Here is a 122,870-nt window from a genome sequence, read left to right as displayed (position 1 = left end):
AACATCTAAAATAATAACACTACGTAACAGTGTGATTGTTGAACTGAAAACTCTTCACAATGATGCCCAAAGAGATAGAAAATGGGCTACAATGGCATATAATTGAATGCAGTCAATCTTTTTATTTTGAGTTGATTTGTAATGGTCCTATTTTGTTGGTATAATTCAAAGAGATAGACAATTGGGATCATTAAAATACATTACAAAACGAGCTCCACAAAAACTTGTGTCAAAAATTGTGTGAAAAAGTGGTGCCACGGATCTGCCCTCTTTACATATGAGAAGAAAAAGGGATTAAAATGATAGAGGAAATGAAGGAGAAAATGTATGCTTATTTTTTGCTCGAAATACAAAGAACTGTAAAAAAAAATCTCAATTAACTTGTAGTTGTACTCAAGGAAGAAAATATCGGTAATATCGGAAATATCGGTAGTCCGAAAACACGGAAATATCGATGGAAATATTGGTAAAATATCGATATCGATAAAAATTACATGGAAACCACGGAAATTGTAAGAAAAACTTGGAAATTTTTAATGAAACTTTGCAGGATGTTCATTTAGTCAATTATCTATTAGTTTATCACAAACAATTGGAAGAAAATGCATTGCATGATGGATTTAACTGATTTAAGTTGATTATATAGCGAGCTGGCAAACATTGTGAGTGTAGAAAATATATAGTAATTAATGAAAGAAGTTTAAACACACCATAATCATTTATATATAATTAATTAGTACAATATTGGGAGGTTTTATTTAGGATATTAAAAAAAAAAAAAAAGGAAGTGAATAAAATGATGAAGAATAATGTGCCGAATTTGACACTTTAAATTTCTTACACATAAGCATGCGTCTAGGCGTTGAAGTTCCAAATTACAGTATATCAATTAACGAGTGAAAATCAATATGTTGAATAAGACTAAATTTTAATTTGGATGCCGATTATGTTTTTTCAAGTTTATATAAAGTAAAAGAATTGAATTTTGGAAGCCAGGAGTGTGTCAATTGTTTTATAATTCGTCCGAATACATATATCAGGTTGCTACTCAACGTAATTTGAAAGTATATCTAGTGCAAGGACTTGTCTTTTTTTGTTGATAAGCAAAGGGTTTGTAGCTTTTTTTGCTAAGCAGTAGAACATATTATGTTTGTTTAATCTTTAGCATTTGATGGTTGTCCACAAATATAGGATAGAAGGCCCCAAATTAGATATGGCTCTTACCTAGTTGGAGTCACAAGTTCACATGTACCAGCCCTTGAGGCAAAACGTTTTGGTTTTCCGGCCAAACCATGGCGAGTTGGCCGGCGTGCAAGGTATCAATCTCTTCGTCTCGTCGAGTAGTACAACTTTCCTTTTTGTTTCACTCAATTTCGTTGAGTATTGAAAAAGTTATACTCATTTGAATCTTACCCAGTTTCCGGCGACCCCAGTGACTTTCGAGGCATTTTCCGGCCAAACCACGATGATTCAGACGTCGTGTAAGGTACCATTCTCTTCGTCTCTTCGAGGGCTACAACTTTCGTTTTTGTCTTGCTTGATGTTGTTGAGTTTTGACAAAGTTATGACCGTTTAAAGTGGGTGTGACAAAACTGGCCGAAATTCCTATTTTCTTCCTTTGAGAAGCTGGTGAGTGTGAGGTACACTTCTGTCCCACATCGCCCAAGGCATAAAGAGAAGCTGGTGGAGGGGATTATAAAATGGACCACTTCTGTCCCACATCGCCCAAGGCATAAAGAGAAGCTGGTGGAGGGGATTATAAAATGGACTATCAGCCCATCGTTGAAAGCGTACCAGGAAATCATTATCCTTTGCGATAATTTGCTATATTAGCGATAATATTGTGATATTATCGATAATATCGCGATATATGGACGATAATGAAAGGATAAGTGTGAAAATATCGGTATCTAAAAAAAAACGATAATATCGGCGATATTTCGCCGATAATGTCGATATTTTGTTCCTTGGTTGTAATTTATCATTCATATACTTTCCTTCCGCATCTCTACCACCATCCTTTCCGCCTTTGACACTCCTCCATATTTAATGGGGCTTTTTCTTGTAAGCTTTGGTGAAAAGATAACTAGGCTACTCAGGTGGACAACACGATTTGTACTTGGCATAGCAAACATTGACATGCTATCATTCATCCACGATTTTGTCTGCCCTATCTTGTGTGATTCGAGGAAAAATTCATTTTAGTAGTACTTCAAGTCTATAAAATTATCTGTTTGAACACGAGAAATTATTTTCATACTATTTTTCTTCTTTAGCACATTTGAGATAAATTTTAGGGGTGGAGCAGATTTGAATTTTAATGGATTTTAAAGGCATTTCCACTAGTTCCACACTAATTTCACAGGATGTCCCAGTGTAAATATCGCTTGTATTTAAAAATTGACGACAGTTACGAAACTTGAAATCGATTTCTAGAATTTGACGTTAAAATGTATAACAAACGTATTAATCTTTGGAATTGTGGAGCTACGTCGCCCAACAAGTTGAGCTTAGAGCTCGTCAACATGTATTCGCACGACATGGTTTTTACAGCTCGAAGCAGTAGAGAGTAAATTAATTGAAATATTAACAGTGTGGAATGTCTCTGTTCAGCAACTTGAAAATAAATTCTGGAAAGTAATTCTGCATATATGTACATGCTTCAACCCCCAACAGTAATACCAACTTCCAAGTTGAGAAATGAGCTGGAAGTCCGGCAGGAAAGGATTTTATGCACAGAAACAGAGGAGGATATTTTGACAGTTAGAAATCCCAGAATTAAACGAACTTGAATAATTTAAAAGGGCAATAATATGTATATTCATGATATATATGCTTTCACCAGATCTGTGAAATTGCATACCAATCCTGTCCTTGGACAAGTAATCTTACCATCATTCTTCCTCGCCATTTCTTCAAGAGCCTGCCTCCAAAACATAAATCAAGAAGAATATTTCAAGACTGAATTAACAACGATCTTGTTTTTACTACAAAAAATGCAATCGAACCTTAGTGCTGTAGACATAGCCGTTGGGCAAGACTTGCGGTGGGTTCTCTGTGTCCATTAGTTCCTTAGTTATGTAGCAGACAAGCTTCGAATGATGCTGCTTAGAATAAGGTAAGGGCATGGCTAGTTTCCGAAAACCCTCCTGTGATAGCGGATCCTCCTTGGTGCAATCATCATCATAACAGTATCTGAATCAGGTCAAGGCAAAACGAAATCTCCAAATGCAATTAACAGCTGCAATGCAAGCGGTCATGTGCTCAAGGTGAATGTGAAGTGCCAAAACACCAATAAGGGAGCTAAACCACGGCCACCTAATGACTCTAGAGATTATGACATAAAACCCTTAAAAGTTGGCAAGAAATGGATGAAAATACTAAATTTCCACAACAAACGAAATACAGTACGCATTGTCAAAACTTCATTCCATATACAAAAATTTTGGTTCACTATTTCAATCACATAAGTATGTACATATGCTATAGCTGTTTCACCCTCCCGCTCTAGAGTTTTGTTCTGCAGGTCACATGGGCAAAGATGCAGCTCAAAGCCAAAGAAGCTTTGGGAGTCAACTCCATATAAAGTGAACTCGATTGTACCATGCCTACAACACTCCTGATTAATAGATAAGTGGAAAACAGTAAACTACAGATCGATAAACAACTGTTAGAGGATACGGGGTTTTAAGAGCAGACAGGCCTGCTTGCAGATAAATATTCAGCAAAGGCTCAAGCGTCATGCCATATAACTTGCAGAATTCCTGTTTGAATTGGTCAACCAGGTAATCCCATTGCTTTGGCTCAAATAAAACCTGGAAAACATAATTAACAAAAGAATTTAAAAATTACAATCAGAGATTAACCTGTACCATGCAGTTCCAAAGATAAATATTGTAAAGTATGAAGAACTTACTGTATCTTGCAGAAGAAGAAAGAAAGAGATAGAGAGAAGTAGAGATTTAGAGAGAGAAAGAATATACTGTTTTATTAACTCATTACTTAACAATAGTTTCACACACTAGTTATATATCAGATTTAGTAGCTTACTAACTAAGCCACATACTCAACTCACAATCTATTGACATTTGTCACTCTATCTAACCATTGAATCATAAGCTCATAACAAACCCATATTATTGTTAACATCCTCCCGCAATCTCAGGATGGGAATTTCCTAGACGGAGATTGTAGCAATGAGTGTGAAACAAAGAAGTCGACAAGCCTTTGGTGAGAATATCTGCAAACTGAGCATTAGAAGTAACAAACTGAACCTGGAGTAGCTTCTTAGCGACCCGTTCTCGAACAAAATGAACATCAATTTCAATATGCTTCGTCCTTTGATGCATAACAGGATTATAAGCAAGTGCAATGGCAGAGAGATTATCACAATACAAGATAGCAGGAGAAGGCACAGAAACATTCATAAATTGTAATAACTGCTTGATCCAATCCATCTCTGCTGCAGTAGAAGATAAAGCCCTGTATTCGGCCTCAGTAGAGGATCGAGAAACTGTATTTTGCTTCTTAGAAGACCAAGAAATAGGATTAGATCCCAAATAAACAACCAATCCCGTTGTAGACCTCCTGTCATTAGGATCATCGGCCCAGTCAGCATCACTATAAGCATAGAAGGTCAAATCCCCTGTACTAAACTGAATGCCATAGTCCTGTGTCCCCCGCAAGTATCTGAGGATTCTTTTGACAGCAACAAAGTGGGACTCCATGGGACAGTGCATGAATTGACAAACTTGATGGACAGAGAAGGCAATGTCAGGCCGTGTGAAGGTCAAATACTGAAGTGCACCAACAATGCTTCTATACAAAGCAGGATTGTTAAACGGTTTACCATCATCCTTTAACAGTCTATTGTAAGCTAGGCAAGGAGTGGTACAAGACTTGGATTGGAGCATATCAGTTTTGATCAACAAATCTGAGACATACTTAGATTGAGAGAGGAACAAACCGTGGGATTGCTGTGTAATTTGAATACCAAGGAAATAATGAAGAGGCCCTAAGTCCTTGATGTCAAACTCAGAATGTAAAGCTCCAATAACCTCAGTAATGGCATCTGTAGCCCTGCCTGTAACGATAATGTCGTCGACATACAATAAAAGAATGACAACAGACTGCCCAACATGTTTCACAAAGAGGGAAGAATCTGAGTATGTAGTAAGAAATCCCAGAGATGGTAAAAACGTTGTGAATCTCTCATTCCAAGCCCTTGGGGCTTGTTTTAGACCATATAAGGACTTGTGTAATCTACACACATGCGTGGAATAATGAGGATCCAAAAAACCAGGGGGCTGAGACATGTATACTTCCTCTTGTAATATGCCATGAAGAAAGGCATTCTTCACATCTAGTTGTCTAAGTGACCAACCAAAATGAGCAGCAAGAGCTAAGACTAACCGGACCGTAGTTGGTTTAACCACAGGGCTGAAGGTTTCTCCATAATCAACACCTTCCTCTTGATTAAACCCTTTAGCAACTAGTCTCGCTTTATACCGAGAAATGGTGCCATCAGCATTTTTTTAATCTTATAAACCCACTTACACCCTACAAGATTTTTATGTGGAGGAAGAGGAACAAGAGACCAAGTACCCTGAGAATGAAGAGCTGAAAGTTCCTCTTTCATGGCTGATAACCACACAGAAGATTTCAAGGCTGACTTATATGTTGCAGGCTCGGTTTGAGATAAATCCACTAACTGATCATCTTGAAAAACAGAGAGAAAGACCTTTTTCTTAGATATCCCACTCTTAGATCGAGTCTGCATTGAATGTGTATTGAGTGGAGGAATTGGTAAGACAACTTGTAAACTGTCAGGAGAAAAACCAATAGGATCTTCAGATTGCTCATACAAAGGCTGAGAAGTACTTGCAGGAGCCACAGGGGTAGGAGAGGATAATGATGGAGAAGAACTTGCTAATATGGTTGGGGTTGCAGTAATGAGTTGTGGACTGGAACTGTGAGCATCATTGGGAGCTGAAGAATGAGTATCATTTGGCATAGAAGTATGACCAGGGACTATAGTATTCTGATTAGTGACATACATATTTGGAAACTGTGATATGACAAAAGATGGAAGAGACTTGGAACACACAGGAACTGGACACTTTGAACTTAAACTGGTATATGGAAATTCAGTTTCATCGAATATAACATGTCTGGAAACATATATCCTCTTATGAGACACCTCATAACAAATAAACCCTTTATGCTTAGAAGCATAACCCAGAAATATGCACTTGGTGGTCCTAGGTTGAAGTTTGGTACTATTATAGGGTCTGAGTAATGGAAAACAAGAGCACCCAAAAATTCGAAGATGAGTGATATCAAGAATAGAATGAAACAACAATTCAAATGGTGATTTGTTGTTTAAGGTGGAGGTAGGCATTCTATTAATAAGATAGACAGCCACTTGACAAGCAAAAGACCAAAACTGTGGAGGTAATGAAGCAGTTTGTAAAAGTGTGATAGAGGTTTCAATGATATGTCTATGTTTTCTTTCGGCTAGCCCATTTTGTTCCGGGGTATGAGGGCAAGATATTTGATGGTTGATTCCTTTATCAAGAAGAAAGGTTTGAAGTGTTTTGCTAATATATTCCCCTCCCCCATCACTTTGTAAAGTTTTAATGGTAGTGGTAAAATGATTCAAAACAAAGTTATAGAAACCAACAAAGACAGAACAAACATCACTTTTATTGCTTAGAGGAAAAATCCAACAATATCGAGTGCATTCATCAATGAATGTCACATAGTATCTGAAACTGTCAACAGAAATACAAGGAGAGGGACCCTAGACATCAGTATGTACAACTTCAAATGGGGTAACAGATTTTGACACAGAAGCAACAAAGGGCAGTTTACAAAATTTTCCTTCCAGACAAGTAGAACAAATCACAGGTTTTGAATCAAATGCAACAGACACTTGACACTGTTTTAAAATGGAAGACACTACAGAATTTGATGGATGCCCTAATCTACTATGCCAAAGTGCAAAAGATACTTGGTGGCCAAGAAATGCCACTTGAGATCGAGGTGATGAAGCACGTCCAGGAAATGGAATTGGATACAACCCATCACTGCAAAGCCCCTTGAACATTATCCTCCCTGTGGCCTTGTCCTGAATCCAAAAACAGAAAGCATCATATATCAACCAGCAATTATTGTCCAGACACAATCGATGTACAGACAACAAATTCTGTGTTAACCGAGGAACATATAGGACAGAATGTAATTGCAATGGTTTAATTGGAGTTGGAATACTGGAAGAACCAATATGTGAAATAGATAAACCTGCACCACTAGCTGTTTGAATTGTCTCAGTGGACGAATAGGGAGTAGCCAATGAAAGATTATTCAGATCAGCAATCATATGTGATGTAGCCCCCAAATCAGTAAGCCAAAACTGTTGAGGAGATGCACTGGGAACAACATAATTAGAGACAGTGTTGACATGCATAGCAGTAGGCGCAGAGTTCTGAACATTGGAGTTCCTGTAAAGACAAAACTGTGCACTATGATTCTTTTTACCACATATTTGACAACCTTGAACCGCAGCAGTATCAGAATTCCTGAACCGGCAAGTATCAGCCAAATGCCCATATTTACCACAAATTTGACAATTAGTGTGAAACTGGCCTTGCTGAGATGATGGTGAATTCCCAAGAATACCAGGGGCATTATTGATGTAACCAGATTTGGTATTCCCAAACCGAGGATAGGAATTGTTGTAAAATTTCCCTCTGCCTTTGTTCTTGTGAAAATTTGGCTTATAACCAGAGGCATTAAAGAACCCAGATTAAGAGCCATAAGGATTAGACTGTCGGTCATAGCTTGAATTCTGAGAATCATGACCACTATTCTTGGCAACCATTGTAGTTAAGAATGGAGTGGCAGCCACATTTTCAATCATTGCTTCCTCAGCAAGTAACTGAGAGCAAAGATCCTTCATTGAAATAACATGTTCTCTTCCACGAATTATAGACCTCAACGTATTATACTCAGAAGAAAGACCATTCAAAGTTAAGATCACAATATCATCATCCGCAAATGTGACTCCGGCAGCAGAAAGATAATCACAAGCCTCTTTAATTATTTGTAAATATTGAGAAATGGAATCAGTACCTTTCTTGATGTTTTGTAATGCAGATTTCATCTGAAAAATTGTTGTCCGAGTAACAATGGAAAATTGCTCCTTGAGACGAACCCATAAGTCACGAGCACTGGTACTTCCAATTGCACAAGAAACGGCGGATGGAGACAAAGTGGCAGTGATCAACTGCATGAGTGCCCTATCATGCACCTTCCAAATCTTGAAAGTATCAGTCTCAACACGAAGAGAAGAATCAGTTGAACCCCCAGATACAGTGGAATCAAACCGTGAGGGGCAAGGGTTGATGCCATCGACAAATCCCATTATGCCATGACCTTCCAAAAGTAATTCCATCTGGAAATTCCACACAAGATAGTTAGAATCATCCAATTTGACAGTAACTGATGAAGACACTGTCGATATAAGAGAGGAAATAGGAGATTGAAGGATCTGAAGTTGTGCAGCCGTCACCATAGCTTCAAATCAGAGAGAAAACCCAGATGCAAATTCGCAGAGGAATTAACATAAACACCTGGAGTGCACAAGAAGATGCGCAAGAAATCAAGAAATACAGAGAGATCAAGACCCCAAGAAACGTGAGAAAGAGAAGCAGATCACAGATAGAGAGCGGAAGCAGAGAAATCCAAGATCGAATAACCGTCAAGCACGAAGCATTGCGGCGAATGATACCATGTAAAGTATGAAGAACTTACTGTATCTTGCAGAAGAAGAAAGAAAGAGATAGAGAGAAGTAGAGATTTAGAGAGAGAAAGAATATACTGTTTTATTAACTCATTACTTAACAATAGTTTCACACACTAGTTATATATCAGATTTAGTAGCTTACTAACTAAGCCACATACTCAACTCACAATCTATTGACATTTGTCACTCTATCTAACCATTGAATCATAAGCTTATAACAAACCCATATTATTGTTAACAAATATAACCACCAAACCAATACATCTCCCTAAAATGTGTAGTTCAAAATGTATTATTTCCCAAGGAGATGGCACAGAAAATGAGTCTATTCATGAAAACCTAGTCCTGTATATCAAAGGATTCCATACCGGGAATATTGAAGGCTGCATGACTAACAGAGACAAAAATTAATCTGTGAGGAACTACCACCACAAAGAGATGGTGCAAGCAAATATGTGCTAGTTTGTGTTCAAAAAAACATCTTTCCTACATGGTAATAAGTTCAACTAAACATGGGTGCCATTTAGCACATTGTCCTATTCAGCTCATTCCCACAAGATTTGGGGAAAACAGAGAACATAGTCTCAAAATCATTTTCATTAACTTTTTACTTTAGTTCCCTTAAATATCAGTATGTCTATTCCAACAAAAACTGTGGCACAGTTAATTTCAGATAAGTAAAAACCTATAATGCTGCCAAAGATTCAAAGTACTCCGTAAAAGAATTTCCCAATCTAGAGAAAAATGGATCACCTTGTATGTAGCACATTCTGTAGTACTCTTATAAGCTACTGTTACAAACACCCGCAGCAATTCTTTCATCTGAGTAGTTCCCCATGGTGCTAGGTACTTTTGAGCATATGTGATCGCTCGCAAGTTATTTTCAGCTCGTACCAACTCTATAAACTCTTGAAGTCTCAGCTGAAACTCGAATTTACTCTGCCATCAATAAAGAATTCAGCACTAGATAATACAAAACAATCGAACTACAATTCAAATGGTATAACTGTCAACAGAAACCTTTGTCTAGTTATCTAATTTGAGGAAGGAAACAGTTTGCAGTACCAACTCAAACAAATGAATTTCAAGAACCATTTTATCAGAACACAAGCAGTTGTTAGAAATTTAGTAGAACCAACACTACAGGGAATCTTTCACAACAATATAGCAGCAAAATGAATTAGAATCTATGAAAGAAAAATGTCATTTTCTTTTTACTTCCATCTCCTATTCTGATTGTTGTTATGACGTATTTTCAGGCTCTCAAAGAACTTCCCTGAAATGTCCAAAAGTATCACCTTTAAGGATTTCATGCACGCATATGCTTTAGGTAAGCTTCTACATTTTAAAGCATTTTCATGTCCAAATCTGTCTGAATTATTTCTTCAATTGTACTTGGCATCCAATTTCATATTTTTTAATTAGTTATATCTCCATTTACCTATATACGTATTCATTTTGACTTTATATGACTTGCTGGATCTAGATATGATTAGTTGCAGCAATTGCATATCTTAAAGATCTATAAACTTATTCTCACTTGTTCAAGGTGGATTTTGCTGTTACTTCTCGAGCATGGGGAAGCATTAAGGGTTATTTCCTGGTAACACATTTATAAAGATTCCGTTGTAAATAGTGTTATGAACTTTATGATGCATGTTCAATGTTTTCCTTTTTAATTATGCATGTTTGGATTATTAAATTATTTTATAGATCCTATTTGCTGATTTTCTGAATCATGACGGGACTTCAGAATCAGTTGTGTTGAGTGATGACGACAAACATTTCTCAGAAGTACTCTCTCTCTCTCTCTCTCTCTCTCTCTCTCTCTCTCTGCGTTTTGATTCTCTATCTCACATCTTGATTTGGTTATAGGAGTACAAGAATTTTGTGTTCTCCTTATTCAGTGTGCACTCTTATGGAAATTGATTCTTTTTTTATGTTTTTATTGCTTTACATTCGTTCAGTTATTGGGGTGCACAACAAATTCATTTCTCTTATGCTACTTATTTCTGCAGTTATGAGCTCCCTTTAAAATTTGTACATATTATCAGGTATACGCGTGAACAGTGTTCTTGATTTTTCATGCCTGTCATTTATCTGGGCAGGTCATTGCTGACCGCAATTATGCTCCTGGTCAACAGGTTAGATGCTACTTAATTCAGATGGCTTGTCTCCTCTATTTAAAATTACACGTACCATTTGGAATTTCTTTTTTTGTTTTAAAACAACTGATCAAATTTTGTTTTTGTAGACGGCTCATTAACATTTTCACTCATACTATTGTTGGATTCTTGTTTCGGTTTGAAATTTTCATGACCTGCTAATTTTTATGTATATTTTTTTTTTTTTTAAGAATTAGCAAAACTTTTTATTCCTCAGTGGCCATTGTGTGTTAACAGAGAAGGGATAACAGCACATACATACAGGGTCTATGTTAGAGTAAAAAGCACAATATTGTTTGAGATATGGTGTGGAATTAATGTTAAGAAATTACTGGAAGTTTGGGGTTTCCTATTATTAGTATGAATGGATGGTACATGGAAACATCCTCTGGAGCGGTTCGTGACTATGGTTATGTTTCAGTAGTGGTTGTTTAAAGTTGTAATTCTGGACTTCAATTTGTATATTTGTATGGTATTGATAAGATGCGGAAAATTTTCAAATGCTACCCTGCTGCTGGACTTTGGGTTTGCACTTTCATACAACATCCACGACCAGTTCAGTCTTGGATTTCAGTTCACTATAGTCACAATGATTGCTTTGTTATGTTGGGAAAATGTTTCTGTTGCTTAATTCTCTATCTCACATCTTGATTTGGTTATAGGAATACAAGAATTTTATGTTCTCCTTATTCAATCTGCACTCTTATGGAAATTGAGTCTTTTTTTTATGTTTTTATTGCTTTATATTCATTCAGTTATTGGGGTGCACAACAAATTCATTTCTCATATGCTACTTATTTCTGCAGTTACGAGCTCCCTTTAAAATTTGTACACATTATCAGGTATACGTTTGAACAATGTCCTAGATTTTTCATGCTTGTCATTTATCTGGGCAGGTCATTGCTGACCGCAATTATGCTCCTCAATTAAGATGGCCTGTTTCCCCTATTTAAAATTACACGTACCCTTTGGAATATCATTTTTTGTTTTGAAACAGTTGATCAATTTTTGTTTTTGTAGACGGCTCATTAACATTATAACTCATACTCATACTCATTACTAGGTTGACTATTTTTAATGGAATGCACAATTCATCTTATGAAATTATATTTCATACAAGAGTAGTTGTTTGGCATTGTCAAGTCCTCAAAATTATATTAGGACTTCATTAAGTAATTTGCTAACACTAAGCACTTGGATAAACTCCCCCACATTTAAGGTATTTGTAAGAAGATCTCTAACCTTGTCATACCTTAAACAATTACTCACTACAAGAGATGACATCTTAAATGTCGTTCAATTGGCAAATTACTTTTAACCAACCCCTACAATTCTTTCATAATTGTAGTTTCTTGTAATGCTATCATTAAATCGATCACATTTTCTACTTTAAGAAGAAAATGAGAAAGATAGGTTCTTTGTCTATCTTCACTTCCAGAATTTGAAGCCTCATTAGCCTTATTTGTATAAGCACGTATTGGCACTTTGCCGTCAACCTTTGAACTTCGATACTTTCACTCTGAAATGATTAACCCTTGCTTGCAGGTAACTCGATCATCATGACTAACATGTAGGGTGAAATTATGACTTTCATAATTTACGGTAGTTGTCAAAGTAATACCTTCATTGATGTTAATTAGCTAATCCTTATAATTTGTCCAAAGACAAAACTTGACCAGCATGCGTGTTCATATAATTATGTATTTGAGAATCCAACATGCCTCTTGCGCATATTGGAAATGCATACCTGTTTGGGCCCAAAATAATAGTTTGGGCTGAGTGTAGAATCATTCTCGGCCTGGGAGGCCTTGCGACAAGAAGGCCATGGATCGTTCAGCTCGTGGGCTTCCAAACCTAGGCCAGTTAGGTCAAAACGCAATGACAAGTCGAGTCCTAGTACAATAGGGAGTCTCGGCAGGATTAACAACCCAGAGGCGGATACGGCTCGGTTAAGGACTAGGTTCACAATCCTAGTGAAAATAGGACTGGTCGAGTTGGTGTTGATCCGGAGAGGAAGTCCTAGTCCGAGTAGGGTTTTAATTCGGATTCAAGGAGATCCAGTGCTATAAATAGGGGAGGCTATGCATCATTAAGAGCCCCTGCAAATCAACACAAAATTGCCCTGCGCAAACTCTCAACAACTTGAGATTTTTTTCCTTTTTCTTTTTCGCTGACACATCTTCCGTTGGCATCAACAGCACTGTGGAAGCAACCGGTGATATCTTAAGTCGGCATAGATAGCTCTGTCACCGTAGAATTAGTCGGTCTCGCAGTATCTTCCGTTGGCATCAACAGCACTGCGGCGAGAACGGCTGATTACCTATCCAAGTCTCGGTTGAGAAGGGTTTCTAAATCCTTATTGGTCGAGGTCATCTCATCAGCCTTCTCGGTAAAGTGAGGTGTTACAGTTATTACATTCGGCACATTGAAAGCCGAATTTGATATTGAACTTCGTAAGAATAGTAACCTTATCTTCAGGTTTGAGAGCCCAAGAGGCCGAGAGGCGTTCCTTTCTCGGCCGCAATCGCAAGACGCAGAAGTCAGTAGCGCGACCCAACGCAACATCAACAAATTTACTCCTCGGCTGAGCTCAGCCGACGAGTTGGCACGCCCCGCATTCACCGAAGGACGTAGTTAGCTTATTAATTACTCGGCCTGCGCGCCACGTAGGCTTTGTAGTTTTTAGGGTCAACATTTTGGCACGCCCAGTGGGACCCAGTGCTAAACTACGAAGTTCATGCCAATTGAAACATGATCGGTAAAAAAAATAGCTATGGGAAAGTCAACAGCCGATTTGCCGATTCAGAACACAGGACAAAGTGTGCCACAGGCGCAGAATCCCCTTAGCGCCTTGACACCTGAGTCCACAAGCGCGACTCACCGAGAGAGGGAAGTTAATCTCGGCGGTCAACTCCGCAGTCTAGAAATCCCTAACAGGAACACCTGCGTTCTCAATGAAGGGATAGTGGAGGATTGCGACGAGGATGGCGGTGAAGGATCCGACCCACCAACAAGGTCGTTTCTTCGAAAGCGACTCGACGAGCAGTCTCGGTCAGTCGAGCAGACGTTTAGTCGAGGCATTGACAAGCTACATGACGTGATACTCAGTTCCAATGAGCAACAAACCAAATTGCTCGAAATGCTGGTTAGTAAAGTCAGTGACAGCAGGCCTTTCGATCTTCTCCAGCGCTTGCCACCAAGAAATAATCCGTTACCAATTGTACAGGCCGAGCCAATTCCTGCTCGGCTCAAACCAATTGACTTGGAAAAAAGAGGAGGGTCGAATAGTAGGTCAGACGGAATCGACCAGAGGGTCGAAGCAACACCTGTTAATATGACCGAAGTTCAGCGGATGATCGACTCGGCCATGAAGAAAGGGCCGAAGTTTCCTAAGTTTATCCATCCGTACCCGGCCTACGTGGAAACCTTCGGATACCCGAAAGGTTTCAAGATCCCAGATTTTAGCCTTTTTGCCGGTGAATCGTCCCTGTCTTCGTTGGAGCACGTGGCTCGTTTCACCGCACAATGCGGAGATGTTAATAGTGATTTCCATAAGTTACTGCTGTTCAACTTCTCATTGACCGGCTCGGCATTTGCTTGGTATATCAATCTCCCTCCTAATTCCGTCCAAAATTGGGAGGAGTTGGTCGAGAAATTCCACGAGCAGTTTTATCGGCCAGGGATGGAGGTGTCGGTTTCTTCATTAGCAAGGATGGCTCAGGCATCTGATGAGTCACCAATGGATTATCTTACCAGGTTCAAATCATCCAGGAATTGGTGCCGAGTGCTTTTACCCGAAGTCGAATTCGTCAGGCTTGCTTTGAACGGCCTCGACGTCGAATACAAAAAGAAATTCTTGGGGACAAACTTTCGGGATATGTACGAATTAGCCCAACATGTCGAACAGTATGATTATTTGCTCCGCGAGGAAAAGATTTCGAAAACTCCATCTCGGGGGACGATTTACAAGAATCCTACTGTCAATTATGCATCAACCGAGGATGAATGCGTTAGTGTGGATGCAGCTGAGATAGTAATAGATAAGCCATACGTTTGCAAGGCATTGACTCAAGTTGACTCTAGGGAAGTCAAAAGCCGTTCGGCCACTGAAGGAACATCGAAACCGTCAAAAGTGTATACTTTTGATATTACAAAGGCCGAAGTAATTTTTTATCAACTGTTATCAGCAAGGATCATCAAACTGCCTGGTCACAACATTCCCAAGGCCGAAGAGCTTAAAGGAAAGGTGTTTTGCAAATACCACAATTCAAGTAAACATACAACAAACAATTGTGTCGTGTTTCGAGACAACGTCCAAAGCTGGATTGATAATGGCAAACTGAAATTTCCAGAGAAAAAGATGAGTGTTGACGCTGATCCGTTCCCCATAGCAACCGTAAATATGGTTGATGCGTACCTACCTAAGGATAAAGGAAAAGGGAAGGCCGAAGTTGTTGCGACGCAAAGCTTTCGGACTCAGGATTCTCGGCCACGTTTCATGGCCGATTTCGTTCGAACGAACCGCCTACAGCTTTAACGGGACCCGCTATTGTTAAACCTATGATGGATTATAGCACCGATGAAGACAGTGGGACGGTGGTTTTGTGCAGTAAATGTAGAGCAAAGGTTGGCAGTGAGCCAGAGGAGAAACCCTCTTCGCTTATCACAGAACGACCTACGACTGCAACCCAGCAAAAAGGAGCCAGCGTAGGCCAACATCAAGGGGTTTTTTATAGGCTCGGTCCAAAAGTGAGGATGGAAGAAACACCCTCAGTCAGGCGGCGCCTCGATTTTGGCACTTCATTTTATGACGAGGACTACTATAAACGTAATTCTAGCAGTTCGGAATCATCGCGGAGTCAAAAAACCTTCAAACCTCCCGAGCCTAAAGATCAACGTTGGTACACATATCATTCTTCGAAAGGCGTCTACAACGCGTTGTCCAAATCCCAGAAACGCCGGCACCAAAGGATAGATTGCATGGCCCGTCGACGGGCGGTCCAAGAAACTTCAGTCCCTAAATAGCGGTCGAATGACACAATTGCTACTGATGATGAACGAACATCTCCAGCTATTATGACAGAGTTGGTTCAAGGGAGACGGTTGGTCGACCAAGATGTCGAAACCACGTTCGAAGAGGCTGATAAACGGATCACACTTCTTCTTCGCCCAGGGGAGATGAAGGCACACCTCGAGCATTTCAGGCAAGAGGCCGAAAGCAAATTAGCCCCGCCAGCTATACAAGAACCTTTTATTAAAATTCGACGGAATTTGCATCCACCATTCCTTGGGGAGGCTTTGGAATATATGCGAGAATTTCATAAGAAACATTCGGCCAACGATCTGTATGGTTTGCCGAAGGCATGCCAGGACACCATTGATCTAGTCCTGACTTGTCCTGATGCCGAGCGCATCATCCAGAAGACCTTTGACCCAGGATTGAAAGCAAGGTTCCAACACATACGAGAAGCCCGTGTCCTTGGATTTGAAGTCGACCCATACACTGATATCGATGCGGCCGACCTTCTTTTCTCAATGGAGGATCTTCAGTATTTATGATATCACTTCAAAGTATTTTCGGCGGTTTCTCTCTTCGACCTCACGACTGATGAAATAGCACGTGTTGCACGTTTGGATGCTTATCTCGACACCATATATGCCCGGCTACACTACTAGGAGCAGGTGCAGGTCTTGACCCCAAGCACACTGTCGATCTCAACCTCACATGAGGCAGTCACGCAGAACCAACAAGCTGCCGAAGCAGCACCGCAAGATCAAACCATTGAAGAAGGAACATAATAGTCTTTTTGTCCAAATTTGACAAAAACGGAGTCCGCAGTCGCCGACCAAACGAGAGATGAGGCTAGCGATGAGGGTCCTACCCCGATGGGCCCGTCAGTCCTGGATAACATGGAAATTACTCAACTGAATTTCCTCGATGGCGATATAGTCGCCGAGGAAGCCGGCCATGTGGATTTTGTATCTGTTGCTGAAGTTGAGTCAACAACGAAAGATGATAGTCTAAAGGCCGCTTTGGCCGAATTGTTTCCTCGTTCATCATCGGCCACACTTCACCATTTAAAGCCATTGTATGTGACGGCCCACATCGAGGGATATCTTGTTTCTAAAGTTTTTGTCGACTGTGGCGTTACCATCAATATCATGCCTCTGAACATCATGAAGGCCTTACGTCGCTCGAATGACGAACTTATTCCGTCAGGGATCACAATGAGTAGTTTCGTCGGCGACAAATCCCAAACCAAAGGTGTACTTCCGTTAACTGTGAATATTACCGGTCGCACTCACATGACCGCCTTTTTCGTGGTTGATTCCAAAACCCAGTATAATGCCCTGTTCGGTCGAGATTGGATTCATCAAACCAGCTGTATTCCTTCCTCATTGTATCAAGTGCTTGTTTTTTGGGACGGCAAATCGGTCACTGTTCACCCGGTCGATAACCAGCCCTTCGAAGCTAACATGATCCAAGCACGGTATTATGATGACCACGTCGGCTACATTACTTTGCAAGGCTTCAATGATGAAGGACGGCCGACTCGGATTTCTGTACAGAAAGCTATCGAGGTTGGCGCCGAGACTGTCCACCAGGATTCGACGAGACTCGGATTAGCCAACTTCCTCCCCGAAGCCGATGTTTGACACCAATCGGGAAACACGTAGGGCCGCGATTTCATCTACTATGGAACGACTACTGGCCCATTGGTATACTATATCTAAACACCCAAATTCGGGCGTTAACCTCGTCGAGTTCCTTGCCGAATGAGATAATGGTCCTATCTTATCTATTGATAAAATTCAAGCCGCCCCGGCCGAGCTCGAAGACCATCGGCCCCAAGTTAAGGATCCCCTGGAAGAGATTAATGTTGGGACAGCCGATGACCCACGGCCTTTGTTTATTAGTGCTTTGCTTCCCCAACAAATGAAAGACGAGCTTCGTGCCTTGCTTACGGAGTTCAAAGATTGTTTTGCTTGAAGCTACCATGAAATGCCCGGCTTAGATCGTACTCTTGTCGAGCATGAGTTACGTATTAAGCCCGGATGTAAACCTTTCCGTCAGCCACCACGTCGATTCTCGACCGAAGTGCAACTCAGCATCAAGGACGAACTGGTTCGGCTTTTGAAAGCCGAGTTCATTCGGACAGCTCGATATATTGAATGGTTGGCGAATATTGTTCCTGTTTTAAAGAAAAATGGTGCACTGTGCATCTGCATAGATTTTAGAAATCTGAATCTGGCAACTCCCAAAGATGAGTATACAATGCCGATTTCAGATCTGTTAATCAATGTCGCGGTGAATCATGTGATCTTATCCTTTATGGATGGACATGCCGGGTACAACCAAATATTCATTGCCGAGGCCGATGTGCACAAAACTGATTTCCGTTGCCCGGGGGCACTCGGCATTTACGAATGGGTTGTTATGCCATTCGGTCTCAAAAATGCCGGCGCCACATACCAACGGGCGATGAACACCATCTTCCACGATTTAATTGGAACCATCGTCGAAGTTTACATCGACGATGTTGTCATCAAATCTAAACACCGACATACACATCTGGACGACCTCCGACAGGCTTTTCTCCGCATGCGTCAGCACAACCTCAAGATGAATCCTGCCAAATGTGCCTTCGGCGTGTCGGCCGGAAATTTCCTTGGTTTCCTCGTGCATCACCGTGGGATTGAAGTCGATGCGAATAAGGCATGCGCAATCATCAATGCCCCACCCCCAACGACGAAGAAACAACTCCAGTCCTTACTCGGTCAGATCAATTTCCTCCGCCGATTTATTGCTAACTTGGCAGGTAAAATGAAAGCGTTCTCCACGCTTTTGAAACTCAAGGACTCGGATAAATTCATGTGGAACGACGAGCATCAGGCGGCGTTTACGCAAATCAAAGTTGCCCTCACGAAACCACATGTCCTGGTTCCTCCTCGGCGCGGTAGACCTCTTAAACTCTATATCTCGGCGGTCGAAGATTCCATCGGCTGCCTCCTCGCACAAGACAACGACGCCGGTCGAGAGCATGCTATTTTTTATCTCAGTCGCAATCTCAGTCACCCAGAGATCAATTATCCCACCGTCGAGAAGCTGTGCCTGGCCGTATTTTTCGCCGCATCCAAGCTTCGGCATTACATGCTCTCGTCGGTCACCCAAGTCATTGCTCAGACCGACGTGATCCGGTACATGCTTACCCGACCAATCGTAAAAGGCCGAATTGGGAAGTGGACGATGGCGTTGTCCGAATTTAGCTTGCAATACGTGCCTCAGAAAGCTGTCAAAGGCCAGGCGATGGCCGACTTCCTTGCTCAGCACCCTTCCCCCTACGGTTTTGGGGATGCCGATGTCGAAATCGGCATGGTTGCGACACGCGACAACCATTGGACGATGTACTTTGACGGCTCTAGTACGTCATACTCGGCGGGTGTAGGAATTGTCATTCAATCCCCAAACCACGATCGCTGGTATTTTTCGCTTACGTTGGATTTTGAATGCACCAACAATCAGGCCGAATATGAAGCCCTAATCATCGGTCTTGGAATCCTTCATGATCTGCGGACGACCCGCGCCCTCGTCCTCGGCGACTCCGAACTTGTGATTAACCAACTTAATGGTTCTTTTCGTTGCATGAGTTGTACCATGGCGCCTTACCACATGATCGTCAGCTATTTAGCTGAATCCTTCGACGGTATTACATTTAAACATATTTCCCGGAGTCATAATACCGACGCAGACGAATTGGCTCAAATTACCTCCGGCGCACAACTCTTGGGGGGCAAGCTAGGCCGAGAAATACCCGTGTTGCGACAGCTATACCCGGCCTTGGTTAACCAACAAGTCCTCCAGCGCGACAACGTGATACGTACAAGAGTCATGTCCTTACCTTCGTTGTTAGATCGAGACGACCTTGTGGACGTTTGTGCCGTCGAGGCAATACCAGATGATTGGAGAAAGCCCATTATGCAGTACCTTGACAATCCCAATGATAAACACGATCGCAAGACAAGAGTTCACGCCACGAACTATGTCATGTATCAGAATGACTTATACCGAAAAGGCGAAGATGGTTTGTTATTGTTATGCCTCGGCCCTCAAGAGAGTGCTCGGGCGATTACAGAAGTCCATGAAGGGGTATGCAGAGCTCATCAATCCAGACGGAAAATGCGATGGCTACTTCGACGGCACGGCTATTTTTGGCCAAGGATACTAAAGGATTGTATCGAGTTTGCACGAGGATGTGTACAATGCCAAATCCACGGGCCTATACAAAGGGTCCTGGCCGAATCATTGCATTCGGTCATAAAGCCATGGCCGTTTAGAGGATGGGCCATGGACGTAATCGGTAAAATCACGCCATCTTCTGGAGCTGCTAAGCACGCATGGATAATAGTCGCAACCGATTACTTTACTAAGTGGGTCGAAGCGAAATCATATGCCGAACTAACATCTAAAGAAGTTTGCGACTTCGTGGAGGAACACATTGTGACCAGATTTGGCGTACCAGAAACAATCATAACTGACAATGGAACAATCTTCACAGCCGAGAGGTTTAAAGAGTATACGGCAAATTTGAAAATTCAGCTCGAACAGTCTACACCGTATTATCCACAAGCGAATAGGCAGGCCGAGGCAAGTAATAAAGTGTTGATCGGCATCCTCGAAAAAATAATAAAAGAAAGGCCTGGCATGTGGCATTTGAAGTTGAATGAGGCATTATGGGCATATCGAACATCGCCCCGATCGGCGACTGCGACAACCCCGTACGCATTAACCTACGGACACGATGCAATGTTACCAGTCGAGTTAAGCATAAATTCGTTGCGATTAATCGAACAAAGTAGTTTGGTTAGCGCCGAATATAATCAGTCCATGAGACAGGAACTCGAAGATTTGGAAGAAGTGCGACTTGACGCTTATAACTTACTGGTGGCACAAAAACGGATTGCCGAGCGAGCCTATAATCAGAAGGTGCGACAGAAAACATTCAGCGAGGGTGAATTAGTGTGGCAAATGGTGTTGCCCGTAGGACTTAAGGATCCTAGGTTCAGCAAGTGGTCGCCGAATTGGAAAGGGCCGTTCGTTGTGCATAAAGTATACGGCAAAGGGGCGTATCATCTTAAAGACTGGACCGGTGTAGTCCACAGATTACCAATCAATGGAAAGTTTTTAAAGAAATACTATCCAGTCACATGGGAAATGAGGGAATAGAAAACCAGTCCATTAAGATTGATAAGCATTTACAAAATGAGTAGGTCGATCGGTTTACATTCAAATACATTTAGGGTGAAGAGGGTAGAAGAGTGCCGAGCAGGGCCTTCAGCTCCAACCACCGTACTTCGCCCATGATGACCTGGGCCTGCCGGTTCTTCTTCTCCAGCTTCAACTGCTCGACCCGTTTTGCATTCGCCGTATACTCAGTTAAGCAAGCCTTGCCGCCCGACTCGAAGTCCTTGGCAAGATCGGAAACAATGGCCGATCTTCGTTTTGACAATTCGGCCATTTGACAGTCGAGGTCGGCCAAGACCTCCCCTTTAGCCTTCAAAGCGTCAACCTTCAGACGGAGAGTATCTTGAACGGCCATGGCAGCCTGCAGGTCTTGTTCGGACCTCAGAGCATTCTCGGAAACATTGAAAGTTTCTCGAACCCGCTCCAAGGCAGTTAACGCCTGAACGACAGCCTCGCCGCTCAGCTGACCATCGGCTCCAAGGTCGTTTAGACATTCGCCCAGCAGATCAAGACCTTTGCGCTCAAGAACTTGCGACGCCGAAAGCGATATGACTTCTTGCAGCCGGGTCAGAGCAGTTAAATCAGCAGTTTCGGTTGCGGCGGCCGAAGGACCAGCCCCTCTAGTGGTGCTGGATAAAAGAGCTTTGAATTCGATCTCCCACGAAGCCTGCACACACAAATCAGGTTAAGCTCCAAGGAAGTCACGAAAAAGAGCAAGAAGGTTTCGTTTCTTTTAACCTACCGAGAGGAGACCTCGGCCATGTCTCCAAGATCGTTGCTCGAACCTAAAGAACTCAATGGCCGAGCCCAGTGTCTTAGATTGCTTCTCAGTTCACGCGGCCGATGGAGGTTATCTACGTTCGATGGCCACTGAGGCGGCCAAGAAATATAGATAACGCCCCTCGGCGCGTAGAATTTTCGATGAAAAGAGTGTATAGGCACCTGACATTTAGTATTTTCCTCGTTTAGAATTCTAAAGCAAAAAAGTAATCAAGGAAAGACGGTAGAGGGTACTTACGAAGGCCGAAGTAGCCTCTTGCGGAGGAATGTGGAGGTCTTGGTCTTGAGGATGAACGGGCATTTCCGCCGTTGCCTCTGGCTCATCGGCCGGTCGTTTGCCACGGTCGACTGTAGATGGGCCGACTGGGACGGCTGCTTCGGACGAAGAAGGGACGTCCTGGTCCTGAGGAGGAGCAGGGGGTTCGGCCACCGCTGTTGGTTCCTCGACCGGGCGTTTACCACGGTCAGCCGTGGAGGGGTCTGTTTGAACAGCCATCTCGGATATTGGAGGAGGTTGTCGGCGAGTATGAGGGCGAGTTGCCAGCGGAGCCTCGTCGCTCCCCTCGCTCTCTTCCAGAACGAAGACCGAGGGCTTTGAATTTACAGGGGAAGTTCCCTCGGTCGCAGATACCGCCTTGTCCAGGATTGGTGCAGCCTCGACAGATGAGGGTACAACTGGTGTACCGGCCCCAGGAACAGGCCGTGTTTGAACTGTCTCTGCGGCCGGAGTTGGCTGTTTCTCGACCAAGGGTTGGCCGACGGTGGGAGAAGGGGAAACACTAGGAGTCGTCGCCCCCGTAGTTTGACTGGAGATGACGTGGATCTCCCGTGTTCCTTTCTTTGCCAGCTGTTTGACTCGCTTGGCAGGCGGCGGAGGTTCGACAGCCGGCTCGGCCTCTTGGCGAGGCCGTTTGTTCAGCACGGCTCGACCAGCAGTCTTTGCCTTCTTAGCCACGACCGATGTTTTCTCGGCCATAGCCGCAGCAACTACCTTCACTTTTCTCAATGACCGATTACCTGAGAGAATAAAGGCAAATCAGCAAGGCAAATCAACGTGCAAAGTTGACGGCAAAGAAAAAAAAATGAACAGTTACCTTAAGCTTGGGGGGCCGAGGCCTTCTTAGGTCGTTCACCGAAGAGTTTGTTCAACACACCTTCGAACGGAGCACCAAAGAACTCCTGGGTATACTCTTCCCACCAATCACCGAAGGTGTCAGTACAAAGGGTTTCTGGGGTGACCGGCCGAAGGCGGAATTTTTGGCATCGCTCTTGGAACTCCCTCGCGGTGGTATTGCATTCCTTCTCTGAGGAACGGGGTTCACATCTGCGGCTTAGGATTGTTCGGGAAGAGAGAAGGGGGACCGGGCAGCCTTGGAGATAGCCAAGCTGTCGAGCAAGGAAGTTAGGATGGTACACTTCCCAACCCGCTCGTTTCCCATCACAGCCGAGAGGAAGGTCGCGGGTAAGCACGAATGACCCCTAGGACTGACGAAGGTTGGCATCTTCGTCCGCGCCCCACATGGATGTAGGTAGCCTGATGGAGGAAGGATACTCTCGACGACGACATATCAGGAATTCGTCGTTGGAAAGGTCATCAAGGGCGAAGAAGTACCTAAATACCTCTTCGGCTTGGTGAAGAGGTGTCGGTCGGGAGGCAAGCTGAGGTTCGAGTGCTTCCGTTGGCAAGAAATCGGTTATTGTCGGTCGAAGGGAGGCGAAGTAAACATGTAACCAGAGTTGGAAAACCCAGAGGGGACCATTCTGGTGTGGGTCGATCTTGTGAAGGGTCGTCTCGGCCAGGCAGCGGAAGAGATGGGCAAGAATGTTGGAGCTAAGTGACAGGACGTGACCACTAGCCAAGGCATCGGCTACCGGCATGTTCTCGACCAAACATTTGTTCGACTTGGTACAACAAATGTACTTGTTGTACCAATAAAAGAGGAAAGCTTCATGTTCTCCTTCTCGCATGTCCTCTTCTCCTTGGCTGGCGAAATGGAGATAGAGGGTGTTGTAATTGAAGAAGTTCTTGTGGAGCTTCTGAATGTCTTCTTTCGACGGGATTTGACCTTCATGGTTCAGCGTCTCAAATGCCCATCGATCGAAAAGCGTCTTCAGGTCAAGATTCGACGAGCACCCAGAGAGGGCCGCATCGATGGGGATCCAGCTGCCGAGGTGCCCAAAATAGCGGTGACATCAAGAATGGTGGGACCGATGGGACCAAGAGGAAGAACCATGGTGTTGGTGGCTGAACACCAGAAACACAGGGCGGCTAGGAGAAGCTCCTTGTCAAGAACGACGTCCATAGACGAGAGGAGGATAGCGTCGTAGATACCAAGGGTCTTCCATTGCTCACCGAAGAGCTTTTCCATTCGAACAACCCAGGCTGCCCAGGTTGTAGTGGTCGAAGGCCAAGAGCCTTGAGGCTTCGCCGCATTCCATCTCGACCATTCAAACCCTTGGAGTAAGGGCGACAGGCAATGCTCCTGGAGAAGTCCGGTAATGGCCGACGGTATTGCCGCTTTAAACAGAGGACCCAAGATTTGGTGAGAAGCACTCATGTCACTTTCAAACCGTATGGTTTTGATTGTGCTCCGATCAAGAATTTTCTGGCACTGATCACATTCCCTGGAAAGCTTAGAGATAAAGGAGGCCATTGTAAGAGGATAATGCGAAAAGGGGTTTTTCTGGGTTGGGGGAATTGAAGATGAAGACCTGGAAAAAGAGATGCGCTAGAGAGCAATGGCAGGAAAATCAGACAATTTGAACGCGTAAAGGTACAAATGAGAGGATTTCGGTATTTATAGGACGATGGAGGGAAGGAAAATCGTTCGAAATTTGAAATGAGGGGTAAAATCGACCGAAAATTCGCTAATCATTATGAACATTCAGAAAATCCAGTTGGGAAAACCAAGGGTTTCGTGTTTCGGGGGACACACGATTGCGTGTGACGGCGAAATTTATGGTGAAAGACGGTTTGGCGTCTGCACGATGCTGAACGGTTCGTAGATCGAGGCGGCGTGGTGGTGTTCAGCAACAAGACCATGATGGCATGGCGGTTCAGGTAGCCGCACGCCTTAGACGTCATTATTAGGGATTGGCCGTGTTAGAAGACGCAACGTGACGAGTTTGGTTAGCAGGATCAAGATCGTGTAATCGTGTTCAATAAATGCGCCTTGGAAATAGGGCACTAGGGTTCTGAGTATTAAATTCGCTTCTTCAAGGCCGAAACTCGGCCAAAGAATTCAGGCCGAGGACCTCAGAAGTGAGGGGGCAATGTTTGGGCCCAAAATAATAGTTTGGGCCGAGTGTAGAATCATTCTCGGCCCGGGAGGCCTTGCGACAAGAAGGCCATGGATCGTTCAGCTCGTGGGCTTCCAAACCTAGGCCGGTTAGGTCAAAACGCAATGACAAGTCGAGTCCTAGTACAATAGGGAGTCTCGGCAGGATTAACAACCCAGAGGCGGATACGGCTCGGTTAAGGACTAGGTTCACAATCCTAGTGAAAATAGGACTGGTCGAGTTGGTGTTGATCCGGAGAGGAAGTCCTAGTCCGAGTAGGGTTTTAATTCGGATTCAAGGAGATCCAGTGCTATAAATAGGGGAGGCTATGCATCATTAAGAGCCCCTGCAAATCAACACAAAATTGCCCTGCGCAAACTCTCAACAACTTGAGATTTTTTTCCTTTTTCTTTTTCGCTGACACATCTTCCGTTGGCATCAACAGCACTGTGGAAGCAACCGGTGATATCTTAAGTCGGCATAGATAGCTCTGTCACCGTAGAATTAGTCGGTCTCGCAGTATCTTCTGTTGGCATCAACAGCACTACGGCGAGAATGGCTGATTACCTATCCAAGTCTCGGTCGAGAAGGGTTTCTAAATCCTTATTGGTCGAGGTCATCTCATCAGCCTTCTCGGCAAAGTGAGGTGTTACAGTTATTACATTCGGCACATTGAAAGCCGAATTTGATATTGAACTTCGTAAGAATAGTAACCTTGTCTTCAGGTTCGAAAGCCCAAGAGGCCGAGACGCGTTCCTTTCTCGGCCGTAATCGCAAGACGCAGAAGTCAGTAGCGCGACCCAACGCAACATCAACAAATTTACTCCTCGGCCGAGCTCGGCCGACGAGTTGGCACGCCCCGCATTCACCGAAAGACGTAGTTAGCTTATTAATTACTCGGCCTGCGCGCCACGTAGGCTTTGTAGTTTTTAGGGTCAACAATACCGCAAAGATTTTTGTCTCATAATAACACAGCTCCTCATATCGTTACGTTGAATTGATCATGTGAGAATAACACAAAATTCATTTCACAATTGGCAATTTTCCACGACACTTGCAGATCACCATGAAATCACTCACAGATCAAATTCACTTTGATATATACAACTTGCCAACTGACCCACCATGGTTATAGATTACCAGTTTGGTGAATGGCGTCTCCAAGCAATTGATAACTTATTCAGACTAGCGGTTACACATATATCTACACCAATGGAAGAGAGACAACTTCTGAAACCTGCTCATTCATTTGGACCAAATGATCCATATGAAGTTTGCTCTTTCACAACGTGTCTGCATTTAGAATGCAAATTATGCATTGCTTGTGAGATATACCAATTCAAATCAACATTTTTATTCTATATTTTCATAAAGAAAACCTTCATGGATGCGTCTGATTAGAATCAAACAAACCATTACATTCCTTTTAATAGAAAAATCCAATGCCATTTGGTGTATTTCAAATGCCAAACTTCTCTATTTCGGTAAATCTCCTTTCTATAAAAGGAACTCTTTCATTAATTGGTATGGATCCAGTACACCACTTTGGTTTTCACTTGGCATGAACCGACACCTTTCTTCATTTAAAGTAGACACATGATAAAAATTGCAGCAAACACATTATAAAAATTGCAGCAATCACACTGAATATGATCTTTAAATGGACCACATAAAAATTGCAGCAACCACATGATAAAAATTGTTATCACTGTGTCTTTCTGGAAACAAGAATCTCCATCCTTTCTATATAGGAAGCAGTTTAATATAAACATGCATATAATGTAACAGCCATACACGAAATTTATATCATAGAATTTACATAATTGACAACAACACTGCCAATTAGGCGACATGCAAAATAATTTATCAGGCCTCAAACATTTAAACATTGCTAGTTAGGCGATATGCCCAGAATGCCAAAAGAAGTTAAATTCAAACTGACATTAATTTGAAAGCAGTTAGATTATAATTTCTAATAAATATATATAAGACAAATAACCTTCGGTTGCAATCATCATCATCATCATCAATAAATCCCAAAATTCTTGTGTTGTTTTGTGTACTATATATACAACTTTCAACACATAATCTATCCTTGATCTTGTAAACACAGAAAATTCCTGAAACGAAAGAGACAAGAACGACGTGCACAAACAAATATTCGTATTTGATGATTTTGGGTTACAATCTCTCTCAATTTTGATCCTCTAATTCGATCTCCGTAAGGTATTGATTTATGGATGTTTTGTTGATCCAAAGGCCGTTGGGCTTGATCTAAGGATGAACGTTCTTCAAGGGCCGTGGACTTGATCTTGAAGGTGGATTTGAGCGGATCTTCAAAGGGGCTTTTGGGCTTGATCTTTGAAGAACAGTGATGAACGGATCTCCAAGGGCTTTTGGGCTTGATCTTGAAGAACGGTTGGACGTGTGGATTTGTTGATGTTGTTGATCAAGGGGCCGTCGGGGCTTGATCTTAGAAGAACGATGAACGAAGAACGAAGAACACTTTCTTCAAAGGCCGTCGGGGCTTTGATCTTGAATTTGGTGGAAGTTCTTCAAGGGGCCGTCAGGGCTTGATCTTGAAAGTGGATGATTGTTGATCCAAGGGGCCGTCGGGGCTTGATCTTGGAAGAATGATGAACGAAGAACGAAGAACGAAGAACACTTTCTTCAAGGGCCGTCGGGGCTTGATCTTGAAGGTGGATGATTGTTGATCCAAGGGGCCATCGGGGCTTGATCTTGAATTGAATAGTGAACGAAGAACGAAGAATGAAGAACACTTTCTTCAAGGGCCGTCGGGGCTTGATCTTGAAAGAGCGATGAACGAAGAACGAAGAACACTTTCTTCAAGGGCCGTCGGGGCTTGATCTTGAATTGGTGGATGATTGTTGATCCAAAGGGCCGTTGGGGCTTGATCTTGGATGAACAATGAACGAAGAACGAAGAACACTTTCTTCAAGGGCCGTCGGGGCTTGATCTTGAATTGGTGGATGATTATTGATCCAAATGGCCGTTGGGGCTTGATCTTGGAATAACGATGAACGAAAAACGAAGAACGCTTTCTTGATTCTTCGGGAACCTGGATGCTTGAGAGCTTCGGAGTTTCAGAGCTTCAGAGCTTCAAGGTGTAATATGAATTGGTCCTCAAATGAATGAATTAGCCTTCTATTTATAGAAATTTCCAAGGCCTAATTTTGAATATAATATTCCAGATGAAATAAGTCGTTTCTGCCAGGTGTTGACATGTGTCCTGTTTGATGACTTTTCCAACTTATTTTGATTTTTTGTGTAGACACACGCTACGTGTAAAATTTATGTAATACATGAGTGTTGAAACTTTGATTTATCGGTCAACATTTATTTACCAAAATTTCGATGTCTACAAATGCCCCCACTTCAAGTTGCGTCGTGTACATGTGCTTGTCGCGTGTAGGAGATGCGTTTTGAAGTCCCTTACTGTAGACGTTGATCCAAGGGCCGTCGAGGCTTGATCTTGAATTCGGCTGGAGATTTCTTCAAGGGCCGTTGAGGCTTGATCTTGAATTGGGCTTGAGATTTCTTCAAGGGCCGTTGAGGCTTGTTCTTGAACTTTGTTTGAAATTTCTTCAAGGGCCGTCGAGGCTTGATCTTGAAGGTTGAAATTGGACCACAAGGAGGTTCATGTGGTAGATGATCTTTGGCTTTGGTAGTGGATGAATCGGCACGTATTTGTTTTTTGCGCTTTGTTAACTTTCCACAGCTTTGATCTTGAACTGGATTTGATTCAAGAGTGGTAGACATTTGATCTTGAACCGGACTTGTGATTTCCTCAAAGGCCGTCGAGGCTTGATTTTGAAGGTGGATTTGAACATATGGCAAGCAGGCACGAGGTGAAGGTGACGACTTGTTGCTTTGTTCAATCTTTCTAATTCACACCTGAGCAGTTTGGTCAGCGGTATGATCTTCAAGATTGATGGGCTTTTCTTCCAGTTGGTGACTTGATCTTTAAGGATTGGATTCAAGGGTGGTGAATTGGCAAGTGCAGCCTGCAACGCCTGGCGAGTCGACCCAAGAATTTGAGGGTCAAAACGAGTTCACCGTCCAGAGTGATTGCAACTCTGATGATATGAGATATTTTTTATTTTGGAGAAGTAGCGGATGAATCAGCACGTGCTTGGTTGCACTTGTCTCCACATGCTTCAAAGTATCATTTTCATTTCCTTTATCTGTTTCTCAGGCAGATGTGGCATCTTCTCGAGTTCCTCATCTCAGACTCCTTCTGCTGAGTTGATTGTGCATGCCGCATTTCCTTATTTGTTCTCCAGGCAGATGTGGCATCTTCTTGAGTTCCTCAGCTCGGACTCCTTCTGCTGAGTTGACTGTACGGGCCGCATGTTCCTTCTGCACGTTGTCTCCACATGCTGCAAGGTATCATTTTCACTTGCCTTATCTGTTCTTCAGGCAGATGTGGCAGCTTCTTTGGAAGTACAGCAGCAGTGGGAGACGAGTACTCGAGAACAGTGCTAGGTAGGCAATCAGGGAAGGGTTCCAAGCAGTCGGTTCCTTACCCAAGTTTGAGTGGAGGTTCCGGCATATTGTTTTCTTTATCTTTGTCTTTGTAAGTAAGAACAAGGACAAGGGAAAGGACATGGATAATGCATGATATGAGATACTCTTGCTTTCTACCCTGGTGATATGAGATACTTTTGCTTTGGAGTTATTGGCTTGCAGAGGTACCCCAAGGAATAAGGAACACTGGGTGACTCGAGAGGCTTTGTTGGGAAGGCATTCTCGGAGATGAAGAAATGTTCTGTATGTCTGCCTTGCTATGGAAGGTGAAGGTGGACAGTTATAGGAAGTTCTTTGATACCTGTAGAGGTACTATTCTTTCACTTGTGTCGGCAACCAATGCGTGATTGAACAGTAAACTTCACGTGCTTTCTCCTTCATCGAAAATCTTTGACAAAATGCCCGTGATTTGCGCAAAGTTGAGTGTGCATATGACAGGTGTTGACGAGGCTGAAAAAGACTGGCGCCTCTTCGATATCTGGGATCGGCGCTTCGACAAATTGCCCGTGATTTCTGCAAAGCTGAGTTTGTGTGTGACGGGTGCCGACACGTCTGGAAAAGCAAGATGCTTCTCCGATTTCTGAGCTTGCCTCTTCGATTTTTGAATGGCCTCTTCGAATTCTGAGCTCGCCTCTTCGATCTCTGAAATCCCGTCGAGTGCTGATTTTTTATAGAGGCATGCAGTTCGTTTCAAAACAGACTTGAATTTTCGCTTGTGAAAACTCCCTTCTTGCACTTCTAAGATCTTGATTTGTCCGATTTCTTCTTCCTTCAACACTTTGAAAATGTCTGGACCATCCGACCGTCGTTTTGACTTGAATCTTGGTGAAGAGGCAGTCCTTTTTTCTCCAGACAACATATGGCGCCCATCCTTCATATCCCCTACTGGTCCTCTTACCGTTGGGGATTCAGTGGTGAAGAATGATATGACCGCTGCGGTGGTGGCCCGGAACCTTGTCACTCCCAGAGATAACAGACTACTTTCCAAACGGTTTGATGAGTTGGCTGTTAAGGATTCTCTGGCTCTCAGTGTGCAGTGTGCAGGTTCTGTGTCTAATATGGCCCAACACCTATTTGCTCGAACCCGTCAAGTTGAATCATTGGCAGCTGAGGTGATGAATCTCAAACAGGAGATTAGAGGGCTTAAGTATGAGAACAAACAATTGCATAAGCTCGCACATAGCTATGCAACAAACATGAAGATGAAGATTGACCAGATGCAGGAATCTGATGGTCAGATTTTACTTGATCATCAGAGGTTTGTGGGTTTGTTCCAGCAGCATTTGCCTTCGTCTTCTGGGGCTCTGCCGACTGCTGAGGCTTCAAACAATCAACCTCCGGCGCCTCCTCTTCCTGGAGCTCCGCCGAGTTGTGAGGCGCCACCTGATCGTCCTTGAAGATCCCCTCTTGTAAATTTGATTTGATTTGATTTTTTTTTTTAAGGTATGTATAATGCAAATTTATGTAAAATTTCCAGAAAAATAAATAAAATGAACTTCTATTTCTCTCAATGCTTTTTTTTATATATATATTTTTTATTATTTTTTTTTTTAAGTGGTGCAATCCGCACCATCATTTTTTTCTTTTTTTATTTATTTTATATATATATTTTTTTTTATTATTATTATTATTATTATATTTTCTTTTTTTTTTGCTTTCTGTGGTGCTCACACCATCACCACCAACTAGATGATGGCCAACGTAATCATACCGCACCATAACCCTTTCTCTTTTTCTTTTTTTTTTTTTTATTATTATTTTATATATATATTTTTTTTTTTTACATGATGCCCATGCCGACACCACCATTCCATTCTCCTTCTTTTTTTTTTTTTTTATTTATACACTTTTTTTTTCTTTTGACTAGCACTACCACTACTAATCCTTTCTCATTTTTTTTATTTATTATTTTTTCTTCTTTTGCTAGCACTAGCACTACCACTCAATTTTTTATTTTTTTTCGCTGGTGCCAGATGCGCTATCCTTTTATATATATATTATTTATTTATTTATTTATTATTTATTTATATATTTTTTTATTATTATTTTTTTTTTTTAATATATATTTTTTCCTGTATAAATTTGGGTTTTGGGTGAGAAGGAAAGCACGGGTCTCGCCAGGAGGTGAGGAATAAGGAGGAGCACGGAGGAGGAGGAAGAATGAGGAGCACGGAGGACGCTGTTGAGGTAGCAAGAGTTGCCATTCTTGTGCTTCTGACTCAGTAGACTCGGCTGCCAACTCATCTGCAATTGGAATTGCAGGCCCATCAACGACGAAGACGACCATCGCCAGACGACACCGCTCCGATGATGACGCATACTTTGTTCTCGAGCCATTGATGCCATTTCGATCCTTCTATTCATAACAGAATTATTTCCCATTATTGCTCTTATTCCATTCGCCATGGCAGGCTGCTGACCAAGTCCCCTTCTCGCCGGACATCGAACCAAAATGGCCCGAATGCTTGGTCTTGAGCTTAGCGCGGACGCCAATCACAGGTCGAACACCGAGCTTCTGGCTCAAATTAACAACCAAATCGAGCTTCTCCTCTTGCTCGAGAACAATCACGGTGTTCAAGGCGAGCTTGCGAGCGAACAGCGCCAGAGAAATGTATTCCAAGTCTTTGAATCCGTTGCAGATGAGAAGGGCATCGGGGTTACCCTTGCATAAGCAGCTCATGGCCAAGAGGAGCTCCGGCTTCGACCCGGCTTCCAGTCCAAACCGGAACAGCGATCCAAACTTTGACAATGTCCTCCACGACAAACCGGTCCTGGTTGCATTTCACCGGGTACACGCCCTGGTAGTGGGAGCTGTAGTCGTGGGACCGGATCGCCAGATCGAAGGCGCCCTGGAGCGATCAAGCCTGTTCTTGAGCACATCGGGCAGGCGATCAATGAGCGGTAGCTGCAACCCGAGCCCACAGTCTGATTTCAGATCCGAAACCTTCTTCACAATCTTCAGCAGATCGATCTCCTGGTGCGGCAGAGTCGCCCTCCCGTGAGGACGGACGGCAACGTTGCCGGAGGAATTGACGGTGAAGTAGGGCCCACCCCAGGCGTCGATTCGGTAGAGGTCGGATGAGAGGGACAGGGACCAATGGGAATTGTCGGCGGCGGGTGTGGTGTGAGGAAGAAGGAGGTGGAGAGATGGTGGGAGTGGAGGAGTCATCGGGGAAGGAAAGGGAACTGAAGCACCTAGGGTTTCTGAGGGTGGCGGCGATTCAGACCCTGGTGTGCGTTTCGAATCTGTATGATTACGCCAAGCAGAACTCCGGGCCGCTCAGATCGACGGTCGGGACGGTGGAGGGCGTGGTCACCGCCGTCGTTGGTCCCGTTTACCGGAAGTTTAAAGGTGTTCCTGACGATGTCCTCACTTTCCTTGATGCCAAGGTGGATGAAGAGGGAGAGACCCGTTGCTTGATGGGCTTCAAGAGCCTGACGGTGAGGTGGAGGTATGGGATCGGAATCTGAAGGGTTTGGTGGGTTCTAGAGATGTGACTATACTGTTTGTTGTCACGGTGTCTGTAATCCCGTCGTTTTTGGATATGGTTCTCACGGTTGGTTTCTTGCCATTGCTCAGAGGAACGCAATCTGGGCTCACTCTCAGGTACCTCATCATCATCCGGTGAAAAATTCGACCTCTCGGACTACCAACTCACCGCATTAACATCTCCTTTTTGGATACAACCCAAATGAAGAACCAAGTCAAAATTGTTGTTAGAAATCAATGGTTTGTTTCTGAGGATTTGTTCATAAACAATGGCACGAACAACGACGGGAAGCTGAAAAGCTAGAGAGGAAGAGAGAGAGAGGACTTTGGAGTTGGCAACTGGACGGAGAGTGATGCTGAGGCAGAACTCCAGGGCTTTGAATTGGAGTCCTTCTTAGGCGTGGGGTGTCCTCTACTTCCTCATTGTCCTCACCATCTTCATCAGTACTATCAGCTCCAAGCATGTCCTCATCAAAACTTTCATCATCATCATCGGAATCATCTTCATCTGAGTCATCAGAATCATCATCATCCTTGATTGGCTCTTCAATCTTAACCTTCTGCTTTCCAGAAGATTCTGGTTTGACAGCATTAGTCTTGGGTGGAGCTGGCTTTGCTTCAATAATGTTACCATTGCGAGTAAAATTCAGTGGGAGATTCTCTTCTAATTCACTATCAAAATCAGACTGGTCCTCGTCGGATTCATTTGCAATGTAAGTTTGATAACCACAAAAGCGGACACTCCCGCTTTGTGAGAGAGCTCGAACTCTTTGTCAAAGACCAAGTCAAAGGGAATCTGAGGCATTTTATCAGATGAGAGATTTGCCAAAACAAGCTTCTGGTCCCCAACCTTGACATGGATAACACACTGATGACCTCCCTTCTCTAACTCGCCCAGAGTTGCCTGTGACAAATGGATAACATAGCTTTCCTCTGGCACCACCTTTAAAGGCTCTCCAGCCTTAACTTCAACACCCCAAAACTCCATTGAAGAACTGCGAGAAAGTGAGAGAGAAGGGGGGCTAGGGTTTTTTTGAGAAGATGAAACATTTGGGCCTATTTGGATGCAGGAATTGGGAAGGATTGGGGCGTCGGACCGAGACATACATAGATATATATATATGTTTCCTTTTTTTTTTTAAATAACATATGTATATATTTTTTTGTAAAATACATAAACATATGTATTCCTTTTTTTTTCTCTTTTTTTTTCGAAGAAACTGTACGAAGAAAATTGCAATATATATATTTTTTAAACAAAATAAATTTAATAAAAAAGAACTTTAATTAAACCTTTTTTTTTTTTTTTGATGTGACTGAACTCAAAAATTGAACATTCGAGTTGCCTACGTACCCCTCCAAAGAAGAGATCAAGTCATAACGTAGTTCAAATACATACATATTTTTGGTATTTTCTTTTTGTGCCGTTTGCAGTTTTAACTCATGCAGGCAAGGAGTGTTGGTGTCGTTTTGCAGTTTCAACTCGTGCAGGCAAGGAGCATTTGGTTTGCCTTTTATGCTCGTGCAGACCAAGAGCGTTGTGCCATGCAGTTTAGGCTCGTGTAGGCGAGGAGCCTTGTGTCTTGCAGTTTAGGCTCTTACAGACAATGAGCTTAGTGCCATGCAGTTTATGCTCATGCAGGCGAGGAGCTTTGGTTCGTGCAGTTTAGGCTCGTGCGAACAAGGAGCATTTGGTGTCGTTTGCAGTTTCAACTCGTGTAGACAATGAGCATTTGGTGCCGTGTTGCAATTTCAGCTCGTGCAGGCAAGGAGTGTTGGTGATCATCTCCTGCAGCTGCTGGATAGAAAGAGATCCCATGAGTGCCGCTGCTTGGTCTGGCTCCGGCTTCTCATCAATTCTCTCCACCGTAGACTCATCTTCTGGGTTAGGGTTCTCGTCGTCCTGTGGCTCCAGTCGGCTGACGAGTGCAGCGATTTGCAAGTCTTTTTCTTCCACAATCTGTGTTAGCCTTGCAATCGCTTCATTCATTTGAGCCAGTTGTTCTTCAATGGAGGTAACGCCAATAGTCATGACTTGTGCGACCAATAGACGTGACTTTCCTTTAGACATCCAGGATGCTGATGAAGAACGTTGTTGGCTGTTTTGGGATGTCATCTTGTGTGCCTCAGCATCATGCTTCAGTGCCCCCAGCGAGGTCAAGTTGATGACAGACTCACACCTTTGATGCTCCCCTTGCTCTTTTAGCGGTACCAATTTTGAAGTGGCATGTTGAGGAGCGGTTGTGGCGCCAATGGATTGTCCGTTTGCGGCAGAAGTGCTTAGGATCCTTCCCTCAGTGGTTGCGAGAACGGCTTGTCCCTTGCCTGATGCCATTGACTTTGAGGTCTGTTTGGATTCCTTGAACGGAGAAAGAGATGAGAGGTAGAGATTGTCCCACTGGGCGTGCCAATTTGTAAACACGGAAAATTCCTAAAACGAAAGAGACAAGAACGACGTGCACAAACAAATATTCGTATTTGATGATTTTGGGTTACAATCTCTCTCAATTTTGATCCTCTGATTCGCTCTCCGTAAGGTATTGATTTGTGGATGTTTTGTTGATCCAAGGGTCGTTGGGCTTGATCTAAGGATGAACGTTCTTCAAGGGCCGTGGACTTGATCTTGAAGGTGGATTTGAGCGGATCTTCAAAAGGGCTTTTGGGCTTGATCTTTGAAGAACAGTGATGAACGGATCTCCAAGGGCTTTTGGGCTTGATCTTGAAGAACGGTTGGACGTGTGGATTTGTTGATGTTGTTGATCAAGGGGTCGTCAAGGCTTGATCTTAGAAGAACGATGAACGAAGAACGAAGAACACTTTCTTCAAGGGCCGTCGGGGCTTTGATCTTAAATTTGGTGGAAGTTCTTCAAGGGGCCATCGGGGCTTGATCTTGAAGGTGGATGATTGTTGATCCAAGGGGCCGTCGGGGCTTGATCTTGGAAGAATGATGAACGAAGAACGAAGAACACTTTCTTCAAGGGCCGTCGGGGCTTGATCTTGAAGATGGATGATTGTTGATCCAAGGGGCCGTCGGTGCTTGATCTTGAATTGAATAGTGAACGAAGAACGAAGAACGAAGAACACTTTCTTCAAGGGCCGTCGGGGCTTGATCTTGAATTGGTGGATGATTGTTGATCCAAAGGGCCGTTGGGGCTTGATCTTGGATGAACGATGAACGAAGAACGAAGAACACTTTCTTCAAGGGCCGTCGGGGCTTGATCTTGAATTGGTGGATGATTGTTGATCCAAAGGGCCGTTGGGGCTTGATCTTGGAAGAACGATGAACGAAGAACGAAGAACGCTTTCTTGATTCTTCGGGAACCTGGATGCTTGAGAGCTTCGGAGTTTCAGAGCTTCAGAGCTTCAAGGTGTAATATGAATTGGTCCTCAAATGAATGAATTAGCCTTCTATTTATAGAAATTTCCAAGGCCTAATTTTGAATATAATATTCCAGATGAAATAAGTCGTTTCTGCCAGGTGTTGACATGTGTCCTGTTTGATGACTTTTCCAACTTATTTTGATTTTTTGTTTAGACACACGCTACGTGTAAAATTTATGTAATACATGAGTGTTGAAACTTTGATTTATCGGTCAACATTTATTTACCAAAATTTCGATGTCTACAGATCTATCTTTACAATATTTTTTCATTGCGAATCTCTAAAGCCCTAGGCTTTACTCATATTTTCTAATTGCATAAAGAAGATTCTATCTTTAGATTGTTGGAGCAATATTAGAAAATATGAAAATAATAAAAGAATTTCAATGAAAGCATTCATAAAGAAAATCACAACATCAATTATGTATGAGATTAATATAAACAATTAGAGATAAAGTTAGAAAAACTGACAAACTTGGAGATTGAGGCTTGCATAAATGCAATGTCCTAAAGATAGAATTTCATTCCTACTCTTGTGCTTGTAGTTCAATAGGCGTCCATCTCCCAAGATTCAACAATCTATAATCCGAAGTCAAAGCACTTCAATCTTCGGACTCTGGCGAACTTCATATATTCCGTACTCTCAAGACACGACTCGGAATTTGACACACAAAGCATGAGAGAAACAAAGTGGAGAAACCCTATTTCTCAAGAGTAAAAATTAACTCTAATTTTCTATCTTTAATACCAATGGTTTCATGGGTTTATATAGAATCCAATTTCTACTTATTAAAGAGATGTAACTTTTCATCTATAAGTATACATCACTTATCAATGAAATACACTTAAACAACATAACCTTTCTAAGAAATTGGTTAACACAATTTTTCATTCAATTATTAAAATTATATATTACAATATTTCATATTATAATATATAATTTCCAACACCTACAACATTATATTTAAGCACAGTACCAAATATACCAAAATCAAAGAACATTGTATCTGATGAATTGTCACCAACACTGACAGGGCATAAATCATTTAGAATTGTGGTATTTCTAAAGAAGTGGTGATCATGACAACCAAATATTCTGTTATCACATCCATCATTTTTTCGACATGCAGAATGCCAGCAAATCATCATTCGTTGAATAGCAACAAAATACCACAGGGCTCTGACTACCTGAAAATTAAACAAACAAACAAAAAGCCTAAGGAAATTATGAATATTGTAGATGCTATGGTGACTTCAAAATAGTCATTTCACGCTCTTTTTAATAAACAAAAATGAGACCAGGATAATAAGAATTGATTCAACAAAAAAAAAAGATATATATTGAAACTTACATGACAAGCAATGAGGTACATATAGAAATTGAGTACACATTTAATCCATATCGGAGTGTCTCTAATCTCTTTTGTAAGAGGCCTTTTTTTGAGTTCCTTAAATGAGAGGTAGATGCGAAGAACTCTAGGCATATATGGAAACAAAACAAAAACATTCAACCAAACCATCTTTGTAGTCAAAGATCTCAAGTCACTCATTTTTGAGAAGAAACTGAGGATTACCACCTGGATACCATACATTAGTAGTACCAACAGTAAAAATTGATGGATGAATAACAACTTTGTCTAGAACACAAAATTAATACTCTCTCTAACAAAGTGTATGTGAGGCCCAAATATATATTACATTATGTATCAGTTTTGTGCATTTAACACGAAAAAATCCGTTTTGGAAAGCAAATAGGGAAAACAATTACTCCAAGAAAGGGATTTAAGTTCTTACATATGGAAGGGGAAGAAGAGCTGCAATGTCAGTTACGATATCACATGCCCATATTGCCTTGGCTATTCTTGGCACACAAGATTTCAATACAAAATTAAAATCTATCCGGTGTTGTCTGCAGTTAAGTTCAACAGATCTATAAATTCGAATAAAGATGTCCATTATATAGAAAAGATCTGTGAGTATTCTTAAAAGAAGAACGACTATCTTCAACTCTGGATCTAACATAAGGCACTTGATATCATCATTCAGAATGGGAACGTAGAGGTACAATGGATCCACTAGCAAAGCAAACAAACACGATGATATAAATATTTTCTTCCAATATTTCTGATCGAAAGACTCGGCCGGTTTTTGAGTTTCCGTTGTCTTCCATATGCAGCTTAATTCATCTTCATGTTGCATAGGTGTTGCAAAGTTTTCCATTCGGGCCTTTGGCTTTGTCCTAAAAAAAAGCCAAAATTTCTCAAGACAGTGTCGGAACGCTTATAACCCTTGGATTTGATCTAGTGATTGAAATTTGTATTGTTCATCAAATCTGATGGTTATAAGTGCTCTGTCACTCTAGTTGCACCGGAAAAAAAAATCATAAAATGGTTTGACACAACATTTTGGTGTAAAAAGAAAAAAAAAGAAATTACTCAAACTTATTTTTCTTTTCTTTCGGCAGAAAATAGAATTTAATCTTGGAGCTAGAACTCTGGAATTCTGCAGATAAAGTAACAAGTCCACTTCGAAACCAAATTTGAGATTTCAAATTTCTATAATTGAAATGTTCAAGTTCAAGCAGAGTAGGTATATAGACGCAGCAGTCCACGTTTTATAGAAGTGACTTCAAATAAATTATGTTGAGTTTGGCAATGTTTTAGAATCCAACGGTCCTGATTGTCATATTGTTGCATCAAAATTGAGCCGTTTTGCTCTCTATTTCTCTCTCACACTCTCTTTTTCTACAAGACAACTACTCTATATAGTGGAATGATTGCCAACCTTTTCGTCTTTTACAAATGAGAGTGTCCGCTAGACTGCTACTTTCAGTTTTGTTTGAAACAAGTCATCTTGACTTTTACAAGGTTGAGTGGCTTTGACACGGTGTAAATCCTCAGACGGAATGAGTCATAAATTCAATATTCTTCATATTTAAAATACGAAATAAGAAACTAAGAAGTGTAATACTAGGGGAACTATTTAATTAAATTAACTTTTGTAAGAAATATGATTTTGTTGTTGATGATTAAAATATTAATTAAGTGTTAGTTAACATAATTATTTTTTTATCAATGATACATCACAATCATGGTTCATAGAGCCTTGTGATTTAGAATTTACTATTACAGAAACGTGGTAGTTGTATCTTAGAAGACAAACGTCGATCAATTACAAGTACCGTAATAGGGTGTTACCTAGGCAACCCAGGCGGACAACACTATTTGTCCTTGGCATAGCAAAATTATAGTTTTGTTCCAACTTTTTGTCCTGGGATTCTTTTGGTGTTGCTTCTAGTGCAGTATTATGATTGATGGAACATTAAAAAGGTATTGTGAATTGTGACTTTGGTTTGGAATATTGTTATATTATCCGAGTAATATTATCCAAGCACGCCAAGAATATTAGAACAAAAACATTATTGTTTTTAATGGTTTATTTTTTACCATAATCAATTTATATAAGGAAAGGGATGTGATATCTACACACCTCATTTTACTTTTCACACACTTTTTAAATGTTCGGTTGTCGGATCGGATAAATTGAAGAAGATCAACGGACAAAAATTATCAAGGAGTGTGTGAGGTAAAATGGGATGTGTGGATAGCACACCCCTAAGGAAATGCTTCATCTTTTTAGATCATATTTTTAAATTAAATGATGTGATGGTTGAATTCTATTTTAAACGATTTAAAGAATGAATTCTAGTGGTATTCATCTTGACTTGTAAAGTTGTAAGTGAGAGGTCTTATGATCGATTCTTGCCAAATACAAATTTGAACCACATTATTGCTAGCTCATTGTAAGGTTAAGCTCACCACCTCCTTCTTAGTGGAAATAATATCGTTTGTTCAAAATAAGAAAGAATTTAACCATCAACCACCACATTATTATGTCATCTTCAAATATGATTTTAAAATATGGTCTCTCTAGTATCATCTTTCAGATAGTAGTGTCAAATGTCATTATAGAAGTGAATCTCATCTTACTAATTTAACGTTTTTCATTGTAACCGTAAAGTATATTATCAATTCTTCACGTTATATCATATGAGTTTCATTATTATCAATATGATATATTGATGACACCTTAACTATTGTTGATTGATTTTGAAGAAAAAGTTGGGTTATTCACTGGTATTATAAGTTGTAAAATCTAAATTAATGACACTATGTAACGGTGTAATTGTCGAGCTGAAAACTTCTTGACAATGATGCCCAAAGAGATAGAAAACGGGCTACAATAACATATAATTGAATGGAGTCAATTTTTTCCGTTTGAGTTGATTTGTAATGGTGCTATTTTTTGGTATAATTCGAAGAGATTGACGGTTCGAAATGTTAAAATACATATAAAGTGAGCTCCACAAAAAATTGTGTAAAAAATGGTATTACATATCCACCCCTTTAGGTATATATGAGAAGAAAAAAGGATTAAAATGATAGAGGAAATGAACTGGAAAAGTAATGCTTGTTTTTGGCTCAAAATACAAAAAATTGTTCTTAATTAACTTCTTGTTGTACTTTGTCATTCATATACACTCTCCGCATCTCTCCCACTATTCTTTCCAGACTTGGATTGTCTGCCCTCCTATTTCGGTGCTCTTCCCGTGCCCTTCTGTTTTGTGTGGTCACGGTTAAGCCATGTCAATATTTTATATTATTTTTTTATAAAATAATAAAACAAAAAGAAATAGTAATATAAAATATTGACGTGATTTAACCGTGACCACAAAAATAGAAGGGCACGGGAAGGGCACCACAATTAGAGGGCAGACAATCCAAGTCCATTCTTTCCTCCTCCGACACTCCATATTTAATGGGGCTTTTTCTTTTGTGCTTTTTCTTGTAAGCTTTGGCGAAAAGATAAATAGGTTACTCAGGTGGACAACACGACTTGTACTTGGCGTAGGAACATTGACATGATATCTACAAGCCACCTGCTCAACATCATAACCAACGGACAATGATTGTCTGTCCTCTCACTTTTGATGTTCTTCCATGCCCTTTTATTTTATATGGTCACGGTTAAATCACGTCAACATTTTATATTATTTTTTTATAGAAATAATAAGACAAAAATGAATTGTGACAGCCCGTCCCTAATTTTAAGAATTTTTAAAGTTTTAATAAAGGATTTTACAAAAATGCCCTTTGAGGCACGCACATCATTCGAGGTTAATCGTTGTGTCGGGCCATCTAAGATTTGTTTTCTTGACATATCCTCGTAGTACTCGTCGTTACGGACGCGTGGGCGCAGACGGTTCGTGATTTGGAGTTATATCGAAGAAGTTATTAACGTTTGAAATTTGGAATTTTAAGGAATTATAATTTTAGTAAAATATAGAAATTCTTTTATTAAAATTTGGATGGCCCAGATTAAAGGATTTTGAAATGGATGGCTGGGATGAGAAAAATGAAAGTTTTGTGTGGGTGTGTGCGTGGGAAGAACCAGAAAACAGAAAAGAGGAAGAGAGATTGGGCAAAAACTGCCCAATCGGAGAAGAAGGAGAGAGAGCGAATCAGAGGCAGAGAGGGGAAGAAACTGACCAATCGGAACAGGGAAAGGAGGAAGGGAGAGAGGGTGAGAAGCGGAGGAAAAGAGGAAATGGGTTGGGGAGAACCCGTGGGTCGTTTCGACCCGGCGGTGCCCACGCCCAAATTCGATGGATTTCGTCCAAATTTCCGACGAATTGAGTCAAGGTACCACTCCTAATCATCATCTAGGCCTTCCCTCTTTACGTTTTACCCCAAGAATCATTGAATTTCGTTGTGATTTCGCGAAGAACACCCCTACGGGTGCCGCGACCCTTTTGTTTAAATTCTCCAAATTTTGAAATGTTTTCTTTCAATTACTAACACCTTTAGCATTCCTTTAGGACCTAGAACAAAGCCCAAGAGGTAATTGAGGCGTTGGAACAAGTTTGAAGGTCGAATTGGAAACACCCAAATTCTAGGGTTCTTCACGGTTTTGGTGAAATTGAAGCACTTCCAGGCCAAATTGGCCTTGGTCTCAGGTATGAAAGTTGTTCTACTCATTGAGATCTTCAAATCTGCAAATTTTGGTAATTTTTGGAAATAGTTGAATTTTCCGGCGAGCCGGGGGCGGCCAACCGCCACCCGCGGCGGCCCGCGCGGCGGCGCGTGGCCAATGGCCCGCCAATGTCATTATTAGCTTGTGATTAAGGTTCTAGGTTCTGTTTTGATAATTGATGGACGTAAATTGAATAATTGAACCTAAGTTGGTTACGATTCGTGGTTAGATGAAAATGTGAATTGACGATCCGACCGTTGGATCGTCATCAAACTTTGATACGTTGTAATACGTAATATTTGAGGATTATAGGAACTTACGGATTGGGAATCCGATTTACGGATCTTCTGGAATTGAAGTTGTAAGTTCATAAAATAGAATGTTAACCGTCACTTAGTTTTGGAAATTGACGAAGATCCGACCGTTGGATGGTAATGAAATTTTAGGATGTTGTCCTAGAGGTATATTGTGGACCTCTGGAAGTTACGGATTTGAAATCTGAATTGCAGATCATCCGGATCGAACTACGTAGTGACGTGTCTTATATAAGTTATGTATTCTATCGGCAGAATTTCTGAGGTTGGATTTGATTGTTGTTCTAGGCGCTAATCGTCATGACGCCTTGATGTACGGTGCTAGGGAGTTGTGGGCGAACTCCAGGTGAGTGGGCAGTTTTGTTTTCGTATTACCTATATACTATTGTTTTTCCCAGAAAAAATGCTTTTATGCGAAATTATGTTTTGAAAATGCCATGCATAGAATTATTTGGAAAATGTGAATTTCATATGAGTTATATGATTGATATATGATGCATACATGTTGCATGGTGCTGTGGAGGCACAGGTAAGTCAGGTGAGTTCGTTTATTCATTGAATTGTTGTTGTTGAGATGTTTGAGCTCATAATCTGCACCCTAGGTGTTAGTGCTTATATTATTCACCACACCGCACGCTCGCCTTGGATCCAAGTAGGTGGATGTCGTACAGACCATGTGAGGGTTCCGACATGCCAGTCGTACAGACCATTAGAGGGGTTCCGACTGGTGGGTGACCTTAGATATGCGCGCTGATGATATGATGAGAGAAGCACTAGAGCGTATTTTACACATTTCATCGTATAGACTACCTTACGTAGTTCCGAGTGATGTGCAGAGTAGGGCCGTATAGGTCACTGTGGTGACTCCGGCTTAGTGAGATATTGAGCTATTGAATTAATCGTATAGGACCAACTACAGGGTCTCCGATTGATTCCTTATTTCACCTGATTTATATTTTGATTTATGGCATGGCATGTTTTTCTTGAAAAATGTTAAAGATTTGGGATTCAAGCTTTGAGATTTCATATGGTTATATATCTATATATATATATATATATATATATTTCTGAAAAGTGTTAAAGGTTTGAGATTTGAGCTTTTTGCTTATATATATGTTATATATATGCTATTTTCTGGGAAAGTATACAGGTTTTACGGTGAGGGGTTATAAATGTTTTAAATGAAAAGTCTTCGAAAAACTTTGTTTTACTGACCCACTCAATTTTGTTTTGCGCCCCTCCAGGTTCAAGTTAGCAGAGCTTTGGTGGCCACGAGGAATCCAACGGTGTTCTGACAGAATTCACAAAAGTAGGACTCACCCTCGGGTGTGTTATCTTAGTAATTGGAATTTTTTTTAAAGCTTCCGAACTGTGTAAATGGTTACGTCACTCTCACGTGACGGCCAGCACGCCCTCCTTCGGGACGGGGTGTGTCAGTTGGTATCAGAGCCTAGGTTGCAATTCTGGACATCTTGATAATTTCCTAGTGTCTTCTGTCAGAACTATACCACCTCGTAGCGAGCCACGTAGTTCGGATGAGCCTAATTTCCCTGATATAGTAGTTTGGGGGGAAACTATTGCCATTGTGATTCAGTCTATTATCTAAAGGGACCTTTTGAGACTGGTTATAAGTTAAATTTGAATCCCTTAGGGATATGAAGGACCTAAGGGAGCAGATTGATGGCTTAATCAATTGGGAAAAGGCGTTTCAGATTATGCAAGGTTAAGGGAATTTTCCTCCCGATAGGTAGGTCGAGATGATTACCTAGTTTTTGAGTGATGAATCTGCATTTTGATGGAGATAGGAATGTTATCCGACAATATCGGAAGGACAACTGTTTGGAAGTTGTTTAAAGAATTGTTTAAGAAAAGTTCATTCCCCCGGCATATTGTGATGGTAGTAAACAAGAAATTGCAAATGTGAGACGAGGAAAATGACGACGGATGAATATTATAGAAAGCTTACAGACTTGCCTTATTTCCATTCTGATGATGTTGTTAATTCGGTCGAGGTGTTATGTCGTTTTTGGCTGGATGATAAGAAGAAGTTGCGTTCTTTGGCGATCACTATCCATTGTACTTTTTACCAAGAGTTTACGGGATGCTGTTGGGCTTTGAAGACTTTGAGAATATGATCAGCGAGAGTAAAGAGGAATAAGAAAGGAATGAGAATCAGAATAAGACGATAAAGTTAAAGATTCGTCATATCAAAGACCTCGGAGGACTCAGAGCTTCAAAGGAAGTGAAATTAGAGCTAATTTTCCCAGCTTAAGTTTTACTGCCACTGGTCAGAGGCGAAGTGATAGATTTACTAGTGATCCCAGATTTCTGAGACAAGATGACTCTGGTAGAGGAAATGTATAATTGTGTCAAGCTAGATTGCTATGGGGAATCAGTTAATTTTTGTTGACCTGGATGACCAGAGGTTACTTTTGGGGGTAAGTAAAGTGGAGTGAGTTATGCCATTATTCCTGTTGAGAGAGCAAAGAAGATTGTTATCAAAAGGCTGCCAAGATATTGAGTTCATATGGTGCTAAATGATGTTGATCCTAATAGTATGGAAGATGTAAAGATGGTTAGACATTTTCTTGGTGTATTCCCAGATGCCTTACCTAGATTGCCGCCAGGCAGAGATGTGGGTTTTATTATTGAATTGTTTTTAGGTACAAATCCTATGTTAGAGATTGGTTCAGGTTGAGTTAAAAGTTCCATTCAACTTATTATATCACATTGGAAAAGCTCCGGGTTATTTGTGAGGAAGAAAATGGACATTAAGGCTAGGCATTGATATTATGTAATTGAATCGGGTAACGATTGAGAGCTGTTATCCATTGTTGTGTATTGATGATTATTTGATCAGCTCTGAGGCGCCTGGGTACTTTCTGAGATTGATTTGAGGTCTGAATGATATTAGTTGAAGATTAACAGTGGGGATGTTCATAAGACTGAATCCAGGACTCGTTATGGTCATTTCAAGTTGGGAGGCCATACGGAGTGACGAATGCACCTGCTACTTTTATGAGTTTGCTGAAGGAAGTATTCCAGTGATATCTGGACCGGGTTGTTATTGTTTGCCATTGACGAGATTGATAAGATTAGAGCAGTGCATGCTAGATATTTAAAGTTGGTGTTGCAAAGATTGAGGGAACGTTGATGTATGCTAAGTTTAGCAAATGCTAATGTTGGATAAATTAATTATATCTACTTAAGGTATTCAAATGGATTCTTAAAAGAGTAGCAACGATTGAGAATTTGGAACAATTGCGAACTGTGACTGAGGTTCAGAGTTTTCTCGGATTAGCAGGATATTATCGATAGTTCGTCCAAGATTTTAATTATTGCTTCGCCCTTGGCGAGATTGATGAGAAAAGAGGTTAAGTTTGAGTGGGATAAAAAAAAAAATTGTGAGTAGAGCTTCAGCAAGTAAAGTATTCCCTCACTCATGCATCTGTTTTCACACTCCCAGACGATAGTGGTAATTATGTGGTCTATAATAATACTTCTTTGAATGTACTTGGATGCGTGTTGATGCAACATGGTAGGATGATTGCCTATGCTTCAGGGCCATTGGGATCTCATAAGATGAATTACCCTAATTATAATTTGGAATTAGCAGCTATCATCTTTGCTTTGAGAATTTGGAGACATTGTCTTTATGGGAAGAAAAGTGCATGATTGTTACAAATCAAAAGAGTACCCAATATCTGTTTATTCAGAGGTATCTTAATCTTAGGCAACAAAGGTGGAATGAGTTGCTTAGTGATTATGATTGTGTGACGAGGGTGGTCAAGCTAATGTTGTGGCTGATGCATTTAGTAGGAAGACCCCAGTGAGAATTAATGTTTGGTACGCTTGCTATGTTCATCTTCTTGTGGATTTGAAATCTACTGGAGTAAAGTTGAGTATCAAAAATCGAGAAGAAGCCTTACTTGCTAATTTCTAAGTTGGACCCATTTGGTAGATCGTACTCGATACTCGAGCGTTTGACGAAGAAATTCAAGAATTTATTTAAAGCAAGGAATAACGGGAAAAAGAAGGACCTTAGAGTTAGAGAATCAGATGGCAAGCCTATGCAAAAGAACAAAGTGTTTATGCCTAATGGTGTGGAATTAAAGAAAGCAATTTTGACGATGTACATTATTCCACTTCTACAATGCATCCCAAAAGTACTAAGATTTATCATACCATTCGTTCATGTACTATTGACGGGTATGAAAAGAGGAATGGCGAAGTATGTTAGTAGGCGTATCATCAGTCATCAGGTTAAAGCAGAAAGAAATAAGTCTTTTGGAATAATGTAGTCATTTCCCATTCCACGGTGGAAATGGGAGAATATTACTATGGATTTCTTGGACAAGCTTCCTCGTATACAAAATAGTTAGGTTGGAATTTGAATAATAATTGATCGGCTGGTGACGTCAACGTATGTTACTTCAGTATGAGAACACCAACCTTTCCAGACAAGCGCAACATTTATTTGTTTGTTTTATGGAAAAAGAGATTTGGGATCTGTTAAACTTCTTGGGTATGTTGGTCCCTTCAGTTTGTTCCCTAGAGTAACGCCATAAGGCCGTGTAAAGCTATGTCTTGTGTTTCGAAATTGTTAGAATTGGGGACGGATAGTATTCAAGGCCCTGAGTTAGTGGATGAGACTATTCGGAATATTCAAGTAATTAAGTCTAACCTGGAAGTGGGCCAGGATCGGCTGAAGAGCTTAGCAGACAAACATGCCACTGACCGGATGTATATGTAGGTGATCGAATGATTTTGAAATTATCACCTTGGAAAAGTATGATTCGTTTTAAAAAAGAAAAACAAGTAAGTCCTAGATACGTCAGACCATCTGTGATCATTGAACGAGTCAGTGAAGTTACGTACGGGCTGAGTTGCCTCCAGAGCCGATGAAAGGGCATGATATGTTTTATGTTTCGATACTTCGACATTAAACCTCATATCCTTCACGAGTGATACCTTCTCAACCTTTGGAAGTCAATATGGATTTGACGTATGATGAGGAGCCAGTGCCTATCTTGTATTAGAAAGATGATGTACTGAGAAATAAGATTATGAGTTTGGTGAAAGTTTATGGAGGAATCTTTCAGTGGAAGAAGCTACTTAGAAATCAAAGAATCGAATGAGAGAGATGTGTTTCGGGCTGTTTCATGGATATTGATGGATTGTAAAGATTGTGTAAATTTCGAGGACGAAATTTCTGTAAGGTGGGTAGATTGTGACAGCCCGTCCCTAATTTTAAGAATTTTTAAAGTTTTAATAAAGGATTTTACAAAAATGCCCTTTGAGGCACGCACATCATTCGAGGTTAATCGTTGTGTCGGGCCATCTAAGATTTGTTTTCTTGACATATCCTCGTAGTACTCGTCGTTACGGACGCGTGGGCGCAGACGGTTCGTGATTTGGAGTTATATCGAAGAAGTTATTAACGTTTGAAATTTGGAATTTTAAGGAATTATAATTTTAGTAAAATATAGAAATTCTTTTATTAAAATTTGGATGGCCCAGATTAAAGGATTTTGAAATGGATGGCTGGGATGAGAAAAATGAAAGTTTTGTGTGGGTGTGTGCGTGGGAAGAACCAGAAAACAGAAAAGAGGAAGAGAGATTGGGCAAAAACTGCCCAATCGGAGAAGAAGGAGAGAGAGCGAATCAGAGGCAGAGAGGGGAAGAAACTGACCAATCGGAACAGGGAAAGGAGGAAGGGAGAGAGGGTGAGAAGCGGAGGAAAAGAGGAAATGGGTTGGGGAGAACCCGTGGGTCGTTTCGACCCGGCGGTGCCCACGCCCAAATTCGATGGATTTCGTCCAAATTTCCGACGAATTGAGTCAAGGTACCACTCCTAATCATCATCTAGGCCTTCCCTCTTTACGTTTTACCCCAAGAATCATTGAATTTCGTTGTGATTTCGCGAAGAACACCCCTACGGGTGCCGCGACCCTTTTGTTTAAATTCTCCAAATTTTGAAATGTTTTCTTTCAATTACTAACACCTTTAGCATTCCTTTAGGACCTAGAACAAAGCCCAAGAGGTAATTGAGGCGTTGGAACAAGTTTGAAGGTCGAATTGGAAACACCCAAATTCTAGGGTTCTTCACGGTTTTGGTGAAATTGAAGCACTTCCAGGCCAAATTGGCCTTGGTCTCAGGTATGAAAGTTGTTCTACTCATTGAGATCTTCAAATCTGCAAATTTTGGTAATTTTTGGAAATAGTTGAATTTTCCGGCGAGCCGGGGGCGGCCAACCGCCACCCGCGGCGGCCCGCGCGGCGGCGCGTGGCCAATGGCCCGCCAATGTCATTATTAGCTTGTGATTAAGGTTCTAGGTTCTGTTTTGATAATTGATGGACGTAAATTGAATAATTGAACCTAAGTTGGTTACGATTCGTGGTTAGATGAAAATGTGAATTGACGATCCGACCGTTGGATCGTCATCAAACTTTGATACGTTGTAATACGTAATATTTGAGGATTATAGGAACTTACGGATTGGGAATCCGATTTACGGATCTTCTGGAATTGAAGTTGTAAGTTCATAAAATAGAATGTTAACCGTCACTTAGTTTTGGAAATTGACGAAGATCCGACCGTTGGATGGTAATGAAATTTTAGGATGTTGTCCTAGAGGTATATTGTGGACCTCTGGAAGTTACGGATTTGAAATCTGAATTGCAGATCATCCGGATCGAACTACGTAGTGACGTGTCTTATATAAGTTATGTATTCTATCGGCAGAATTTCTGAGGTTGGATTTGATTGTTGTTCTAGGCGCTAATCGTCATGACGCCTTGATGTACGGTGCTAGGGAGTTGTGGGCGAACTCCAGGTGAGTGGGCAGTTTTGTTTTCGTATTACCTATATACTATTGTTTTTCCCAGAAAAAATGCTTTTATGCGAAATTATGTTTTGAAAATGCCATGCATAGAATTATTTGGAAAATGTGAATTTCATATGAGTTATATGATTGATATATGATGCATACATGTTGCATGGTGCTGTGGAGGCACAGGTAAGTCAGGTGAGTTCGTTTATTCATTGAATTGTTGTTGTTGAGATGTTTGAGCTCATAATCTGCACCCTAGGTGTTAGTGCTTATATTATTCACCACACCGCACGCTCGCCTTGGATCCAAGTAGGTGGATGTCGTACAGACCATGTGAGGGTTCCGACATGCCAGTCGTACAGACCATTAGAGGGGTTCCGACTGGTGGGTGACCTTAGATATGCGCGCTGATGATATGATGAGAGAAGCACTAGAGCGTATTTTACACATTTCATCGTATAGACTACCTTACGTAGTTCCGAGTGATGTGCAGAGTAGGGCCGTATAGGTCACTGTGGTGACTCCGGCTTAGTGAGATATTGAGCTATTGAATTAATCGTATAGGACCAACTACAGGGTCTCCGATTGATTCCTTATTTCACCTGATTTATATTTTGATTTATGGCATGGCATGTTTTTCTTGAAAAATGTTAAAGATTTGGGATTCAAGCTTTGAGATTTCATATGGTTATATATCTATATATATATATATATATATATTTCTGAAAAGTGTTAAAGGTTTGAGATTTGAGCTTTTTGCTTATATATATGTTATATATATGCTATTTTCTGGGAAAGTATACAGGTTTTACGGTGAGGGGTTATAAATGTTTTAAATGAAAAGTCTTCGAAAAACTTTGTTTTACTGACCCACTCAATTTTGTTTTGCGCCCCTCCAGGTTCAAGTTAGCAGAGCTTTGGTGGCCACGAGGAATCCAACGGTGTTCTGACAGAATTCACAAAAGTAGGACTCACCCTCGGGTGTGTTATCTTAGTAATTGGAATTTTTTTTAAAGCTTCCGAACTGTGTAAATGGTTACGTCACTCTCACGTGACGGCCAGCACGCCCTCCTTCGGGACGGGGTGTGTCATGAATAGTAATATAAAATGTTAACGTGGTTTAACCGTGACCACACAAACAAGAGGGCACGGGAGGGCAATGAAAGTGGGAGGGCAGACAATCCTTGTCCATAACCAACATGCTATCATTCATCCACGATTTTGTCTGTCCTACCACGTGTGATTCGAGAAACTGAGAAAATCCATTTTAATAATACTTTAAGTTTATAAAACTTTCTCTTTGAACACGAGAAATTATTTTCACACTATTTTTCTTCTTCAACATGCTTGAGATAAGTTTTAAGGGATGGATCAAATTTGAATTTTATTGGATTTTAAAGGCATTTCCACTAGTTCCACGCTAATTTCATAGCATTTCACTTGTAAGTGAGAGGTTTTAGGTTCGATTCTCGCCAAATGCGAATTTGAACCACATTATTGCTAGCCCATTATGAGGTTAAGCCCACCACCTCTCCCTTAGTGAAGATAATATCGTTTATTCAAAATAAGAGAATTTATCCATCAACCACTACTTTATTATGTCATCTTCAAATATGATTTACAAAGATGGTCTCTCCAGCATCATCTTTCAGATAGGTAGTGTCAATGTCACTATAGAAGTGAATCTTATCTTACTAATTTAACGTTTTTCATTGTGACTGTGAAGTAAAATTATCAATTATTCACGTTATATTATATGAGTTTCATTATTATCAATATGATATATCGGTGATACCTTAACTATTGTTGATTGATTTTGAAGAAAAAAATTGTGTTATTCATTGGTATTATAAGTTGTAACATCTAAATTAATAACATTATGTAACGGTGTGATTGTCGAGTTGAAAACTTCATGACAATGATGCCCAAAGAGATAGAAAATGGGCTACAATGACATATAATTGAATGGAGTCAATTTTTTTCTTTTGAGTTGATTTGTAATGGTGCTATTTTGTTGGTATAATTCGAAGAGATCGACGGTTCAAAACGTTGAAATACATGCAAAGTGAGCCCTATAAAAAGTTATGTCAAAAATTATGTAAAAAAAGTAGTACCAGAGATCAGCCCATTTAGGTATATATGAGAAGAAAAAGGGATTAAAATGATAGAGGAAATGAAGGAGAAAAGTAATGCTTATCTTTGGCTCAAAATACAAAAAATTGTTCTCAATTAACTTGTAGCTGTACTTTATCATTCATATACATTCCTTCTGCATGTCTCCCTCCCACTATCCTTTCCTCCTCCGACACTCCATATTTAATGGGGCTTTTTCTTTTGTGCTTTTTTCTTGTAAGCTTTGGCGAAAAGATAACTACGTTACTCAGGTGAACAACACGATTTGTGCTTGGCATAGCACCATTGACATGCTATCTACAAGCCACCTGCTCATCATCATAACCAACATGCTATCATTCATCCACGATTTTGTCTGCCCTACCTTGTGTGATTCGAGAAAAGAGAAAATCCATTTTAATAATACTTTAAGTTTATAGAACTTTCTGTGTAAGCACGAGAAATTATTTTCACACTAATTTTCTTCTTCAGCATGCTTGAGACAAATTTTGAGGGGTGGATCAGATTTGAATTTTATTGGATTTTAAAGGCATTTTCGCTAGTTCCACACTAATTTCATAGGATGTCCTAGTTTAAATATCGCTTGTATTTAAAAAAAATGACGACATTTACGAAATTTGAAATCAATTTCTAAAATTTGACGTTAAAATGTGTAACGGACGTATGAATCTTCGGAATTGTGGAGCTACTTGCCCAGCAAGTTGGGTTTAGATGCCGTCAACATGGATTCCCATGACTTAGTTTTTACAGCAGTAGAGTAAATTAATTGAAATATTAACGTGTGGAATGTCTTCTGTTCAGCAACTTGAAAATAAATTCTGGAAAGTAATTCTGCATATATGTACATGCTTCAATCCCCCAACAGTAATACCAACTTCCAAGTTGACGAATGAGCCGGACGTCCGGCAGGAAAGGATTTTATGTACAGAGACAGAGAGGAGGATATTTTGACAGTTAGACTTGAATAATTTAAAAGGGCAATAATATGTATATTCATGATATATATGCCTTCACCAGATCTGTGAAATTGCATACCAATCCTGTCCTTGGACAAGTAATCTTACCATCATTCTTCCTCGCCATTTCTTCAAGAGCCTGCCTCCAAAACATAAATCAAGAAGAATATTTCAAGACTGAATTAACAAAGATCTTGTTTTTACCACAAAAAACGCATACAAACCTTAGTGCTGTAGACATAGCCGTTGGGCAAGACTTGCGGTGGGTTCTCTGTGTCCATTAGTTCCTTAGTTATGTAGCAAACAAGCTTTGAATGATGCTGCTTAGAATAAGGTAAGGGCAGGGCTAGTTTCCGGAAACCCTCCTGTGATAGCGGATCCTCCTTGGTGCAATCATCATCATAACAGTATCTGAATCAGGTCAAGGCAAAACGAAATCTCTAAATGCAATTAACAACTGCAATGCAAGCGGCCATGTGCTCAAGGTGAATGTGAAGTGCCAAAACACCAATAAGGGAGCTAAACCAGGACCACCTAATGACTCTGGATATTATGACATAAAACTCTTACAAGTTAGCAAGAAATGGATGAAAAAAAATTTCCAAAACTAACAAAATACACAGTACGCATTGTCAAAACTTCATTCCATATACAAAAATTTTGGTTCACTATTTCAATCACAAAAGTATGTACATATGCTATAGCTGTTTCACCCTCTCGCTCTAGAGTTTTGTTCTGCAGGTCACATAGGCAACGATGCAGCTCAAAGCCAAAGAAGCTTTGGGAGTCAACTCCATATAAAGTGAACTCGATTGTACCAAGCCTAGAACACTCCTGATTAATAGATAAGTGGAAAACAGTAAAGTACAGATCGATAAACAACTGTTAGAGGATACGGGGTTTTAAGAGCAGACAGGCCTGCTTGCAGATAAATATTCAGCAAAGGCTCAAGCGTCATGCCATATAACTTGCAGAATTCCTGTTTGAATTGGTCAACCAGGTAATCCCATTGCTTTGGCTCAAATAAAACCTGGAAAACATAATTAACAAAAGAATTAAAAAATTACAATCAGAGATTAACCTGTACCATGCAGCTCCAAAGATAAATATAACCACCAAACCAATACATCTCCCTAAAATGTGTAGTTCAAAATGTATTATTTCCCAAGGAGATGGCACAGAAAATGAGTCTATTCATGAAAACCTAGTCCTGTATATCAAAGGATTCCATACCGGGAATATTGAAGGCTGCATGACTAACAGAGACGAAAATTAATCTGTGAGGAACTACCACCACAAAGAGATGGTGCAAGCAAATATGTGCTAGTTTGTGTTCAACAAAACATCTTTCCTACATGGTAATAAGTTCAACTAAACATGGGTACCATTTAGCACATTGTCCTATTCATCTCATTCCCACAAGATTTGGGGAAAACAGAGAACATAGTCTCAAAATCATTTTCATTAACTTTTTACTTTAGTTCCCTTAAATATCAGTATGTCTATTCCAACAAAAACTGTGGCACAGTTAATTTCAGATAAGTAAAAACCTATAATGCTGCCAAAGATTCAAAGTACTCCGTAAAAGAATTTCCCAATCTAGAGAAAAATGGATCACCTTGTATGTAGCACATTCTGTAGTACTCTTATAAGCTACTGTTACAAAGACCCGCTGGAATTCTTTCATATGAGTAGTTCCCCATGGTGCTAGGTACTTTTGAGCATATGTGATCGCTCGCAAGTTATTTTCAGCTCGTACCAACTCTATAAACTCTTGAAGTCTCAGCTGAAACTCGAATTTACTCTGCCATCAATAAAGAATTCAGCATTAGATAATACAAAACAATCGAACTACAATTCAAATGGTATAACTGTCAACAGAAACCTTTGTCTAGTTATCTAATTTGAGGAAGGAAACAGTTTGCAGTACCAACTCAAACAAATGAATTTCAAGAACCATTTTATCAGAAATTCACAAGCAGTTGTTAGAAATTTAGTAGAACCAACATACTTACGGAAGCACTGCAGCTACAACTACAGGGAATCTTTCACAACAATATAGCGGCCAAATGAATTAGAATCTATGAAAGAAAAATGTCATTTTCTTTTTACTTCCATCTCCTAGTATGCAGTCCAAGTATGATAGAAGCAGTAGAAAGCCAAACTCGAACAAATAAATCAAATTTCACATAAAAGAACGGCAGGACACATTGAAAGAATCACCATCCTCTAAAACTTATGTACAGAGTATTTGTTTGCTAATTTCTTTCAAGAACAAGCAACAGAACAGATAACTTTACTGACAGGAGTAGTATTAGGCTAGCAAACTCTTCCAATCCACCAAATAGCATGCTTTTCAACCCTACCCTCCCCCAAAACAAAAAGGAGCGCATACCTTGGATTTCTTTAATCGTGACTTGTTCTCGGCACACCAGGCTAGGGCAGGGCCTACCTCCTTATTCTGAAGGGCTTCAATAACCTTTTTTGCTTCTTGAAATATATCAATATCAACAAAATCCTGACACATAAGAAACTAATCAAGTTGCCAACACGTACAAACAGAAATATGGAAATATTCTTCAATCTGCACCAGTAGCAATAAGAAAGAAGGGATTCTAACAAGCCAATGAACCTGCAGCAATAAAAGCTAGTATCCCCTATTTATTCTACTTACCTTCACTTCCTAACTCCTATACTAGACAATAAAAGTTCCAACCTATCAATTATGAAAGCAATAAGCTGCTTTCTTTCATTATATAGACTTTGTGAGCTAAAATTTAGTTGATAATTCCTTCATTAATGTCAAAAAGATAATTTCTTTCCATCGTTAGAAAATGTGAAGATGAATCCCTCTTCCAATTGTAAAGTAGAATAAGCAATTGGATAATGAGCATGACGATAATAATAACCGTTTGATAGCCAGATATATAATAATATTGCCATCGTTTCCAAGTTCTTCAATCCAATTAATACATTCAAATTACAATAACTCATGATATTCAAACCTTCCATGAATTTATGAACATTGGAAAGAAAAAAACTGATGACAGAGCACTCGGTATAAAGAACCACAAATATGTAATGTCAACAAATCTAGGACAGGAAACCAAAACTACCTGAATATTTCTGCTTTCCGCCAGCTTCACTGCCGTATCATAATAAGACATCCGCAACATGTAGTCCACAAGGATCCGGTTCACACGTGTGTTACTCCATTCAGACAGACTCTCCACATCTGCCGATTCTAAATGATCAAGCCGAGCCCGGCACCTCTGCGCCTGCAAGTGCTCCGTCTTACTCCCCTCTTCCAACTTAATCAAGAAAACCCCCACATCAATCAGCATGAAAATTCCAATCACAAATAGCCAAATTCAATCACTCAAAGCACAAATGTAAACAAAAATAATCTACTACAATTATTAAACCACAAAAATCCAATCCGGATTAGTTCAATGTCAATTTAGATCGATGACTTTCAACGGTTTAACAGTAATGTAAATCATATAAAAGCTACCCGAGCTAATAAATCTCGAATTAACCTCTGGTTGCCTCGAATCCATCGGATTAACCTCTGTTCTTTTCTATTTCCTCTCACTCCTCCGTCATCCAAACAGGATAAAACAATCCAAGCTAAGGTTTACAAATGCAGTACCTTTCGTTTAAGCCCCTGCAGCCTGGAAACGAGGGAGCTGAGATGATTCACGGCGTCGTCCGACGACATGTTGTCCCGGTCAGCGGCTTCGGAGACGCCGTTAATAACGGAGGAAATCTCCTTCTCCACGACGCGGTGGTTGGCGCGGATCGTCTTCTTGTAGTGCTCGAAGGGGACTCTGAGGAACTGGTGCTCCAGCTTCAGGGAGTCGGCGAGGTGGCTCAGTTTCGAGGACGGAGGAGGGGTTGCGGCGGTGGGGCCGGGTCCTAGGGTCTGTCCCGGCGACGCGGCGGTACCGTTGGGGAGGGAATCGATTTCCATTGAAGAAGGAGAAAGAGATGGATAGAGAGAATGATTGGGGAGATTCGAGCGTGGAATGACAGATAGTAGGGACAAAGGCAGATGGAGGAGGAGAAGCTTTGAACGACGGCGTATTGTTTTCGTGGTTTTTCTACAACGGTCCTAACTGCTTCTTCTTTTTTATTTTGTTGGGTCATAAAAATGCTTCATTAGGGTAAGGCCCAATTAAAGGCAAAGATGTAGTGAGGTCTGGCCCATGAGAACACATCCACCAGTCCAAACAAAAATCCCAAATCTAGAGTCCAGGAAAAAAAAAAGGTTTAATTATTTTGGGTCAGTCCCGGCAATGAGAAATAAAATGTGATAATATTACGTTGTCAGACGGTCTGATTCATTCTGGCATTTGATTTACGTGAAATTCAGCTAAAACTCCAACAAGTATTGGGTTGTCATAGTGGATAAAACCTTCTTTATTAACCTGTTGTGCATCTGATTCAAACTCTTTTTCTCGTTATAGTCTAGCTTACGATAGTAATATCTCTCGTTATCATTACTAATTTTTTTAATTTAGAAGAAAAAGAAAATTTAGCTAAGCAAACCTCTTGACCACGTGTATTCAAGCAAACTTGTACCTGCTCACACCCGATTCCCGCTCTATCAGACACCCGCTCCTCCCCCTATTTCAGCAGGCGACAAAACTTTCAAAATTTTCACTTTAGGACTAATTTACCCTCACTGCCCAAAAGAACACCAAAAATAATTAATTAATTAAAAATAAAAAACCCAAGAAGCCTTCTAATTGGGTCGGGCCATATAACAATTAATCCATTGACTCACTCTCACTCCCGCTCTCAAGAGAAATTTTTCATTGTGACGGAAATGCGAGTGATACATCACGTGTTATTATATAAATGATGGAAAGTTTAATTTTTTAAGTTATTAATTTTTTAGCACATATATCCTACCATTTATATAGTGATACATGATATACCACTCCGTATTCTGATCACATTGAAAAATTTCTCTGCCCTCACCCTCTCTTGTTATTATATAAATGACGAAAGAATTAACAGTTACTCGGGGGATACTGCCTAAAACTTCAGAGGAGAGAGATATGATGTGGGAGGAGGTGAAGAAATACAACGAGAAGAACATGTTGTTGAACTCGGAGGTTAACATGTTGAAGAAGAAGATCGAAACCCTTGACGAGGACATACTTCTAAAGGAAGGTCAGATCACAATTCTGAAAGATACCATAGGAAGGAACAAGTCTTTCGACCCTCCAGAGGTTCTGCTACTTTCAGACTGTCACCATCTTTGGCAGTGGGCACCAATAAACGAAAAGCTTTCTGGAAAGCAAATCAATTTTGCTCCGCCGGCAGCTGCTTCCTTCACATAATTACTTAATTTATTAAACAGAATTTATTATCATATTTACATTGAAAAGGGGAAAAAGAGAAGAAAAAGAGGTGAAAAAGATGGATACTTTGACGAGGCGGGAGCAGGTAGCGAAATTGGCGGCAAGCTCGTTGATGGAGGTCATTTGGGCGGCGGCCACTCGGATTGAGCTGGTGGCCATGTTTGAGTCTCCGGCGATGGTGACGCGTGCGGCTGGGAACGAATCGTAGCGCCGTCTCGGAGGAGTGGACTGATGCGATAATTCGGTAGGGAGAGACAAAACTACATGGTTGGCCTGCCATCGAACGGCCCGCGGGAAATGTTTAGGCAATGCCATGTCGGACAGTTATTGTTTTATTTGTTTGGCATGGAGCCCTTGGACTTTGCTGTATTTTCCTCTTATGCACCTTTTTTTGTTTCTTTCTCGTATTGACACTTTAAAAATGTCGTCGTCCACTTTTGTTTATACAAATTTGTCTTCTGCTTTTGTAAATTTTGGAATGCAAACAATATTTTTAAGGGAACTTTAACGAAAAATTTCTGGTATTGTTCATTTTAACGAAAAACCACATTTTTACACTAAAAAATTAATCATGTTACTATTCACTTTACCCTTTATTTTGTCCTTATCGTTAAAACTCAAAGTTTTCAAGCTATTTTTATTAGTTTTCGTTACTTTTAAAGCATCAACAATTTTTTAAAAACTATGAACATGGTTTCACTTTACTATCCGTACTTTCAATTGGGTTGGAAAAAGGCATTTTAGCCAAAGTTGTTATTGAAATTGTCATAACATTTTATTTTTATTTTTGAAATTTAAAATCTGTAAAAGTGGTTATTGACATTATCCACCGCCAATCATTTTTGTTCTTTTGTGAAAAGTCTATGTTGGATTAAAGAACCACCAGTTTAAGATGGGGGTTGATTTGACAAACATAACCTCAATTTAACAGAGTTTTTTTACGAAATGACCAAAATGATTAACGGTGGACAATTTGAGGAACCATTTCTATCGATTTTAAATCTTAGTGACCAAAATAAGGAGTTATGTTTATCTCGAGAACCATTTTGACTAAAAAATCTTTGAAAAATTATAAGTACCCTACACTTTTAGTGCCATTGTCCCCCTCTACCATGAATTGTCACAATTATCATTATTTCTATCATGGGCAATGTATAATACCATATATTAGGGACATGTACATCAACCAAATGCTACATTCGCAACTAAAATTGATAAATAGTTAACATTTTGATATAAGGGTTATGTGAACAAATTAAGAATTAAAACAAACTCACATATCTTCAACAAAATCAAAGACTTGCCCTATATCCAAAGGATTGAATAAAATTTAATTTGACGAAATAATTGACAAACCTAACGACAAAAGAATAATAACACAAATTGAAGGTTTAAAATGATTCAACCAAATTGAAAATTCATAAGACCAAATGGAACAATGCCTTACTTCCTAAGGCATTGCTAAATATTTTTCCTTTTTATTCATTTTCCTTGATAAATGTTTACATTTTTCGAATTACACGACGTGTAGTAAAATTTCAATTCTCACAATAAAAAACAAGGTGTCAAATAAGAAATAGAATCTTGCTTAATATAATATTTATAAATAGGTAGATGAATATATTGGCAAAATAAAATTAATAAAAAATTGTTATAAATTACAAGAATACATGAGTGTTGACTAGTTATGACTCGTTTTAAAGTATTTTTAAAATAACTAAAAAATATTTTAGAGAAAATATTTTAGGGTTTCAAAAGTACTTAAAAAGCATCAGTTAAGTGTTTCTCCAAGATTTAATTCTTTTCAGACATTTTAAAAGTATTTTCAAATGAGCTTTTAGTAATTTAATACAGCTAATCATCTATTTGGACATGCTCCATAACATACTCTCATTATCCAAACAATTTATTGTTTAGAGCATTTGAACAAGTAGTTAACGCCATATTAAGTTACTAACTAATCAACGCTTCGACGTTCCTCTGTAACTTACGTGTAAAAAGTTGATATGAAAGTTCTTCACTTCGGACCAAGAAGAAAACGCGTAGAGATGAATAATAAACTTATTCAAAGCCATCCAATCTTATGTTGCTAAAATAAAGTCAAGCTTCGATTTTCTCCAAGTAGAAGGGAAAAGTCCCATGTTCTTGGAAGGAAGTTGTTGCCGTTACAGTGACTGCCGAAATGCCGAATCCATATGGTTTAATCAAATTGGTGCATACCGATATAAACTATGTGTCTAATGTCATAAAAAACACACGAACCAAAAATTAACCCCCAAAAAAGGTTCAATTTTCACCAAGCAACATAAAATTAAAAAAAGGAATAATCATTGCCATATTAAATGAGCTTAAATTTGGAAATTTATATAGTAGAAGTCCTGCTCAACTAAGGTCTTTATCTTGAGGACCTGTGAGGATCAAATTCATATTAGCCATAAAATTATACTAATTTATATCCAAAAGCTTAAATTCATAACAATTTAAAGAGCCCGTTTTCTTCCTCTCCAGTCTCACAATCACAATGGTCTCTTTCATTTTAAACTAGTTGTGCTTTATTAAGTTGTCAAATATTTTACGTATTTGAATCTAAATTGTGACAGCCTGTCCCGAATTATTTTATTGTCAGTGTGAAATGTCTATTTTACCTTTGGACGTTGAGGTGTGTTGTGTGTGACATACTTTTAGAGGTGGTCCAATATGTTAAGTTTCTAAATTTTTGGACCTAATTAGAACTAAAGGTTCTAATTGTTTTGGTTGGTTGTAAGAAAATCAGGACCACACACATACTCCCCCTCCCGTTGACCCTCTCTCTCTCTCCTCCCTCTCGGTTTTTCTCCATTTTCCGTACAATACATACAGACAAACCTCAAACCAAGCAATTTCTTCACGGATCGAGGTTTTTGAAGTCATATTTATGTTCCTTGTGAGCTCAGGAACACATCTATACTCTTTTTAGAATGTGAAGACCTCATTTTCCTAAGAACCCGAGAACCCAATTTTGGGTTAATGTTCATGCACTCGTGATTTCGAAGTTTTTAGGAGATTTTAAGCTGCTAGGGAGCCTTAAAACATCTTCACGAAGCTCGATGAGTAATTTTGAAGTGAATTGGACGTCGTGAAGTTGAGTTTGACAAGTTTCAAGTTTGGCCGGAATATCGAGGTTCCTCCGGCGAAATCCCGTGGATTTCAAAGCTTGAAAGTGGTAAGGTTTTGTTCTTCTAGTCCTAAGCTTCATTTTGGTACAAATCTCATGAATTTTGGTGGGAAAATGAGCGAGATATTGAAGTTTTAAAATTTTCCAGTTTCCGACGATCGCAGCGATGACCAGCACCGGACTCCGGCGAACCAAGGAAGAATAAGGAGAATATTCCGTCAAAGTTGACGAATATTCTGACGCCTTCAGGTAACTTTAACGGCATATTCTGATTTTTAACGGAATATTCCCTAACGTCGTTAGGGAATCCGTTTGGTGTACCAGGCACGTGCCTGCGCGTGAGCCACTCGTCTGGCCGTGCCCTGGCCGGCGCGTGAGGGCACGTGGAGTCATGAATTTTTTTTCTAAAAATATGGGGATGTTCCTGAGGTTGAGTAGAAGTTATTTTCTAGTTTTGTGTATGTGCTTTAAATAACGTTTATTCAGTTATTTCGCATATAGGTGAGACCTATCCTGAGGACGAGCGCCATCAATCAAGACTCGGGGGCATATCAGTGAGTGGGCTTTTGGTTTTTTTGGTATATACCTATATACTTGAGATTTTTCCCAGAAAATAAATTTGAATGATTATATGTTTTGAAATGCCATGCAAAGTATCTGTCTATTTTATTATACATTAGTAGTTGCATATATTTATGATTGGTGCTGCGGATGCACAAGTAAGTGCCAGATAAGTTTATAAATTAAAGGTATGAGATTGTTTTAGTTACGCAATGTTTGATGTGATGTATTGAGAGCTCATAAACCTGCACCCAGGTGTTAGTGCTCCCGCCCAGAGTTAAGGCACAATTCTTCACGTGATGTTCACCTTCTGCACCATATGCTTACCTTGGATCCAAGTTAGGTGCACATGCTTGTCGTACAAACCACTTTAGGTGGTTCCAACTCGTAGGTGACCCGTGATTATTCGCACAGCCTTCACGTGATCGTAGCACTAGAGCATATTTATTTTACACCTAGTCTTGTCGTAAAGACCACTTTAGGTGGTCCCAACTCGTATGCAGGATTTGATTTGATATGATTGAGATTGATTATGAGCTATAGACTCAGCCGTACAGATTCAGTTAGAGGGATTTGGCTGATGCAATATCTGACATTGATATATTTTGTTTGGATTACTTATGGCATTTCATTGAGATACTTTGGCATGGTATACTTCTATAGATTTTCATCTTGAGTATGATTTCTGATACAGCTTATTATTACTATTATTTTCTGGGAAATTATACAGGTTTTACGGCGAGGGGTTAGAACTTTTGAGAAATGAAATGATTTTGAAAAGCTTTGTTTTTGTCCACTCACACTTTTTGTTTTGCGCCCCTCCAGGTTTTAGGTAGAAGTGCTTTGGAGGCTCATGGGGATTTCGACGGTGGTTCTGACAGAACATCATAAATGTAGGATCACCCTTGGGTGTTGTATAATTAGTACTTGTCCTGCTTGACTGCACTTAGGATATTTATGCTCTGGTTGTGTATTTCACACCAATCTCGCACTAGCACTTTATCTTAACTAGTACTCTAGTTGATTTGGTTTTTGTTCATTCGTAATTCCTTAAATCTATATTGCTTCCGCATTGTGCACATGGCTACGTCACCCTCACGTGATGGCCATCATGCCTTGATTTAGGTTGGGGTGTGTCATAAACTAATATAATCTTTGTGGTTAATATGCATAAGGACCTTAGGAGAGCAAGATTGATTAGATTTAGATTATACACATTCGTTAGAGCACATTTTCAATAGACTTGAAACACAACTACGTGATGTTACTACTTCAATGAACTTATAACATGTGGATTTTATTATTATCATATCCCAAGAATAGTATATATCAATCATGTAGTCCACTCTTATTATGTTACCGGTACCCAAAATTTTTTTTACAAGATGTTAGCACGGTGGTGATGTACCACCACTACTTAAAAGCAACGAGAAAAAATGCACCCCAATGTGTTCTTCTTGTTTTGGTAAATGATAACATAATTATATTAAAATCATCTAAATCATTAGAAGGAGAATTAGAACTTGAGTTTAGATGCGTATAACATTGTAGTAACAAACGCGATAACACTTAAATTCAGACAATAAAATATGTTTTTTATTATGATTTATGCAACATGATACAAATTATTTGGTAATAGATAGTGGCAACAAGTTGACAACTATATTCCCAAGAAATTCCCAAAGACAACACAATATAATTGGCAAAGTGGGAATGGTTAGTCTTTAGAACAACTTATTAGAAGGGAGTTGTTACTAAATAAAGGTTGGGGAAGGGAAGATGAGCAAAAGTTGCCTAAAATGGTGGTTTGTTGGAGGTCAAAGTCAAAACCCCAGCCCATAAATTAGAATACCAAAACTGAAAATCCAACCCAGAAGGCCTCAGCTCTCTCCCTTATCATGGTTTTTTCAAACCGAGGGCGAGGGGTTTGTAACTTTGTATTCTTCTTTCTCCATGCTTAATCTTCTCTTTCCCGGCAAGAAACAAAGATTTTAACCCTTTTATTTGTTGTTAAATAATAAAGAGAACCAATTTACTGCTCCCTCTCTCTCTCTCTCCTCTCGTCTTTCTCTCTCTACCTCTCTCACTCTCTCTTCATTCCTTCGATCCAACCCTTTCCACGCTTCTGACAACTTTTTTTCTGTCAGAACATTCCAAATCTGCTTCATTGGTTCTCAGTCTAATCCGAATAAAAATGTTCTTCTGAGCTCTCGGATGGTAGTTGAATCGTCATAGACAAAGGCCAGAAGGATCCCCCTCCAAGGCTCCAACATATCGAATACCAGGTATGGAGATTTTGTTTTTGAATTCTTAAAGACATGAACTTTTGTTGTTTGAGTTATGATTCAATGTTGTTTTTTCGTACCCCAGATGTTTGTTTGGTCTTAAGTTTATGTTGGACAAATGAATTTATTGTTTTGATGTTTTTTCATAACGAAGTTCATGTCTTTTTCTGAAACACCAATTGGTTTTTAGTTTGCATTTTAATTATCCGGGAATATTGTGCTGTTTCTGGATTATTTGTGCCCCTCTTCAATTAATTATCTTCCTAAACTCATATTATCTTGTTTTGCACAACTTTCCATTTGACTTTGGTTATGTTTGCAATTTAATTTTTACTCTTAAATTTATATGCAGGTTATTCACATACCGATCATAGTTCGATGATTTACACCTCTTAGATTTTGTAATTGTAGGGAAGGTGAGGCGGTGCCAAGATTAGCTCTTGTTCACAACGATGACTCGTTGAATAATTTAATTCCGGGGTCATTTGGTTGAGAATATGTGAGGGATGGTATCAACTACTTTTCTGAAGCTTGTGTCACCTTGCTGGAAACCGTCTTTGGAGGGTGAAAACTCTAATAGGGGGGACGTGAGTGGTCGAATTGATGGTTTGTTGTGGTATAAAGACTCAGGGCATCATGTTAATGGAGATTTCTCGATGGCAGTAATTCAAGCAAACAATTTGTTGGAAGACCATAGCCAACTGGAATCGGGGCCATTGAGCTCCCTCGAATCAGGTCCTCATGGAACATTTGTTGGAATTTATGATGGACACGGAGGTCCAGAAACAGCCCGGTTTTTAAATGAACACCTGTTCAACAATATCAAGAGTGCGTTATTCTTCCTCCTAAATTCATCTTTTTTTAGACCTGTTGAGGAGTTTGGTAATTGTGATAACTAAACTAATGCTGCTATTATTAAAAAAGCCTGAGAAAGTAGTATTTTCTTATGTCTTGCACCATGGGAAAGTAGTATTAAACAAGGTATAGTCGTTTTGGTGCGATCTGTCTTGCATGCTTGCTACACATGCGATTATCAAGAGCTATTTCAATGCTCGAGTGGGAGCTTTATTGTCTGGGATTATCTTTGTAGTGACGGTTTATTCGTTTTGCAATGCTCGACTGATGATATTTGAGTCAGAATCGGGATCAGTGGGGATAAGAATTTCGTTATTATTATGGCAATTGCGAGGTTCCTGAGTGAGGTGTAAAACACGTGGTCTGGACTGGATTTCTTGAATTTTCTTTCATTAACAACCTCCTCGATCGTGAATTATATGTCATAATACTAATTATGAAAATTTACGAACAACTGAGGTTCTGGTCACGTAATAATCCCTATTGTTATCAGTTTTATGGTATAACAGATATCTTATTTATGCAGGTTTCCCTTCCACTACTTAGATAGCTAATGCGTATATTTACTGACTTGACAGCTTTCCGTGGTGCAGAGTTCACGTCAGAGAATCAGGGAATGTCAGCTGATGTTATCACCAAGGCATTTTTGGCGACCGAAGAGGAGTTCCTCTCTCTAGTAAAGAAGCAGTGGGCAATCAAGCCACTACTTGCTTCTGTTGGTGCATGTTGTTTAGTAGGCATAGTATGTAGTGGGCTGCTATACATAGCAAATGCGGGGGATTCTCGTGTTGTGCTAGGAAGACTGGAAAAGACCATTAAACAGGTAAAAGCAGTTCAGTTATCAATCGAGCACAATGCAAGTCATGAATCTGTGAGAGAGGAGTTGCACTCGTTGCATCCTGATGATCCACAGATTGTGATGTTAAAGCACAAGGTGTGGCGCGTGAAGGGTTTGATACAGGTGATTAACTTTCTTATCTGTTACCAGGGTATCCGTACATGTATAGTGATCGTTTTCCCCCTTTGACTCCTGTGTGGCTGAGTATTTTCGTCTTAAGTCCTTTAGTTTTCGCAATGTTTTCATTTATTATATTTCCCAACTAGGGCGTGTGCCATTATTGGAATGGATTTGGAACTAAACAATTGAGGTTTATGTGTATTTGACTTTTAGTTCTGAACCCGGAGCTTCGAACAATTTTGCAAATTTGCTGGAGGAATGCTCTGGTACATTTTAACAAATGATTTGAGATCTTTTGAACATTAATATTTATTAGTCTTTTGGTGAAAGTATATGTTATGAAGCCCTTGGGTCAGGCCTGTCTTCCCCTATCACAACGGATTAATTAAATTACAACAGAGTTTGTTTAAGATAAACTATGAGACCCCTAATTAGGTTCGCATAATTTTTGCGTTTAAGTTTTGGTAATTCTAATTCATTGAAATCTTCTACGCTTATGACCAAATTTGCATTTCCTCTTCACAAAGATGACACGGATTGCACAATAGAGCAGCACTCATGTTAGAGATGTTTGCTTGTCTCGCAGGTTTCAAGATCCATCGGCGATGCCTACCTGAAGAGGCAAGAGTTTAACAAAGAACCTCTATTGGCAAAGTTCAGATTATCACAACCCTTCAACAAGCCGATCCTTAAAGCTGAGCCAACAATCCTAGTCCAAAAACTCTACCCGGAAGATCAGTTTCTCATATTTGCATCAGACGGCCTATGGGAGCAGTTAAGCAATCAGGACGCAGTTGACATTGTCCAGAGCTATCCGCGTAATGTACGGTTCCTATGTCAAGTTTTGACTTTCTTTTGTATTTACTCAACCATCTTCTGGCTCTCGGGCGATCAGTCTTATTTTGCCCGTACGATATCATAAGCTCAGTATCTCATTATCTCAGATCGAAATTGTCTTTTATTGAAGTTGCTATTCCATCTGCTATAATGTTTTCCCATATTTGTGCAGGGTATTGCAAGGAAACTTGTGAAAGCCGCGCTTCATGAAGCAGCAAAGAAGAGAGAAATGAGATATTCGGACTTAAAAAAGATAGACCGAGGGGTGAGGAGACATTTTCACGACGACATCACAGTGGTAGTTCTGTTCCTAGATTCGCATCTGGTCAGTCATAGCTACGGGCACGGGCCTCTGCTTTCGGTTAAGGCAGGTGGTGGTGTCCCTGCCACCAGCACCTAGATTTTGGAGGTTCAAATGGATCCATCTCACTCAAAACCCCTGGTTTTCTTCACTTGTACTAAGAAACAAACAAATGCTTTTGTTTTCTTTACAAAGAAGAGAGTTAAAGGCAGATTTTTGGGCCTTTTTTTTTTGGAGTTTTAACAAAACAATCATAATACTGTTCACTTTTAACGAAAAATCACATTTATACATTTTTCTGATACTATTCACTATACTTTTAAAAATGGCTTTTCATTAAAAGGTAAGTTTTTTGGACTTTTCGTTAGTTTTTCTCATTTTTTTCCTTTTTATTTTTCCTTTTTCTTCTCTCTTCTGCTGATGTATAGCTGTGCTTTCTGGATTTTTTAATTTTTTTTAAATTTTAAATTTTTACATTTAATGCCACAAGAAATTAGAGGATAGATGGAAGTTGAATAGCTAGAGAACTGAGAGTGCCTCAGAAAATTTTCTGCAGAAAGTTCCTAGCCATTGGAACGTGACATGATTATTGTTATTATTATTTTATTTTTTTGGGAGAGCTACAATTTGCATGAATTGTATATGTTTGCCTTGAAAATATAAACTTTGGAAGCATTATGTCCATCAAAATTTCCAATTCAACTTGCACCTCGACTTTGTATCAAGTAATGTATTTTAAATTACATGACGTGAAAACATAAGCCCTTGTTCGACTTGAAACATGAATTTCTTATATTCACTTCTCAAATTTTGGCTCACTTTCACAATTTTACTTTTAGCTTTCAGATTTGTTTTTTTTTCTTTTTCATTTTAATCATTGTATCTTCGTAAATATAAGCCTTTTATATTTAATAATTAAAGCGCCTAATAAAAATGACCCGTAAGGTAAATTTAATGTACCATATTGTTTGTATAACTTTCTAGGCTTTTGTTCTAACCAATGGCTCAAATCCAAAGATCATTGAATATTTTATATCTTAATCCAAAATGCAGACTCTTTCTCCATTTTGGCCTTTAGTTTTCTCAAATAATATTTTTATTTATTTTTTCCCGGGAAATTTCTGTAAAATCCGTTAAGAACATAAATACATAACAACCAATCAAAACCAACTCAAACCGCAAAATGGCGGCTCTGAAAGTGAGTTTGAGAGGCACTGCAGCTCCTACTTGTTCACCATCACCATCTCTGAAATCTTGGCCGCACATCTCAGATTCTCTCTCCAAGACATCAGCGATAGCCAGATTTCCAAACGCCGCCGTATTGTCTCCTCCCAAGCTTCATCTTCAAGCTTCCCCTGGAAAGAAAACCAGAGCTTCAGTCTCTGCAACTATGGCGACTGGGTATGTTACAGTAGATGGGAAATTTCGTGCAGTACAAAATAAAGTTCTTACCTTTCTTCTTTGTTTTTAAGAACCCAGTTGCTTGAATTGTAAAAGTCTTCATCTTTTACTTCATAAATTATTGAGCAATCTTGTTTTGCGTATTTGTTTATGGTTTTCTTGTTCTTATGTGGGAAGCGGGCAAGAGGTTCTTCCACCAGCTCTTACTTCTACATCGGACCCACCTCCAATCTTCGATGGAAATACAAGGTTTGTGTAGATTACTAGGTTTTCAGTACTTAATTGCATTTAGTTTGAATCTGACCGTTGGAAAATGTTGGGTTTTTGGATTGTTGAAGGTTGTATATATCTTACCAGTGCCCGTATGCGCAGCGTGCGTGGATTGCCCGGAATTGTAAGGTTGTTTCAAGAACATTTCATTGTTTGGTTTTACTTGATTTGATTAGAATGGCTGCAAAAATACTTAAGGAGAAGAAAAGAACTTTGAGAGCATTTCATCCGCGTCGTTTGGCTTTGCAAAAAGTGAATAGAACTTCTCAAGTGAAGCTTTTAGAGTAGAAGGGCCGGGACTTGTGAATCGGATTCTTGTATCTTAAGTTCCAGTAGAAACAAAAGGGAAAACTTAATCTGTTTCTTTGGCATACGTTTTTCGGAGCTACCAAATTGGATATTGATTCTGTGGGTAACTCTTAATGCTTGCTTGTTTGTGGACGTTTGTTACTGCGTTGAGTACGCTGGTACTTAGACTGTTTTTGTTCTCACCGCCAAGATCAAACCCTTTAATCATTGATGACTCTTATGAACAGGGATTGGAGGAAAAGATACAGTTGGTTCCTATTGATCTGCAGGACAGGCCTGCTTGGTACAAGGAGAAAGTCTACCCTGCTAACAAGGTGAAATTTTGAAACTAGAGCATATGCTATAAGCCTGCAAGGCTGTTTTCATTTGTTTTGTGCTGCGTTACAACGAAATGATCCCATATCATAAGGCATCTAAAATACCGCCCTGTTGTGGAGTGCACAGAAACTATACTGGTTAATTATATGGAAAAAGGAGCCAATGGGATGTTTCCGGCCATTATGTCTGCACAAAATTTCTGTGTCATTCGTATGCTTAATTTCCCATTGCATTTTCTCTACAAGGCGTGTCTGATGTGAAATTTGAACGCAGGTGCCTTCACTCGAACACAATAACGAAGTGAAAGGAGAGAGTCTTGATTTGATTAGATACATTGACAGTCACTTTGAAGGGCCTTCACTGTTCCCTGACGTAAGATTTCAAGAATACTTGGTTACTGAATATTGACTGCTCTATGTTATACAAAACCTTATACTCTGCAAATGTAGGATCAAGCAAAGAAAGAGTTTGCAGAAGAGTTGCTGTCCTACACAGACACCTTCAATAAGTCTGTGTTTTCGTCAATTAAAGAAGATGAAATTGATGCAGCTGGTGAGACGATCACTTGCTTCTTTCGATGTTATTTGATTTAAGTTGAAACTGGGCTCCTATTAACCATAGTCGTGTTGAAGCAGGTGCTGCATTTGACTATATCGAAACTGCTCTTTCCAAATTTGAAGATGGACCTTTCTTTCTTGGCAAGTTCAGTCTGGTAATACCGCAGCTATATCTGCTTTCTGTCAATTAGTGTTTTAGTTTCATTTTCCTTGCGTTACAGGAGAATCTCTCCATCCTCGCGTACAAAATTCATATGAAGTTTTCAGCATCAGTTGCATTTCTTTTATAAGTTTGTTCTTACTTTCAGGTGGATATAGCTTATGCTCCGTTCCTTGAAAGATTTCAGCCTCTCTTGTTGGACGTGAAGAAGTATGACATCACTGCAGGCAGACCTAAACTGGCAGCATGGATCGAGGTACACAACGATTCCAAGCTTAAAACACGAGTTTATTTATTGCATAATTCAGGTTATAAAATTGGATTCCGAATTCGATGGTAAAGGTTACTCGTATGAATATAAATCACTCTTGTAGGAGATGGACAAAAATGTAGCTTACAAACAGACTCGGCGTGATCCCAAAGAGCTTGTCGAAAGTTACAAGAGACGGTTTTTGGTAATTTTCTTGTTGCAGCATGTTAGGAAGGCAATTCTCGTCGTTTTCAAATGCTAATTTCTTGGTTCATTGGCTTTGCAGGCTCAGAAATGAAATCAGCATAACTAAGCTAGGAGTCGATGCAGATGTTCCGAGTTTCGCTCGTATGCGTTGCGAATTACTGATGGTGGTTCTGAGAACCTGGAGAACCAAATCATAATTCCCAAAACCTGGGGGCGTAATTATTCAAGGGAATCTTCATTTCTTGTGTAATAAGTTAGCTGAATTGGTACTTGCAGCTTTTCTTTTAAGAATAATTTTATGTGATAACCAAATTGTTAGGGACTTGGTTTTCTTGACTTTCTCAGTCTTTCTGTCAGTCATAAAAGTGCTTTCGAGAAAGCACTTGTCAAATATTTTTTCATGAAGCACTTTTAAGCAATTTTACATAAAGCGCTTAGATTTTGAGTAAATTGTAGTCATGGTCCCTCAACTTTAACCCAATTTGAGCAATTGTTCCTGAACTAAAAATCAATTACCAATGGTCCCTCAACTCTTCAAAACATGCAACTATGGCCTTTTTCGTCAACTCTGTTAAAATTTCCATCAAAATGAGTCACTTGTTATGTAAAAGAGGCTGAATCAAGGGGCAAATATGAAAAATCAAATAAGAAAAATTGCACCAATGGTCCTCAACTTTAATCCAACTGAAGAAATGGTCTCTAACTTTAACCCAATTAGAGCAATGGTTCCTCAACTTTAAACCAATTGTAACAATGGTCCTTCCAACATAACTCATTCTGACAGAATACTAACGAAGTTGACGAAAAGAACCATAGCTGCACGTTTTGATGAGTTGATGGACCAATACTAATGGACTTTTAGTTGAGAAACCATTGCTCCAATTTAATTAAAGTTGTGAGACCATTGCTAGATTTTTAATAAAACTTTCAACATGCTTACCTTATGAACATAAACACTTTCTAGAGAAACAAATCCCAAACAGTCGTCAAATTGACAAGTTTAGTAGTTCACATCTTTTCTTTCACAAAAAGTTATTCTCATAAATGTTCGTACGAACTCTAGTTGGCTTCTTAAACGTAAGAAGTCATTCCTCACAAAAAAGTTAATGCACACGTTTCAAACTATAATTTTGCCACAAGGAACGACTCCATACACATAACGTACAAACAGTTCTTTTTTCCTGGTACAACCTTACAAGGAAAAGTAATCAATCTTATAAGATCCTGCAGAAATCTAAAAAATGTTCTGCTAGAAAGTAAAAGCCATAAGCAGTTGGAATAGCTTAAGGGAATTTAGAAAGCTGCTTTATTTAACCGTAGATACTTTTTGTTTACACTTTCTGAAATCAACTAGCACATAAATCATCTCCAACACCAAACTGCAGAAGCAACTTACAACTTATTAACGCAACATGATCCATCCTAACCTCGCTTCAAAGAACCAGAATCTTCCCGAATCAGTGAACAGATACAAATATTGAATAACCGCCTTAAATATGATATGCAATGAAGAAATTTTGTTTCAACATCTCTATCCAGGTATTACCCCAAAAAATTAGATCAACCTGACATGACATCTGTGAGAATATAAAGTCGTCGAGGGCAGTGATTAGACAAAATGATACTACCCACCCCAAAATATTAAAGCAAAATTTACTTAAATGCTTCAGATCTCTAGCAATAATGTGTTGTCCCCTCCTTTGACTATCAGCAGAATGCTCAGTGCAAGATTGATCATTACTGGGTTCATGTACAGAGCACTGACTAGTACCTCTTCGCATTTGAAATGGTTGCTCGATCGAGAAGTATGTGTATCAGTGAACGTAGAGGAGTCGCTCACACACTACCTCAGCAGTACCTTCCATATCTTGCTCATGTACACAACCAATGACCACACAGCAAGGCCTGCTGAAACATAAAGCAAAACAACACCAGAAGCTACTAGAACCTCTGGTCTTCCAAGGCTGCACAAGTTGGATGATAGATGGAGGAAAATGGCATCAGAAACTATACTAATAAACTATTTCATCTGTATTGACCTAAAAAGAATAGCCCAAAATTCAAGAAAACCAGACAATGTACCTGTTGTCTCGGGTTGCCAAGAGGATAGTTAGTGCTATCATTTGTGTGGCTGTTTTCCACTTTCCCAAGTTATTTACAGCTACAGCCTGAGAATATTTATCATTTGAATGAAAATTTACGATCTGAGTTACAGCTAATATCTTCCATGAGTTCTGAAATGAGAAGGCAGTTGTTCAGAGGTCGCATGGGGAAGGAAAACAAACCTCTAAAAGTTTAGCGTTCTGAGAAGCAGCCCATTCTCTAACTGCAGACATGGTTATCTAAAAGTAAGACGCAGAAGCAATTAGTGAGACAGTGTTATTAACATGAGGAATCCATAAAACTACAGGATGCAAATAATTGATCAATGAAAAAGTTGGGTGGGGGAAGAGAGAATAGCTGATAAGATAATCACTCATTTGATCAGAATATAGGTTAAAATGATTTGTTCTATGAACCTGAAACAGTAGAACTTGGAAACTCACATGCAGAATATGCACATGCACGAAAAAGAGTAAAAGGCCACACTGAACCTCACATGGATGAAATGATACGCCAATGTATTTTCAAACCGCAATTCAACATACTGTCCAAGTACATGATATCCTGATCAAACAAAACCACCCCCCCCCCCCACCCCCCGCGGGGGCAGCCCAACGCACACTCAACATCTTTATGAAGATGCCTACGTACTTTTTCTACATTCAAGATCATGCCAAACATTTTCATGTTAAATACAGGCACACTTCATTTTTCTACTAACCATAACTTCCTGGCGAAAAATACAATCAAATTTAATTTTGACAATTACTAATACACCAGTGATAGAGGTCGCACTTGGTGCGATGGCAAATGCCTTCGCCCATGAGCGTAGGTCTCGAGTTCGAGACTTGGGAGCAGCCTCTCCATAAAATGGGGGTAAGGCTAGCCGACATTCACCTCTCCCAGACCCTGCGTAAAGCGGGAGCCTTGTGCACTGGGTACGACCTTTTTTACTAATACACTAGTGAAATATTTGATTGGTCCACCAATACAAGACATACAAGAAAGCAAGCCCTGAATCGATTAATTAATAACTAAGAAAATAAAGGAGACAAATAGAACAATATCATACCTCTCTACCAATTATGGCAATTGAAGGAACAACAAATAGCCATGGAACTTGCCCAAACATAGCAACATCCAAAGGCCTAGAACACAATAAAACCAGTGTCGCTGCAACCATGAGCTGCATTCAGCAGGAATGACAATCAATTTAGAACCCTAGAACAGTTTTAGAGAAGAATTATAATAAAAAAAAGCAGTACTTTTACTTCAATAAGCTGAAACTGACAATGGAAGTGTTTCATTTTAACTTTGGTGGGGAGTACAATACCTTATCAGCTACCGGATCCAAAAATGCGCCAAAAGCAGATCCTGATCTCATCTGAAACGCAAATAAACTCTTACAAAGTCAATAATTTGACCCAGATGAACAACCTCAAGAATTGAAATTCCCAAAATCAATTGAAAAGATAAAGAAAATAAGTTAACCTTCCGAGCAATATACCCATCGAGCCAATCAGTAATTGCTGCAGCAATGAAAATACTAGTTGTGGCAGTTGTTCCCCACCAACTATCGACATAGAAAGCTAGGACAATGAAAGGAAAAAAACCAAGGTTAGCCTAATCAAATGCAAGGACATTATGCTTCCAAAACCAAAATCTGCAGAAACCGAGAATGCATACAAAACCCAGATGTTTAAACATGCCCAATACCCAAAAAAATGACCACTCCAATTGTATTGACGCTCCCAACAGAGACAGCAATATCAAAAAAACAAATGAAACCCACAAGGGCAATTCAAAAGTTCGCAAAATGCATCATACAAATCAACATCATTGCCAAAATATGAGTACTCGAATTGCATTGGATCTCCCAACAGAGACACAAAAGTCAAAGAACAAACAAAACCCACACCGGCAATTCAAAAACCAGCCAGATACACAATTGCAGTCAATGCAATTTGCAACGAAATAAAAAATTCAATCGAAATCATACTGCTAATGAGAACGGGCACGGAGGCGACGCGGCCGAGGGTTAGAATGGTGGGCAAGGTGAGGAATTTGGAGGAGGATTGGGATTGCGGCTGCTGTTGTTTTTGTTGTTGATGTTGCAGAGGAGAAAGCAATTCGTCTTGGTTCGGGTACAATGGGCTGTCGTACCAATCGGCGCCTTTATGATTCGCCGAACCCATATCGGCCATAAGACCACCACCGGGGCCGGACTCAGAGCCGGACCCAACAAATGACTCTCCGCGATCTTCGGAGGAAACCCCACTAGCGTCACTGCGGTTGCGAGAGGAAGAGGAGGCGGAGAAGCAATTAGGGAATCCGGGGGACAGGTTTTGGGGAAAAGGGAGGAATGGTGCGCAGGGGGTTATCCTGCAGCCGGAGTATTTATGTGTTTGCGATAATGCTGCAATGAGGATTTTACGATTTGAGGGAGGGGAGGGAGAGGAGATGGAATTGAAGAGGATTTGGTAGGGCTTTTTGGGGTATATAGAGGAGGCTGCTGTGGTCATTTTGAGCACCAGGGCTGACATGGCTGGCCAACCAAACCAACTTCTACAAAAAGTGCTTTTTAAGTTTCGGCAAGACTCTCTCTCTCTCCTCTCTCTCTCTCTCCTCTCAGGTGAAACGGTTATAAAAACCGACACAACTAAAAGCTGGTGAGGTCTGCGTTTGTTTATTTTAGCAGCTCTCTTTCTCCTCCTGCTGTTGATAATCTGTTCCGTTTGGGAAGAAAGGAAGTTGGGTTGCTTTGATTTTGGTTGGACAGTTCTAGAGCTAATTTTTTCCAAGATTCCATTCCACTTGTTGGTTCTCTATTTGTTTTCTCAGAAAAAATACCACCCAAAAAAATAAAAAATAAAAAAAACTGACGAAAAGTTCAAAAAAAACTTCTCTTTTAATGAAATGTCATTTTAAAGGTATAATGAATAGTATCAAGAGAAGGTATAAATGTGATTTTTCATTAAAAGTAAACAGTACCGGGAGTATTTTGTTAAAACTCCAAAAAAAAATAAACAAGAGAGCCATTTTGGGAATTTTAATTTTTTGGTGAAAAGAAAAAGGGTTTTCACTTATTTTATTTTTGCACTTTTATTTTTTGGATTGGCTACAATATTTATATTTAATATGAAACAAGGTACCTAACTAGTTAACGCTCATAAATTCGCCACTTTTTATATTTAGGAGGGTATATTCAAATAAATTTTCAAAATATTTTAATGGAATTATAAATTCAAAGATTTTGATGGAGTTTAATTGATTTATAGAGATTCAATATAAAATTTTGACTTAATATCCTCGAAATCTCAGGAAAAGATGCGAGATTTGTGAATGCTTAAAATACACTACGAATCTCTTCAATTCCCTCAAATTCCTTAACTTTTTAACATTCTTTAAAACAAATTCCTAATTAAATACACTTAGAATGTTATAAACTTATTATAATATCAATTGATACATCCAAAATTCTAAAGATTTTAATAGGTTATCTTAAAATCTTTATTAAATACAGGTTAAATTTCAAATAATCACTTAAAACCTAATTGAATACTTCTATATTCATTAAAATAATTAAAAATCCTCAAAGAATCACTTAGAGTGGATAATATGATTAGATTTGCAAGGATGGATCCGGCCTTGCTAAGTTGAGCTATTGCCCAATCGAGATTTCGAAGAAAATGTAATACCTAAGTATAGTCTTCTTCTCTTCCTTCTCACAATCTTCATCCATGCAACGTATCCGGCCCTCGTCTCCTCCCTGTAGCCTCAACATGTTTCTTCTTACTCTTTTCTTGGTCCAAAATCTTTGGTGGAACCTCAAAACTTGATCCTTCGAAAGCTCGGTTGTCATAAAAGTTGTGTCTACTAATTGTTTGAGGAATTGCCTCTGTCGTGAAGCACAAAGCCTACGTCTTTCTTTTTCGGTGAAAAGATAAAAGAGATCACCATAAAAAAAATAGAAGGGAAATTGGCTTACTAGCCCTTTTATAAAACATACCAATCAAAATTAATTATGCTTTCAAAATGTAATATCTACTAACCGTCTTTTAAAATGTATTAATATTGAATCGATAATATAGTAACTCGAAAGTATTTTCGTCGAATGCTAGAAGAGATACATTTTGAAAGCATGGCTATTTTTGGTTCGTGGGTTTGTAAAGGAGTACTAAGCCCAAATAATCAAAAATGAAAGGCATAGGCTTTGTGCATCACCCCATTATTTTTTGGCTAAATAACCAAAATGGTCCCTGAGATTTGCATAACTCATTACTTTAGTCCCTAACATTTCAAATCGATAAAAGGGGTCCCTGAGATTGTCCACCATCCATCACTTTGGTCCTTCCGTTAAAAACTCCGTTAAGTGTTCCGGAGCTCTTGGCTGGAAGTTTGGACAATTTTCAAAGCTTCGTAACTCAATCGTTTCTTAACCAAATTCGACCCATAATATATCAAAATGAAGATAGGAAAGTGTAGAATAAGATTATAACTATTTGGAAGCCCAATGGCTGCCGAAGATAGCTGGAAAATAGCCTCAAAGTTGACTGGTCCGAATGAAAACTGGAAAACTCGCTGGAAACTGGGTAAACTTTAAACGTTCATAACTTCTTCAATACTCAACAAAATCAAGTGATTCAAAAACGAAAATCACACTTCTCGACGAGACGAAGAGAATGGTGATTTTTCGATGGCTAAATCGCCGTGTTTTGGCTAGAAAACGGCTCGAACGTGGCTGTCTTGGTCTCGAGTTAGTCACTTTCGAGCTGTTTTCCGGCCAAACCACAACTAATTAGCCGTCGAAAAAGTACTATTCTCTTTGTCTTGTCAAGAAGTATGATTTTCATTTTTGAATCACTTGATTTTGTTGAGTATTGAAGAAGTTATGAACGTTTACAGTTTACCCAGTTTCCAGCGAGTTTTCTAGTTTTCCCTCGGACCAGTCAACTTTGAGGTTATTTTCTGGCCATCTCCAGCAGCCATTGGGCCTCCAAATAGGTATAATCTTATTCTACACTTTCCTATCTTCATTTTGATATATTATGAGTCAAATTTGGTTAATAAACAATTGAGTTACGAAGCTTTAAAAATTGCCTAAAACTTCCGACCAAGAGCTCTGGGACACTTAACGGAGTTTCTAACGGAATGACCAAAATGATGGGTGGTAAACAATCTCAGGGACCACTTTTATCGATTTGAAATGTTAGGGATCAAAGTGATGAGTTATGCAAATCTCATGGACCATTTTGGCTATTTAGCCTTATTTTTTAGATATAATTATTTCTTAAAGATAAAGTGATTGATTGCCATGATGGTTAGGGTCTTTCTCTTCAAACCACTGCAATCTGGTCGAAACCATCCTCATCCTCCTGGTTTAGATTTGTGTTAAAAAAAATTATTCCTTAATTAAAGTTTGATCCTGTTTTAATGTTTTCTAATTATTTTCTTTTAAAAAAAAAGGAATATTTTCCATACATATGTTGGGCTCCATCTTAGCAGTCTCATGGGCCCCGAAACCCTACTCATCTTAATTTTTGAAGGCCAACTGATGTTAGTTTTCTAAAAAAAAAAATTAAATTAAATGGTTCTCTTAAAATTATAATTATTTTTCCATTGTCGTTTTAAATCAAAACAAGAGAAAATCTATTTTTATTTAGTGAGAATAGAGATTCTAAGGCTACGTTTGGCAATGAAGCCCTCTGTAATTACCACATTTTGTATATTACAATTGTACCATTTTGAGCAGATGTAGGGTTATTAGTAAGACGAGATTGTGACCCGCAACCATCACTCATACCATGGACAGTGAAGGGTCATCCCGACAGTTAATTTTTGTTTTAATTGAAAAGATGTGATACAAATTGCATTTTTGTTCACATCCTCTAATTTTAAAACATCCCGAATTCGTATTTGTGATGGATTGGACTAACAATGCTTACAAAATGAAACTACAAATACGAAAGTGCAAGAAAAAATAGGTATTGGGCGTAAGTTGTGGTTATTTCCATCAACATTTAGCTAATCATTACAACTCCCACGTTTAGTTTTACTCAACGAATGAGGATCCTCTTTAGATCCTTTATGTGAGGATCTATCATATTCTTTAATTGTAAATCATGCGATCATTTTTTGTCAAGTATTAGTTGTGTTTAATTTTAAAATAATTTTTGACAGCATGATGTACGATAAATGAATATAATTAAAGAATTTCCGAAATCCTCACAAAGAAAATTCGAAGATGATCCTCATTCTTACTCAACTGAGGAAATTCCAAAGCCCCATATCCAGCAGCATGACGTGCCACCTGGTGCCATTATATTTCTTCCAATAACGTAGACACGGTTGCTTATCTTAAGCCTTAAACACGGTTAATCTTTTCGTAAAAGGTCCATGTAACTTCAAAGGAAGAAAAAAGCCATCTTCTCGAAATTAAAAAAAATCATAATTTTGCATTAAAAGAAAATTAATTAATTTATCTTCATTTGAAAGCATTATTAATTTTTATTTCGTCTGGACTTTAGGCTTTTTTGGAAAATACATAGAGAGTTTTTCAGCTTTTTTTTATTGTTGTTGTTGTTGTTGAAAACGGGTTAAGAACTCAAACAAAACCAAGCAACGATGGTCTTAAGTCTCGACATGTCAAAGGCTCAAGTCGGTCCTCACAAATAAAGAATAAATTGAGTGAGTGATGGAAGATCTTTTGATCAGATTTTAACAGTCAAATTTGTGTCGTAAGTCTCAACATGTCAAGGGCTCAAGTCGATCCTCACAAATAAAGAATAATTGAGTGAGTGATGGAAGATCTTTTGATCAGATTTTAACTGTCAAATTTATGTTGATAAGAGTTGTTTGGAATAGTCTGCAAAAAAAGTTATTACAAGAAATATCTTCATAAGAAAAAAACCATGTCTCAAATTTCATAGGTCCATGCATAAAAGGTACTCAAATTTGTTGTCTTCTACCGACACAAACTCTTTGAGTGCGATCAGATCAAAATAAGGGGGCATTGGCATTTGCGAGGAAAAGGTCCTTTAGACGAAAAGCTCACCTGCCGACGGGATAAGTTTACAGTCTTGCCGAGTTAACTGAATAAAAAAATGTTAGACAGATCAACTATTTACATGATATTTTATATATTTACAACGAGATTGTTAATAATTTAATTTCTTTTTCGGATCATTAAATTCAATCATCAATCGTTGTATCTTACAAAAGGTATTCTAAAAGCATTGTCTTCTTGACATATTTCAGGTAAAAAAATTACATAATTATAAAATCCAATAGTTACACCCAACTTGCTAAATTCTTGTTTGTTTCTACTAATCTTAATTTGTTGTTTAAATTCAAATATTTGATGGCCTCCGAGGTGAAGCCATTGTTATTACTTATTTATCACTAAGTTGTATAAATTTTTGGGTTTGAAATATTTGTGGCTGTGATTTACAGGTTTTGGGTGTGTGTGAAAATACATTAGTTTTTTGTCTTTTAACATGTCACTGTCATTTTACAGTTTAAACTATTCTAATTTGTATGTTAGTAATTAAGAGTATTTATCTGCTTCACTCGAGATGTCCTTTTTGTCAATTTACTTGTATAAAAAAAGGAAACTTTAACGAAAAGCATCCGGTACTGTTCACTTTAACGAAAAAACACATTTTTACACTAAAAAGTCAATCCTGATACTATTCACTTTACTCTTTATTTTGTCCTTATCATTAAAACTCAAAGTTTTCAAGCCATTTTCATTAGTTTTCCTATAAAAAAAAGGGAACTTTAACGAAAAACTTCTAGTACTGTTTACTTTAACAAAAAATCATATTTTTACACTAAAAAGTCAATCCTAGTACTATTCACTTTATTCTTTTTATTTTGTCCTTATCGTTAAAACTCAAAGTTTTCAAACCCTTTTCATTAATTTTTCTTAAAAAAAAATTATTCCAATTTACTGGTAATGTAAATCAACCTCGAATGAAAGACATGAACGCACGCTGTCGTGACCAATTGAATTACACATGTAATTTTTGGAAGCCACCACACTGCGGATAAAGTGCATACTCACATCGCGTACGGATCGAGTGCGAATGATGATGGTGGGCCTCCATGTTGGCACCTTGGTAGCTTACTCATTTGGAGCGCACCAATTGCGGATAAATCCTTTTATGGTTATTTTACTCGTCAGAAAAGAAATTATGCATTTGCCACCACTCATAACTGTATGCGATGGTGGCGGCGGCTGTGGAGGCGATGGCAGTGGCAGGCGGTGGAAGGTGGAGGAAGAGGTGGAAGTGGTGGAGTTGGGTTGGAAAGAAAGAAAAAAACAAGAGATAATGTATGTGTGGAAAAAGGGGTAGAAACTTTCTCTGTACGTTTTCATTTGTGGTATGCCCTAGTTTTAGGGTGTGTAGTCTCCTTGAGTCCTCAATCTTTAAACATTTTGTCACCGAAAAATAATATAAGAAAATAGTAGATTATGTTATTTTAAAAAATTAATGAAGTTAAAACGGAAATTGAAACAATATTAAAAACTTTATAAAGTAAATCAGCTTTTCTATAAAAAAAAAAACACAATTCCAAATGGGATCTAAGCTATAAGTCAACTAATTTGATGAACCAATAAGGTAATAAAACATAACATTATAATTAAATATTCTACGAAAAACCCTAAAAATAAAACACATGAGAAAGGTAAACAATAAAATTTATTTATTTATTTATTTATTTTTACCAAAAAAAAATTATTTATACCATTCCTTATCATACCATCATACTTAATTTCTAGCATTAACCTTTTAAGAAAAGCAAGGAAATTAGGTTAAACAGTTCAACACCATTTTCAAAACTGTTTTTAAACAATAAATTTCTAGCATTAACTTTGATGAAAAGCAAGGAAATTAGGTAAACAGTTCAACACCATTTTGCAAAACTCTATTTAAACAATTATGTGAAGTGAATCCAATTATCCAATATCCTTAATAAAATTCGACCTCTTTTAATAGAAGTTTCTAACCATGATGAGGAAGTATTTACTCTCACATTTACGTCAAGATTTCGATTTATATTATTTTATATATATAAATTTCTTGATACGTTTGGCACTAAGACAAACAATGTTATTAATCTATTTATGTTATATTAGTCTCTCTGCACAAGCTCAAGCTCATGCGTTACACGTCTCCCAAAGATGTATTTTATTAGTTGTTTATCATTATTTATTAGTATCACGTTCATAACATTATTGATTATGTCGTCTATTCATATTGAACACCTGACCTACCAATACTAAGGCGATGGTGTGATGGTCCCGCTTTTTTTGTCATATTTTGGAATTTTTTTATCTATATATCTTCTATATATAAAGTGAGCATCATATAAAGGTGAAACATTTAAAATACCATAGATTGCCCTTTAAGAATTTCAAAAATTACAATTGAACCAAAAACAGATTGATCGATTCACCACTTTTTAATTTTCGATGAACATAAATTTAAAACTTTAGAAAAAAAAATCTCCCACCCTAGTAGGTGGTTAGGTTTCATGTTTTTGCTTCATTTTTTTTTTTTAATGATTTTTAAATTAAAAAATTAAAAAGACGAAACATGATCTAATATAAATACGCGTGTGGCAAGAGGCTAATATTTCGTAAGAAAAATCAACAATTCCAGAAAAGGAAAAATCATCCATTTTAGTAAAATAAAAATTGAACTTTCTATTTTAGTATTTTACTCTTGCTTCTGCGGAAAATAAGTCCCTCTCCCTCTTCTCGGATTCCGTGTAAGAGACATGGCGCACATGTAATAATGTCACGGCAATCTCGCCCCTTAGTGCATGTGCCCCCCTCTCTCTCCTCCCTCCCTCTCCCTCTCTCTCCCTCTCCAACTTCCTTGCTCAATCAACCAACTCACACTCTACTTCTACCCAGTCTTCTCTCTCTGACTGCCTCCCTCCCACGCACAGACGCTGAGTTGAAAATTCAGTTGCAGAAAATCAAGGGCCAGCCGCGGAGCAACGAAACCCGATCTCCCCGCTCACCCGGACCCGATGAAAATGAAATCCGCCGCCAAAGTCTCGCTCAACCCGCTCGGCGCCTACGAGCACAAGAGGTAACGCTTCTTCTTCTGTGCTACCCCTCTCCTTTCCCGCCACGCGTCCTCCTAGGTTTTCTGTAATCCTCATCATTTTGCTTCCTTCGCTGGATTCGCAGAAATGAGTAGTGATTCGGGGATTAAGATCCTGACCGTTGGATTTATTAGCGTGTGATTTACTAGAATTTGTGTGATTAATTGATTGTGTATGTGCATTGAGGGAGTTGATTTTCGATTGTTTAGTGTGAAATGCGGTGTGATTTGTAGTATAATTAGATTGAGACTGATCTGAGGCAATGCCAAGTGATATGGGAACTAGAATTGTCGAGCCTGAGTCCGCGATCGAGACTCGACGCCGATTACAGGTATCCCGAGCACCGATCGTGCTCGAAAGGCCGATTACAGGTATCCCGAGCACCAATCGTGCTCGGAATTTTGGTTTTCGTGCTCTGGATTGGGTGTTACTAATAATTGGGCCGTTTGGATTGGGACATGATTGCGAATTGATTATTATGGAGGTGTTGTAATGTTTAAGGTTAGGTATGTTTTTTGCTTGTGAAGGAAGATTTCTATTTCGTTAGAGATTTTGAATGAACGGGCATTGGTGTTTGGACAGGGATGCTTATGGATTTGCTGTGAGGCCTCAGCATGTACAACGATACCGAGAATATGCCAGTATCTACAAGGTTTTGTCCTTTTTTTGTTTTCTTCTGTCTTAACATGTTTCGTTTTGGTTTATGATAAAAATTGATGATCATGGAAAAGAGAACAAACATTAGATTTACAACTATGTTCGTTTAGTTTCTTACATTCTGAGAAGCTAAACAAAGCATGTGTTTGGCTTCCTTCGGCCGGTGTTTTCACTTTTTACAGTGAAGGCTAGATGAGTGAATTATTTATCAGAAATTCCAGCTATGTTGTGCTCTAATATACATATGTTTTCAGGAAGAGGAGGAGGAAAGATCAGAAAGGTGGAAGTCTTTCCTGGAACTACAAGCAGAGTCGACTGAATTGCCAGTAGATGGATTATCTAAGGGACAAGATAACTCAGTTGTCGAAGCCTCAGCGAAAGAACTAGACTCTAATTCAGAAAAGGGTGTTGATGGCGATGATTTAAGTGACCAGAAGACAGGTTCTGATTCTCCAACCAAAAGCGATAATGACAAGGAGGAACTGGCAGCTAACGACAAAAAAGCTCATGGCATCCAAATATGGAATGAGATTAGACCATCCCTTCATGCCATTGAGAATCTGATGAGTATTCGTATAAAGAAGAAGAAGAACAATTTATCAAAGCATGAGCAGGACACAGGAACTGGGAAGCCACTTACTTCTATTGAAGAGGCTAGATCCCCAAAAGGAGCATCTGAGGAGGATTCCGAGGATGAGTTCTATGATGTGGAGAGGTCAGACCCAGTTCAAGATGTCCCTTCGAGTGACAGTCTGAGTGCATCTGCAACTGGTGCTGTTTCTGACACAGTTGATTCAGAATCTTTATTTCCTTGGAAGGAGGAATTGGAGGTTCTTGTTCGTGGGGGAGTGCCAATGGCTCTCAGGGGAGAGGTGCATATTTAATTATTTTATCTCTTTTTATTTCGCGAATTTCATTATAATGAGTAAACATGATGATTGCTTACTTCCAACTTTCAGCTTTGGCAAGCCTTTGTGGGTGTGAAGGCACGGCGCGCGGATAACTATTACCAGGATCTGCTAGCTTCTGAAACTAATGCTGGTGGTGATGTGGAAAAACATAGCTCGGAATCAGACAGTGATATCAAATTGTCAACAACAGATCCTGTATCTGTACCTGAAAAATGGAAAGGGCAGATTGAGAAGGTTGTCCACTACTTTATTAAAAAAACTTTTGTCTTCAGTATGGCGGCTCCTTTATTTGAAAAGAACTATCAACTAAAGTTATTAACTTATTGGCAATGATCTGATTTCCAGGATCTACCTCGAACATTTCCAGGTCACCCTGCTCTTGATGAAGATGGTAGAAATGCTTTGAGGCGTTTGCTTACCGCATATGCGCGACACAATCCCACTGTTGGGTACTGTCAGGTAATTGGTTGTGGAACATGTTCTATGCTCAGGTAACTGCTAAGTTTTAAAGTTGCCATTACTGTAATTGGCCGTGAAATTCGAGGATCAAAATAGTACTTTGTTTTCCGTGAAATGACACTTTTGTGATTTTTTGTACAATTATACCGAGACTGTAATGCTCATGAGTTTGACTTATGTATCTATGAATAACATCTTACAAATAGGTTATGGGTTTCTATAAGTTTATAAGTTTATTGTGAATGGAGTAGTTTTAATGAATACAGGATCTGGCCAATTTAGGCCTTAAGGGCTATAGGATTAATTTGTGATCCACAGAGAATCTTAGCCTTATGTTGTCTTCTAAATGTCAACATTATTTGTCACATTAAGTCTGCATCTCACTGAGGGTTATGGATGGGACTTAGATGGAGCTGTAACTGAACCCCCTTCAATATTTGAGTGATTGTAATGCGTCAATATTTGTGTTTAAATTTAACCAATGTTATCAATTATTTTCTTTGTTTCACTTCTAACTGACTTTAATGCTTGTTGGGCTTCTACATGCAGGCCATGAATTTTTTTGCTGGCTTATTACTACTTCTCATGCCTGAAGAAAATGCCTTTTGGTAAGATCTGAAACTTGATTCCCTGTTTATTAACTTCCCCAAAAGGATAATCACCTTTGTTTGTCATTACTTGACTTAATTTTGGAGCTAAGAAATTAGATAGCAGAGTTTTCTTTTGAAAGGAATAACAATTGTCCTTGAAATTTAGAAGTTTTTGTTGCATATGGTTACATTTGAACTGATTACACTTGTTTGAATTTGTGTAATGACAAAATTGGCAAAACTTTCAGGGCTTTAATGGGGCTCTTAGATGATTATTTTGATGGCTATTACTCCGAGGAAATGATAGAATCTCAGGTACATTAACGAAAATGTGAAAACTATGTTACTGTATAACTGCAGATGGTGGGCATTTAGACATATACTGATGATCTGTATTTTACCAGGTGGATCAACTGGTTTTTGAGGAGTTGGTGCATGAGAGATTTCCTAAATTGGGTTTGTATATTATTATGTACACAGTAGATGCTTCTCTTTGTATTATATATTTGTTGTGCGATCACTTGATGTCACCTTTAATCACATTGCAGTCAACCATCTAGGTTACCTGGGAGTGCAGGTGGCATGGGTTACCGGGCCATGGTTCCTTACCATTTTCATGAACATGCTTCCATGGGAAAGTGGTCAGGTTTTATATGTGTCTTTGTAATTAAAACTAACTTTTCTTTTATAGGTACTTCTTATAGCCTACCTCTAATATGATTGCTTCCTATTGATTTCAGTTCTTCGGGTCTGGGACGTTCTTCTTTTTGAGGGGAACCGCGTGATGCTGTTCAGAACAGCACTTGCCTTGATGGAGTTATATGGTACTGGATAAAACAGATTTATTTTCCCTTTTTTCAAAGAAAAAGATTACATATAATATGGATATTCAATGGCCTGTAGGCTTCTCTGGTTTATGAAACTTAATTTGGCTCAGTTGCGTGTAGGCCCTGCACTGGTTACTACTAAGGATGCTGGAGATGCAGTCACTCTTCTGCAATCGCTAGCTGGCTCTACATTCGATAGCAGTCAACTGGTATTGACAGCTTGCATGGGTTACCAAAATGTAAATGAAACTAGATTACAAGAGCTGAGAAATAAACATCGGCCAGCTGTAATTGTCGCTATCGAGGAAAGATCGAAGGGACTTCAGGCTTTGAAAGATTCTCAGGGTCTAGCATCTAAGCTATATAATTTTAAGCAAGACCCTAAATCATTGATAATAGAGACAAAGAAAGCAGAGCTGTTGGTCAATTCACATACAAATGGTGATTTATCTCATTCAGAGTCTGGGTCCTCTAATGCAGATGAAATTCTTATTAGCTTGACTGGAAATGGGGAATTAGATTCCGTTCCAGATCTTCACGAACAGGTTGCTATTTCTTTTCAACCCAACCACACCCTCATTATAATCTTCTTTTGTTTGGCAAAGTAGTGGAGTCATTTTGTTCTGTGCATGGGTTGCCACTTAATCTGCATTAATTTTTTTTTTGGCTGGTTATTGAAATATTTTCCTCATAATCAAACTTTGAGATTTAAATTAGGTTCTTTGTGCAGGTGGTATGGTTGAAGGTTGAATTATGCAAGCTGCTGGAGGATAAAAGATCTGCTGAACTCAGGTTCATATTATGGTGTTAAGCGGTTTTTGTTTGTTTTTTTCTTGTAAAATCTACATTCACTTAACAGGATACTCCTTTTTGATATGTTGGATGCCAATGTAACTATCAATGTCCCCAATGCATTGGTTAAATACTTTGAAAAAATAGCTCATTTTGATAGGTTGGAAGGAAAAATGTAAGCCAAGAAATTTCAACAAAGAAAATAGTTTATATTTACTTCATAGTTGGTATTAATCTTGACCATTCAAGGGCATCTGGGATTTGGGGGTCCAACACTATACGACCATTCATTGTAGTCTTCAAGTCCAACCAGGGTATGATGGTTTCTGCAAACACTATTATAACCATTCATTGTAGCCCTCATTATGAACAACAGGAACCTATGGAGTTGTTTTTGTGTGAAAATGTCCTTAGTTGGCAGTGCCAGAAACTTGTTGGGAACATACTTGATTGCTTAGACATTTAACTTTTCTTCTATGAACCTCCTGTTAATTTTACTTCCATTAACAGATCATTCTCAACATTATCCCGACCACTGTTAAATGGAGCAGCTTTGTGTGATTCCAAGGAATCCTGAAAGATCACATAGGAAACTAGCTTTCTAAACTAGTGATAAAATCCTTAAGTTGAAATATTTTCTTTTCCTTAGATTTATGCCAAATCTTTATGTAATTATGCATCAACTGACACCTACATTCACAAGAGTACAAATATCTAAACAGTTTGACGACCATTACTAATGCTTCTAGGACCATTTCTAATCTTTCATACTATGCTTCAGTAACAACTATTAAATCTAGTAACAAATGTGATTGTTGTTGAGCCAGATTATTCTTCTAAAGTAATGCTGATATTCTGGGTCTTTCCCAAATTTTCAGAGCTGAGGAGCTGGAGACAGCATTGATGGAGATGGTCAAGCAGGATAATCGTCGGCAACTGAGTGCCAGGGTACATCCAAGAAACTTTTATACATAGCTTAATTTGTTAATGAAAGAGATGGTTTTCTATATATTTATTTCTTTTGTGAATCTGCCTCATTTCATTGGTGAATAATTTTAGATATGTTACTGCAAAACTTGTTTATTACTTGCTACATCTAATATTAGGGCAACAAAGCATTTTAATTATGATGATTAAATGAGTAGTTAATATGATCTGAAATCAGAACTTTCACTGGCTTATTGCATCAACCACACATCTTTGTTTCTAGTGTGGAATTCCCATTTATTTGTCCTTGTACTTGAAAAGTTACTAGTAAAGATATTTCACACGGAGTTTCTTGCTTCATCAGGTTGAGCAATTAGAGCAAGAGGTTGCTGAGCTTCGCCGAGCCCTTTCTGATAAGCAGGAACAGGAGAGCGTCATGCTCCAGGTTTTGTCTCCTCGTCCTTTGTCCTTGGGAGTACTGTCTTTTCCATACTGGTTCTGGGTTTGTGAGCAGAATTGAAAGATTGCTTCCTATCTTACAGGTCTTAATGCGAGTAGAGCAAGAGCAGAAACTAACAGAAGATGCTCGCAGATTTTCTGAGCAAGATGCAGAAGCACAGAGATTTGCTGCTCAAGTGCTTCAGGTTGCCTGGATATATCTGACTAGTTCTCTTATGTAATAATGAAAAATGATTATGTTAGATTTTAGAACCACACGTATAAGATTAGTTTACTAATTTAATGCTTGTAGTTTCACCAAACTATTCTCTGACTGCAGAGTGAAATTTCAGGTCAATATTTTTTAATTCTTATTTTATATATTGTAAACACATCTTGCAGGAGAAGTATGAGGAGGCCACTGCTGCGCTTGCGGAAATGGAGAAGAGAGCTGTTATGGCAGAATCAATGTTGGAGGCTACTTTGCAATACCAATCTGGTCAAGTGAAAACACAATCTCCACGGTAACAGTCTGTCATTGTTGAAAGTTACTCGATCACCTTTTTTGTACTCTTGGTTTCGTTCGTGTCTACCTTGATTTAGTCCTTCCTTTAGGTGTGGCGTAGATAATATGAAAGGTTGTTCAGCTTTCAGTAGGTGGAAATTGAAGTAAAAGGTTGTTTTGCAGATCTGTATCTTTACCAGTACAAAGCAATCAAGAGCAGCTGACACAAGAAATTCCTGCTAGAAAGATTAGTTTGCTAGGTCGACCATTTGGCCTTGGCTGGCGCGACCGGAACAAGGTTAGCCCTTCTTGTACCCTTGACATCTAACTTTTGTGTGAATAAAACAGTAGGAGAATACGATTGATAGGAGCCAAATGAATGCACCAGGGAAAACCTGCTAACAGTGAGGAGCCAAATGATGGCAAGCCTACCAGTGAAGGACAGAGCCCCACTGCGGAAGCAGAAGTAAAAGAGACGAATGGCGTTAAAGCGGAAGATAAAGAATAGAGAAGAGCAAAGTCTCTATTGATATATCCCTATAGATATTTGGTGCCCGATGGTATATTACTCAAATGTGCAAAGCTTTGGTAGTATGCTTTACTGTGTCCGTCGGTCCAGGGAGCTATAGTTTCGTATGCAATTTTTTATCCATTCATTGTTTGATTGTTCATTAAGTAGTGGTAATAATAATGTAGGGGAGGAAGAAGAAAATGTAGAAAATATGGATCATATATGGTTTACATAGGTGTATAATTTTTGTCGAGTTCGGCATCCTTCTTGTATTTGTATGACTTATCGAAACGTACAGTTCCTCTTCTTTTCGCTTTTGATCAGATAAACGTAGTTATGTTGCTCTCTCTCTCTCTCTCTCTCTCTCTCTCTCTCAAAATTAACGTTTTTGGGTGAAAGTAGCAGCACACGAAGTCAATCTTTTTGCTTCTGAAGGTGATTTACTGTTCAATATGTAATATGAGATTAATAATAGTTCATTAACTAATTTTGAGCAGGGGCAAAATTGTCAGAAAATGTTGGTGAGTGATTTCCGCATTTTCTTTTTCTTCTCGTGCACATTTTTTTAGCTCTTGGATTGAATAAAAAAAAGGGGACAGAAACCAAGCGAGTGCAGGAGACAATGGAAGTGATAATCAATGACCATGCAGTTGCACAGGATGAGGTAATGCATTCACCAAAATTTGTCAAATTCCTATAAATGATTGGAGGAAATTGTAGTAATGGTGCATGGACTTTGATTTAATTGGAATAATAGTTCATCAATTAGAAATTCATGACCATTGATTCCTTAAACTCATCAAAACATGCAACTATGTTCCTTTTTGTCGACTCTGTCCCAACTTCGGTCAAAATGAATCACATGTTACGCATGCGAGGCTTAATCAAGGCAAATATTAAAAACCAAATGAGAAAATTATATCAATGATCTCTCAACTTTAACCCAATTGGAAAAATTGTCCATCGACTTAAACCCAATTGAAACAATGGCCTCTCAACTTTAATACAATTCTAGCTCATTTTGACGAAGTTGACGAAAATGACTATAGTTGCACGTTTTGATGAGTTACGGACCAATGGTCAATGATTTTTAGTTGAGAGAACATGTCTCCAATTGAGTTCAAGTTGAGAGACCATTGCCACAATTTTCTCAAATAATTTGGATACATTTCTATGATTCTATTGGGAGGCCAGTTTCGACAAAAAAAATCTTATTGCTCAGTTGTACATCAAATCAAAGAATCTTGTAATAAGGCGGGTGAAAGAAAGGGACGGAGGAGGAAGCAATGAAAAACAGGAAAAGCGGGGGAGCGACCACCGCACCTGCTACCGGAGTGAGCGAAATTCCGATTAACAGGCACCATTGCATTTACAGCCAACAAAAATACCACTCAGCTCCAAACAAATTGACTTCTGAATCACAACTAAAACCCCACTACGGAAGGGAAACACGATGGCTATATTGGTGACAACAACCTCGCTCTCACCACAAGCTTCCGAAGATGGAACTGTGTCGACAAGACTTATCTTATGAATTTAGAAGTTCCCTCCTAGACCTAGGAGTGGACGATGCTGTGTGAGAGGTGTGTGATTGCCGTGCTTCAGGATCATATTTTTGGGAAGCAAGGTAACTAAGGGCTGTCACTGCATCCGCTATGACAGGTCGCATATTAGGGTGATCCTGGACACACATTGCAGCCACGGCAAGAGCTTGATACATTCCCCTCACCGGATACTGACCTTGGAGCATTGGATCAGCAATTTGCCAAAATTTCCTCCGATCTCTAAACAAGGGGCGGGCCTGCGACAAAGAGTTTATGAGCAGAAAGTTTACAAGAGTCGAGACTGCCATTTAGCAAGAAATAGCTTTGTCCTTCCTATTGTTGATTTCACTCGTACAATATTGCAGTTGTTAATTGCAACCTCATACGAAACTCATTTGAGTGTTCCAAGCAATCTTCATATGTTTTCATATTAGCAGAGAAAATAAAATGTACAAAAGCAAAGAAGAAGACACAACTCTCTTACCCATGTGACCAAATTCTGTTCACCGGCAGCCCTGGAAATGTCAATTGCCTTTCTTCCGGTAATGATTTCCAGAAGAACAACCCCGAAGCTGTATACATCTGATTTCAATGTGAGCTGACCAGTCATTGCATATTCAGGGGCGCAATATCCATAGGTTCCCATCACCCTAGTGGAAACATGAGTATTATCTCCCACAGGACCCAACTTTGCCAAGCCAAAATCCGATAGCTTAGGATGGTATCCTTCACCAAGTAAAATGTTTGAGCATTTAAGATCACGATAAATAACAGGGGGGCTAGCTTTGTCGTGCAAATACTCCAAGCCCTTTGCAGCACCAGCAGCTATTTTCATTCTCGTGTTCCAGTCAAGATGTTTTCCATCTGGCGGTAGATCTGGCATATGACGATAAATAAAAGTGATTAACAATGTTAAAAGATACCAAATAGAAGTTAGACGGAAAAATAAAATTGGTGCTTAAGCACCATATGACCGCAGATACATTGAACATGCCATGACATGGTAATAACTTGTTAGCTTGCATTCTATTGCAACATCAAATTATGAACTTCGAGCAAAGAAATAATGGCTTCAAGTGCTGTATATACCGTGCAGATGGTCTTCCAAAGAACCCAATGGCATGTACTCGTATACCAAAAGCCTCTGATCCCCGTCAGCACAATAGCCTACCAAGTTCACAAGATTGGGATGGTGAAGTAGGCTCAACATTAATACTTCGACAAGGAATTCCCTGTTCCCTTGAAGCCCATTGGAATCAAGTTGCTTTATAGCCACTACCTACACCAAAAGGAACAAGGTTCAGCTCCTACCACAAGCAAAGCATGTGAAGTCAAAGATACAACAACAAATGAACTTCTAGGACAGACGGAAAAATATCAATGACAGTAGATATGAGTACACCCTTATTATCTGCAGCAATAGAAATGAATTGAATCTTATCAAATTGGAGACCACCCAGAATTAGGCTTAGCAGCACACTCAAAACCTTTCCGGTCTTTCACCAAACAATATTACTTCGGTCATCTTTTGCAACACTCTACTTTATCAAAGCATATGAAAAATCATCTTTTGCAACACTCTACAATAGTACATCATATGAAATAAATTTTAATTTTAGACATTAAAATTTACGATGCAAGAAATAAATCTTACAGTTAAGGTGAGGTTGAGAATGGGAAATGAAAGGCATAAAGAATTTTAATAAGGAAAGACAGGTAATTTAATTTTTCATGTAGATGATCGTCAAAGCTTTGGAAAGAACCTGATTAGTGCTCTCCAAGCGCCCTTTATATACTTGACCAAAACCTCCTTCACCTAAAATACAATCTGCTCGAAAGTTCTTTGTTGCAGCTGCCAATTCTCGAAATGTAAATGTATGTGCTGCAATGTGACCGGAGCCTCCATCCTTTGGAGCCTCCTTTACAGATGGTCCCAAATTTGCCTTCAGTTGCTCTAAGTAAAAGAACAAATGCGAAAGGTATATAAACAACAATGCAAAAACAGTTCACTGTGTAATAAAATTCAAACCAAACATCGATTGCAAAATGATCCAAAAAGTTTCTACTACTTATTACCATCATTGAGAGTTTTGAAAAAATGAACGAGTAATCGAGTGAACTTATCATAAATCCACTCCCTCTCTCTCTCTCTCTCTCCACGTTTTTTCTTCCTGATCAAAAGTAAACATTTAAGCCATCTCTCTGACTAAAAAACACACAGAAACTAATGATTTCGATTTGATTAAACAAAAATGGTTAGCAATAGTAGAAAACCCAGTGCAGTAAAGAACACAACTTTAGAGTTAAAAATCGAAAGTAACTCTTTCCCAATAACTGTGAATGCTAAACACCAAAGTAAATCCAACCCAGAACGCCAAATACCACATAACAACAAACCCACATTATTCCTGCATTCATCAACAGTAAATCAATGCGGTAAAAATATGCACACATTGGCTCACAAAGCTCAAATCTTCAGACATCTTCCGAACAGTAAAAAATTCTGGAAAGATGGTGTCTTTGGAATATTTCCAGAAATGTTACCTGAAATTGATGAGATCTGATCTTCTGTCTTCTTATTCTTGAGCTTCTTCTTCTTTGCAGCTTTTCTGCTTAATTTGCCAGAACACAGGAACCAACTCATGGCTTTTCTTCAACCTCTTGCTGATTTTTTACCTTTGTGTTGCTTGGGAGGCAGAGTCGGTTAAATTCTTGCAGACCTGTTCATTCCCATTATGTACTTTTAATTCTTGAAAACCCTTTTTTGCAAGGGTGCCCTTGTAGTTTTTCTGATTTTGTATTTCATCCCACAGAGTCTCAGTATTTCCATTGCTTTGCTTTGACTCAGCTCAGCCTCGAGTAGCCACTTTACTCCCAAAACTTGATGACAATTGCCAACTATGAAGATTACAATTGTAATTCTGATGTGATGCACTGGGAAAATACGTTCCTTAATTAATGTAGTTATGCTTACGTCTGTAACAAATTTTTATATATATATATACAACAATATATCTTTACTATTAGAAAGTGAGAATCTTATTTAGGGTCACAAGCTTCACCAAAAAGTTTTGAACAAAAACACCCTTCAAACAAAAAGGTTTACAAACTGAACGAAATTTGCATCTAATTATTTCAAGGGTATATTTGTAAACAAATAAAGCAATAATGACAAAAAAAAAAATGATAAAAAAATTTCAAATGTGGAGGAGAAAAACTTCACCACATTCGACACAAAAGTAATTTTACTTAGAAACTCGTTATTTATGAAATTCAAATTTAAGATTTTTTTTACTTCAAAAAAAAAATGTCACTAAGTCTTAATGCTAAATTACTGGCTCCACGTAGCGTTTTAAATTTCGCCCAAGAGCTAAACGGTTAACATGTCATGATTAAATACAAAACCCAATGATTGGGTTTCACTTTTTTGCTTTTTTAAATACAATATTTGGCTTTCACTTGAGTGGAAAAAAACACTAGAAGCAGAATGGACAGCTAGATATGAAAGGTAATATACTATTAAATTAAAAATAAGGCCAGTTTCTTGGAACAAAAATTAAAAAAAAGCATAATAATGTCAATTTCAAAAACATCATTTTCAACATGACTTTGACCGCCTTTCAAGGAATTATGTTCAAACATGTCGTAATTTGAAATGAATAGTACTTAGTTAAATTTACCTCTGGTTGATTTCTTTAATAATTAGTAAAAGGTGAATTTGGATTTGGATTTGAATTTCTATATAGCAAATTTGAGTAGTTTTTACTAAATCAATGTAAAGCAACGAATGGATGATAGGTACAATTGAAGTGGTAATGTAAGTAAAGAGAGATTGAGATAAGTTAAGAAGCAATTATGAGTCTGTAACACATAATTTTTCTCTATTTGCACTTTAAAATATGTCTTATATAATTTTCTTTGAACTCATAAAGCAAGCTATTCGATGAGTGTTTTTTAATAATCAAATCTTTAATTATTATATGTCTGAGTTCGAAATCTCTATTTGTTGGATTTTTTTTTTTCAATTTTCTTCCTATTCACTTTCATAAATAATTAGTTTTGGAAAATAATTTTCATCCACCATTTCTCACCACATATGCACCCCTCTAATTTCATCGTCATTAGATTGAGCAATTAGAATAACATTAACAGAGGTGTACATAAAGTAAAAAAAGGGAAAGGGATTCGGAGAAGATCCATTTCCATCAAGTTCGGGCTTTTAGAATTTGATTCAACAATTACAGTTTTTATAATTTTTAAAGAGCCCCTATTTGTAACTATTGGATCAAATTTTAAATCTTGGACCAAGTGTATTTGGTAGAAAATCACTGCTTGAGAAGGCCCAAAACCGTTTAAATCAAGTTCTGCATCAACAAACCGTTGAAATCAGAAATTCAGAAACCCTAAACCCTAAAAGCTGACTGCGAGGAAGAAGACGAAGATGGAGCAGGGAGGAGGCTTATTGGACGAAGCGCTAGGGGATCTCAGCCGCCGCGTTGTGCTCCTCGAAGACTGCGTCGACACTAGCGCCGCTTTCGTCCTCCACCACATTCTCAAGCGCTCTCTCTCTCAGCCTCCCCACTCCACGTCCAACGCCGTCGTTTTTGTTGCCTTCGCCCACCCCTTCTCTCACTACGATCGCATCCTCCGAAGACTCGTACTCCCTCTCTCTCTCTTTACAAAGAATTAAACTTTTACTTTTACTTTCGATTGAGTGTTCATAGTTTCATGTTTAGCTGCTAATTTTTGTGTTAATTTACATTGGTTAAGCATTTATTAGTAATTGTTATATTTGTTTTCCATTACATTAATGAAATGGGGTTTCTGAATTCTGAATGTGTTTTCTGAAACAGGGTTGCAATTTGGCTGCACAGAGGGACAATAATAGATTCTTTTTTCTTGACATGCTTATGGACTGCCCAGGTGAGAAAATCAGGTATAAAATGGTCTTTCAGTTTACCGGCTCAGCCCGGCTTACTCTTATTTACTAATTAATTTTCCACCCAATGCAAATCCCCGACGTATCCTTATCGATTTACATGTCCTGTAGCTAAAAGTTAGTTAATGATCCTCGTATAAGAGACCTGCAGATATATATATATATATATCTTCTTTAGGTTGCTGTAATCACTGTAATTTGAAGCAATGTAGGATTTACTGCAGGACTGATGTTAACCATAGTTCCATTTCGGTTAATAAATCTTTGTCCATTAAGAGAAAAGTGTAAGAGTTGTTAGTATTGGTTATCAGAAATTGTTGGATTATCGGGTTTCTTTATATCATTAAATTCATGACAAGAAATCATCTCATTCGATTATGACGCAGACGAAGGGAAAAACAGTGATTGTGGACTAATTGCTTTGTATGGGAAAATCCAAAAGACTATAAGTGCCTTAGCTCAAGAGAACAACTGTGTCACCGTTATGATTGACGATATTTCCCTCATGGAGGTGGCTGCTAAGGGATCTACAAATCTTGTGCTAGACTTTCTGCATTACTGTCATACTTTAATATCAGAATCTGTAAGGCATTGCTTGCAACTGTCTCAATTTTTCCGCCTTTCATGCTTCCACTCCTTTTGTTCCGTTATTTATTTTATGTCCTTTTCTTGTCTCAGGGTTGTTCTTTAATCATGCTCAATCACGAGGATATCTATTCAGGCACAGCGAAGCCTACCCTTATTTTACAGATGGAGTATCTAGCAGACATTCTGATAAGGGCAGAACCGTTGGCCACTGGGTTAGCCTCAGATGTGCACGGGCAGGTATTTGCTAGAACAAACATTATGTCTCTCTTCATAGGGAGAGTGCTAGGAATTATATCCCGTCGCATCATTCTTGTATGGTCCCCTCTTCTCATTTGTGATTAATTGCTTACTTTATGGGTCTTTGGTTGTTATGAAAACAGATAATCTAATTAGTTTGTTAACCATACTATGCTCATATGTATGATAGGGGCTTTTGTGTCATGATCCTTTTTCTTGATATCCTTGTTCTTTGCTCTTCACAAATTGGTGTTAACAATTGAAAAATTGTGAGAACTATGGCCGTTTGTATTGCTTGCAACCGTGCTGCTTGTGACTTGCCAGTTACGACTGTAGCCTTCTATTACTTCACAAAGGGTTCATCCTAATAGTTGTAAGATAATACCTACATTGCCGCACGGATACATGAGTTATGATCCTGATTGTTGTACTTGGTTGCAGTTGACAGTTAAAAACAGGGGGATTTATGATGGGCATGAGGGATCGAGAAACAAGGTGTCGACTTTCCAATTCAAAGTAAAGGAAAACGGTGTCGAGTATTTCTATCCTGGAAGCAAGACTTGAGGACCATATATGCGTTGTCAAGGAATTTCAAATTGTGGGTGAATATAGCGATTGAGGCGACATGAATGTTGTGATTCTAATTTCAGAATGGAAATGCTAGATTTCTTGTAAATTTGTTATTCTCATCCCGACCTGCCCTGAAACCGAAATAAAATGGGTTGTGAGTTTGACTCTTATCATCGTTAATTAGCACATGCTCAATGAGCATTTGAGAATGTCTCTACCGAACTTGAGGATTATTAGCACATATTTTCTTTTGGTAAACAATTAGAGCGTATGTTTTGCATTACATTGTTGGTGAATGACTATTTGAAACAAATCCAATTGTTATATGATTTGGATTTACCTTTTAATTTTAAAGATACCAAGTGACTCGAATGTAAACGTTCTTTGTTTGAAAATAGATTGGTCACCCAATCTCATGCATTGACAATGACATTGCCCCCCAAGTCGAGCACATAGTCCTCCCTTTAAAGGTATAGTCCTCCCTTTAAAGGTCATCGAATTAGTGGTGAGCCTTTTTTGTCCCTCTATAATTACATCCAAATCGACTGTTTCCCTCAACGTCTATTAAAAGGAAACGTAATGAAAAGGTAAACGTGCCTCTTTATTGTTAAATTTTGCCAAATTATTAAAATGAATCCTTTAAATGGACTCTAAGGGCGCGTTTACTAATCCGTAATCAAATTGAGATGAATTAAATTGAGGAGGAATTGGATTGAGGTGGAAGTAGAATCAGATTTCTGTTGAAATTGTTTACTAAAAATATATGGAATCGGAGAGGAATGATGTTGATTCTATATAAGTTGTTTATTAATTCACTGGAATCGGAATTAAAACTAGCTTGATTACTAAATTGCCCTTATATAAATAAATTATTTTTATACTAATTAATCAAACTAATTTATTGTTCAAAAAAAATCAAAGTAATTTTATATACCAAAATTTATCTATATAAAAAATAATTAAAGATGTTTTGTTAGAAGATTTCCATTTGTCCCCCACCACCCAAAACCCCCGTGTCTGTCTTCCCAGCACCACCCTTTCACCTTTCATCCGGAAGACTTTATTTTCCCACCCGCAACAGCCCTCCCCCATCCCCGCATTTCCTTGCCCTCCATCCCACTTACCCCTATAGCCACCGCCCCTAGCCCCAATTTCTGAAACCCTCCATCTTTCTCCTCTATGCCCTCCCTCCCCGCTTTCTCGGTTACTCCCGCCATGGTTCACAATGCGGTTCAATCCAACGTGTTTGTGAAAACCGATGAGTGGGTCGAAGTTCAGAGATCTCATATATGCTTCTTGAGCGGTCGCCTACTACCGATCGTAGTGGGTATGATGTTTGGGTGATGGTGTTATTGTGTCCGTTCATGGTGGTAGTTTTGGGAAAGACAGAAGATTGAGAGGGTGGTCTGGAATGGGGAACGACTCCCATTCCACGTATATGTAAACACGCCCTAAATGGACAATTTTAGTTCACTCCGATATCTCACAATACCACTCCAATATCCCATAATACGATAAGATAATCGGTAATGTTTTGATAAGTAATTCATATTCTCAGTGATCCTTACTCCGAGAGTCCGATTATACTAAAAATTATCAAGTTTATATATAATTTTCGTTGCCTTGCAGTAAAACCATGAAAAATGCATGAAGCTGCTATATTCATGTGTTTTACTTTCTTACCAAAAAAAAAAACATGAGAAGTGTGTTTTGGACTCAAACCATTAGCTTGATCTCGATTTTGAATTTTTAATGAATTAGAGTTTGCCATGCATTGATATTAATTGTTGTATTTATTTTCCATTGCATAAATAAAAATGGGATTTATGAATTTTAGATGTGTTTTTGAAAATAGGGTTGCAATTGTTGTATTTCTTTTTTCTTGACATGCTTCTTCCACGATGTCCACACTTACAAAGAATAACTTCCATTTCACAGTACACAGTCCCTCAAATCCAAGGTGGAATACCACGTAACACAATTCGAAGGCATGAAAGAAGATCCTAACCAAAGTGTTAATTCCTACGTGGATTGATATTAATGACGTATCTGCCAATTTTGACAGCATATAACGACGATTTCCTTTTTCTTTTATAAATAGTTTATTGTGCGAGCCCTAGTAAATGACCAATTATAAAGCAACAAAACAAGTTTTAATTGTAGGATGAGCTCCGAACTCATTAATTGTGTTTCTATTTCATAGAAGTCCTTCCAAGCAAAAGGGTCATGGAATTGTCGCCCGCAACCAAGATAGGGGTATAGGAACCACTAGAGGAGTGGATGAGACTACAATATGCAAGGCAAGTCTATCACGGGGTATTTTTGTGAGTAGATCGTTGAGATGACGTGATCCGTCAAGACAAAATATATATTTTCTTCATTTGGCTTTTTGGGCCTAAAACCTAAATTTGACACGTGAAAAATCTGCCTAATTATAAGGCGTAGTAAAAGAAAGAGGATTCTCTCTGGATCTACTTTGTGGGGATCCTAGGGATTTCCACTTCCTAGCTGTTTATCGTACATTGTGCAGTCAGTTTTCGTTAGATACTATTTGTGTTTAATTTTAAATAAAAAATTCAAATAATTTCTGACTGCACGATACACGATGAGTGACTAAAATGTGCGAAACCCTAGATGCCACAAAGTGGATCCGGATATGATCCAATTCCGTAGTAAAAAGGAACGTGCTTTCCATGCTGACTTGTGCCCAACTATATCTTACGCAGCTGACCAAGTTCTAATCAGTCTTTTGCTTGATGGAAGGGAAGTTCGCCGCCGAACCATTTCTGTAAGCGAATTGAGCCACCGGACAGCGACGCGGCTAGGGATGCGTGTGGGGTGCTGATAGAGATGGGTGAGAGGGTGGCCGGGGGCGGAGATTGGTCTAATTGGGATACTTGCATTTCGGTACTACAAAAGGTTTGAAGCCCGAATTAAGAGGAAGTTAGGCCACCCCATATGCTTTTGCTTCTCTGAAATTCATTTTTTTCTCCTTCGTTCACGTGTGTTCGCATTGTCCAGCGGCTACATAGCTTTATCTAGCCGCTGAACGATTGAATTCAGTGCGCCGGCAATGATCTGCGGTTAGTCTCTCCCTTCCTCAGTCACACACTACAATATATTATATTGTAAATTTTGTAACTGCTAAGTGACATTTTTTTGTGTTTGTTCGTATGCAAAAGGGGTGAAATCTGATTCTCCAACATGCAAGTGCAATCTGTGCAGTTTTTCTTCTGATGAATACGAAGCATCGTCTAATGGTGTAAATTCAAGTTTTGACTAACAACGGTCTAGACATATGTTTGTATTCAAGTTTTGGCTACCCCATCAAGAATTACTGCCTTCTGCAGTAAAATCGCAAAAGAAATTGTTCAAGTCAAAATTCAATAAACATAAATCCATGTGTCTTTTGTTGTCCCCCTGTAGTAAATCTAGTGTTTAACCATACTAGTAGATTTTGAATGCCAAATGCTGAATGCCCCTATCCTGCATCATCGAAACAAATGCTTCATCGGGTATACATGGCTAGTCCTGTTCTCATGGACAAAACCACTAGCAATGACTTGAGTAAGCTTTAGCTATCTGTATCGTTGCCCTTGGTTTCATTTACCACCTGTCGAACAAACTGTCCACGAAGACGGGGCCTTTCTTCCGCCAGTTTTTTCCTGCTCTGGTATCTAACCTGAAAAGGTGAAGAATTGTTTTGTTAAATACTCAATCAAAATTAACCATGGAAGTAAAGCATTACACGCGATAAAACTCAAAACACAACTAGAGTTACCTTCTTCTCGAAGCATCTATCTTTCCTCTTCTGGCGGAATTTATGCAAAGCAGCCTCTCTTTGTGCAAGACGGTTTTGATCAACTCCACTTTTGCTACCACCTTCAGTTGCACTGATAGTTTCTTCTTCTCCAGCTATGTACTCATCAGATTCCATGTAAGTTCCTCTAGAATTTATGGCAGAGCTACCCCCACTCTGCCCGTTGATACTGTTGTTTCTTTCTAAGGCACACCCATGCAAACTGTTACTGCCAATATTCCCTTCCATTGGTGCACCCTGCACATTGGATGACCCGCACTGTGGAGCTGCAGCCACCAGATTTTTCAGTGACAGACCATCGTGATTCAGTATCTGCTGGTGCTGGTCCAGACGCACGTTATGCATATGGTGGTGGTGCTGCTGCTGCTGCACTTGCACGTGCTGATTCATTCCCCATTCTTGTGATAAAGTTGTGTAATGGACTGCAGCATCAGCCGGACCTTGTTCTATAAGCTGGTTATAAGACATAATCCTGTTGTGGTCTGGTTGGAAGACAGAGGAAGAGTGGATTGATCTGGGGTCTGCATTGTCCTCAGATGTCTCTTTGTTGGCAAAGAACTTGTTTGTAGTGGACCCCATGTCATCGTTATCGCTACAGCCATTGGGACGCTGGTAGAGAGGAGTGCCATCTGATTTAGATTGAGAATTTTGAAATGATTTTGCATTTGCTCCCCCTGAGCTATTACCGAGAGGAGAATAGCTACCAATATTCCCAGATAGGGTCTGCTTCGAATTTGTAGAAAACTTGTACCTGAACAGTACCGAAAAATATTTTCAGATTAAAAAAGTTGACGTAAACATCGTTAGAGATGAGTTTAATTCAATTTCTGAGTATCTGCATACCTTGAGAAGGCTGAATTGTTTGAATGTCTCAGAACATTTTGATCATGACCACTGCACCTGGCATCTCGAACATCTCTCTGTGTCATTAAACTGAGCTCAAGGGAAGGAATTTCTTTACTGTCATGGATGGCCTTAGCTTTTATCTCTGGAAGCTTGAAGACACCATTTGGAACGTCAAACATAATACATTGCCTCTGAGGAAAGGTGGTACTGTTACCAATGCCACGCATTAGATCAACAGCCTGGTTTCTCAATTCCCGATTTGGTTTTTCATTGTTGAGCTCTGGTTGTCCTTTCTCTGTTTGTTCATCATCATTCTTTGAGTCCATTTCTGGAAGTCTGTCTTTATTAGTGCTGGTCGTGTTGGTTAACCCTTCTTCTTTTGGTTCATCAAGCTGCAAAACTGAAGTTCTAGGAAGTCCTATAGCCGAGTCTTTGCCCATGACAACATCACCTGAAGGAGAAAAACAGAAAAATTTTAACCGAAAAAAGAGAGAGACAAGGAAACAAAAGACCATTAGAATAAGATGCCTACCAAGCTCTTCATTTTGCCCTTCACCCTCACTAGTTTTAAATGTAGGCACCCCGTCATTGCCAAAAGTGTCATCGCTTGAAGGATCAACCTGACTGGTCTGAAAGAATAAATCCAAGCTAATGCTTGGAAATTGATCAGTACCTCTCCAGAAAGATCTTTTGGGAGATAAATTTTCGTTCTGGGTGGCACAGAACATTGCAGCTAAACAACCTCATCACGAAAAGGTACTTTTTCCTGAAAATGATCTTTTTGCCTTCCGATTTAAATTATGTTTAATTTTACTCATGTTCATGATTAAACATTAGGCATACATATACGAAAATCGAGTGCAATAAAAAAGAATTCAAACACTAGTTTACTCTTTTATATGATACTAATAAACTGAAGGCAATTAGTAAGCTGACTGATACTTGCCAATCAACATCTAACATACATGAGAAACGAGATAGAATAAACCATCCAAGAGAGGATACACGATTAAAAACGTAGAACAAGAAAGATCCTAGGCAGGACGAATTTATACCTCAGTGCCACTTCCATTGTCACCTTCATCCTTGTCAGTCAGACTAATGTTTCCAAGGGCAATGTTATCCTCACAATTACTGCCAGTGTTCTTGTCTGACTCCTCAAAACTTGACGACTTTGTCGATTTTTGAGTCCCGATATCACTTGCACTTGCACTACCACTAGATTGCTGAAAGGATGAGTAATGAACACAAAAACAGAGGATCAAGATTCTGCACATGCCTTGGTGATGCACTGATGCTTGAATGTAGAAATGAAAACCAAACTGAAAATAATAGTTCCACGACATAGTATCATACAAAAAAATGAAATAAGTAGAGCGACTCACCCTTTGGCATTTCCTCCAGATATGCCGCCATAGGTTTTTAAGCTCATTCTTTCGTATAGGCTTCAATAAAAAGTCAACAGCGCCCTTTGATAAACACTTAATAACTGTACTCATTGAATCTTGACTCGACATCACTGCACAAGACACACCAGGTTCAGTAGCTAAAGTATCAACCTGCTAAAAAAATACTATAGGTAAATCAGAATTACGTTTGCCTGAGTAAAAATGTAAAAATGTACTTACTAATTACAGGAATATTCTTTCGAGTTCTGTGGTCCATTATGTTGGTCAGGAGATCCATGCCTGACAAACTGGGCATGACAACCTCACTCAAAATAAGATCAACATGAGTTGTAAGATCTTCTAAGATTTCCCAAGCTCGTATACCATTATCTGCCTCTATTACTGCAAAGGTTGGATCCACTGTTAATTTTACCAAAATACAAGCAATTAAAGGAACAGGAATTAATCCTCATTTTCCTAAATTATTCAAGATAAATTGGAACGATATCAAACTGCTAAAAATATAATAGAACATGTTTAAACAGAAAATCTGTCGTAAGCACGTTCTATCATCTTATGGTGTATGAGGGAAATATCTCATATCATTAATATCTGCATTTGAAATATCAGCTTATACAAATATCTACACCAGTACACTTCAATTGATCCTAGTCCTACACATAGGTTCTTATATGTTGCATTATACTAACCTTCGTAGCCACAATTTTGCAGTAAAGCGCGGAGAACATTGCGAGTTCCATCATCATTTTCCACTAGCAGAACCTTCAGAGACCTGACAGATAAGAACTCCTCCCATCCTTGAAGCTGCTGTTCTGGCCGCCCATCATTTACGCTGTGCAAGTCCTCGTTAACCTGAAAACCTTCCTCCTTTGAGAGCCCTCGGCCATCTCCCATAGCGCCATCCTTAATCTCCTTGTTCTCATCTCGAATATGGCAATTTAATTCCACGCGCTCTCTAGTTACAGGACTATTGCTATTCATCCCAACTTTCCCCATCAACCAGATTCAAATAGACAACAGGATCACGTTGCACGTCCAGGTGTCTTCAAAATACAAGCATTAAAAAGACCTAAAATGGAGTGAAGCTCCATGAGCCTCTCGAAACCAAAAACAATCAGATTCAAAAGAACTGTAAATTACATGCTCTATGAAATCGATTCACCTTCCATCCCCACTGATTTATCTAACTAGAGCAAGGAGTACTTCAAGTTCAAACAAACTTCTCATTATTCTCTTTAGGGTTTTTTTAGCCAAAATGATCCTAAGATTGGCATAACTCTCATTTTGTTCCCTAAGATTTAAAATCGATAGGAGTGGTTCTGAGATTGTCCACCGTCAATTATTTTGGTCATTCTGTGAAAAATCTCCATTAAATTGAGTGTATTTTTGTCAAATCAAACCCTCCACTTAAATTGATGGTTTTTCAATCTAAGGAGATTTTTCACAGAATGACTAAAATGATTTACAATGGACAATCTCGATGACCAATTCTATTGATTTTAAATATCAGACAACAAAGTGAGACCATTTTGGCTAGAAAGCCTTATCTTTAGCATGAAAAGTGATTCACTAAAGTATTTTTCTCACACAATTTTCCATTTCAGCAACAAAACATACGAAAGATTTAACAAATTTGCTCCTTTACGCTTCAACAGATATACAAAAAAAATAAATAAAAACAAAAAGAGTGGGAAATTGAAGTGAAATTAACAACAAAATGCACTCACATCAACTAAACCTAACAGAATAAACTGTCATAAAAATTAAAAATTGAATGAACTGGAAGAATAATTTTATTATTTCGATTTCAGAGCAGTCAAATTTACCTCTAATTCCAGAGAAAATAGCCAAAAAATATTAAAAAATTCTGCATTATTTGAGCTCGATCCAGACCGCCGAATGCAGAATTTTTTGAGTTGGAAAGTCGCACGCTTCCGAGCTGAGTGAGAGCGCGTTAGGGCTTTTCTCTTCTGAAAAATAAAAGAAAAAAAGAGAAAAATACGCATCGGAGAAAGAAAAAAAAAACGGCCTCGGCGGTCGCGGAACGGCGGATGTCTTGAAAATTGAGATAAAGATATTATATGCAGGCCATTTGCTGACGTGGATGGAGTGGAGGTCGGGAACTCTGCCACGTCATGTGCCACGAGGGATAACTGGGGGAGTGGGCCATGCGGGGAACTCGCCGTGATACGTGGCGCGTTTTGAGGCGAGTAAAAAGGTTTGGGGATGCTTGGATTCTTCGACGTAACTGGAGACGAATTTTGGCGGGTTCGCACACTAACGGCGGAAGAGACGGTTTGTGAGAGGACCAAAATGCCCTCCCGATTTCACTGATTGGTCCACGTCATCATAAAAATATCCGCTTGGAAGAAAAGTCTTCTTTTCGGTTTTTCATTTTAAATGTTTAGGTAATTTAGTTTGTATCAATATCTATTTCTATCATTTTGAATCTAAAATTCGTTGTCACGTGATGTTACCGATTTATATCACTAGTAATAAAATTTTGACAATATATATACCACTTGATCTATTAATAAATGAGTCCAATGATACTAATATGTTTAAAACGTTATTAATTTATATATCTTGCCTTTATGATCTAATTTTCTTATATATAAATTGCTAATCACCTTCATCCATTTTCTCATAATTTCAATAGGTTATCAACTTCGGATTAAGATTTTATATAGATTTCTTCTAGAAATATCATAATAGTATTTTAATATTGATTTTTTTTCCCAAGTATTAATAATGATTAGAAATATTATAAAATTATTATTTATTTTTTATCAAATAAAGTTTAAAAGAAAATTGGTTACTTTTATCACTAGCGCCAAAACTTACCCATAACCTCGAGCCGAAATAATTTAAAGATGACATCTAACTGCCAAGTGCCATTATTTGGAGAGAATCGAGATGAAAGTGGACGGAGGTGCCAAATTGTCGCACAACCCAAAATTTGGGTAGTTGATTATACAAATTTTAGTTCAGATAGGCGTTTGCACAAAAGTGAGTAGTTCAAAGCAATATTGTGAAAATTTTCCTAGTTTATTCTTAACCCGATTAACATCCCGCACAATGCAACGTGTCCATTTCCTTTGTCCCGCATAATGCAAGATGTCCATTTCCCCTTGTCCCTTATTTTGAGAGGCGAGAGAAACTCAAACTTAAAACCTCTTACGACATTAGAAAGAGAAGCATCACTATAATCCAAACAAATTGCAACGAGGGCAATATGCGATATCAGTAAACCCGTTTTCATGTTTTTTTTCCCCTATGGTTTGTGTATAGAAATCCATGTTTACAATTCGTTAATCGATACAATTTCATTAAAACACGGCAAACTTGTGGTGCAATGAAAAATTTACTTCCCACGACTACGATCTAAGCATCTGCCACACATACAACACGACTGAATACTACAGATGCCTAACTTGGCAAACGGATAATACCATACGTGCTTTTTATCACACAGAAGTTTTTCCCCTTCGATTTCAAATTATATGCATCTGCTTCGATGACTTTGCAAAGAATGATATAGCTTACCTAATGAAAACTAACTTGTCTGGTGTATGTAGTACAGAATTTACGAATCATGCTGCCGCAGACCGATTGTCTTCATGGTCTTCCAGATTCAAAGCTTGAAGTAGCTTTGGCCAGGATTCAGGAATCCCTCCAGGAAGATCAAACTCTAACAATTTTCCTCGACTTCGGTAGAACTCCTCCACGGGTTGACTCTGCAAAAAGATGATGGTATGTGATGCACAGATTACTAACTGAACCAAAACTGAATACCGTTCGTTCAGCCTGTAGAATAGTCTCTGAGGTAGATCTGTACGAAGGTGGAATGCCTTATAAACTATGGGTGGCAGTGTTTCAGTCACGTTAATATATTTTTAATCTTAAACACGGATAAGTTAGATGCTTGAATACTTGAAAAGAATATAAAAGAGCATTCCCAAGATACTGAAACAATACCATATCATTGTAAATACGGAGGCGCTCCTTAACAACTTCTTCAGTGTCATCGGATCGCGTGATAAGCTTAGATGCACAATTTGGAGGGGGAAGAAGTGGAGCCATGTACATGCCAGGGTTCCCGTCCTCAGCCTTAATGTCAACGGAGGCAACATTATAATTTCCTCCACAATCACTACAAATCCTTCTTCCAAGGCACTTTGCAAGCAAAGCCTCTTCACGAAGCTTTAGGTTGATCACCAAGTCAATGTCTGTTACTCCCTCTAAAATTTCCTGTAAAATCATAAAAAAATTATAAGGCAAGTTATAACCAAGAGAGGCCAGAGCGTTATGTTTGAGAGGAAGGAAGGAGGGAAAGGCACAGAAGCTGAATCAATGCGACATGGAAATATACGATTGCACCATACAATGAGCTCTGTTGCCAATTGAATGGGACTAAGTCAATGCCTTCTCTTCTCTCCGTAGCCACTCGAGACATTATAAAAGAATGGAAATTCACACTACTTCCTCAATAAGTATCCTTACATATTAGTTTCAAAACTTAGAGTGCCCTCCAGAGGTCATAGAAACCTGGAAATTCCCACTAAATCAGTACTCTCACAAAACAGCACACAAAGTCATTACTTCTTTCGATAAGTGGTAGATGCCCCCGGTGTAGTAATCATATTGAAACTCAATGACTAAAATTCGTGATGGACACAAAAGGAAACCTTATTAAAACTTGAACCATCTGAATTCAGATTTTCCGGATCCAAACATTAAATTCAAAAAATGCAACAACTTTTGAAATGAAAAGAAGCACAACGGAAATACCGCTGTGCAGGAATTCGGGTGCCAGTATAAATTGTTGTAACGCAATTGCGCGATTACACAATCAACAAGCAGTCACTTTTCAAACACCACAAATCTACTTTCACATTTCAACTCTACTAATCTGAACTAAATCTTCATAATCGACTACTACATTTTGTTATCTACACCTGCATGATCATTTTGTGCACATTTCAAGCAAATTCAAGCTCCCATTTTTTTAAAATTTGATGGAAAAGATGGTATTACCGCCTGTCGAATCGTCCGAGGGAAGCCGTCAAGGATGAAGCCAGTTTCACCCTTAGCTGCAATAGCCTCAAGACGCTTGGACAACAAGTTTATTATAATCTCATCCGAAACCAATTTCCCCTGATTCACAACCTCCGCAAGCTGCAATTTTACATATATTCTTTTAGGTTTTGAACAACTTAAATTTACGGAAGTTACAGAAACCCTAAGGGCCAAAGGGGAGGGACCTGAAGAGCGAAGGGGCCGGAGGACGACAACTCGTCGCGGACGAGATCGCCGGTGGCGATGTGGGGGACGCCGAGGAGGTGGCAGAGGCGGGAGGCGTAGGTGCCTTTGCCGACGCCGGGGCAGCCGAGGAAGACCCACTGGACATTCCTGTCCTTGACGTCGCGATGCAGGGGAAGAGGCTTTGGGATGACGGAGACAGACGCTTTGATGTCAGTTTCGGAATTTAGAAAAGGCGAGGAGTGGAAGCTCCGGAGTGAGAAGTAGCTTCCCGGTCGTCGTAATTTCAGAACGCGATTCAGAACCGCCATGGGAGAGGGACTAAAAAGTCAAGTCCTCTTGGATTGCAGAGAGAGAGAGAGGGAGTTGAATTAGGTTGTGATGTGTTCCGGGAGGGCAGAGGGGCGGTGGCGGGGTTTTTGGCGCGCCACGGCACGTGCAATAAAATCTAGAGCGCGCTCCAGTCCACGATTACGAATGTCAAAAAGTGCACATGTGTTTTTTATTTAGTTTGTAAATTTAGTTTAAAATTTTAATTTTTTAGCAAAATTCTTGAAATTGGGTTTTTCTATTACGAATTTTAGATACAAATTACGTGTAAGAAAACAAGGGGAAGTCATGAAGGGAACAAAATTTCTTTCTTTTCATTACCAACTGATAAGTAAATGAACCCATCCGAAATATACCAGGGTTGTAAATGGCATAGCGTTCGTGATAGAAAATGACGACCCCTTCAGAAAAACTAAGTTATTCAAGTTCTTTTTGCCAAAGAAGTCCTCTTTGGATTCTACTTTCAACTAAAAATCTTTCAATCTACATCTCACACAGTATTCACTCTATTGTACGTAAGAATGTCTAAGTTCGAATTTCGTGGAGACAAACTTGTGCAGCTTACCAAAATTCCTCACCCCTAGAGAGTCTTTTTTGAAACCATTTCATAGTCTCAGTGTCATCACCCAACCTATCATTGCTTACCATGTGTTCAAAGAGTACACCTATCCAATGAAAAACTGCCATGTGGACCCAAAATTACAACCATACGTTCCAAAGAGATAAACAACTGCCTTGGCAAAACTGCTTCATTGAGTTTGGCTCCAGCTGATCTCAGAAAAAGCCCCTCAATATCTCAATCTTATGAATTACATGAAATGAAACACTCCATAGCCTTCATTATAATGAAAATTGCACGCATGAAGCAGTTACTAATTTAAATTTCACGAAAGGGTGAAAATGAAATTACATCAATAAAAAACCACTCGAACAAAGCACTAAATCAAATCGGAATACGGTACGATCCTACATAACATGCCTATCATTTGAGGGTGAAACGTACAAATACAAAATCAAATACACGTGCAGTTATACAAAGGTTGTCATCGCTCAGCTACATGTGGTCGGCCCTGCCGTCATCCTCACTAATTCCATCACCTGCGTGCCTGTAGCGAGATCAAGCAAACAAAGCTAAGAGAACAATGCACAGGAAGTACGGTTCCCAACTCTTTTGAATGCAATTGCTACTAGATGATGACTTAAGATGAACCTTCATCACAGGGTTTCAAAATTTCACATCCTTCGTTTATAGTTGTACATGACAAAGGTGGGATTGGCATGTCATTACTGGTAAATTCTGTGCATTTACTGACCGGTCAACACAATATGATCTCATGGAAAATGTAACCATCCATACTTTCTTTTGGATTAAACCACCTACGAAATGAAACACAAGGCAAATAGCCCTGCTTTGATTTTCAACGTCATCGAAAATCCATCTCTCCACCATTTCTCCCACTCTTCAATTTTATTTGGAAAGAAAAGCTTATCCTAGTCTTAGTTTAAAGTGGATGGAAGAAAAAGAAGAGGCTGAGAACATACCGCCAAGATGTTGTTAGATTGCGAGCTTTTCTATCCAATTGGAGATTTTCCATTGCACTTGAAGCTCGAATGACATCCTCTGGACTTTCATCACTGTCATACCTATAGTTGTAGTCATCTTTCCTGTAGCCAGACATGGAGGACCCACCTCTTCGATCTGAATATGCTAGAATACATCAGATAAAGAGAAACAAAAGAAAGCACGTAAAGGGAAGACACAAGAAATAGCTTTGTCACTCACCAGTTGACTGGGAAGATGCACCAGGCCTAAGTATAAACACACAAACAAACTAATATCAATTAAGAGTTTAAGGAAAAAGGAAAATGAGACAAAAGCAAGCACAAAATACTGGATAGTGATGTAGGTTCACCACCTTCCTAGTGGAGGTAGCCCTCCCGCAACAGATGACGAAGAAGGTCTTCGCATGTTCCGAGAATCCAAATTGGATAAGGACTCCGTTTCTGAAGTAGTTAGCCTCCTTCCAGTACCCCTTGCTTGAGATAAATTCTGCAGTAAAACGATCTAATGGTAAGCAATCTGCTAAAGGAACAAAAACATGCAAACAATAAGCTAAAGGTATTTGTATTTTTGCTTCATTAGCATAGCAATCCAGCGTGATATCATCCCCTTTCTCTTTTGGCTGGGAAACTTTTCCCATGGTCAGTTGAACCTCTAAATTGTATATTAATCCCATCCTATAACTGATCAATAGGTTTAAAGAAAAGGGAAAACGTGCCCACATGTATAACAGAGAATATATCATGCAATCTGATTCTTAACTAATCCGTACTATGTCGAGAGAACTAACACACATTTATTTTATTTTTTTTGTCAAACTAACACACATTTATTGAAGCCATGCCTTGGTTATGTGATAAAACATAAAAATCAGTTAAATGTACCTTGAAGCAAAGAAAACATCGCCACGAAAGACAACAGCCCTAATGCAAATACTGAAATGAACTTGAAAATTTTGTGTTTTAACTCAGACAAAATCAAACCTCAAATTTCAAGAATCCTTCAAGCACGTCCAAAAGCAAAGGACAGCTATCTCCATTTCGGTTCAGATCATACCCATTCTTGCTACTAAAGTCCTTCAACTCAGCTTTCCAAGAATCCTTCTGCTGCGATTCGGCAAAAACAAAATCAGCATTCATTAGCATAAGACAACAACATATTACTTCAAACTGTTTGCAAAAAGCCGACACTTTCTGCACTCAAAATTATACATGATTACCAAATTACACTCGGGCTGGTAAACTTTTAGCGTGTGGTTTAGTTGCGCCCAGTCTAGGTATTCACATATCAGTGCCGTAAGCAACCTTCCTATAACAAGCATGCCAAAGTGAAATTCAGCCGATAAGCATAAAAACAAAAACAAAAAATATCAACTTTCTTTAAGCGTGGGATGAGTAGAAGAACCTGAAGGAGAAGCGTGGAGCTGTTTAGCGCGATCGTTGCAGCTACCAAGCAATGCCGGAGGCAAGCCTTCGTCTTTCTCAATGACCTTGTCCTCCTCCTCAATTGCCTCAAACACACTTGCTCTCAACTCAGCCTACCAAAACAAAACAGTTGAATTAATCAGAAAACAACCCGAAACCCGATTAATAAGTTCGATTATTAAAAAATCACAGCCTAATTACCCAAAAAACGGATCACATTTCTCAAAATCCGAAGCTTCAAATTACAGTTAAGCAAATAAAAAGTAACGGGCTTTGAAATTTCAAAACCCTAGCCGAAGTCAACAAAGCTGGGGGACATTTACGCAATTAACCCGAGAAAAAACCTCGTTTTTGGGGTAAAATCAGCTGCGGAATAACAGAAAGGAGATCGAGATGATGAACATTAAGAAAAAAGGGGAAATGGGCAAAAAGGGAATTTGAAATTGTACCCGGATCTTGGCGAGTACGCCCTTCTTCTCGAGGGTGCGAGTGACGAGAGTCTTGAGGTCCATCATCTCCCTCGTGTAGTCATCCATCTTGTTCTTCGGCTTTCAGAGGGAGAGGGTTTTGATTGGTGAAGAGAGAGAGCGAGTGAGCTCGCCTTCTCTGCGTTTTGAATTTCTCAGCTTTCCTCGATGTTTTGCTTCTTCAGAGAGAGGAGAGGGGAAAGTTCTCGGAATGATGGGGTCACTGGGATGAACGTGGGCTCCACTGCAAGCTTGCAGTTACTCTGGTAATTTCATCTGGGCCGGCAGCTGTGAAATTCGAAATATGATGTTTTGGGCCGTTATTGTATTAAGCCTGTGGGTTCATTTCTGGCCCTTGAGTATCAGCCTGCTAAATACACTTTTTGTTTTGTCTCAGTTCATCACGTGATCTGTTGAAACTGAATATAGCTTTTGAAGAAAATTGAGATTCTATTATAAAACAAATTGGCAATATGAGGTTCCAATTACTTACAAGTACATCAAAATTATTTTCTTTTTTTTATGTGGATGGATTGATATTCTCAACACGCTACGACGAATTGTAAAGCCTAATACGTAAACAACACAAATTAGATAATATGGAGCCCATGGCAAATTCTTAGGAAATAAAATAAAATAAAGATCTATGCTAAGGAAATGTTATCTATTAAAGAGCCATTCACAAACTCAATAAAAATGAGATTTTCTAATAGGGTGTGATATCCACACACCTTTTTTTACTTCTCACACACCCTTTCTAATTTTCGAGCATTGGATCAGATGAATTGAAGAAGATCAAATAACAGAAATTAACCAGATGTGTGTGAGAAGTAAAAATGATGTGTGGCAGAATTTTTACTTTTTTACAAAGAAATTATACTCTTTTGTTTATTCGATACACGTCATTCGAAACGTACAAGAATTTTCACCACTTTAGAAAAAAGTTATACTCTTTTGTTTACTTAGGAATGTCATTCTATCCATAGCCGAATTTTCACGCTTAAGAAAGAATCTGAGACTTCAAAAAGAAAAAGAAAAGTATCAAATTCTTAGTAAATAATCTTAAAACTTTACCCTATATATATGCCGGTGTACGATTTTCTTCTCCCTCCAAAATGTTGAAAGGCAAAGCCAAAATAATGAAAATAAATAGATACATTTTATCAAATTCTCCCAATCAATAAATCCGGACCCTTAAAATTTCATCTAAAATGTTGAAAGGCATAGCCAAAATAATAACCAGAAAACTGAAGAAATATTGTTTATTGCTCTCTGTCTATTTAAATTCCTTATTTGTCCGTTTCCGGTTCCACGCTCTAAAGCCCAAGCATTTCCCGATGGCGCCCATCGACCCTCACTCGTTCACTGACTCGACTCACCCACTCGCCACCCATATTTCCCTCTCCTTCTTCTTCGACTTCCCCTCCTCCACCATCCACGCCTCCGCCCTCCTCACCCTCCCCGCCCCGTACTCCGGCCCACTCTCCCTCGACATCCGTGCCCTCACCGTCCACTCCGTCATCGACCCCCATAAACCCTCCCGTCCTCTCTCTTACGTCATCTCCCATCCTGACCCAATCAAAGGCTGCCACCTCACCTTCACCCTCTCCAACGCAGCCTCCGTCTTAATACTGTACTCCACCTCCCCCTCCTCCTCCGCCCTTCAGTGGCTCTCCTCTCCCCAGACCTTTAACAAGACGCTGCCGTTTGTCTACACCCAATGCCAGGCCATCCACGCGCGCTCCGTCTTCCCTTGCCAGGACACTCCCGCTGCGCGTGTACGCTACGCGGCCAAGCTCAACGTCCCCCGCCAGCTCTCCGCCGTCATGTCCGCGCGTCACGTCTCCCGCCGCGACCCGATCGCCGGCGAGGGGTCGGCGCTGGTCTCCGGCGACGCCTTGTGGTGCTCTGAGGACAGGGTCGTCGAGGAGTTCGTGATGGAGCAGCCAATCCCGCCGTACCTATTCGCGTTCGCCGTCGGTGAGCTGGGGTTCCGGGAGGTGGGCCCGAGGACTAGGGTTTACTCTGAGGCGGTGCCGGCTGTGCTTGAATCGGCGGCGACGGAGTTCGCGAGCACCGAGGACATGATCAGGCAAGGGGAGGCCTTGTTTGGGCCGTACGTGTGGGAAAGGTTCGATCTTTTGGTGCTGCCCCCGAGCTTTCCGTACGGTGGAATGGAGAATCCGAGAATGACGTTCTTGACGCCGACGGTGCTCAAAGGCGACGCCAGCGGCGCGCAGGTGGTGGCGCACGAGCTGGCTCATAGCTGGACTGGGAACTTGATCACCAACAAAACTAACGAGCATTTTTGGTTGAATGAGGTACTAAATTTACATTCAAACATTCACCGGTTCAACTTTTCGGGCTTAAACTAATGAGCATTGGTAGTTGATGTCAGGGTGTTAATATTTACTTATTGCTGCAGGGTTTCACGACATATGCTGAGAGGAGAATTGTTGAGGCTGTGCAAGGCGAGGACAGAGCTGCACTGAACATTGGAATCGGCTGGCGGGGTTTGCACAAGGAAATGGAGAGGTTCAAGGATAGCTTGGAGGTCACAAAGCTGAAAACCAACCAGGAAGGAGTTGATCCAGATGATGTGTTTTCTCGAGTCCCTTATGAAAAGGGTTTCCAGTTTCTATGGCGCATCGAACGTCAGGTATGTTGAAGTTGTAACTTCTTTTGTTTCTAGATGTTGGCCTGTAAAGACGATCTGATCGGCACTTGTTTTTCGGAATCTGAAGGTTGGAAGGCCTGCGTTTGATGAGTTTCTGAAGAAATACATTGCCACCTTCAAGTTCCAGTCAATTGATACCGATACGTTTCTCGAGTTTCTCAAGGCAAACCTACCTGGAATAGAGAAAGAGGTTGACTTAGTGGTGTGGACTGAGGGCACTGGTATCCCTCCTGATGCGTATGAACCGGTTTCTAACATATATGCAAAGATTGTGTCCATGGCAAATGAATTTAAGCTTGGTAGGATGCCGGGGGAGGATGAAGTTGCTGACTGGAGAGGGCAGGAGTGGGAACTCTACTTGGAGAGCCTCCCCAAGCCTATTGAACCTTCACAGGTACTTATTTTCTACGACTTGATTCCATAGCAGCCTTCGACACGCATAGTTACTTAATTTCTTAGCTCTTGTGACTTGATTTGCAGGTTGTAGAGTTGAACTCGCGCTTCAGGCTGGCAGAATCAAAAGATTATGATGTGAAGGTGACATTTCTCCTGCTGGCCATTGCTTCCAACTGCAAAGACTACTTGGGCGAGGTGGAGAAAACTTTGAAGGAAGTTGGGAGGATGAAGTACCTTGTCCCCCTCTACAGGGCTCTTGTGGAAGGCAATGGAAATGAAGAAGAGAAGATTCTGGCCAAGCAGGTGTTTGCAGCCGCTCGCGAGACTTACCACCCTATAGCTCAAGGCGGTATTGAGACAATCTTAAACAAGCACTGCTGAAATTGTGTGTGAGAATGTAGAGTACACGAACCGCAATTTGGAAGCGAATCCTTGACTTCGTTGTTGGCTATGTCCTAATCTCTGAGATCTGTAGCCTGTGCATGTGAATGATCTCGTAAATAAAATGTAGCTGACTTTTGTATCTCGCTTGCTGATGCCTGATGATATTTTATGTGTAAATTCGAAAATACGAATCAAAGCTATGCCTGCAAAATCAATGTTACTTGATGCATGACAGGAACGAGAATAATACTCATCAAGTCTCGCTTTCTTAGGAGGATTTCAATTTCTATTATATCATGAACATATCCATTTACAGAAGCAAGTAACTCAGAGTTATTGGAATCAACGGACTTTCGGTATTCACTTATGATTTCTACACAGTTACTACCAAATCAGTCTAAAACAGTAAAATTGCACTTCTCCCGATCCATGGCAAAGCCATGGAGCTTGGAGGTCTTGACATATCTGTTCAACACCTCTTCTAGTGCAGTTTATCAGTAAAATCACAAGTTAGTCCTACCAGGGAAAGGAGGGCGACCATTGAGAAGCTCGAAAAGAATTACGCCAATACTCCACATGTCAACCTATAAACTGAATCCGTCAATTTTGATTTATCGTGATTGAAAGGGGAAAATGACACAAGTTATAGACAAGACCGTACCTTCCCATCGTATCTTTCAAACTGAAGAACTTCAGGTGCCATGTACAACGGGGATCCACAAACTGTCTCCGCATAATCACCTGGATGTAAACTTCTGTACACGGTAGCAAAGATAAGCTAATAAGGAACGAAACCACCACAGTTGGTTGCTTTAAATCATAATAAACACATCCTAAACTCATCCTAAACTGGGTTAGTGGATGAATTTCCGCATATGGATCTCTCTGCTAGAGTTTACCTTGAGAGACCGAAATCAGCTACCTTTAGCACCACATCATCTTGAGTGCCAGAGAGTAGAATGTTCTAGTAATACAAGATACAACAATTCAGCCGATTTACAGAATTCTGATAGAGATTTACGATTCAATTCCACATTTAAGGGTGTAATGCAATCCGAAAGGTTGAAGTCAATCAATATGCATTCAATTGGTATAACAAATCCAATTGTATATGATGATTTTGGGTGCAATTCAATTTGTAAAACTGTGAACACGAAAATTTCCTGAAAGGAAAGAGACAAGAACAACGTGCACAAAATAATGTTTGTATTTGATGATTTTGGGTTACAATCTCTCTCAAATTTGATCCTCTGATTCGATCTCCGTAAGGTGTTGATTTGTGGATGTTTCGTTGATCCAAGGGCCGTCGAGGCTTGATTTTGGATGAACTGTTGGAAGTTTCTTCAAGGGTCGTGGGCTTGATCTTTGAAGGTGGATTTGAACGAATCTTCAAGGAGCCGTTGGGGCTTGATCTTGAGGATGAGTGTTTCTTCAAGGGCCGTTGAGGCTTTATCTTGAATGACGGCGATAAACGAATCTTCAAGGGCTTTTGGGCTTGACCTTGAAGAACAGTGATGAACTGATCTTCGAGGGCTTTTGGGCTTGATCTTGAAGAACTGTTGGATGTATGGATTTGTCGACGTTTGTTGATCCAAAGGGCCGTTGGGGCTTGATCTTAAGATGAACGAAGAACGAAGAACACTTTCTTCAAGGGCCGTCGGGGCTTGATCTTGGAAGAACGATGAGCGAAGAACGAAGAACACTTTCTTCAAGAGCCATCGGGGCTTGATCTTGAATTGGTGGATTGTTGATCCAAGGTCCGTTGGGGCTTGATCTTGGAAGAACGATGAACGAAGGACGAAGAACGCTTTCTTGATTCTTCGGGAACCTGGATGCTTGAGAGCTTCGGAGTTTCAGAGTTTCAGAGCTTCAAGGTTTTTGCCTAATATCAATTCCCCCTTCAAATGAATGAATTTGGCTTCTATTTATAGAATTCTCTAAAGCCTAATTTTGAATATAATATTCCAGATGAAATGAGTCGTTCTGCCAGGTGTTGACACGTGTCATGTTTGATGACTTTTCCGATGATTCTCGATTTTTTATTTAGACACACGCTACGTGTAAAATTTATGTAATACATGAGCGTTGAAACTTTGATTTATCGGTCAACATTTATTTACCGAAATTTCGATGCCTACAAATGCCCCCACGTTAAGGCGCGTCGTATACATGTGCTTGTCATGTGTAGGAGATTTGTTTTGAAGTCCCTTATTGTAGATGTCGATCCAAGGGCCGTTGGGGCTCGATCTTGAATTGGGCTGGAAATTTCTTCAAGGGCCGTTAAAGCTTGTTCTTGAACTTTGTTTGAAATTTCTTCAAGGGCCGTCAAGGCTTGATCTTGAAGTTTGAAATTGGACCACAATGAGCTTCATGTGGTAGATGATCTTTGGCTTTGGTAGTGGGTGAATCGGCACATATTTGTTTTTTTGCGCTTGTTGACTTTCCACAGCTTTGGATTTCTCCAATTGTTGATTTTACACAGCTTATTCTTGAACTGGATTTGATTCAAATATGGTGGACGCTTGATCTTGAATCGGACTTGTGATTTCCTCAAGGGTCGTCGAGGCTTGATCTTGAATTTGGCTGGAAGCTTCTTCAAGGGCTGTTAAGGCTGGATTCTTGAAGGTTGACTCGAATGCATGGCAAGCAGGCACGAGGTGAAGGTGACGACTTGTTGCTTTGTTCAATCTTTCTAATTCACACTTGAGCAGTTTGGTCAACGGTATGATCTTCAAGATTGATGGGCTCTTCTTCCAGTTGGTGACTTGATCTTTAAGGATTTGATTCAAGGGTGGTGAATCAGCACGTGCAGCCCACAACGCCTAGAGAGTCGACCCAAGAATTTAAGGGTCAAAACGAGTCCACTACCCAAAGTGATTGCAACCCTGATGATATGAGATACTTTTGATTTTGAAGAAGTAGCAGATGAATCGGCACGTGCCTTGTTGTGCTTATCTCCACATGCTTCAATGTATCATTTTCCCTTGCCTTATCTGTTCTTCGGTCAGATGTGGTATCTTCTCTGGAAGCATAAGATGTTGAGATAATGGGTACTTCGAGAGTAGTGCTCGGAAAGCAATCAGGGAAGGGTTCCAAGCAGTCGGTTCCTGACTGGAAGTTTGACACCAAGTGCTGGCTGATTGCTTTTTTCCTCTTTGTCCCGCAGGTAAGAACAAGGACAAAGAAAAGGACAGGGAGAAAGCATGATATGAAATACTCTTGCTTTCGAAGAAGTGGTGGCGATTTGACAGCGTTTGCACAGCGAGGCTTTGTTCTTCGGCGATGGTGCTGTCAATATTTTGTTGAAGCTTCTCGAGCTCTTGGATTCAACTCAGACCCCTTCTTTTCTCTAATTCTTCAACTCGGACTCCTTCTGCTAAGTTGATTGTGTACGCCGTATTTCCTTATTTGTTCTACAGGCAGATGTGGCAGCTTCTTGAGTTCCTCAGCTCAGACTCCTTCTGCTGAGTTGGCTGTGCAGACTGCATTCTTCTCTGCTTGTTTTTTCTGCACGTTGTCTCCACATGCTGCAAGGTATTATTTTCACTTGCCTTATCTGTTCTCTAGGCAGATGTGACAGCTTCTTTGGAAGTACAACAGCAGTGGAAGACTGGTACTCGATAGCAGTGCTAGGTAGGCAATCAGGGAAGGGTTCCAAGTAGTCGATTCCTTACCCGAGTTTGAGTGGAGGTTCCGGCATATTGCTTTCTTTATCCTTGTTTTTGCAAGTAAGAACAACAAAGGAAATGACAGGGAGAACGCATGATATGAGATACTCTTGCTTTCTACCCTGGTGATATGAGATACTTTTGCTTTGGTGTCATTTGTTTGCTGAGGTACCCCAAGGAATAAGGAACACTGGGTGACTCGAGAGGCTTCGTTGGGAAGGCATTCTCGGAGATGAAGAAATGTTCTGTATGTCTGCCTTGCTATGGAGGGTGAAGGTGGACAGTTATAGGAAGTCCTTTAATCCCTGTAAAGGTACTATTCTTTCACTCGTGTCGGCAACCATTGAGTGATTGATCAGTATGGATTCACATGCTTTCTTCTTTATCAGAAATCTTCGACAAATTGTCCGTAATTTCCGCCAAGCTAAGTGTACATGTGACAGGTGTTGACGAGGCTGAAAAAGACTGGCGCCTCTTCGATATCTGGGATCGGCGCTTCGACAAATTGCCCGTGATTTCCGCAAAGCTGAGTTTGCGTGTGACGGGTGCTGACGCGTTTGGAAAAGCAAGATGCCTCTCCGATTTCTGAGCTTGCCTCTTTGATTTTTGAATTGGCCTTTTCGAATTCTGAGCTCGCCTCTTCGATCTCTGAAATCCCGTCGAGTGCTGATTTTTATAGAGGCATGCAATTCGTTTCAAAGCACACTTGAATTTTAGCTTGTAGAAAACTCCATTCTTGCACTTCTAAGATCTTTGATTTGTCCAACCTCTTCTTTCTTCAACACCTTTGAAAATGTCTGGACCTTTCGATCGTCGTTTTGACTTGAACCTTGGTGAATAGGCAGTTTCTTCTTTTCCAGAAAACATATGGCGCCCATCCTTCATATCCCCTACTGGTCCTCTTATCGTTGGAGATTCGGTGATGAAGAATGATATGACCGCTGCGGTGGTGGCCAGGAACCTTGTCACTCCCAAAGATAACAGACTACTTTCCAAACGGTCTGATGAGTTGGCTGTTAAGGATTCTCTGGCTTTCAGTGTGCAGTGTGCAAGTTCTGTGTCTAATATGGCCCAACGTCTATTTGCTCAAACCCGTCAAGTTGAATCATTGGCGGCTGAAGTGATGAGTCTCAAACAGGAAATTAGAGGGCTCAAGCGCGAAAACAGAGAGTTGCACATGCTTGCCAATAATTACTCGACGAGCATGAAGAGAAAGCTCGACCAGCTGCAAGAATCCGAAGGTCGGATTCAGAGTGACCATCAGATGTTTGTGGCTTCACTCCAGAGGCACCTATTGCCTTCGTCCTCTAGAGTTTTACCGAGTGTTGAGGTTCCAAACAGTCAACCTCCGGTGCTTCTTTTTCCTAGAGCTTCGCCGAGTGGTGAGGCTTCCAACAGTCAACCTCCGGCGCCTCTTCTTCCTGGAGCTCCGCCGAGTGATGAGGCGCCAGCTGATCATCCTTGAAGATCCCCTCCTGTAATTTTGATTTGACTTTTTATTTATTTTTTTTAAGGTATGTATAATGCAAATTTATGTAAAATTTCCAAAAAAATGAATAAAATGGACTTTATTTCTCTTAATGCATTTTTTTTTGCTGTATACATACATATATTATGTACACATATTCTTTTTTTTTTTTTTGCATGGTGCTAGCCACCAAGGATCCACTTTCTTCTTCTTCTTATATATATATTAGGGTGGTGGCTGACACCATCATTTTTTTATAAATTTTTTTTTTCGCTTTCGGTGCTGGGTGCACCATGTCTCCTCTTTTCCCTTTTTTTATATTATAATTTTTTTTTCATGCATACATACATACATACGTACATACATATACATATAGATATATATATAGGGTGCGGGATAGGAGCTTGGAGGAGGAAGAAGGAGGAGCACGGAGGAGAAGGAAGAAAGAGGAGCACGGAGGAGAAGGAAGAAGGAGGAGCACAGATGAGGTAGGTGTGGAGGAAGGTGGCGCAGGAGAGGAGCTTGGATGAGGAAGAAGGAAGAGCATGGAGGAGATAGGTGTGGAGGAAAGAAGGGTTGGTGCCGAGAGGGAAGATCCGTCGCAGATGAAGGTCTCGAGGCAGACGTAGCCCTTGCTTCCATACTTCTTTGCTCGTCCACTGCTCTAGCTTCCATGGCAGGTTGTGCCCCGTCGATCGAGCTGCAGATCTTGTACATGAAACGGTCCGTAGCAAGCAGAGTCGTCGACAATGGTTGCGGCTCAAGCTTCGTCTCTGCCGCCATGTCAGCCTCTTCACTAACCATCACATGGTAGAAGGAAGAAGAAGCTTAATGGATCTGGTCCAACCTCGCCGGAATTGCAGGGGTGGAGGTCGTGGTGCATGCAAGAAGTCTCGGACTTGAAGTAGACGAAGGCACGACGGGGTGTTGGTTTGAGTCCGTCGCCGCTGCTTGCAACTCAGCTTGCTTCTCCAACTTCATTAAGCGTCCGTGGCTAGTTTGAAAAAACCTGAGTGAAGTCGAGTACTTGCCAGCAGCCTCAGACAGCTTAATCTGCTGCAACCAGTAAGATGGCGAGGCAAAAACGTTGAACTTCTTCCGGCTTGTTAGTCTAGAAACATCAGAAGAAGCAGGGGAGTCACTTCTCATAGACCTTCTTGATCTAGCCTCGGAAATCAGAGTGATGCTACCACCAAGTTTCGGAGCTGGAGTAGTGGATGATCTTGTACGCTCGGTCGTTGAGGGTTTTGTCGGTGTCAATAAAGAAGAAATCGAGCCTGGTGCAGCTTGAGCATTGTGGCAGCCAGTTTTGGAGCCTCTCCACTCCCAAAAAAGGTAGTTTAAAGAACTCAGACCACCACCGCTGCTAACTCCGTTACCCATGTTTTCCAACTTCTTCACAGATACCCTGGTTGTTGGGATCAGGTCTGGAGGGAGAGCTGTGGAAGCAGAGAGAGTGTTGAGCTACTGGAGACGCACGGAAGAAGGCGCTGAGTTGTGCTGAGAGGATATGGGAGATCAGTCCTGGGTATGATGTTGAATTTGGACAATAGGCTTGGGCCTGGTCACTGCCACTTGGGTTTCTGCTTTTCTGGAACTTTGAGGATTGAAGTGGTGGAATGGAGGCCATCGCCAAAGCCCAATGAAGCCCAATGCATAAGAGTTTATGCCTCGGGCCTTGA

At 39.7% G+C, this 122,870-nt stretch overlaps 11 protein-coding genes, 6 long non-coding RNA genes and 2 pseudogenes across 28 annotated transcripts; 10 read left to right on the top strand and 9 right to left on the bottom strand.

Moving 5' to 3' along the window:
- Positions 1-2,466: 2,466 nt before the first annotated feature.
- Positions 2,467-57,010, bottom strand: LOC126600272 (protein MAEA homolog). 4 transcript variants are annotated; one of them, XM_050266943.1, is made up of 7 exons: positions 56,614-57,010; positions 56,078-56,272; positions 55,357-55,479; positions 54,580-54,765; positions 53,858-53,991; positions 3,009-3,195; positions 2,467-2,923 (listed from the first exon to the last, which is right to left on the bottom strand). In XM_050266943.1, the coding sequence occupies exons 1-7, from the start codon at positions 56,932-56,934 to the stop codon at positions 2,822-2,824; spliced, it is 1,248 nt and encodes a 415-aa protein (XP_050122900.1). In that variant the 5' UTR covers positions 56,935-57,010; the 3' UTR covers positions 2,467-2,821. The 4 variants fall into 4 exon arrangements, with proteins under 4 accessions (XP_050122900.1, XP_050122987.1, XP_050122939.1 ...); XM_050267030.1 differs by having other exon boundaries at positions 2,467-2,927; positions 56,614-57,009; XM_050266982.1 differs by lacking the exons at positions 2,467-2,923; positions 3,009-3,195 and adding exons at positions 52,613-53,104; positions 53,186-53,372 and having other exon boundaries at positions 56,614-57,005.
- On the top strand, positions 10,073-11,477 carry LOC126600969 (uncharacterized). Of its 2 annotated transcripts, XR_007615663.1 has the most exons (4): positions 10,073-10,136; positions 10,356-10,409; positions 10,560-10,600; positions 10,861-11,477. It is a non-coding gene; the product is annotated as an uncharacterized LOC126600969 (long non-coding RNA). The 2 variants fall into 2 exon arrangements; XR_007615655.1 differs by having other exon boundaries at positions 10,356-10,600.
- On the bottom strand, positions 32,193-32,990 carry LOC126628635 (arginine decarboxylase 2-like; annotated as a pseudogene).
- LOC126628628 (histone deacetylase HDT1-like) lies at positions 33,654-34,338 on the bottom strand (annotated as a pseudogene).
- Positions 35,875-36,791, top strand: LOC126601127 (uncharacterized). Its single transcript, XR_007615696.1, has 3 exons — positions 35,875-36,078; positions 36,229-36,324; positions 36,377-36,791. It is a non-coding gene; the product is annotated as an uncharacterized LOC126601127 (long non-coding RNA).
- LOC126600852 (uncharacterized) lies at positions 42,569-45,925 on the top strand. The gene is made up of 3 exons (XR_007615615.1): positions 42,569-42,708; positions 43,328-43,385; positions 44,284-45,925. It is a non-coding gene; the product is annotated as an uncharacterized LOC126600852 (long non-coding RNA).
- Positions 49,059-50,976, top strand: LOC126600801 (uncharacterized). The gene is made up of 3 exons (XR_007615606.1): positions 49,059-49,198; positions 49,818-49,875; positions 50,772-50,976. It is a non-coding gene; the product is annotated as an uncharacterized LOC126600801 (long non-coding RNA).
- A 6,888-nt stretch (positions 57,011-63,898) lies between the features above and the next one.
- On the top strand, positions 63,899-67,507 carry LOC126620768 (probable protein phosphatase 2C 38). Of its 3 annotated transcripts, none has more exons than XM_050289055.1 (5): positions 63,899-64,333; positions 64,745-65,161; positions 65,767-66,149; positions 66,733-66,969; positions 67,156-67,507. In XM_050289055.1, exons 2-5 carry the CDS (start codon positions 64,840-64,842, stop codon positions 67,381-67,383), a joined length of 1,170 nt encoding a protein of 389 aa, XP_050145012.1. In that variant the 5' UTR covers positions 63,899-64,333; positions 64,745-64,839; the 3' UTR covers positions 67,384-67,507. The 3 variants fall into 3 exon arrangements, with proteins under 3 accessions (XP_050145012.1, XP_050145019.1, XP_050145007.1); XM_050289062.1 differs by having other exon boundaries at positions 64,686-65,161; positions 65,782-66,149; XM_050289050.1 differs by having other exon boundaries at positions 64,686-65,161.
- A 936-nt stretch (positions 67,508-68,443) lies between these two features.
- LOC126620789 (protein IN2-1 homolog B-like) lies at positions 68,444-71,206 on the top strand. The gene is made up of 10 exons (XM_050289088.1): positions 68,444-68,685; positions 68,863-68,934; positions 69,024-69,084; positions 69,492-69,578; positions 69,856-69,954; positions 70,032-70,134; positions 70,218-70,294; positions 70,448-70,555; positions 70,674-70,754; positions 70,836-71,206. Exons 1-10 carry the CDS (start codon positions 68,468-68,470, stop codon positions 70,845-70,847), a joined length of 918 nt encoding a protein of 305 aa, XP_050145045.1. The 5' UTR covers positions 68,444-68,467; the 3' UTR covers positions 70,848-71,206.
- Positions 71,207-72,048: 842 nt separating this feature from the next.
- Positions 72,049-75,630, bottom strand: LOC126620786 (CDP-diacylglycerol--glycerol-3-phosphate 3-phosphatidyltransferase 1, chloroplastic). The gene is made up of 7 exons (XM_050289076.1): positions 74,859-75,630; positions 74,351-74,448; positions 74,193-74,243; positions 73,932-74,045; positions 73,042-73,098; positions 72,839-72,924; positions 72,049-72,720 (listed from the first exon to the last, which is right to left on the bottom strand). Exons 1-7 carry the CDS (start codon positions 75,400-75,402, stop codon positions 72,600-72,602), a joined length of 1,071 nt encoding a protein of 356 aa, XP_050145033.1. The 5' UTR covers positions 75,403-75,630; the 3' UTR covers positions 72,049-72,599.
- A 6,979-nt stretch (positions 75,631-82,609) lies between these two features.
- On the top strand, positions 82,610-89,937 carry LOC126620166 (uncharacterized). Its single transcript, XM_050288662.1, has 18 exons — positions 82,610-82,965; positions 83,564-83,633; positions 83,893-84,510; positions 84,598-84,783; positions 84,895-85,008; positions 85,558-85,616; positions 85,847-85,913; positions 86,003-86,054; positions 86,147-86,239; positions 86,339-86,422; positions 86,546-86,970; positions 87,156-87,217; positions 88,096-88,165; positions 88,509-88,589; positions 88,687-88,788; positions 88,985-89,106; positions 89,271-89,385; positions 89,476-89,937. Exons 1-18 carry the CDS (start codon positions 82,904-82,906, stop codon positions 89,593-89,595), a joined length of 2,502 nt encoding a protein of 833 aa, XP_050144619.1. The 5' UTR covers positions 82,610-82,903; the 3' UTR covers positions 89,596-89,937.
- Positions 89,938-90,792: 855 nt separating this feature from the next.
- Positions 90,793-93,865, bottom strand: LOC126620173 (probable serine/threonine-protein kinase PBL7). Its single transcript, XM_050288671.1, has 5 exons — positions 93,687-93,865; positions 92,906-93,096; positions 92,232-92,421; positions 91,627-92,018; positions 90,793-91,399 (listed from the first exon to the last, which is right to left on the bottom strand). Exons 1-5 carry the CDS (start codon positions 93,784-93,786, stop codon positions 91,127-91,129), a joined length of 1,146 nt encoding a protein of 381 aa, XP_050144628.1. The 5' UTR covers positions 93,787-93,865; the 3' UTR covers positions 90,793-91,126.
- Positions 93,866-95,506: 1,641 nt separating this feature from the next.
- LOC126620184 (elongator complex protein 6-like) lies at positions 95,507-97,685 on the top strand. The gene is made up of 5 exons (XM_050288682.1): positions 95,507-95,799; positions 95,996-96,065; positions 96,468-96,664; positions 96,760-96,906; positions 97,348-97,685. Exons 1-5 carry the CDS (start codon positions 95,584-95,586, stop codon positions 97,468-97,470), a joined length of 753 nt encoding a protein of 250 aa, XP_050144639.1. The 5' UTR covers positions 95,507-95,583; the 3' UTR covers positions 97,471-97,685.
- A 2,497-nt stretch (positions 97,686-100,182) lies between these two features.
- On the top strand, positions 100,183-100,831 carry LOC126627110 (uncharacterized). The gene is made up of 2 exons (XR_007624894.1): positions 100,183-100,559; positions 100,659-100,831. It is a non-coding gene; the product is annotated as an uncharacterized LOC126627110 (long non-coding RNA).
- On the bottom strand, positions 100,732-105,597 carry LOC126627083 (two-component response regulator-like PRR73). Of its 5 annotated transcripts, none has more exons than XM_050296514.1 (9): positions 105,378-105,597; positions 104,241-104,646; positions 103,771-103,932; positions 103,528-103,661; positions 103,198-103,368; positions 102,675-102,771; positions 102,140-102,593; positions 101,258-102,047; positions 100,732-101,158 (listed from the first exon to the last, which is right to left on the bottom strand). In XM_050296514.1, the coding sequence occupies exons 2-9, from the start codon at positions 104,545-104,547 to the stop codon at positions 101,051-101,053; spliced, it is 2,223 nt and encodes a 740-aa protein (XP_050152471.1). In that variant the 5' UTR covers positions 104,548-104,646; positions 105,378-105,597; the 3' UTR covers positions 100,732-101,050. The 5 variants fall into 5 exon arrangements, with proteins under 5 accessions (XP_050152471.1, XP_050152465.1, XP_050152492.1 ...); XM_050296508.1 differs by having other exon boundaries at positions 104,241-104,620; XM_050296535.1 differs by having other exon boundaries at positions 102,675-102,762; positions 104,241-104,620.
- A 1,254-nt stretch (positions 105,598-106,851) lies between these two features.
- Positions 106,852-109,295, bottom strand: LOC126633570 (probable adenylate kinase 6, chloroplastic). Its single transcript, XM_050304227.1, has 4 exons — positions 108,816-109,295; positions 108,589-108,729; positions 107,530-107,802; positions 106,852-107,288 (listed from the first exon to the last, which is right to left on the bottom strand). The coding sequence occupies exons 1-4, from the start codon at positions 109,122-109,124 to the stop codon at positions 107,145-107,147; spliced, it is 867 nt and encodes a 288-aa protein (XP_050160184.1). The 5' UTR covers positions 109,125-109,295; the 3' UTR covers positions 106,852-107,144.
- A 664-nt stretch (positions 109,296-109,959) lies between these two features.
- LOC126633574 (protein TONNEAU 1a-like) lies at positions 109,960-112,810 on the bottom strand. Of its 2 annotated transcripts, none has more exons than XM_050304249.1 (8): positions 112,578-112,810; positions 112,109-112,241; positions 111,924-112,012; positions 111,688-111,807; positions 111,060-111,193; positions 110,927-110,952; positions 110,686-110,842; positions 109,960-110,249 (listed from the first exon to the last, which is right to left on the bottom strand). In XM_050304249.1, the coding sequence occupies exons 1-8, from the start codon at positions 112,662-112,664 to the stop codon at positions 110,198-110,200; spliced, it is 798 nt and encodes a 265-aa protein (XP_050160206.1). In that variant the 5' UTR covers positions 112,665-112,810; the 3' UTR covers positions 109,960-110,197. The 2 variants fall into 2 exon arrangements, with proteins under 2 accessions (XP_050160206.1, XP_050160198.1); XM_050304241.1 differs by having other exon boundaries at positions 111,688-111,810; positions 112,578-112,808.
- Positions 112,811-113,752: 942 nt separating this feature from the next.
- On the top strand, positions 113,753-116,191 carry LOC126633536 (leucine aminopeptidase-like). The gene is made up of 4 exons (XM_050304186.1): positions 113,753-114,916; positions 115,021-115,254; positions 115,340-115,666; positions 115,753-116,191. Exons 1-4 carry the CDS (start codon positions 113,807-113,809, stop codon positions 116,047-116,049), a joined length of 1,968 nt encoding a protein of 655 aa, XP_050160143.1. The 5' UTR covers positions 113,753-113,806; the 3' UTR covers positions 116,050-116,191.
- Positions 116,192-116,589: 398 nt separating this feature from the next.
- LOC126633610 (uncharacterized) lies at positions 116,590-117,020 on the bottom strand. The gene is made up of 3 exons (XR_007627109.1): positions 116,952-117,020; positions 116,714-116,807; positions 116,590-116,636 (listed from the first exon to the last, which is right to left on the bottom strand). It is a non-coding gene; the product is annotated as an uncharacterized LOC126633610 (long non-coding RNA).
- Between the last annotated feature and the right edge of the window lie 5,850 nt (positions 117,021-122,870).

This window comes from Malus sylvestris, chromosome 1 (genome assembly GCF_916048215.2).
Source record: "Malus sylvestris chromosome 1, drMalSylv7.2, whole genome shotgun sequence".
NCBI classification, from domain to species: domain Eukaryota; kingdom Viridiplantae; phylum Streptophyta; class Magnoliopsida; order Rosales; family Rosaceae; genus Malus; species Malus sylvestris.
Note: the sequence above shows the minus strand (reverse complement) of the source record. Positions and strands in the feature narration are given on the sequence as shown.

Coding starts and splice junctions, on each gene's coding strand:
- LOC126620789 (XM_050289088.1), top strand. CDS start 68,468: ATGGCGGCTCTGAAAGTGAGTTTGAGAGGCACTGCAGCTCCTACTTGT. Junction 68,686..68,862: donor TCTGCAACTATGGCGACTGG/GTATGTTACAGT, acceptor TTATGTGGGAAG/CGGGCAAGAGGTTCTTCCAC. Junction 70,556..70,673: donor AACTGGCAGCATGGATCGAG/GTACACAACGAT, acceptor TCACTCTTGTAG/GAGATGGACAAAAATGTAGC.
- LOC126633574 (XM_050304241.1), bottom strand. CDS start 112,664: ATGGATGACTACACGAGGGAGATGATGGACCTCAAGACTCTCGTCACT. Junction 112,013..112,108: donor GCTCCACGCTTCTCCTTCAG/GTTCTTCTACTC, acceptor TGCTTGTTATAG/GAAGGTTGCTTACGGCACTG. Junction 111,811..111,923: donor ACCAGCCCGAGTGTAATTTG/GTAATCATGTAT, acceptor GCCGAATCGCAG/CAGAAGGATTCTTGGAAAGC.
- LOC126620786 (XM_050289076.1), bottom strand. CDS start 75,402: ATGTCAGCCCTGGTGCTCAAAATGACCACAGCAGCCTCCTCTATATAC. Junction 74,449..74,858: donor CGTGCCCGTTCTCATTAGCA/GTATGATTTCGA, acceptor TCATTGTCCTAG/CTTTCTATGTCGATAGTTGG. Junction 73,099..73,931: donor TTGCCATAATTGGTAGAGAG/GTATGATATTGT, acceptor TCTTACTTTTAG/ATAACCATGTCTGCAGTTAG.
- LOC126633570 (XM_050304227.1), bottom strand. CDS start 109,124: ATGGCGGTTCTGAATCGCGTTCTGAAATTACGACGACCGGGAAGCTAC. Junction 108,730..108,815: donor CCGGCCCCTTCGCTCTTCAG/GTCCCTCCCCTT, acceptor GTAAAATTGCAG/CTTGCGGAGGTTGTGAATCA. Junction 107,803..108,588: donor CTCGGACGATTCGACAGGCG/GTAATACCATCT, acceptor ATGATTTTACAG/GAAATTTTAGAGGGAGTAAC.
- LOC126620173 (XM_050288671.1), bottom strand. CDS start 93,786: ATGAGTTGGTTCCTGTGTTCTGGCAAATTAAGCAGAAAAGCTGCAAAG. Junction 92,019..92,231: donor TTTGGAAGACCATCTGCACG/GTATATACAGCA, acceptor GTCATATGCCAG/ATCTACCGCCAGATGGAAAA. Junction 91,400..91,626: donor AACAGAATTTGGTCACATGG/GTAAGAGAGTTG, acceptor TCTTTGTCGCAG/GCCCGCCCCTTGTTTAGAGA.
- LOC126620184 (XM_050288682.1), top strand. CDS start 95,584: ATGGAGCAGGGAGGAGGCTTATTGGACGAAGCGCTAGGGGATCTCAGC. Junction 96,066..96,467: donor CATGCTTATGGACTGCCCAG/GTGAGAAAATCA, acceptor ATTATGACGCAG/ACGAAGGGAAAAACAGTGAT. Junction 96,665..96,759: donor ATACTTTAATATCAGAATCT/GTAAGGCATTGC, acceptor TTCTTGTCTCAG/GGTTGTTCTTTAATCATGCT.
- LOC126633536 (XM_050304186.1), top strand. CDS start 113,807: ATGTTGAAAGGCATAGCCAAAATAATAACCAGAAAACTGAAGAAATAT. Junction 115,255..115,339: donor TATGGCGCATCGAACGTCAG/GTATGTTGAAGT, acceptor CGGAATCTGAAG/GTTGGAAGGCCTGCGTTTGA. Junction 115,667..115,752: donor AGCCTATTGAACCTTCACAG/GTACTTATTTTC, acceptor CTTGATTTGCAG/GTTGTAGAGTTGAACTCGCG.
- LOC126600272 (XM_050266943.1), bottom strand. CDS start 56,934: ATGGAAATCGATTCCCTCCCCAACGGTACCGCCGCGTCGCCGGGACAG. Junction 56,273..56,613: donor TGCAGGGGCTTAAACGAAAG/GTACTGCATTTG, acceptor TTCTTGATTAAG/TTGGAAGAGGGGAGTAAGAC. Junction 55,480..56,077: donor CGGAAAGCAGAAATATTCAG/GTAGTTTTGGTT, acceptor CTTATGTGTCAG/GATTTTGTTGATATTGATAT.
- LOC126620768 (XM_050289055.1), top strand. CDS start 64,840: ATGGTATCAACTACTTTTCTGAAGCTTGTGTCACCTTGCTGGAAACCG. Junction 65,162..65,766: donor CCTGTTCAACAATATCAAGA/GTGCGTTATTCT, acceptor CTGACTTGACAG/CTTTCCGTGGTGCAGAGTTC. Junction 66,150..66,732: donor GCGTGAAGGGTTTGATACAG/GTGATTAACTTT, acceptor CTTGTCTCGCAG/GTTTCAAGATCCATCGGCGA.
- LOC126627083 (XM_050296514.1), bottom strand. CDS start 104,547: ATGGGGAAAGTTGGGATGAATAGCAATAGTCCTGTAACTAGAGAGCGC. Junction 103,933..104,240: donor GCAAAATTGTGGCTACGAAG/GTTAGTATAATG, acceptor CAACCTTTGCAG/TAATAGAGGCAGATAATGGT. Junction 102,594..102,674: donor AGGGCAAAATGAAGAGCTTG/GTAGGCATCTTA, acceptor TTTCTCCTTCAG/GTGATGTTGTCATGGGCAAA.
- LOC126620166 (XM_050288662.1), top strand. CDS start 82,904: ATGAAAATGAAATCCGCCGCCAAAGTCTCGCTCAACCCGCTCGGCGCC. Junction 85,009..85,557: donor CCACTGTTGGGTACTGTCAG/GTAATTGGTTGT, acceptor TTCTACATGCAG/GCCATGAATTTTTTTGCTGG. Junction 88,166..88,508: donor GTCGGCAACTGAGTGCCAGG/GTACATCCAAGA, acceptor TTGCTTCATCAG/GTTGAGCAATTAGAGCAAGA.